This window comes from Lacerta agilis, chromosome 14, assembly GCF_009819535.1.
Source record: "Lacerta agilis isolate rLacAgi1 chromosome 14, rLacAgi1.pri, whole genome shotgun sequence".
Taxonomy (NCBI): domain Eukaryota; kingdom Metazoa; phylum Chordata; class Lepidosauria; order Squamata; family Lacertidae; genus Lacerta; species Lacerta agilis.
In genome coordinates, this window is record NC_046325.1 from 39921798 (window position 1) to 40064391 (window position 142594).

The 142594-nt window shown below is 46.7% G+C and overlaps 3 protein-coding genes across 7 annotated transcripts; 1 reads left to right on the forward strand and 2 right to left on the reverse strand.

Moving 5' to 3' along the window:
* The first annotated feature begins 23917 nt into the window (after nucleotides 1-23917).
* LOC117058976 (zinc finger matrin-type protein 1-like) lies at nucleotides 23918-56368 on the forward strand. 2 transcript variants are annotated; one of them, XM_033170405.1, is made up of 7 exons: nucleotides 23918-24122; nucleotides 45951-46057; nucleotides 48177-48281; nucleotides 50055-50223; nucleotides 51251-51517; nucleotides 53727-53826; nucleotides 55256-56368. In XM_033170405.1, the coding sequence occupies exons 1-7, from the start codon at nucleotides 24002-24004 to the stop codon at nucleotides 56073-56075; spliced, it is 1689 nt and encodes a 562-aa protein (XP_033026296.1). In that variant the 5' UTR covers nucleotides 23918-24001; the 3' UTR covers nucleotides 56076-56368. The 2 variants fall into 2 exon arrangements, with proteins under 2 accessions (XP_033026296.1, XP_033026298.1); XM_033170407.1 differs by lacking the exon at nucleotides 23918-24122 and adding an exon at nucleotides 24211-24253.
* A 1357-nt stretch (nucleotides 56369-57725) lies between these two features.
* LOC117059464 (transcription initiation factor TFIID subunit 1) lies at nucleotides 57726-101359 on the reverse strand. 4 transcript variants are annotated; one of them, XM_033171225.1, is made up of 41 exons: nucleotides 101211-101359; nucleotides 100130-100247; nucleotides 99008-99124; nucleotides 98001-98003; nucleotides 97731-97850; nucleotides 96578-96819; nucleotides 94710-94928; nucleotides 93608-93817; nucleotides 92397-92589; nucleotides 90855-90971; nucleotides 89161-89328; nucleotides 88245-88372; nucleotides 88041-88148; nucleotides 87327-87500; nucleotides 86254-86427; nucleotides 86050-86154; nucleotides 84426-84626; nucleotides 83792-83933; nucleotides 83344-83474; nucleotides 81664-81744; nucleotides 81361-81510; nucleotides 80283-80402; nucleotides 80028-80203; nucleotides 78551-78792; nucleotides 77365-77578; nucleotides 76579-76744; nucleotides 74974-75185; nucleotides 72894-73002; nucleotides 72316-72414; nucleotides 71643-71820; nucleotides 70720-70787; nucleotides 70347-70469; nucleotides 68956-69048; nucleotides 67545-67629; nucleotides 66513-66580; nucleotides 66298-66414; nucleotides 62980-63105; nucleotides 61707-61805; nucleotides 61305-61452; nucleotides 59318-59495; nucleotides 57726-58024 (listed from the first exon to the last, which is right to left on the reverse strand). In XM_033171225.1, the coding sequence occupies exons 1-41, from the start codon at nucleotides 101337-101339 to the stop codon at nucleotides 57805-57807; spliced, it is 5871 nt and encodes a 1956-aa protein (XP_033027116.1). In that variant the 5' UTR covers nucleotides 101340-101359; the 3' UTR covers nucleotides 57726-57804. The 4 variants fall into 4 exon arrangements, with proteins under 4 accessions (XP_033027116.1, XP_033027120.1, XP_033027118.1 ...); XM_033171229.1 differs by lacking the exon at nucleotides 98001-98003; XM_033171227.1 differs by lacking the exon at nucleotides 98001-98003 and having other exon boundaries at nucleotides 80283-80405.
* A 36188-nt stretch (nucleotides 101360-137547) lies between these two features.
* Nucleotides 137548-141802, reverse strand: CCR10 (C-C motif chemokine receptor 10). The gene is made up of 2 exons (XM_033168810.1): nucleotides 141773-141802; nucleotides 137548-138648 (listed from the first exon to the last, which is right to left on the reverse strand). Exons 1-2 carry the CDS (start codon nucleotides 141800-141802, stop codon nucleotides 137581-137583), a joined length of 1098 nt encoding a protein of 365 aa, XP_033024701.1. The 3' UTR covers nucleotides 137548-137580.
* Nucleotides 141803-142594: the final 792 nt, after the last annotated feature.

A 142594-nucleotide genomic window follows, 5' to 3' on the forward strand; every position in this document is an offset into this window, starting at 1 on the left:
TCCCATTCCTTTTGTGCCTTTTGATTGAATTGACCTCTCATTCTTCCCGTCATTACCGCTAACTGCATATATTCTGTCATTAAAGCTTGCCAATCATATATTGTGGGGTTACTCTCACAAATAAAATAATTTAAAACAAAACAAAACAAAAAATTATTACAATTTGGGAATAAATGCAGGTGTGTCGATCAGATATTTTGGTCCTAGAATGAAGGCATGCTGGGAACAAAGGTTAGGAGAGACATTAATAAAATCATGGGATGTGAACTACAAAGGTCTATTTGGGTGTGTGAAAGAGGGTGTGGTCCGAGAAGACAAAGGAATGGTTATCCACCTGCAAACAGCAGCTCATTTGACTATAGTACAAGTATGGGAAAAGTCACAGACAGCTAAGCTTGAAGACTGATTGGCTCATCAAAAACTGGGGCATTGCCAAATATAATTAGGGTGAGGCAAGATAGATTGCATGACAACAATTTCATGGAAAAGTGAAGTCTGTCCATAGACCACTCAGAGCACTTTGTGGCACTTGGATATTTATTTTTTTTAAAAAGCTGCAGAAATACTATGTTTTATTGGAGAAAAACTATCACTCTCTAAACACAGGGGAAATGCCAGGATGGGGTGAAGAAAGGGTCAAACTTTCTCCCAGAGCCTAAATTTACCATGTACCATATAAGGGAAATGAGAGGGGAGAGGGGATGAGAGAACTCATTCATGACTGCTATGCCTCATTGTCAGTCAGAAAGGAAGACTTACCATAGCTCTACAGTCACAGTAGCTTTGGCTATTTTTTGGAAGGAGGGGCAGGATACAAATGTAATAATGAATACATGAATAATATAAATAAATATTTTCAAACCACATGGTGGAAAGTAAATCCCTTTTATTCCCAGCCAAGTCAACTTTGAAGCTGTGTGGCACAAAAGACCCTGGACCTATTTGTCTGTAATTTGTCACATTAGTTACCCAAGGACGCCGCTGTCACCTCTTCAATTTTCAGACCACTTGCCCACAAAACATTGAGTAAGGTTAAGTGATTCCTTGCTCACATAACCCTTGCAAAAGAAAACCACAGGAGATGTCCTGAAAATAGGTAGATGTGATCTTAGCTGCCAATTTCATCCCATTTTTCCCCAAAAGGAAGATTAAAAATGACATTTCTTTTTTAAAACCAAAAACCAAAACAAGGGCTCCAGCTGTCAGGGTTGAGCCAGATGAGGAGGAGTGGTGGCAAGCCCCCCCCCCCCCGTCGAGGCTGCACCCACGGAAGAACCTGGGGAAATGGAGGAGTTCATACCTGGAGAAGACTGGTGGCGGCACTCCTCGGAAGAGGAAGAGTCAGATGGAGAGGGGGAAAGACCAGAACAGGAGGAGGAAGAAGTCGAGCCAGAATCAGGTCCTTGTGAGGAGAGAAACCGGCAGGGCCCTCCCCTCCTCCCTTCTCAGCTGTAGAGCGTATAGCTGAGAGACGCAGGGAACAATTAGAGGTAGCTGCAACTCGTAAGAGACGTGGTTACAGGCCAGCTACTTTAAGAAAGGCTGGCTGCTCCCTTCGCTAGCACCTGCAACTGCTGTGCTGAGTGCGTGGTTGCTCTTGCTTGTTCTGTTCCTGTGTTCCTGACTCCAGGCTTGTTCCTGACTGACTTGGCTGGTTCCTGACTTAGACTGTTCCTGACTTCGGCTTCTCCTGACCCCGTGCTGATACCTGACTTCAGCTGGCTTCTGACCCGGACTGTTCGACCTCGGCTTATCTGACTCTGACTGCTGCACTTCAGCACGCCAACTTGTTGGCGCCCTAACACCAGCTCCCAAACCCTGGATATATTTGCCTGTGACTTAGTAGGCTTAATCCACCCTGATGCAATGCCTCCAAATTTCATCCCTGCGATGGGGTGAGTTCCCGTCGCTCGATCCCTGCTCCTGCCAACCTAGCAGTTCGAAAGCACGCCAAAGTGCAAGTAGATAAATAGGTACCACTTATTTATCGTACCGCGGGAAGGTAAACGGCGTTTCCGTGCGCTGTTCTGGTTCGCCAGAAGCGGCTTTGTCATGCTGGCCACATGATCTGGAAGCTGTACGCCAGCTCCCTTGGCCAGTAATGCAAGATGAGCGCCAGCAGCCCCAAAGTTGGACATGACTGGACCTAATGGTCAGGGGTCCCATTACTAATAGCCATCTAAAAAATCTTCATTATACTGAATGGTGGGAAATAGAGGTTTGTCCTTAACAAGGGCTACTTCAAGCTCCCGGTTGAATCAGATTGACCACAGAATGACTCGAAACAGAGACGACTGCTTCCCAAAGTGGCAGATACAGATGCAGACCTAATATTGTGGACAGTGCACACCATAGGTTTTTATATCCTTTAACAGGAGGGTAAATGGCCACAACTTTATTGATTACAGATGTAGATTGAATTTTAGCTCAGGCAGGCATTGGGTATATACAGGGTTGCCATATTCCCCAAAGTGAAAATCTGGACAAAGTTGTTGAGCTATTTCGGGAACATCTACCCAAAAAAATTAAGTTCTGGGGATTTTTGTGATTTTTATGGGTTTTTCCAGTCATTTTGCCGATTCAGCAAAAATCCACCCAGACGTCATTCTACCGCCTGAATCCCTAGGTATATATCCCCAGACATATATCCATTTCAGGGTCGTGCCAAGGAATATGGCCACCTCCAAGATGCCAATTGGAGGGGAAGCATGCCTGGGTTTTATAGGCTGCCGGCTGACCAAACATGGCCCGCAGCCAATGCCCAGCCTGCCCACACCTGTGGGGCTTCTGATTGCCCCAACTGAAGCAGGCATTTGGCAGGGAAGCCCTGTGCCTTGGTCCTTCTGGCCAGCAGAACATGTGGTGGACGAAAGTGCCCACCTGAGAAGGGGTGAGTGGCCATTCTAGGTTTAGCATCAACATCCTGAAGCTAGCAAGTAGAAAACATTAATCTACCCTTCAAGAACCAGACACTTCTAGAAGCTTTCGAACAAGTCACGAGGATGCTGGCTTTTCCCTGTTATTACCCTCACCACCTGAGATGTGCCGCTTTTGAACATGGAAATTACACCGGTTGTCACATGGGTAATAACCACGGCAGTTGCTACAACAGTAGTCAAATATCCTCCTGCCTTCCTGCACCTATGTGGCAGCACACGGCAATCTTGTGGGCGTGCCCATTGCAGTGAAGAACCTCAATTTAGGTGGGTTGCGGATGTGCATGAGTTTCATATCGTGATTAAAATTACCTACCGGCAGATTCGCATTACTTACCTGCAATTGTCACATGAAATGCTAATGCAATGCCTTGACCTCTGACTGCATTGTTCTCATTAATGCACGGCGTGGTAGGTCACCCCAGCCTCACCCCCAGCTCCAAAACAACAAGTGGAGCTGGAAAATTACTGCTAGGCTCACGTGGCATTGCATCACACATGGCTATTGGATTTCTAATGATGCAATGCAGGACACCGAAGGGTATTTATTTGCCGTGCCTAGTTTTGGCCAAAGACTGAAACTGGTGGGGCTGCTATAATTGCACAAAGCAGTCGATTGAGTCAAGAAGAAGGAAAAAAATGCCCGCTAACTATGGGCAGCGTGCAGAATTATGTCAGAGGTGGCTTAGTCATAATTTCGTCACCAGTTTGGTGTAGTGGTTAAGAGCGGTAGACTCGTTATCTGGGGAACCGGGTTCGCGTCTCCACTCCTCCACATGCAGCTGCTGGGTGACCTTGGGCTAGTCACACTTCTCTGAAGTCTCTCAGCCCCACTCACCTCACAGAGTGTTTGTTGTGGGGGAGGAAGGGAAAGGAGAATGTTAGCCGCTTTGAGACTCCTTCGGGTAGTGAAAAGCGAGATATCAAATCCAAACTCTTCTTCTTCTTCTCTTCTTCATCAGTGCCTCAAACATGGCTGTGCATCGGTGCGGGGGAAACTTATTTAGGTTACAAGGCCACCAATTAAGCACAGAGAAGAAATTGCCCAAACATTGGTAACTTTTTAAAATGCTGTTTTCATGGAGCTTTTAATAAATTGGGACCGGTTTGCCTACGAGATCACCTTACCCCACTCAACCATTTCGATCGGCGGAATTGGCACTACTAGAGGTGCCATATAAATACCCGTTCTGCATTTGTAAGAACTTGATTGTTTAAGGTTGGGACTCCCTGCCTATTGAGACCAAGCAGGTGCCTTCAATGTACTCTTTTCGGCACCTGCTCATAACATTCTTGCTTGGACAAGTCTACCCAGATACTTAGGGCGTTGAGGGAATTTTAATCTCTTTTAGTATTTTAACTTTCATATGTTTTAAAGTATGGTCGTAATTTTTTCACGATTTTCTTGTTTTATCTTTTTGTTTTTCTTTTCTTTTTTTACAATCAAGCGGTGTATAAATTTTATGAAATAAATATGTAAAATAAACGCTGTTACGTTAGTAAAGAAAATGTGTTTTTATATGCATTATAAAACTGCGACACCAGATGACACTGTGGAGTCCTGTCTTTCATCAACATGATTTCCCTTTATGAAATTTACAATGCGTTGAACTGAAATGCTTCTTCGATGTGTCTAGATCCAGCCAATGTCACCTTAAAGAAATGAAGGCAACCTCCCAGAAATTATTCCAAAACCAAACATTTCTCTGATGTATTGTGAGCATCTATTGGCGGGGAAAGCCTACAAAGCTCGAAGGGAAGGAATTTGGATTCAGAGAACCAGAGGGAACACTGAATTCTAATCCTTTCATTCCACCTCATCTCAACCCACCCACAGAGTACAGTGGTGCCTTGGTTCTCGAACTTAATCCGTTCCGGGAGTCCGTTCGACTCCCGAAACCATTCAAAAACCAACGCATGGCTTCCGATTGGCTGCAGGAGCTTCCTGCACTGAAGCAGAAGCTGTGTCAGACGTTCAGCTTCTGAAAAATGTTCACAAACCAGAACGCTTACTTCCAGGTTTGCGGCGTTCGGGAGCCAATTTGTTCGACAATTAAGCCGTTCGAGAACCAAGGTACCAATGTAACTTCAGTGCTGAAGCAAAACGTCAGACTCCCTTTGTCCTCAAAGTAGTCCTGAAAAGAGGAGTTTGCACCATACATTTAAAGCACTATGATGCCACTTTTAACAGTCATGGTTTCCCCCAAAAGAATCCTGCGAATTTTAGCTTCTTAAGGGTGCTGGGGGTTGTTAAGAGAACCCTATTCCCCTCACTATTTCCCAGTAGTAATGTACGGAAGTGAGAGCTGGACCATAAAGAAGGCTGATCGCCGAAGAATTGATGCTTTTGAATTATGGTGCTGGAGGAGACTCTTGAGAGTCCCATGGACTGCAAGAAGATCAAACCTATCCATTCTTAAAGAAATCAGCCCTGAGTGCTCACTAGAAGGACAGATCCTGAAGTTGAGGCTCCAGTACTTTGGCCACCTCATGAGAAGAGAAGACTCCCTAGAAAAGACCCTGATGTTGGGAAAGATGGAGGACACAAGGAGAAGGGGACGACAGAGGATGAGATGGTTGGACAGTGTTCTCGAAGCTACTAACATGAGTTTGGCCAAACTGCGAGAGGCAGTGAAGGATAGGCGTGCCTGGCGTGCTCTGGTCCATGGGGTCACGAAGAGTCAGACACGACTGAATGACTGAACAACAACAACATTCCCCTCACAGAGCTACAGTTTCCAGAGCGGTTTAACAATCAATTCCTCTTCCCGTTGAACTCTGAGGTTTTTAGCTCTATGAGGGAAGAGGGTCTCCTAACAACTCTCAGGACCATTTATGTACTGCAGCTTCCAGGAAAGCCATTGCTATTTAAGTGTTATAGTGCTGATAATACCGCTCTTTAAGAAACCATCCCTAGATTCTGAGAGCCTAAGCAACCACCAGCAAGTTAACAACCCCCCCTTTGGGGGGCAAGGTTCTTGAGTGAGTAATCACTGACCAGATCCAGGCACCCTTGGAGGAGAATTTTTTTCTAAATCTATTTTCAATTGGGGTTTTGGTCTAGTGTTGGCACAGAAACTGCCCTGGTCTCCCCAGGGGCGTAGCTAACTGCTCCGGCACCCGGAGCAGCATGGGCGGGGTGATCCGTGCACAGGGGCACCGCAGAGTGCTAAGAGGGCTTAGCTAACTGATATAGTGAGGGATCTAATGAAAGAGAGACCCCAAACTGTAGGCAAAGAAGCCCAGAGCGGAGGATATAACCGGCCACGGCCGCTGGACAGGAAAACTCCCGTTACTAAGAGATTCCCAGATTATAAATCAAAGGGGATTGACATCACAGACGGACCTCAGAGGGACAGGTCTGGGTGGATTGAAATTTGACCCAGAACACCTGATTAGAAATTCACTTAGTAACAAGAGGAGAGTGTGAAGTGAAGGTTCGTCGCATTAATTGTGATGTCGTTGCATGGTGATACGCCCAGGGGGCCGGTGCGGCCAGCTGTCCATGGAGTCCACCTGACGGACACAAGCCCCACGCTGCCACTTCAGGTAGCGTGGGGCCCCGAACCACTGCATCACTCCCAGGAGAGACGTGTGGCTTGGGCGGGCTGCAGGCCAGGCCCCGCGGTAAGTGCCGCCCCCCCCCCCGAGGTGTGCCATTTTGTCACCCCCTCAGGTATGACACCTGAGACGGACCACACCGCCCCCTTCCTATGCCCCTGGGTCACGTTACATAATGATCTCTGTCAGGAGACAGGCAGGGGCGATGTATCCATGATCTCTTAACGGCTTTTGATACCATCCACCGCTGTAATAAAAATCATATATTATAATAATTTATTATTTATACCCCGCCCATCTGGCTGGGCTTCCCCAGCCACTCTGGGCGGCTTCCAACAAAATATTAAAATACAATAATCAATCAAACATTAAAAGCTTCCCTAAACAGGGCTGCCTTCAGATGTCTTCTAAAAGCCTGGTAGTTGTTGTTCTCTTTGACATCTGGTGGGAGGGCATTCCACAGGGCGGGTGCCACTACCGAGAAAGCCTCTCTGCCTGGTTCCCTGTAACTTGGCTTCTCGCAGTGAGTTAACCGCCAGAAGGCCCTCGGCACTAGACCTCAATGTCTGGGTAGATCAATGGGGGATGGAGACGCTCCTTCAGATATATTGTATCCTCCTGAAGAGGTTATCCGAGAGGAGGTGGGTGGCGCTGCTTTGAAGTGGTTCCAGTCCTACTTGGATGGTCGTCTTCAATGGGTGATGCTTGGGGAGTGTTCTTTGGCACCATGAGGCCTTCAATGTGGGTTTCCTCAGGGTTCAATTCTATCCCTCATGTTGTTCAATATCTATGTGAAGCCGCTGAGTGGGGTCAACTGGAGTTTTGGAGTGTGCTGTCAGCAGGATGCTGATGACACACAGCTCTGCTTCTCATTTGCATCTACAGGTGTGGCAGCGGAAGCGCTGGACCAGTGTCTTGCCTTGGTAATGGACTGGATGAGAGCCAATAAACTGATGCTCAATCTAGGTAAGACAGAAGCACTGTTAGTGGGTGGTTCCCTAGACCAGAAAGATAGGAGGTTGCCTGCTCTTGATGGGGTTACGCTCCTTCTGAAGGAGCAGATACGTAGCTTGGGGGTACTCCTGGATCCTTTGCTGTGACCTGAGGCTCAAGTGGCCTTGGTGGTGCAGAGTGCCTTCCATCTGCTTCAGCTGAGTCCTTATCCGGACAGGGATGGCTTGTTGTCTATGTTCTGGTAACCTCTAGGTTAGATTACTGCAAGGCGTTATATGTGAGGCTGCCTTTCAAGATAGTTCAGAAACTCAGCTTGTGCAGAATTCAGCGGCCAGGTTGTTCACCAGGGCAAGACAAAGTTGACCTTATAACACCAATCCTGGCCTGACTGGACTGGCTGCCAATTAGTTTCCGGTCCAAATTCAAAGTATTGGTGCCGATCCATAAAGCCCTACATAGCTTAAAACCTCAGTACCTTAAGGACTGTCTCTCAAGAGATTGCTCCCACCCACCTGGGTCTCAGGGCTCATTCTCCTCCATCCTCTTGCTGTAGAGCAGGGGTAGGCAACCTAAGGCCCGTGGGCTGGATGCGGCCCAATCGCCTTCTCAATCCGGCCTGGGAATCGGCATGTTTTTACATGAGTAGAATGTGTCCTTTTATTTAAAATGCATCTCTGGGTTATTTGTGAGGCATAGGAATTCGTTCATATTTTTTCCCCAAAATATAGTCCGCCGTCCGCCCCCCACATGGTCTGAGGGACGGTGGACTGGCCCACGGCTGAAAAAGGTTGCTGAGCCCTGCTGTAGAGTAAATGTGTGGATTACCAATGTTTTACGGATGGGTTCCCCCACCTTTTTTTTGTTGATGATTTTATTGTCAAAATTATGCCAGTAAAGTCTGAATAAATGAATGTCTCTCCCCATATGAACCAACCTGAAGCCTGCACTTTTCCTCTGAAGTCCTTCTCTGTCCCGGCCGTTCCCATCATCACATTGCTACCTGTCTTTAGGTGCCAGGTGAAAACAGTCCTCTCTACCTAGGCCTTTGGCCATTAAACAACCGGTGGCTTTTTAAAATGTGGAGGTGGGGCTGTCATTGCGATATTTTCCGTGATCGTTTATTGTCCTTTATTACGATGCTATGTAAATTATGTTTTTAACGTTGTGCACCGCCCTGGGATCTTCGGATAAAGGGCGGCGTTTGAATTGAATAAATAAATAAATAACCTTCCAAAACAAAGCACTCATAAGAAAGTTAAGATATGTTTTGCAACCAACAGCGTAACTGAAGTAAATTTAGTCAGTATAGTGCATGGAGGAGTCTCAGACCCAGTCTCGCAGTTGGGACTTCCTGAACCAACAGTGTTCAGCAAGTCCGGCGAGCTCAACTCTGTGGTTCAAGGGCTCCATCTGCAGGCCGGAGTGTCGTCAGATGACCCCAATAGCTGATCTTGCTTGAGGGGCCCACAAAGAGCAACTCATCCCAAGGGTGAGGATTCTGCTGACACTTGCACTTTCAAGACCCCTGCTGAGTGACTGAGTGTGTATCCTGCTTTTCCCTCTCATGGGACTCAAGGCAGCTTACAAATAAACCAAGAACCACTAAAAACATAGAAAAAACAATCTTTTTAAAAAAGCATTGATGGAATTAAAACTATGTGAATAATAAATAATAATCAGTGCTTTTTTCTGGGGGGGACAGGGGACGCAGGGGTATGCATACCCCTAAACATTTTGTGAATCTAACCCCTAAACATTTTGTGACTCTAACAGGAGAAGAAACTAATTTTTTTATAAAATTACTGTATTTTTCCGTGTATAAGATGGTGCTTTTTGCTTTAAAAAAAAGGCAAAAATTGGGTGCTGTCTTATACCTGCACATGGTATAAGTGAATGCAGGGGGGGCGCGTGCAATTAATGGCAGCGGCAAGCAGGAGATCGGCAGTGGCGATTGGGCAGGGGATTGGTGGCTGCGGCAAGGCCTGCTGGTGATTGGCTGTGGCTGTAGCAATTGGGCAGGCGATTGGCGGCTGCAGTGAGGTGTGTGATCACCAGTGGCTGTGGCAAGCGATTGGCAGTGGAGGGCAGGTGGGTGAGCGATTGGCGGAAGTGATCTCTCCCACCCCCACCCCCCAAAAAAGCTAAATCACTTTATTTCTTAACTTTGGGTTTTAAAAAAAATAGGGGTCGTCTTATACATGGAGGCGTCTTATACACGGGGAAATATGGTAGTTTCTTCTCTAGCACGGTGAATCGTCAGTTCCGTTGCTACTTCCGATGGCGGCCTCAATTCCTGTCACGGTGTTTCCTGAGTCTCAGACGAAAGCGAGCGTTTAACATGTGAAGTAGGAGTTGGAATCTAGCATGGTAATTGGTCAGTTTTGTTGTTACCACCTCCAATGGCAGCTTCCTTCCCTTTCCCGGTGATTTTCTTGTCAAAATGAGAGTACCCCAAACATTATTATTTTTTAGATGATGATGATGCTAATAATAATAATAATAATAATAATAATAATAATAATAATATATTTGTATTACAGGTAGGTAGCTGTGTTGGTCTGCCGTAGTAAAAATAAAAATAAAAATAATCCTTCCAGTAGCACCTTAGAGACCAACTAAGTTTGTTCTTGGTATGAGCTTTCGTGTGCTCACGTATCTGAAGAAGTGTGCATGCACACGAAAGCTCATTCCAATAACAAACTTAGTTGGTCTCTAAGGTGCTACTGGAAGGAATTTTTTGTTTGTTTGTTTGTTTCAAATAAATATGTATGCCACAGCACCTTGCCGAAGCCTGATTCTTGCAGAAGCTGCGGCACACTTTTCAAATAGGAAACTTTCTCCAGCAGACGTTGACATAAGCTATGTGTAATAAACGGCTTTTGATGACCGATTTCAAAGAAATTGTGTGAAAAGTGCAGTTTGCCTAAGGAAATGACTCTCTCTCTCTCTCTCTCTCTCATCTGTCAATACTGTTGCCTTACAAGCACATTCAGGTGAGCTTAGTCATTTGCAGAATTCCTGGCCTCATGACTCCCAGTTTTATTACAGGGATGGGACTTGCTGAGACCAGCCCTCTATGTATGCTAGGAAAGGTGCTTTGGGAAGGTGTGTGACCAATGCATTTGTAAGCATGGTGGTGATACAAAGTTGAGCAGCAGTGATGCAAGAAGCATGGGCTTGGCTCACAGGGTTATTGTACCACACCTGCTTCCTGGGTGCTCTGATAGTTGCCGCAGCTACACAGCTGACTGTTTCTTGGCTGCCGACTACGCTGAGTTGGCTAGCCCCAACGGCTGATGTTTATGAGGCCGGTCCAAAACCTCTAAAACAGTCCTGCACGGTTGGGTTGAATCCCAACAAGACAGAAGTACTGTTTCTGGGGGACAGGGGACAGGTGGCTGTGGGGGGAGGGACTCCCTGGTCCTCAATGGGGTCACTGTGGCCATGAAGGACCAGGTGTGCAGCCTGGGAGTTGTTTTGGACTCACAGCTGTCCATGGAGGCACAAGTCGTTTTAAAAACATTTTAGTTTTAGTTTTCGGTTTTACAACAAATGCATAATTTTGGAAATCACCTCGTCATCCACGACTTCCCTTCCCCAACTTCCGTGGTTCGTTAAAATTTCCCCTATTTGACTGCATATCCAAAACACTCCTTTACTCTTTTATTTTCACCTTCAGTCTTATTTCGTTTTATGAAACTTCCTCTGCTCTGATTATTCCAGTCCTGCTAGCATTTTAAGATGTTTACAGTAATTCTTCATGTGTTCCACACATTTCCTCCATTCTTTCTTTAAAATCTCCTTCTCTTGGTCTCGAATTCTGCTTCCTAACTCTGCCAGTTCTGCATATTCCCACAGTTTCATCTGTCATCCCTCTTTTGTCGGTATTACTTCTTCCTTCCGTTTCTGGGCGTATAACATCCATGGGGGCACGGGTCAATTCTATGTCCGGGGCAGAGCACTGGCTGAGACCCTACATGCCCGTGTCTTTCCAGAGTGGTATATGCACTGGTTATCTCCTGTTCGGACTACTGCTGGATCCAATCAAAGGTCATAGAATCACAGAATCATAGAATTGTAGAGTTGGGAGGGACCCCGAGGGTCATCTAGTCCAACCCCCCGCAATGCAAGAATCTCAGCTAAAGCATCCATGACAGTTGGCCATCCAACCTCTGCTTAAAAACCTCTAAGGAAGGAGAGTCCACGGCAGATGAAAATGATGGACTATATGGAGCTTGCAGAAATGACCGGGAGAATCCGTGACCAGAGAGACGACGCGGCGGAAAAAGAATGGGGGAAATTCAAATTGTATTTTAAAAAATAATGTAAGATTTAAAGTTAGAATTTTTGTTTTGAAAATAAGGACAGGCTGTTAAATAAAGGTTGAGTTAAATGATGTGAATTTAGGAGTGAGGTAAGATGTAGAGATAGAGTTAGAAAATGTTATATTTGTTATATTTTTAAGTAAGTGATAAGAGAAGGTAAGGAAACTGTTGTTATTAGAAGTAGATTAGATAGTGTTTAATTGGGAAGTCACTTAAGATATTTGCAAGGGATGCAGTAGGAGGAGACAGGAGGAAGTCCGATTAAGATGTGAGGAAAATACAGGTTTTTAAGATAATAGTTTCTTTTTTGTTGTAGTGTTTTGTATTTTTTTTCTTTTTTAATGTAGTTTGTTTAAATGGTTTTTGTTGTTTTTTTGATGTTATGTTTAAAAATTCTTTAATAAATATTATTTTTAAAAAAAGAAACTTAAAAAAAAGGAAGGAGAGTCCACAACCTCCTGAGGACACCCAGTGGTTAACCAGGTGCCTCTGCGAAGCCTACACAGATCATGCTGAGACATTCTATGCATGCTGAATACACATAGAATACTTCCTTTTTCCCATTCTGTTTTAATAAGTTAATCCTGCTTGTATGTTTACCTAGAGACCTTTCTGACTTGGCCATGACACTGGCCCCGTGAAGGAACTAATGAGGACTACAAAGGAATAGTTTCCTTGAGCAAATAATTAAACTGCCGCAATATATAGACAGCGAGATAAGAAAGCCAGATTCCCAGGTGTCACGGGGAGCCTTTGTTAAAAAAAAAAATTGGCAGCCATTCCTGTTTGCTTTGCCGCATAACACCCACAAACATTCCTCTCACTGCCGCCCTGTTTATAGGCAGTCCACACCTGGCAACGCACAAAGCCACAAAGGCTATCCTGGCAATCTTCAGGCAGTGCCAGGATCTCAGAGCCATGGTATGCCTGCCCCACCAGTACTGATCTCTGCCCTGCCCACCCCAATGTTCTTGTTAGCTAGGTCCTGGAGCCATTTAAGATTATCCACAGTGCTGCCGACCTAGCACAATCATGTCCAAAGTCCGTTTCGGGGGCCTAATTCGGCCCCTGTGGCAGTTTATTTCCTGGGGTAAAATCATAAAAAGCTCAACAACTTTGGTTGGTCCTTTGGCCGGCCCTCACGGCCCTTCACTTCATCAAATCTGGCTCCCTCTGAAAGAAGTTTGGACACCACAGACCTAGCACCACATCCGTGGCAGTCTAGGGTACCATGGTGCCCTGTGCGAGGCCAAAATTTGGCATTCCTCCAGCCCAGCTCTCACACTGCCTTTGCCATTGTGGGTGAGGAGGTGCCCAGCTTTGGGGAGGAGGTGTGAGGGTTCTGGCAGGGTCCTAAGATGGCGGGGAGAGAATTAGGCTCAGTTCACATTTAAAGGCAAACCAACCTAATTTGAACTTTCTGAAACAATGTGTAAACTGCAACACGGTTGGTTGCCCTTCTAAATTCACAATTCTCTGAAATTTGTATTGCCATTCTCCGGACAAGTGCTGTGTACAAAATTGCAGATATTAGGGTAAAGTGTGCATTAAAACACATATATTATTGAAAATAGCATACAGAAGTTCATTATATTAATACATTAGTATAAATAAATTAATACATTGGTATAAATATCCTGTGCGAAACTGTGTCTAGTAGGCAAGATCGCTAAAAAAAAAAAAAAAAATGCACTTTAGGGTTTTTTGAGAAAATTGCACAGAGGTGAATTTTCATGGGGATTTTATAGAAAAACCACAAAGTGATGTGGAGAACTTAAGACTAGAAAAAAAATTAGAAATTGAGAGAAACCAAAAATGACAGATTTGCCCATCCTTAAGGTGGGGCCAACCCAATATGTTTTTCTGCCCCGTGTTTAGAAGCTGGCCAGAAGCCGGTGCCCCACTTGCAGAAGCTGGCCAACCAATTCTCAATTTGAACACTGGCAATGGGACAACGCAACTTGCATAAGAGGGCACAGGCAAGCAGGCCTCCAAACACCTCACTGTTGCTCTCTGCTCCAAAGCATCAGCTACCTGAGGCAAACACCTCACTCTGCCCATTGGGAGGGACAAACCCAGGGCTTCTTTTTTTTCAGTCAGAACTCACCGGAACATAGTTCCGGCACCTCTCAGGTGGGCGCCATTGCCATGATAAGAGAACAAGGGAGGCATTTGTGGTGAGTTCTGGCACCCTTTTTAAAAGAAAAACAGCACTGGCACAGACCCACAATTAAATCAAAATTAAAAAATTAAAAAAAATCCTTCCAGTAGCACCTTAGAGACCAACTAAGTTTGTTCTTGGTATGAGCTTTCGTGTGCATGCACACGTCACAATTAAATGTAAGATTCACTGGCACAGTCCAAGTGACTCTGAAGAGAGAAAAAGGAATGAGTAAACACTTTTTCTAAACTGTGAATGTTGCTCCCCCCCCCCCTGCCGCCGCCAAGCTGCATATTTGAATAGGCACAGGCAGGTGTGGTGTCAAGAAGTCATTTCCTAGGAAATTAAGGTAAAAATGAATCAGACCTCGGCAGCCTCCAAGTTGTGATGCAAGGAGGTTCCTTCCTCATTGCTGAGTGTTTAAATATGTACCTGTCTCAGAGCTTGTGGTTTGCTTTGGAAGGCGGCCATGTCGCCGTTGCTGCAGGATATTTAACAATAATGCTGATTTTGTAATAGAGATGACACGTGCTTTGTGCTATCGGGGCGGGGGGAGAGAGAGAGAGAGAGAAAGAAACGGAAGTGTCATTTGACGGCCAGGTTTCCCTACCGTTTTTGCACCTTAGTTGTTGTGTTAAATTGTATGCATCAAACTCAGAGAATGGTGCTCCTGGTTTGAAAGCATGATCTCTCAGCATTGAAACCTTAAAAGCAGCAGGAGTGGTGAATGAAAGACTGGTTTGGGTTGGGAATCTGGTGCTGGAGTGGAGTAAAACATACAAGCATCACGGAGCGTCATATTTGTAATTTAGGGCAAATTTTATTTTGGAGAGCCAGTGTGTTGTAGTGGTTAAGAGCGGTAGACTTGTTATCTGGTGAACCGGGTTCGCGTCTCCACTCCTCCACATGCAGCTGCTGGGTGACCTTGGGCTAGTCACACTTCTCTGAAGTCTCTCAGCCCCACTCACCTCACAGAGTGTTTGTTGTGGGGGAGGAAGGGAAAGGAGAATGTTAGCCGCTTTGAGACTCCTTCGGGTAGTGAAAAGCGGGATATCAAATCCAAACTCTTCTTCTTCTTCTTCTTTATCTTGTGAGACATCTTCAGGAGAAGAAAAGGCTACATACACAAATCTGGAGGGGAGTGCCTAAGGTGGTTGGATGTACGCCTCCTTAGCCGCTTTGAGACTCCTTCGGGTAGTGATAAAGCGGGATATCAAATCCAAACTCTTCTTCTTCTTCCGGCAATTCCTGCAGCCAAGCTGGTGCCAAATGTATTACTCTCCTTTCCATTTGGCCACAACAGTGAGTCTTGTTATCTGGGCAGCCCAGGACCTCCATACACACTCCCCAGCTTTGCGCCCCAGAGAGGTCACTTTGGTGCCGCTAACACCACAAAAACCATGCAGAATTCAGTAGTTCCCAGTTACCGGTCTCTGCAGCCACAGCAGGCACTGCGATTCTCCAACGGTATGACTTCACCGCTGGTTGTTGTTCAGACGTTCAGTCGTGTCCGACTCTTCGTGACCCCATGGACCAGAGCACACCAGGCACGCCTATCCTTCACTGCCTCTCGCAGTTTGGCCAAACTCATGTTAGTAGCTTCGAGAACACCGTCCAACCACCTCATCCTCTGTTGCCCCCTTCTCCTTGTGCCCTCCATCTTTCCCAACATCAGGGTCTTTTCTAGGGAGTCTTCTCTTCTCATGAGGTGGCCAAAGTACTGGAGCCTCAACTTCAGGATCTGTCCTTCTAGTGAGCACTCAGGGCTGATTTCTTTGAGAATGGATAGGTTTGATCTTCTTGCAGTCCATGGGACTCTCAAGAGTCTCCTCCAGCACCATAATTCAAAAGCATCAATTCTTCAGCGATCAGCCTTCTTGATGGTCCGGCTCTCACTTCCGTACATTACTACTGGGAAAACCATAGCTTTAACTATACGGACCTTTGTCGGCAAGGTGATGTCTTTGTTTTTTAAGATGCTGTCTAGGTTTGTCATTGCTTTTCTCCCAAGAAGCAGGCGTCTTCTAATTTCGTGGCTGCTGTCACCATCTGCAGTGATCATGGAGCCCAAGAAAGTGAAATCTCTCACTGCCTCCATTTCTTCCCCTTCTATTTGCCAGGAGGTGATGGGACCAGTTACCAGTGGCCATGAGACTCCATTGTCTCTCAAGACAGACAGATGCCAACGTGATAAACAAGAGGACTAGGAGTTGTACCTGAGGCACCAGATTATGGCATAGAAGAATCACATCACGCGCCACATGCTCCGGATCTGCCATGATCTCCCAAGTGAGGATGGGAATCCTCAACGACTTCTTTCTTTCTTTCTAATCCATATTTCTAGAAGAGCAAAGTCCATGTTCATAAAATGTGAAAAATTCCAGATAAATGCAAGAGATTCCATTCAACTGGAGAAACCTTTAGGACAGGGGTAGCTAGTGTATCTCCCTCCAAACGTTGCTTGACTACAACTGCCATCAGCTCTAGCCACCAAATCTGACGGGCACCACGTTGGCTACCCCTGCTTTAGAGCTTCTACACACCATGCTTTTATACCTAAGCTATCCTTTGTACCTGAAAATGCCAAGTGCAGATGAGACAGATACCCATTTCATACAGGTGCCTTCATCAAGAGACCAGAATTTGCTGCCTTACTGTGTGAGATTATTGTTCAAAGAACCTAGCAGCAAATTATTTCCCCCTGCGCTCATAGCGTTTGGTGATGGCGATAATCATGGTATACAAAAGATGAACAGGTCAAATCAGTAATGATGCACTGGGCAAGAGACTTTGGGTATAATATACAACTTACAGCTTGTCGAGGGAATCCCTCCTGCATATTGTTTTTATCTGCCCTTTATATAGTGATGTCAGGAGAAATTTGTTGAGCCCACTGGTCCAAAAATTCCCTGGACTTCCAGTTGAGATCCAGCTTACCCTTTTACTCTGGGATTCTAATCCAACGGTAACCTTGCAAGTGGCAAAGTATCTGACTTCGGTTCTGAACCATAAGAGGTGAAATGGCCTATTACAGGAATCCTAATGGTTCATTTCTACCCCTTTTGGGCCAATAACTCCTGATAGTATCATAGGTTGAATTGATATTTATTTCTCCTGATTGTAAATACTTTATGTTATTATTCCTATTTTAATGTAATTATTTTAGCTGTTTTTGCATGGATTGTAAGGCAGGTATGATTTGCGTGTCTATTTATGTATAAGCTTATAGCTGCAATAAAGTTTATTATTATTATTATTACAACTTACAGCACTAGAGAAGTTATGGAATTGGGATTTACGGCATGTTATACGTTGAAAGAAAATTATATGAAAATGAAGTACCGGTGGTATTTAACTCCTAGCAAATTAGCAAAAATGTATAAAACAGGCTCAAATATATGCTGGAAATGTAAAGAAAAAGAAGGCACCTTTTATCATATGTGGTGGAAATGTAAAGGTAGTAAAAGGATTTTGGGGAATGATATATAATGAGTTGGAAAAAATGTTTAAATTAACATTTGTTTTTTTTAAAAAAACCTGAAGCCTACCTTTTAGGAATTCTAAGTGCCGAAATCCCAATGCAGCAGAAAATACTATTTATGTATGCAACCACGGCTACGTGGATGTTATTGGCCCAGAGATGGAAAGAAGATAAAGTCCCGACCAGAGAAGAATGGCAGATCAAGTTGATGGACTATGCCGAAATGGCTAAAATGACCGGAAGAATCAGAAATCAGGAAGACCAAAATTTTAATAAGGAATGGGGAAGATTTGTAACTTATCTTAAAGAGCATTGTAAACAGTTAAAATCATTAGTAGGATTGGAATATCACTTATAGTTTAATGGTGAATTCTAGATACAATGGAGATGTAAAAGATTTGGATCATCATAAAAGATGTAGGAGGAAATGATTAATAACAGGACTCACAAAGGGGAGGATGGAAGGCCAGAAGATTCCTTGGAAACTTGTTTTTTTATTATCTATGTTTGATATATGACTGTAAAATTTTAATCTGGAAAAAATAAATAAATTTATATATATATAAAAAGAGAGAATCATGGCACAAACAGGCTGTGAAAGGAAGAAATTCATTTTACGGAAAGAATGAAGTAAGGATGGCCACTCTCCCTCGAACATGTCAACCCTTTTCTACAACAAAATTGGATGTGGAACAAAATACTACGTTTTAGTGCCTAACTTTGAAACGACTGCATTGTCAGCTCTGCTGCAACTGATTTGGGCAGTGACTCTGGCATGAGGTAGGGAGAGTTCAAATGTAAGGAAACGGTCCTGCAGACATCTCACTTGAAAGCGAAGGGGAGTGCAGGTACGGACATGCACAGAGCAGTAATGTGCCACCCCCTCATATCCTCACATTGGACAGATAGAGATGGAGGAGAAATTTGCTTCGGTTCTCATTTGAATGTGAACTTACTTAATTCACACTTCCTGAAATTACATGTGTGGGAGAAAATTCCTTTTGGGGGGTTCAATACAGAGACTCAAACCAGATTCCCAATTAGTCAGACTTTTATTTGGTAATACATTGCAATCTAAAAGAGTCTGTGAGAGCAGTCGAGTAAAACACTCCCTGTCTAGGAAAAATAAGATTTCTTAGCTGTTTCATCCTCTTGGCCAACCACCTGCTGCCACCCCGGCACCTCATCATCTCCTCATCCAAGCATAGTACTTGAAAACACTTAGTTCCCCCCCCCCCTGTATACACAGTGGCCTTCTTGCATCTGATCTAGAATCATAGAACCAGAGAGTTGGAAGGGACCCTGGGGTTCATCTAATCCAACCACATGCAATGCAGGAATCTCAACAGTTCCCCATCCAAATTGAAACCATACTGGACCCTGCTTAGCATTGCAAATATGTTAGCAGCTTTATTGCTGCACCACTGGAACTGTTTTTCACTGATTCCTCCTAAATTGGTTCTTGCCAGTTTTGTGACCAGGTCGTACCCGTATGTATGCGAAGTTGACCTTACTGATAATGGGTTTTGCAGAATTTTCACCTCACATGCAAACTGAAATGCAGGTATCCTCCCAAAACCACACTTCACCAAATTTTGCAATGCAGTTCTCCAGCCATGTACTAGGGTGGGGTGGGGAATATGCATCTATATATATATGTGTGTGTGTGTGTGTGTGTGTGTGTGTGTGTGTGTGTGTAAAAATGAACCTACAGAACTGCATTATATTAGGTGAAATGGCCTAAATTTGGGGAGAAAATTGCATTAAAATGTGTGTATGTTGGGAGAAATTAGCACTTAAATACTGGTGAATTTTCATGATGACCTTTTTTATTTATTTATTTATTTTTTTGCAAAATTAAAGAGTGGGAAAATGAAAAACCATGATTGACAGACCCACCATCCCTCCCTGCAGATATTTTGTCCAGTGCCTCGCCAATTCTAGTGCTTGCCCTGTGTTTTAGGCAGGCTTAGAGAATAAAATAGCAAACTGGTGTCCCAAAGTATCTCTTAAAAATGAAGCCTAGCTCAGAAGGTACTGAAGGTCTTAACAAGCAGGCTCTCCCCCCCCCCCCCCGGGAATCTGAGATTTCCAAGTCCAACCATGACGCAATGCTTGAACGGGTGACCAAGGTGTGATTTGGTGAATGGATATCAGGTTGTTCTTGGTGTAAGTTTGTTTGTGTGGGCTTGTGTGTGGAGAGGGGAGCGGAGCCCACCTCCTGTATATTGTGAAATTATTCTCACAAGCAATGCAAGGAGAGGAAGAAGGATTAGACCAAAGAGAGGCATCTGCTTCTCTCCAGGGGGCAAATGATGGTTCTTCTGTCACGACTGGATATGGACAAGGTGCAGGCAGCAGGACTTTTAACCCCTGTCCCATGTGGCTTATTAAATCTAGCAGAGGGGGGGCGGTCTTGATAGCTGCATCCAGAGTATGCTTAATGTTTCATTGCAAGAGGGGGTGGTCCCAGCTGCCTTGAAAGAGGCAGTGGTGTGGTCCCCGTTAAAGAAACTGGTTCTGGGCCCCTTAGACTGGAAAAATTATCAACCGGTTTCAAATACCCGCTTTTGGGAGAGGATGGTGGAGATTGTGGTGCTGGGACAGCTACAAGCATTCCTGGATGAGACAGATTATTTACCAGTACATCCATTTCGATCCGGGTTCAGGGCTGACCATGGTACTGAGTTGACCTTGGTCGCCCTGATGGATGATGTTTGCAGAGTGTGAGACAGGCAGAGAACATACTTGATCCCTCTTCAGCTTTTGATATCACTGACCATGGTATCTTCATAGACTGGCTTCCTTAATTGCTTCTGAAATTTCAGACAGAAATGCCATCTAATTTGCTCTGCTAAGGTGATAAATTACTGCATCTTGTTCATGAGTAACCCCATAATGCAGAAAAAAGAATTGGCCCCAGCCCTGGTTCTTTGCCTTCTTTGCCTGCTCATGCCCGGATGCCTGATACCTTAGAGCATGTCTGTGCATTGAAAATGGGGGGGGGGGGGAAGGATGTTGCAACTCTCTGAAGCAGAGGATGTTCTGCAGTGAAGCCTCCTCACGTCATATCCTCAGCCCCTGACCTTTTTAGTCATCCAGGTGCACATTAGGTAAGGAGAGCTCTGATAAAATCAGTCTGGAAGATTAAAGGGCCATGGATTTCCCGTAGACTCGAGCACAAATTGACGTGAGAATTCCACTAGAACAACCAAGTCTGCCAGTTCCAATCTTATTTTCATATTTGGGAAATGGACAATTGTGTGCACAGGTGAAGCATGCCAAACAAATTACCTCTGCATCTGCTGTGCTCTTTCTTGTTACTGACTTTGGCATTGTTGTTGTTGTTGTTGTTTTTTAATTTTTTTTTTAAGGTTTCACATTCAGTGTGAAATGAATGCCAAATGAGTTTTGCTCCCAATTTCCGCCTTCTTATTGCTATCCCTGTAATTGCTATTTTGGGAAAACTGGTGTATATGGGGGGGTATGTGGAAAAAATTACATATTAGGTTCCCAAATGTGAGGTAGTAACAGAAATCCCACAGGTCCTCTCCAATAGTGAACCTTGCTTCTGAGTAAAGATGCACATGATTGCACTGTCAGCCTACTCTATATCATTACTTAGAAAAAGCAAAAGGTATATGTTGGCCAATAAGAAGGGCAGTGCCTTTACTAGGCCAATTAAAATGTCATAAAATAGCAGGCAAGCTTTTTCAAGATATCTAGAACTCTTCATGAAGGTGTATGTTAAACACCTTGCAAACTATTTTGTAACACTTTGGTTGCCCTTAGTAAAAGTACTGTTCTACTACAGATTTCGGAATCAAACAAGTTTTAAAGTAACATCGTGATGGCTACTAGGATAGTCAATTCATCCATGAGGGTGTAGTGCCATCTTGAGGTAAAATGCCAGATTCAAATTTCTTGCCTCGTAAATCCAGGGTGCCTAGGAGGGATACTAGGAGGCATACTGGAACTGTTGTTGTTTAGTTGTTTAGTCATGTCCGACTCTTTGTGACCCCATGGACCAGAGCACGCCAGGCACTCCTGTCTTCCACTGCCTCCGGCAGTTTGATCAGACTCATGTTGGTAGCTTCAAGAACACTGTCCAACCACCTCATCCTCTGTCGTCCCCTTCTCCTTGCGCCCTCCATCTTTCCCAACATCAGGGTCTTTTCCAGGGAGTCTTCTCTTCTCAAAAGTTGGCCAAAGTATTGGAGCCTCAGCTTCCGGATCTGTCCTTCCGGTGAGCACTCAGGGCTGATTTCCTTCAGAATGGATAGGTTTGATCTTCTTGCAGTCCACTGTAGGTTACATTAAAACGCCCTGTTGCACTAGCAGAACAAATCCATCCTCTTTAAAAAATGGATCTTTTGCAGTTAAGCAAAGTGACAGGGAAATGAATTGAAAAGTGTGCAATGTGCTGTTGAATAATGGTAAGAAGTGTCAACAGCACCCTGCAAGCAAATCAGGATGGTTGCTATATTGATTGGGAAGGTCAAGTGCTGGAGGGGCCATATGCAGAACATTTGGGAAACACCCAACCCAAGCATATTAAAGATCAGTGGTATCCTGGCAATCAATATAATCTCACCTTTTCTTCCCTGCAAGCTAAAAAAAACCAGGCGTTCATATGAAACAACGGAGAAACCTCCACCCCACCCAAAAAAGTAAGATAGGGGAGAAGAAAATATGCTCTTTCTAATTCTAATTAAGAACATTAGTCTCTAAATATTATTTTTTTAAATGAACTACAAAAGGTTTTTTTTTTTTTTAAAGGTAAAGGACCCCTGGGCGGTTAAGTCCAGTCAAAGGCGACTATGGGGTTGCAGCGCTCATTATCACTTTCAGACCGGGGGAGCCAGTGTTTGTCCACAAACAGCTTTCCCGGTCATGTGGCCAGCATGATTAAACCGCTTCTGGCGCAATGGAACACTGTGACAGAAACCAGAGCGCACAGAAATGCTGATTACCTTCCCGCCACAGTGGTACCTATTTATCTATTTGCACTGGTATGCTTTTGAACTGCTCAGTTGGCAGGAGCTGGGACAGAGCAACAGGAGCTCACCCATCGCGGGGATTCAAACACTTCTGGTTGCAGCAAAGGTACACCCCACTTAAAATGCCACTTGAACCTTTCCACCTGGGTGGGATGTTTTTGTTTTTCACCTCAGCTTGAGCTACTTCTGAGTATCTATGAGGTTTTGGTTAGTTGGTTGTGATATAGAAAAATAGGGGTGGTTGGCTTTTGCTGCCCAGCTCCCCAAGGGACTGAGTCCCCTAAGTCCATGATCGGTCAGAGATGAATGGATGGAGGCAGGATGCAGAGAAAGCAAGGCAGATCTTTATTTTTCTGTTGCAATAGCATTCCCTCCTCTCCTGGCAAGGAGGCAAGAGAGACCCCAAACCCAGAAGAAAACCTCTTTTTTATTGAAGATTTTCTTGATTTACAAAAGTGTGCGCAATGTCTCTCTCGTATTTTTTCCATGTAACATTTTTACAAACCAGTTTTGGTTATTGAGACATTAGGGAGAGAAGGGGGAAAGAGGTGGGTGGGTTGGGGTGGGTGAGGTGGTTAAGGGTTTTTATTTTGGCGTGGAGAAGGACATCTGTGCTACAAAAAGTCAGAAACTACATCACACATAAGGTGGGGTTACTGTGGCTCAGGCAGGCCAAGGTGTGATATTCCTGAGGATTTAGCAAGTTTTGCATAGTTCCAGCCAGTTTACACAAAACATTTGCATTTGATAAGACAATCAGGATGCCAGTCGGAAAACCCTCAATGCCCAGCATCTGGGCAAAGAATGACAATACATACCAAGGAGGCTCATATAGGAGATATATAGATATAGGAGATATAGGAGAGGAATCCATTCAGGAACTTCCCCTGATTGCTATCAGGCAAATGGGATTAAGGAGGCAGAGGAAATATTGAGAATCATTAGGAGAGCAAGATGGCTTTTGGATTGCTCTCCTGTAGTCTTTTAGACATTATCAACATTTCTTCTCTATCTGAGACCTTAGAATTCCTATAACAGTTGTAACTCTTTGGGCAACATAAATCGACGAGCAAATAACACCACCAACACAGAGGTCTTGTGTTTCATTCACCCAGTCAGGTGATTCTTATTTTTATAAAGAAGCCCACCTTTTGGTACAATAGCGCACAAACACTGGGTGGAATTCAATAATATACAGCGGACTATAAATATATATTTATTTAGATTAATAATAATAAATAAATAAGCGCACCCCGCCCCCTCTCTCCCTTCAGCGCAACTGCAAATCAATCCAGACTGCTTTTAAATCCCATTGGACAGAGAGCATCTGATTGGACCGGAGCAGTGATTGACAGGGGCTCGGAGGCCAACCAGGAAGGCGCGGGGCTGGCGGGGCGGAGCTAAGCTATTTTAAAAAAAAACCGTTCGAAAGGAGACGCCTGCTGCGGATGTGAAGTTCCGGCTTCCGACGCTGCCACTTTCTGCTTCCGGGTTGCGGCTGCCATCTCTTCACCTCCACCCCGCCCGCTTTCCCCCCGCGAGGGCTTTGCCGCCGAGGGTGGGCGGGGCCCGCTTCCCCAGCCATGGCGGCGGCGGCGGCTGCACCTGCTGCTACTGCTGCTGCTGTGGGGCGGGAGAGGGCAGTGGGGGGAGGGGGCGCCCCCTCCCCCCCGCTGCCGCCACCCCCCCGCGGCCTGAGAGCAGGTGAGTGGTGAGCGGAGTGGCCGGCAGGGAAAGGCCCTGCCCACCCCGACTCTTAGGTAGAGTAGGGGGTGCGGGAGGAGGAGGAGGAAGTGACGCACAGGAAGCTGGCAGGGACGGGATGGTTGTTTCAGGTAAATTGGGGGCTTTCTAGGATTTAGTGGGGGGGGTAGAGCAAAAGTGGCTGATAATGGTGTGGTGAGTCTCTAGGAAAGAGGAAGCAGCTAGAAGAGGAACCTTATTTTAAGCAAAATACTATTATTATTTTGAAAACTACTACCATTATTATTATTAATTTATTTATACCCTGCCTTTCCCCCCTGACATGGACTCAAGGCGGCTTATTAAAAAAATAAGAAAAACTAACAATGGGGGAGAATCCTTAAAACACAAACATACACACTTAAACTTTGGTAGAATTTATTTGTTGTTATTCAGTCGTGTCCAACTCTTTGTCACCCCATAGACCAGAGCATGCCAGGCACACCTGTCTTTCACTGCCTTCCGCAGTTTGATCAGACTCATGTTGGTAGCCTCGAGAACACTGTCCAACCATCTCGTCCTCTGTCGTCCCCTTCTCCTTGTGCCCTCAATATTTCCCAGCATCGGGGTCTTTTCCAGGGAGTCTTCTCTTCTCATGAGGTGGCCAAAGTACTGGAGCCTCCGCTTCAGGATCTGTCCTTCCAGTGAGCACTCAGGGCTGATTTCCTTAAGAATGGATAGGTTTGATCTTCTTGCAGTCCGTGGGACTCTCAAGAGTCTCATCTGGCACCATAATTCAAAGGCATCAATTATTCGGCGATCAGCCTTCTTTATGGTTCAGCTCTCACTTCCATACATTACTACTGGGAAAACCATGGCTTTAACTATACGAACATTTGTCAGCAAGGTGATGTCTCTGCTATTTAAGATGCTGTCTAGGTTTGTCATCACTTTTCTCCCAAGAAGCAGGCGTCTTTTAATTTCGGGACTGCTGTCATGGAACCCAAGAAAGTAAAATTTCTCACTGCCTCCATTTCTCCCCCTTCTATTTGCCAGGATGTGATGTTTCTATTACAAACATGCATAGAATCAAAGTGTTGGGATGGCGAGAGTCATCTTAGTCCAGCCACTTGCCATGCAGGAATCTTTTGCCCATTGTGGGGCTCAAGCCCGTGACCCCGAGATTAGTAAGAGTCTCATGCTGTAAACACCAGCACAGTGCCAGGTGCTGAAAGAGTGGCAGGATGGGGGTACGTCGACAGGGAACCAACCCAATAGGTGAGCCGCCTCCTTGTAAGTGGTGTAGTGTTACAAACAAACAAACAAACAAACAAAACTTGAAAGTGGAAACACAAGGAAAATAAGGGTTGGGTGTGTCCTGCTCAGGTGTAGATCTTACTGCTGCCATATTATGCTGCACATGCACATCTGCTCAGATAAGTAGTAAGTTGCTTAGGTGAACTTGGAAGAAATAAGGTCTGTACCAGCTCTAGTGTCATTCTCGCATATAGAGTTGCTATGGCGTTGTGTTGGATTTATTGATTTGGACTTTGTATCACACAGTTCTGGTAAGCACTCTAAAGTGACTTCTGTGGCCAAGAAAAACCCCATAATAAATGACAAACGGCAGCCATAAGTTTGAAAACAAGCAATCGTGATGTTGTAGGAATGAAGTGGTGTGGCAGGGGTCTAATGGCACAGTGGGCTTCATGGACAACACACATAGAAAAGATGGGGAAATGTAACTTTTCCCCATAAGTATTGACCACACAGACCATCCTGTGTTAAGAATCCTTTGTGTAGCCAAAACGTGCTTGCTTCATACCACAGGGTGGCTACAGTTGTCAAAGCACATTGCAGGCAAACTGTCCAAGAATCCATTAACAACCAGACTTGGAGACCACCTCACAGAGAATCAGACTTGCAACACCACCCATGAATGAGTGGCAAGAGATTTCTTCCCTACAACATTTTACTGGCTGTGAAAAATATGCAGCAACAGTGAGTGAAATCTTAAATCTCATACAATACACCCACTAAAAAAAAAAAAACCCCAACTCTTCAGAAAGCAAACATTTGAAAAATATCTTTAAACACATCACTTTGAGATAGAAAAAAAAATTGGCCCACATACAATCATAAAATTGTAGAGTTGGAAGGGATCCTAAGGGTCATCTAGTCCAAACCCCTGCAATGCAGGAATCTCAACTAAAGCATCCATGGCAAATGGCCACCCAACCTCTGCTTAGAAACCTCCTTGGAAGGAGAGTCCACCACCTCTCTTTTGAGTAGCCCTTACCATCTGAAAGTTCTTCCTGATATTTAATCAGAATCTCCTTTCTTGTAACTTGAATAAATTGGTTCGGGTCATGCCCTCCCATGCAGGAGAAAACAAGCTTGCTCCATCCGCCCTTTAGATATTTGAAGATGGCTATCATATCTCCTCTCAGTCTCCTCTTATCCAGGCTAAATATAGCCAACTTCCTCAATCATTCCTCATGAGGCTTGGTTTCAAGACTCTTGATCATCTTGGTCTCCCTCTTTTGCACTCATTCCAGCTTGTCAATATCCTTCTTAAATTATGGCACCCAGAACTGGGCACAGTATTCCAGGTGCGGTCTGACCAAGGCAGAATAGAGTGGTACTATTGCTTCCCTTGATTTGGACAGTAGACTTCTGTTGATGCAGCCTAGAATAGCATTAGCTTTTATTACACTGTTGACTCATGTTAAGCTTTTGGTCTACTAAGACCCCTAGATCCTTTTTGCATGTACTACCGGCAGGCCAGGTGTCCCCAATCTTACATTTGTGCAGCTGGTTCTTCCTGCCTGTGTGTAGAGCCTGACATTTGTCCATACTGAAATTCATTCTGTTAGTTTGGGCCCAGTTCTCCAATCTGTTACGGTCATTTTGAATCCCAATTCGGTCTTCAGTGGCATTGGCTACCCCTCCCAGTTTGGTGTCATCTGCAGATTTGATTAGCCTCCGATCAATGTAATATAACGTTGCTTCATACTACATCAGACACTTGATTCATCAAAGGCTTGTGGTATCTGCTTTGGCTTGGAGTGGTTCTGCTATCCAGTCCTGCTATCCAAGTTCCCCTTAACTGGAGATGCCATGGAATTAAATTTGGAACTTTTTTTCATGCAGGGCATGTGCTCTACCACTGAGCTATGTCTCCACCACAACAGCTGATCTATGGCATTACATTTTCATTTGGTCTTCAAAGATGGATGGACCTTAGTTTGCATTACACGTGTGATGCCTTACGGAAAACATGTGTGCCACTTAAGCCAAGGGAGGTTTGGTGCACATTCCAAATAATTGTCAGAGTTTGAACCTCTCCTTTTGAGAGATTGGACGTTGTGCTTCAGTGAGACATTTAAAATCTCACTCACTCAGATTGTCACAGCTTGTGAGGTCATAAATCCTTAGTCATATCCCAGCAGATTTCACAATGGCCTTTCGGTATGGATTTTTAATTTTTTCTATCTGATTTCTAATTTCCGTTATCATTATTTAAAACAATGAAAATACAGAGACAAGGGCAGTGGAATTTTGTCACTATAATAAAAGTTGCCGCTTGTTCCTTTCCATCTCTTCTCTTTCTTCAGTTGACCTCATTATACCTAAAGAGGAATGAGAAGTGAGAGCATGGCTTATGCTATTCACACTTAGCAACGAGCACGCCCCGTTGAATTCTGGGGGTTTTGAGTCGGCATGCATAGGATTGTGCTGCAAGTAGATTCATCTTTAAACAAATACAATTCTCTCATGAAGTAACTTGCTCCAGAGAGCAATTTTAAACAACCCTGGGAGTTTGCATGCACCAAGGGATTTTTCGCTTTCCCCCTTTAAACTATCTCACATACACACTGTATTACAAACTGGTTCTGAGACTCCCTGCAGTTTTTACAGGGGTTTGCCATGCAGTGAAAGTTGTTGGCTGTGTAGGAAAGGAATTCTTAATATTTCCTTGAGAACTAAGTTGGTCTGTGACCGTAAAAATAAATTCATTCATTCATTCCTTGAGCACATGGAGCTAGTCCTGGGATAGCCAGTGTGGTGCCTTTGAGATGTTGTGAACGTTATTCCTGACCTGAGACTGATAGGTGCCGGAGTCCATGACATCTAGAGAACACAAAGCTGGCTATCCTTGAACAAGTCTTCCTGCTTAGGATCCAGTGTGCTTGAGCCTCTGTGTTTTGCCTTTACAGCTAATCTGAGTACAGGTGAAAATCGAAAAATTAGAATATCGTGGAAAGGTTCGTTTCTTTCAGTAATTCAACTTAAAAGTTACAGGTAGGTAGCCGTGTTGGTCTGCCATAGTCAAAACAAAACAAAATAAAAAATTCCTTCCAGTAGCACCTTAGAGACCAACTAAGTTTGTTCTTGGTATGAGCTTTCGTGTGCATGCACACTTCTTCACGAAAGCTCATACCAAGAACAAACTTAGTTGGTCTCTAAGGTGCTACTGGAAGGAATTTTTTATTTTATTTTGTTTCAACTTAAAAGGTGAAACTAATATATGAGATAGATTCATGACATACAAAGCGAGATATGTCAAGCCTTTATTTGTTATAATTGTGATGATTATGGCTTACAGCTGATGAGAACCCCAAATTACCAGTCTCAACTTTGGGGTTTTCATCAGCTGGACGCCATAATCATCACAATTATAACAAATAAAGGCTTGACATATCTCGCTTTGCATGTCATGAGTCTATCTCATATATTAAACTCCAGTAGCTAATGAATACAATTGCTTAAATAAATGAACTTTTCCACGATATTCTAATTTTTCGAGTTTCACCTGTATACATTTCCGTTCGAAGCTGGAGAATCTTGAAGTATCTGCGCTCCCATATTGGTCTTCGTAGATTAATGTTCATAGCTCATCTCAAACGGATAATGAGGGTGTTAATCTGCGTCTGAAAATACGTTCACTGTACAAACGGGGGGGGGCATGCATTAATATTTAGGCAGGTACACTGAGGCTGAACATTATTGGCTCTATTTGTGAGTAAAATGTCTTGAAGATGAGTACAGTGTGGATCCTTCATGCGTTTTCTATGAACCAATGAATAAAATTTCTATAGACTCCCATTCATGCATCAAAGGTGTAAACTGCAGTCCTAATGAAAGTTCCTTTCCTCGTCCATGCATGCTGTTTGGCATGGGAGGGAAGTTTGCATTGGTGCCGGTCGCAGCAGTGTGTGCCAAATAGCAGGCTTCGGAGGCAGTGAGCCAATCCTGGTAGCCCCTTCCCACACCTGCAATTTTAATGTTTTGAAAAGATTCACCCAACCGCACATTGTAATGTGATTTGGCCTAAAGTGAGTGGAGGTGTGACATGACTACACTTGCAATATTTCATGTAGGCCAACCTCTCAGACCAAGTGGGCTCAAAGAGTACTTTGACATAGAACCCGGGGGCCGCGCCCTGAATGAAATTTCCATCTCGTTAATTAAAGTGTTCGCAATATATTTAATACAGGCAATTAATATATTTAAGGGTAAGCACTCCCAAGCATAATGAGACCTACTCCCAATTAAGTATGCGCTGAATCAGGTTGCTGCACTACAATCCATAGAACAGGGCTGCAACTCTCTGCACACTGACCTGGGATTAAGCCCTGCTCACGTCAAAATGCAGGGGCAAACCTCATGTGTTCCCACTCAAAAGCAAATGCCTTTAAGCTCACTGAGACTTAACTCCCGGGTAACTGCATAATGTACAGGGCTGCGGCCTTAAATATATATGTAGAGTTATCCAGTTGCCCAATACCGGTGTTGGGGAAATACCTCTCTCGCATTAAATGCATTATTATTGTTATGATTACTTTGTTGCACGGAGCGGCCCAGGGTGAGGTTGGGGGGGGGAGGGGGTTGGCCCATTTGGCATTGCAGAGGTTGAGGGAGACACAACAAGCATTTCTGCTTGTTTTTGTGTGTTCCTCACATCAGCAACAAAAAAAGCCGGCTATTCAAGCCACTTTAGGAAGTTCTGAATGTTGCCGAGGTCTGCCAAAAACCACCTTGAGGGCTGTTTACAGCCCCCAGGCCGCATGTCGGACCACTCTGATAAAGGCTGCAACTCTGATTTGTAGTAGGAAGAGTCTTTCATTCTGAGTATTCCTGCATTGCAGGGGATTGAACTAGATGACCCTCAGGGTCCCTTCCTGCTCTACAACTCTATTATTCCTTCTTGTAGGTGGTTGTAAGGTTAAATGGAGGCAGGAGGAGGCCTGTTCTTTCCTGAAGTTTCGTTCCAACCATGTGTTATGTCCCAACAGAGCAATCTTCTGTTTGGGGTTAGTAAGCAGGCGATTTCTTTCTCTAATCCTTAAGAGACTGTGTTTAAACTGCACAAAGCAGCAAACTAGGGGAACGATTGTGATTTAAGAGCTGAGTCGTGTGCTGTTCTTCCAGGTTCATACATACCACAAATTGTTGCCCCACTGATCTGCAGTGACTCTCCAAGGGTCTCCAGCAAATGGGGCTCCCAGACCTTCTAACTCAGATCGTTTAGCTGGGAGTGCCATGGATTGAGCCTGGGAACTTATTCGTGGAAAATATATGCTCTTCCACAGGGTTTAAGCCCCTTCTTCCTCGAGCAGGAAAATGTATTTTCCTGTACAGTGAGTTGAGGAGTCATTATCTTGCGCAAGTTCCTCTCTCCACCAATTCTCCGCTCAGACAAGTTGAATGCTTACAGTACACAAATTACCGGTATATATGTGGCAATATATGAGACAACTCATAGGCTCAAAGCCCTGAGCAAAATGCCACTGTGCCACTTTGACAGGCAATAAACATAAGCTCAAATTATGAGATGGAATGCAGGACTGCCTAATGTGAAGTAACTCTGCATTAGACACCAGGAAACTTGCAGCAGTGGTGTTAGTGTGCTGCTGAACTTGTACAAAGCGTGGCAAAAAGTGGGAGACAGACCCTGCACTTGGGACCAACAATAAATGGCTGGCTAACACGTTGGACTGGAATTTTTTGTGAACTGATGATAGTGGGGCATGAGTATATGGAAGCAGGATGAGAAAGAATTTGAGGCCTTGCGTCATGGCAAAATCACTCCAATATTATTTTCTTGCACCAGTTTCACACAGTGAATCTTTTTCATCGGTGTTTCTAGAGCTGGCATTTCCCATGTATGGGAAAAAATGCAAGGCCCCCCCCCCCGATGTGGTAAATATCTGCTCTCACTGCATGGGGTACATTAATAAGAAATATACACCACGTGAAATTGCTGAGACGAAAGCTACCGGGAGCCAAGCAAAATGAAATGGATTGCAACCCAAATAAAAGGGAAACAACACGGCCAAAAGCAGTATCCACTTAAAGCACGGAAAGCATTTTTGAGCTTGCTTTAGAGTTGTTGACGAAGATTTTCCGAACCAAGCTCAAAAACTAAATTCAGAGGCTCTTAAAAGGCCACCCCAAATGAGAGATGAGTTTTTGGAGCTGCAGAATGTATTCTCCACCCATATGAGAATCTGTAGAAGAATTTTGGGTTCGTTTTTCTGCCACCTGCTGTTCCCCAGACCCCCCAAAACACACTCGCCTCCTACCTTTCACTCTTCAAGCAGCAGGAGAAGCAACAGCCGTGCCGTAAAAAGGATTGAGGGGGGAGAGGTTCCTGAGATTATCTTCATAATCTAGGTAACAGGGCATATGGGGATTTGGGGAGACATAGTTTTTGTGAGGACTCCTGCAATTGCAGTAATGTCTTGTAATCCTCTGCTAACTCAAAGCAACCAGGGCATTGTAGAATGAGAGTCCTGCTGAATGAGACCAAAGACCCTTCAAATTCAGCATCCTGGCGACTTCCGGTGGCGGCGCCGGCTCATGCAGACGGGAGCTAACGCTCCGGTCAACTTCGGTGTTTTTCGGGGTACCTGTGACCGCGCCACGGCCCCCGTAGAGCCACAGGAGGGGAGTCCTGTGGACAGGGTTCTTGCGGGCACCAGACGCGTCGTCCCAGCTCCTGATCTACCCCCGTAAGGAGGAGGATTGGGCGAGTTGGGCTCCGGCGCGGTGCTGAAGAAGCCATTGCTGGCCGAAGTTGACGAAGCAGCGGGATCTGCTGGGCTTTAAAAAGAGCGCCCCATTCTTCCGAAAATTGATTGAAAATTAAGAGACTCTGTAAGTACTGAACGTATTGGATTATAATTTGAAGATTTTATTGGAAATTTGGCTTGCGGAGGGAAACGTAAAAGTAGGGAGTCCGTTTCCCTTTGACAGCGGCAAGGCGGAAGCAGACTGAATGAAGCTGTGCCGCGGACTTTTCTTTGATCTTTAAAAGACTTTTTAAGCTGCTTTCACGATTCTTAATGGAATTGACTGGTTGACTGATTTAAAACGTGATCATTTGGATTTACTAAAAGGCTAAGAAGACACCGCTACACCCTCTGGATACGGAGACCGGGTCGGTTAGCGGGCTGCGTTATTTTGTTTAAATTTGTTTCACTTCTGCTTTCAACTGGAGACTGTTACATTTGGCTACTTTTTTGATGTACTTTCCCTGGATACACTGCTTATTTGACTGAGATGCCTTGGTGAGGTTACTGTTAAGATACTTTTCTTGACTTTGGAGTGAAGTTTGTGAAGTTTGTGGGAGTTTTAAAACTTTGAAAAAGATTTACTGGAGCTGGAGGCATTGGGACTTTTATTTTGAAAACTGCTTTGACTGTTCTGTTCATTGTTCTCTGGCACTGTATGTTTGGTCTACCGGCCACCTGGGATTTGCAGCAAGATTGTTTTGAGACTGGCCACTTTGTATATCTGGTGGTGACCTTGAAAAATATAGCTTTCTGCAGGATAGCAGTAAGCTTTTAATAAGTTGCCAGCAAAGCATAGCAGAAGAATGCAAACCCAGGAAACAACACCTACATCTGGATCTGTCTCTTCCAGGATAAGATCCAAAAAAGGTGATGAAGAAAAACAGAGAAAAGGGTCGGCTTCGAAACCTTTTGAGGAGCAAATGCTATCTGCTATTCAGAAATTAAGTGTCAGTCTGCAATCAGTGCACAGTGAACTTAAAGAAACAAGAGAAGAACTTAAAGGGACCAGAGAGGAATTACAAAGTGACATTAAAAAATCATCTGACTCTTTGCAAGCAGCAATTGCTTCTGTTGAGAAGACAGTGACTCAGAACAAAACTGAAATTACTAGAATTGGAAAAGAGGTTGATACACTTAAAAAGGAAGCTAAAGACGTTGGAGAAAAAATTAAAAAAGTGGAGACTAAAGTTGAAAATTTGGAACCAGAAGAGATCCAGAAAATTAAGACACAGCAGAGAGATCTACAAGAGTCTTTGGCCTTTTTGCAGTTGAAGGAAAAAGAGACCAACATAAGATTGAGAGGCGTCCCTGAATTTGAGCAAGAAAGTCTGAAAGATTTTTTAATTAAAGAATTTTCGGGATTCTGGGAGTTGGAAGAGTCGGATCTACGAACATCTATAGTGAAAGCATACAGGTTTGGAACGAAAGAAAAGAAGAATAAGAAAGCAGTGAATGACTGTATGGTGGTCTTCCAGAACAGGATTCAAAGAGACCAGATTCTTGACTTCCACTATAAGAACAACTTGGTGATCCAGCAGAGACCAATAATTATTTTTAAAGACATCCCACGTTACTTTTTGGACAGGAGATTCCCCTACTACGATCTAACTACAGAATTAAGAGCCAGAAAAATCTCCTTCAGCTGGGAATTCCCAGAGGGCCTGACTTTCAGACACAAAGAGAGAAGAGTAAGAATAAGATCATCTGAGGACAAGAAGAAATTCCTGGACAAACACAGTGCAGATTTTGTAGGATCTTCTCTGGATCCAGCAAGGCTGCGAAAATTGGATTTTCCACCTCCGGGAAAACCATCATCAGGAGAAGGAGAGAACAGTGAAGAAGAGGAAGAAGAGGAAGAAGAAGAAGAAGAGGAAGGAGCAAAGGGAGGATCGAAGGTATAAAATGGCGTTGAAAGTATTAACGTGGAATGTTCACGGCATGAACCTGAGGCCGAAAAGACACAGAATATATCACATATTAGAGAAGAAAAAGCTAGATATAATTTGTTTACAGGAGACCCATGTTGTTCGGCATCACAGAAGGATTCTTCAGAATAAGAAATTAGGCCAAGAATTTATATCGTCTGACAAGGTCAAGAAAAGAGGAGTTGTAATTTATGCAAAAGAGAATTACAATCCAAGGCACCTATTTAAAGATGAGGAAGGAAGATTCACTGCAATAGAAATTACAGTACAAGGCGAAAAAATTTTAATACTGGGACTCTACGCACCAAATGAAGGAAAATCAGATTTCTACAAAAAAATACATGATCTGCTGATGGACTATTTGGATTATAATTTAATTTGTTTGGGAGACTTTAACGGAGCGGTCTCTACAATGATGAATAGATCTCGGAGATCTAAGATTACAAATGAAGGCAAATTGCCAAAAACCTTTTTCAGAATGATTGAGAATTTGGACTTGATTGATACTTGGAGGCTGAAAAACCCAACAGAAAAGGAAGCAACTTATTTCTCTGAACCGCAGCAGTCATGGTCGAGGCTAGATTATGTCTGGGCTTCTAGAAGTCTGGTACCTAAAATCCAAAAGGCAGAAATTTGCCCTAAGACGTGCTCTGATCACAACGCAGTACAGGTGGACTTTAAAATCTACTCTAAGGATTCATTTCGGTGGAGAATGGATGATGCGTTATTAAGAGATACCAAGCTAGCAGAAGAAGCAGCTAAAAAGATGAGAGAATATTTCCAATTAAATTTAAATACAGAGGTGGAGAAAAGAATAGTATGGGACGCTGGTAAAGCAGTTATGAGAGGGTTCCTCATAAGGGAAAAAGCAAATAAAAAGAAACAACAAAATTTGGAAAAGGAAAGAATCTTGCAACAATTAAAAGAAAAAGAGAAGAAGTTGAGAGGACACCCGAAAAACCAATTTATTCAGAAAGAAATAAAAATACTACAGTCCCAATACTCTAAGATTTTAAATCAGGAAATTGAATGGAAAATTAAATTGATGAAACAAAGAACATTTGATTCAGCAAATAAGTGTGGAAAATTGCTGGCATGGCAGCTGAAAAAGAGACAGAAATTGAACACCATCACCAGTTTGAAGATTAATGACAAAACAATAGAGAATCCAGAAGAGATAAGAAATTGTTTTCAAAAAATTTTCAAACTTCTATATAAAAAAGATAATGTGGAAGAGAAAGATATTGTACAATTCTTGGATAAAAATGGTTTGCAAAGAGTCCCAGAAGAAAAAGCAAAAATACTCAACCACCCGATATCGACTTTCGAATTGGAAGAGGCAATTAGTAATATGCAGATTGGAAAGGCCCCAGGACCTGATGGACTTACAGCAAAATATTACAAAGTGTTAAAGGATTGGTTGATCCAGCCTTTGAAAGATGTTTGTAATGGAATATTGGAGGGAGACAGGGCACCCGACTCATGGAAGGAGGCGTATATTACACTAATTTTAAAACCAGATTCAGATGGCACCCAAATGAAAAGTTATCGACCAATCTCACTCTTAAACGTGGACTATAAAATATTTGCAAATGTGATGGCCTCTAGACTGAAAGGAGTACTGAAAGATTATATCCACAAGGATCAAGCAGGTTTTTTACCTGGAAGACACATCAGTAGCAATACAAGAAATATTGTGGATATACTGGAAAGACTTGAAAAAAAGATAAATACAGATGCTCTACTTATTTTCATTGATGCAGAGAAGGCCTTTGATAATATCTCTTGGTGTTTTATGAAGAAAAACTTGGAAAAGATGGGAGTTGGTCCAAGATTTCTAAATGGCATCAATGCTATTTACACAGAACAAAAGGCTAAAATAATAATCAACAGTGTAATATCGAAAGAGATTAGAATTGAAAAAGGAACGAGACAGGGGTGCCCGGTCTCCCCACTGCTATTTATCACGGTCCTGGAAGTTCTTTTGAATATGATTAGATTGGACAATACGATAAAAGGAATAAGGGTGGGAGAAAAGGAGTATAAACTTAAAGCCTTCGCAGATGATTTGGTGTTATCTCTACAAGAACCAGAAAGCAGTGTGACCAGAGTGTTGGAGACAATTGAAAACTTTGGAAGAGTAGCAGGATTTAAATTGAATAAAGCCAAAACTAAAGTGTTGACAAAAAATATGTCACCATCGCAGATTCAAAGATTACAAGACCTGACTGGATTGAACTTTGTTAAAAAGGTCAAATATCTGGGGGTTAATCTGACTCCAAAAAATATAAACCTGTTCAAGGACAATTATGAAAAATTATGGCAGGAGATAAAAAAGGACCTGGAAACATGGACTAGGTTAAAGTTATCCCTTATGGGCAGAATAGCGGCCATCAAAATGAACGTATTACCAAGGATGTTGTTCCTGTTTCAAGTCATACCTATTATAGATAAGTTAGACTGTTTTAGGAAATGGCAAAAGGATTTATCGAAATTTATTTGGCAAGGGAAAAAACCGAGAATTAAATACAAGATTCTTATTGACTCTAAAGAGAGAGGGGGTTTTTCCCTACCGGACTTGCGGTTGTACTTTGAAGCAGCTGCCTTTTGTTGGCTAAAGGACTGGTTTAAGCTGGAAAATACAGATCTGTTGGATTTGGAAGGACATGATAATGTGTTTGGATGGCACGCTTACCTGTGGTACGACAAAGTAAAGGCTCATAAGGCATTTAAAAATCATATAATTAGAAATGCCTTGTATCAGGTTTGGCTGCGTAATAAAGACTTATTGGAGAGAAAGACCCCTAACTGGATTTCTCCAGTTGAGGCGAAGGCTCATAAAAGACCCAACATGCCTGCGAAATGGCTGAAATATGCAGATATATTACAACAAGAAGGTCAAAGCTTTAAGTTAAAAAGCTATGACCAAGTAAAGGAAGGGGTGTATGATTGGCTGCAATATTATCAAGTAAATGAAGTCTTTAAAATAGATAAGAAAGTTGGCTTTCAGGTAGAAAAATCTAAGTTGGAAACAGAACTTTTGGACACAAACTCCAAAAATCTCTCCAGGATGTATAATTTGTTGTTGGAGTGGTATACGAAAGATGAACTGGTAAAATCCGCAATGATTGATTGGGCAAAGGATGTGGGACATAATATTTTGTTTTCAGATTGGGAAAGATTGTGGAGGGAAGGTATAAAATTTACTGCATGTAATTTGTTAAAAGAAAACATAATGAAGATGATTTACAGATGGTATTTGACACCAGTTAAATTAGCTAAGATGTATCATGGATTGACTAATGAATGTTGGAAATGTAAGAAAGTAGAAGGTACCTTCTATCACATGTGGTGGACGTGCCCAAAGGTTAAGGACTTCTGGGAGAAGATATACAACGAGTTGAAAAGAGTGTTTAAATACACATTTTCTAAAAGACCAGAGGCCTTCCTATTGGGCATCTCCAACCATGAGATACATAGAAAAGATAAAGTGTTCTTTATGTATGCCACAACGGCCGCAAGAATCCTAATCGCGAAATACTGGAAGAGTGAGGAGTTACCGACTGTAGAGGAATGGCAAATAAAGACAATAGACTATATGGAACTCGCAGAGCTGACCGGGAAGCTACGTGACCAGAGGGAGGAGGTGGTGCAAGAAGATTGGAAGAAATTTAAGGACTATCTGAAATATCGTGAAAGACTGGTTGTTTGAGTGCAAGCAGCTGAAATATAGGCATAAGCTATAGAATGTTAGATATTAGGATATAAGAAGGAAAGAGTGAATAGTAGAAGAAGATATTATAATATGATTAAACAAGATGTTGCTATTGATGTGTTACTTTTAAGAATTTGAGATAGAGACAACAAAGGTTAACTAATAAGCATTATTATGACTGTTAATTACATTGGTTAAGAAACTGCTAAAATAGATTTACTAAGAACGCAGATAAGGGAGCGGGGGAAGTTCTATAATAAGATTAGAAACAAGAATATAAAAGTTAGAAAAATTTTGTTTTTGTCTTTTATGCATTGTATTGTTTTTTGATTGTTTTTATTTTTCTTTGTTTTGTTTTTTAGGTTTCTTTTTTGTAGTGTAGTTATGTTGTTGTGTAGTTTTTTATTGTGTGTTTTGAAAAATTTAATAAATTTTATACAAATTCAGCATCCTGTTTTCTTCAGTGGCCAACCAGATGCCTACAAGAAGCCGAGAAGTCTGAGGGCAGTAGTACTCCCTGTAACTGGTATTCAGAACCCCCAACCCTTCCATCTTGGTTCTGCTGCTGCATGTAACACAAGGGGTGCACAAGGGACTGGAAGATCTCAGATATTTTCGAAATTAATCAGAGGCAAGCTTGGGCCTGTGCGTCCCTCTCCAGTTTAAATCTATTAAATGTCAAAGCTGCTTGGTGAAGCAGATTATCCGTAAGTGTACAATCATAAGCAACATTCAGGGTTCGGACATAATGTTAAAAATGTGGTTAATCATCATGGGAAGCAAAAGTTTCTGATCTTGCTTTCGAAGGGGAACAGAGCCGCGTGAGACCAAAGCTCCCCATACCTTGTTCCTAATGCTAAACCATGGTTTGCCATGGTATTCAAACCAGACCAATGTGGATGTGAAGAAGAATATGCTAAGCTGAATTAAAGTTTTAATAATTAAAAATAATTATACATGGCCATTGCCTCGTGAGCATGGTATGGGTATTAATAAAATCTGCATAGATTTGCATACAAATAACACAATAATCTTAAAGGAAAGCATTCTTTCTTGTTTTAAAATGAGACATACCACATGTACCACTTAGAAGAAGCATCCCCTCTTGTGTGAGAAGGGAAGTGGAATGATGATCCCTGTTTAACTCATTGAAATGTTTTCTTCCCCTAAGTGCCCAATTAGGGCCAGCTTGTCAACTGATCGAAAAGTTTTTAATTAATCTGATGTGAATGTGCATTTGTAGATTGGCACCTGAATGTTTCACTCTGCAACTCTGCCCTGTGGTTGTCCATACGTAACCTTGCAGAATAAGTATCTACTGTACTTTGGAGCGAGTCCTGCTGGTTGGACTGAGATGGCTTAGTTGACGGAGCATGACAATCTCAGGGTTGTGGGTTCAAGCCCTACGCTGGACAAAAGATTTCTGCATTGCAGGGGATTGGACTAGATGATCCTCGGGGTCCCTGACAACACTGCAATTCTATAATTTTAAATTCAGTGGGGCTTACCTCTGAATAGACTTTGTAGAAGTAGATTTGAGCAGTTACTAGCTTTCATATCTGGCTGATCTTGGGGGGAAAGCTATATTCTGGATAACAATTTAGAACTTGTTTTTACAAGCAAGTCCTCATATTCAGGTACTTTATTTTAAATTTGAAACTTCAATTTTGATTTATGTTCGTTTACATAAAGCCATTGACTCCCATTGAATCTTTATCCACGTAAATGGATTTTGGGCTTCAGCTGGATATCGTCACATGTTGCCTCGAGGCATGTGCAAAGACACCCACATAAACACACTGCTCCCCCACTGGTTCCCATGTTCATTCTCTTCCTCCACTTGCTGTGGGTTTTTCTTTTTTTATATATAAAAGTGTTCTGCATGATACAGCATGGAGGAGTGTAGTTGGGGGCAGGCAACACAAAGATGGCTGCTGGTGTGAAGCCATTTAAGAAATAGCTAGGACAGGCTTCCTCAACCTCGGGCCTCCATGTGTTTTTGGCCTACAGCTCCCATGATCCCCAGCTAGCAGGACCAGTGGTCAGGGATGATGGGAATTGTAGTCTCAAAACATCTGGAGGGCCAAGGTTGAGGAAGCCTGAGATAGGATCTCCAGGCAAGGACATAACAACTCTAGATATACTGGCTCAGAGAATTTGGCATATGTAAGAAGAGCAGATTGGTAGGTTAGAACTAGATTGTGTGGTTTGCTGGGTGCTGGTTGGCAATGTTGCAGCTGCATTGGAGCTAGTAGATTGAGTTGGCATTCAGCTGTTTCTGTGCTACAAGTTATCTTTTTGTACTTTGCCGCCTGGGTAAGGAGGAATGTTTTTGCCTGGTGTCTAAAGACATGTAATAATGGTGCCAGGCGAGCCAGTGTGGTGTAGTGGTTAAGAGCGGTAGCCTTATAATCTGGTGAACCGGGTTCGCGTCTCCGCTCCTCCACATGCAGCTGCTGGGTGACCTTGGGCTAGTCACACTTCTTTGAAGTCTCTCAGCCCCACTCACCTCACAGGGTGTTTGTTGTGGGGGAGGAAGGGAAAGGAGAATGTTAGCCGCTTTGAGACTCCTTTGGGTAGTGATCAAGCGGGATATCAAATCCAAACTCTTCTTCTTCCACAATCAAGGAGCCACCACAGAAAAGGCCCTTTCACTTGTTGCTGCCCTCCAAACTGGGATGGGGGGAACGTAGAGAAGGGCCTCAAATGACAAGTGCAGGGTCCGGGTCAGTTAATATGGGCAGAGACAGTCCTTAAGGTATTGAGTTACTTGCTTTTTATTTACATCCACCTTTTGAAGATCTCCTGCAGAGAGGACACATTGCGGATCCTAACGCCCAAGGGCCACTTCATTCATTACAGTTTCCTAAATGGCAAGTTATGGTTTTTGTGACAAGGTGCCATGTGAGGTTTGCCTCTGTGCAGCTGCCAGTCATTAGTATACAGATTGAGCATCTATTCTTCTCTCTGCTTTCTGGCCTCTTTGACAAGGCAGTGCTGCTGCTGGAATATCCCAGCTGCCATGTTCTTTTCTGTATGACAGAAACTAGTGTGTCAGCTCCCCTGTCCTTCAGTGACAAAAGACCTCTGGAGCTATAATTGGTGTTTATGTTCCCTCAGCACTGCAAAGCAAGGAGAGAAGAATATATAAAAGTGGCATGGTTTTTCCTTCTGGAACTGGGTACATGCAATGGGGTGCAGAGAGAGATAAAAGGTAAAGGGACCCCTGACCATTAGGTCCAGTCATGTCCAACTCTGGAGTTGCAGCGCTCATCTCGCTTTATTGGCCAAGGGAGCCGGCGTACAGCTTCCGGGTCATGTGGCAGCATGACTAAGCCGCTTCTGGCGAACCAGAGCAGCGCACGGAAATGCCATTTACCTTCCCACTGGAGTGGTACCTATTTATCTACTTGCACTTTGACGTGCTTTCGAACTGCTAGGTGGGCAGGAGCTGGGACCGAACAACAGGAGCTCACCCCGTTGCAGGGATTCGAACCGCCGACCTTCTGATCAGCAAGCCGTAGGTTCAGTGGTTTAACCCACAGCGCCACCCACATCCCTGCAGAGAGAGATAGTTGCCCCTTATTAACCCCTGTGGGCAAATTGCACTCCATCTTGCAATTTGAGACTGTCCTTAAGCTGTTGAGTTACTTGCTTTTTATTCACATCCACCTTTTGAAGATCTCCTGCAGACTGTTGGTATTTTGGAGCAGGCATTCAGGCACACACCAGAAATTTAGCTTTGCTCAATTAAATTGGATTAAGATGTTCCTCTGCAACCAGGCCTTGGGCTGATTAATATTCCATGGGCTTTTGAATGCTGGGTATGTTTAGCCTGGAGAAGAGAAGGTTAAGGGGTGTTATGATAGCCATGTTCAAATATATCAAAGGATGTCATATAGAGGAGGGAGAAAGGTTGTTTTCTGCTGCTCCAGAGAAGCGGACACGGGGCAATGGATACAAACTACAAGAAAGAAGATACCACCTAAACATTAGGAAGAACTTCCTGACAGTAAGAGCTGTCCGACAGTGGAATTTGCTGCCAAGGATTGTGGTGGAGTCTCCTTCTTTGGAGGTCATTAAGCGGAGGCTTGACAGCCATCTGTCAGGAATGCTTTGATGGTGCTTCCTGCTTGGCAGGGGGTTGGACTGGATGGCCCTTGTGGTCTCTTCCAACTCTATGATTCTATGATTCTATGAATGTGTTTGTGGGAGTGGAAGTTGCTGTTCTGCTATTTATTTGTGCTTGTATTTTTATCTTGTGAACTGCCCTGAGATCTTTGGGTGAAGTGCGGCATATAAAATCAATGAATCAATCATTCAAGCACTCTGTTGCCCCAATTGCAACGAATCCACTTTAAGTTGCGGTTTTTGCAGCTAGGAAACTGATGGGGAAATGCACTGAAAAGCGTGGGATAAACAAATGATTATTAGGAAGAAGTAAAACCACCATGCAAGCAAGCTGGGATGAATTCAGGATGAATTCTCTTTGTCATTTAACCTCCCTGCAAGCAAATCAGAACAAATATTCAGTCAAGACTAGCCTCTATATAGCTTTGTGCAAGCAAATTAGGATGCTCAATAAACAGACCATCTGGAGGAGCCCTGAATCTATGCATGATTCTTTATTAAGCTAATTTGTAAACAAGTCAGTAGAGACGTGGAAATGATTCAGCTTCAGGTAATAATCAAGACCGAGCCAGACATTTAATGTATATATGTGTACCTGTCTGAACATTCCAGTCATAAACCCTAGCATTAATCCATTTTAAAAATATAAACACACAGGTCTGTAACTAACCTGGTATCAATGGCAAAGAACAAAAGATTTGCAACTCATTGCAGCAGTGTTAAAAAACAACAGTACACACTTAATATTAGAATACCACATGTTACAAAACTAGATAAGCCTGTGGCCCCATTAACAGTTAAGTTATAGCAGTAAAAATTTCAGGAGCATTTTACACACTTTTGGTGTATAACTAGGGGTCATTTTCTCAGAGGCTCGTTTTTTTAGAAATATTTCTTTGACCTCACGATTATGAGAAGTAGCGTATGAACTGAACCTTGAAAGACTCGGAAAGTGAAGTAGAAATCCATAATCCTTGCAAAATTTAACTTGTGAGTTTGGAGGATAAAATGACACTTATTTTTATTACAGTTACACAGAGTTTTTCAGACAGTTTTCAGACAGTGGCCTCGTATTATAAAAATAGAGGCATAAGCTGGGGACACTGTTATATAGTGGTTCCGCTCCTTTCTCCGGGACCTTGTCCAGAAAGTGGTGGTAGGGGATGAGTGTTCAGACCCCTGGGCTCTCACTTGTGGGGTACCTCTGGGTTCTGTCCTCTCGCCCATGCTTTTCAACATCTACATGTAGCCACTGGGAGAGATCATCAGGGGGTTTGGGCTGGGAGTTCATCAGTATGTGGATGATACCCAGCTCTACCTCTCTTTCAAATCAGAACCAGTGAAGGCGGTGAAGGTCCTGTGTGAGTGTCTGGAGGTGGTTGGAGGATGGATGGCAACTAACAGATTGAGGTTGAATCCTGACAAGACAGGAGTACTGTTTTGGGGGGACAGGAGGCGGGCAGGTGTGGAGGACTCCCTGGTCCTGAATGGGGTAACCGTGCCCCTGAAGGACCAGGTGCGCAGCCTGGGAGTCATTTTGGACTCACAGCTGTCCATGGAGGCACAGGTTAATTCTGTATCCAGGGCAGCTGTCTGCCAGCTCCATTTGGTACACAGGCTAAGACCCTACCTGCCCGCGGACTGTCTCGCCAGAGTGGTGCATGCTCTAGTTATCTCTCGCTTGGATTACTGCAATGCGCTCTGTGTGGGGCTACCTTTGAAGGTGACCCGGAAACTACAACTAATCCAGAATGCGGCAGCTAGACTGGTGACTGGGAGCGGCCGCTGAGACGACATAACACTGGTCTTGAAAGATCTACATTGGCTCCCAGTACATTTCCAAGCACAATTCAAAATGTTGTTGCTGACCTTTAAAGTCCGAAACAGCCTTGTCCCAGTAGGCCTATACTTGAAGGAGCGTGTCCACCCTCATCGTTCTGCCCGGACACTGAGGTCCAGTGCCGAGGGCCTTCCGGCGGTTCCCTCAGTACGAGAAGCCAAGTTACAGGGAACCAGGCAGAGGGCCTTCTTGGTAGTGGCACCCGCCCTGTGGAACGCCCTCCCACCAGATGTCAAAGAGAAAAACAACTGCCTGACTTTTAGAAGACATCTGAAGGCAGCCCTGTTTAGGGAGGCTTTTAATGTTTAATAGATTGTTGCATTTTAATGTTCTGTTGGAAGCCGCAGAGTGGCTAGGGAAACCCAGCCAGATGGGCGGGGTATAAATATATTATTATTATTATTATTATTATTATTATTATTATTATTATTATTATTATTATTATTTAATCAGGGATATCTCGGTGTGTAAGTGGCAGGCTTCTTTGACCCTTGGTGATTCAGTCCCTGCGCCAGGCTCTTCTCTCCAGAGTGGGAGGGCAGGAGGAGCTGCCTGATGGACTCTGGGACTGGTCGATGGAAAAGGAGCCAACTTACAGAAGCTGCCATTCTGTTAATCAGCAGCATCTTCTGACTTAGGGTTTGCTGAATGGTTAGAACAGAAAACCCCCGCCAAAAACATGAATAGCTTGCCTTGATAATGCCCCACTTTTCACACTATCTTGACTTCATTCTGGCTGCTGAGCTCTCCGTGTCTGTGGTTAAGTTTCCAAACATGAAATCAAGTTTTCTTTCCACGTTCCCCACTAATTCTGTCTTCCCGTGTGTGTGTGTGTGTGTGTTAATTTTTCATCCTTTCCCCAGTGCTTTGAAAATGGACCACTTCATGCACATCATAGCCTGATCTTCTCATAGTACGAGGTGGAAGGCAGTCCACTGTCATACAAATAACAAATCCTTTCACCAGCACAGTCTGCATTACAAGTGGGGGGCCATTTTAGGCATGCCCAGTTAACATGCGGTCGCCAACGTATGGGTCCTTTTGGACCCAGAAGAAGGCAAAACAGGGGTGGGCGTGCTTATATGCACTCTGCCAACATGCGTGGGGTCCGGGGACCAGGAACGGAACCCCTGCACTAAATGTTCACCACCTGTATTATGACTAAACCTCCACCCATTAACTTCACTGGGTCTACTCTTAGTGGTATCTAATCCCTTATGATTGCTTTGGGAAATACCAGTAGCACACCAGTGTTTTCCACAGCAAACACCTGACATGTAGACACTTCAGATAAGTGTACATGCTTCTTTACATCACTTTTCACATATCTAAGTATCACCTGTTTCCCCACCCCTAGCAGCTGTAATGAGTGAAACTGGTTTAATTCAGTCTCCTCCATTGGGACAAGAGTTGCCTGTATCGCAAAATCTGCCACAGACCTCCAAGGTCCAGTTCAGATGGTCCTCGAGAAGCAGGAATCCTTACTGTGCTTGAACTTTGTCCACAACACCCAAGGGCCACTTAATTTATTACAATTTCCTAAATGCCAAAAGTGATGGGTTTTGTAGCATAAGGTTTGTCCTCTCTGCAGCTGCCCGCCTTTATTAACCCCTGAGGCTGTGCTGACCTGTAAGGAAAGTAGAACCTACAAAACCCACAACCAGACAATACCAATTAAGACACACCAAAATCTCACAAAACAATGCCCAAACTTTGGAGTTCTGTGTATCTCTTTATCGAGCTAGATGCTTCGCAGAACAGGGGTTGGAGGATTAAGTAGAAAAATAGAAAAAGAAAAAAAAATAGGCTGGATGTTACAGCCCTGGTGTTATAGGAATTAGGCTAGGACTGTTTCGAGGTGGACACTATTTTGCCAGTTGGATTAACACGCAGACCAACACATTTGGTTAAAGTGGGTTTGTCACTTGTGCACGCACACCCTCAAAAGAACAAAAGCAACCCGGACTTTTTGTAGGAAGAAAAGTGAGGGATAACAATTCCTTGATAAGACTTAACTTATGTGCAAACAAATCATGATGGATGCCCAGTAAATAGGTCCCTCAGTTCCAAGATCAAAATTGTGGGCTGCTAAACGCTAAAGGTAATCGGATCACGACTCTGCTTTATTGACTGCTATATCCTTAATCGTTCATTTAGATGATACTTTGGATGAAGTGACAAGGAAAGAACTGTGCACAGACACCTTCTGCAAAGTTTGCGGAGCTGTACTGCAGTTTGAATCGCAAAGGGCTGCACACTATGAGGTAAGCTTTCGGAGCGGGATATGTCAGTTGTTGGGACCCAGGTGGCGCTGTGGCTTAAACCACTGTGCCTAGGACTTGCTGATTAGAAGGTCGGCAGTTCGAATCCCCGTGACGGGGTGAGCTCCCGTTGCTCGGTCCTAGCTCTCCTGCCCACCTAGCAGTTTGAAAGCACGTCAAAGTGCAAGTAGATAAATAGGGACCGCTCCGGTGGGAAGGTAAACAACGTTTCCGTGCACTGCTCTGGTTCGCCAGAAGCGGCTTTGTCATGCTGGCCACATGACCCAGAAGCTGTACGCCGGCTCCCTCGGCCAGTAACGCGAGATGAGCGCCGCAACTCCAGAGTTGGACATGACTGGACCTAATGGTCAGGGGTCCCTTTACCTTTATGTCAGTTGTGTTTCCAGCACCCCCCACCCTTAACCCCTAGCAAAGGACGTTTCAGTGTTTGCCAGTACAGTGGTGCCCCGCTAGACGAAAATAATTTGTTCTGTGAAAATTTTCGTCTAGTGGGTTTTTCGTCTAGCGAAGCGGCAATGACAGCCGCGCTTTCGTTAGACAGAAAAAAAAGGACGCAAAATTTTTGTCTTGCGAGGCAGCCCCATAGACTTTTTCGTGTTGCGGGGCAGCCTCCCGCTAGACGAATGCCTTCGTCTAGCGAGTTTTTCGTCTTGCGAGGCATTCGTCTAGCGGGGCACCACTGTACAGGCTCAATTCTCTTGGGAGGAAAGACCACTAGAGAACTGTAGCATTTTTAGAATATCTGTTTGTTTATAAATATTCAAACTGAGTAGGCAGACACCCAGACATAGAGTGTTGCACTTTGAAACAGTTCATTTATTTTATTTATTTTATTAAATTTGTTAAGTTGCTTTTATCTTGCCCAGGGCAGCCCAAAGCAACTTACAAACAAACAACAAACAAAGATGATAGATAGATACATAGATAGATACATAGATAGAGTAAAACCAAGGGGTTTTCTCCAAAAATAGGCAGCATATGGGGGGGGGGCTGTCTCCTCAAAGCCACTTGCAAAAACTCAGACCTGTCTCTGTGGGTTGCGATCCAAGTCATGCTCACAAAAACCCTACTTCGCCATGGGCTGGCAAGTCTTAAGAATCCCCATGAGCTTGTAATCACCAGCCAAATTTGTTCATTGAAGAGACCAGTTCCAGCCATCTGTGCCCTTTGAAGAAATATCTTTACCCATTGGGAAAAGATCAAGTAACAGGTTACATCATCGCCTGACAGCCGTAACAATATTATCCCATGTAAGATGCATATTCATGCTGTCCTGCATTACAGTTGCTTCTCCTAGCCCTGAACACATGTTAATTTAGGGCCACGGTTATTAATTTTCCTGAGGCGCACACCCCAACCCAAGTAAAATACTTGTCTTGTTTCATTGCTAATAACATTGTTTTGGCCAGTGAAATCAACATACTAAAGGCGTGGTATCCCTTTTTCTTTATCCCGCGCCACTTTGTTTTAATCCCTTCTCTAAGCCAGCTTGTGAAAGTTTTCCCCTGAGCATTTTAGCATCAGCTGCTGCGGGCGTTGTGAGACAAGTAGCCTCTGAACTGTCTGTGTTGCCACGCTCCCTTCTCATTGTCCTGCCTGGACACTCGAGCCTCTGCAGACACATTGCCTGAGGAAGCCCTGCACCAAACAAGACAAGAAAGGTGCAGGAGCTGTGCTAGGCCACTGAAGAGCTCTTCTGTGGCTCCCATTCATTCTGATGGGGCTCATACAGAATAGCTTCTGTAAGGAGAGTTGCGTGCCGCCCTGCATCCCAGCCAGCCATGCCTTGGCCACTGTTGGGATGCGAAGAAGAAACACCCTAGGTAGTGGTCAGGCTGGCAGAGGAGGAAACAGTCTCTTAAGTATCTGGGGTCAAACTATTTAATGTTTTAGAGGTAACCGCAAGCACTTTAAACTGGCAAGCAATTGCTGCTGTTGTGAAATGGGGACAATATTCTCTCATGGCTAAGGAATTCTCCAAACATTGCAGTTCCCCAGGTTTTTTCCCCCCAAAGCTATATTCCAGGCTCCTTACTCCTTTTATCTCAAAAGAGAATCCCAAGGTGCATCCTGATATAAAACCAATCCTTATGTTTTCCAGGGCAAAAGGCATGCTCAGAAAGTCCGGCTTTACTTACAGATGCACAGTGAACAAAAAGATGGGCAGGAGCCCAGCAAACAGAAGTTACAGTACGTGAATTTCCAGGTAATGTTATCTCATCCTCAGCATAAGCCTGGCAGGCATCAGAGATTGGGCCGGCAGCCAGTTTGGGGGAGACTGTGGCCACCCTCCCCCTGTGCCTGATGCCATCAGAAATGGGAAATTTCAAGCTGTGGCTAAAGTGAAGAAGAGCCAGGAGCATGTCGTGCCGTGCATGGCAAAAAGGCAAAGGTACCTGTAAGGTCCGTGGGGTGGTTGCTCGCGAGTAACCAGGCAAGACTCCGACCTGTCTTTTTACAGGTTTATTGTGCATACTATTTACAGTGCAGAGCTACAAGTATTGTATTTTTCACTACATAAAATGCACTTTTTTCCTCCTAAAAAGTAAGGGGAAATGTCTGTGCGTCTTATGTAGCGAATGCATGGTCCCTGGAGCCGAATTGCCTGGGAGCCAAAAGCAGATCGTGCTTTTTTTTTTACAAAGAGAGAAGGGGGTGTTGAAAGGAAGCCGCTGAACAGCTGTGCAGCAAGTGATCAGGGAGAGAGATAAGGCTCCCTTTCCAGCCCCGCCCCTTTGCCCAGCCCTCCATTGTTGAATGCAGAGGGAGGCTGTTTGTTTCTCCAGCGACATGTGACTGGCTGATTAGATTATCTGTCAGGAAACTAGAAATGGCTGTAGGACTAGAAGCTGCAGAACTGTGAGTTGAACCCCATAAAAATGGGGCTTTTCCTCTTTGAAAAAGAAGCTGCACCACTGAGCTGATCCTCAAAAAAACAGGGCTTTCCCCCTTTCCTCCTCTAAATACTAGGTGCGCCTTATGTTCAGGTGCATCTTATGGAGCGAAAAATACGATACATGTCTGTATCAGTCACTCACAGAATCCGGGAGTGGCCCCTTCCGGCTGTGACCCCAACCTAAGAGTTTTGGTATCCGAAATCTCCACCTCCCCTCCTTACGTTTCACCCCTCTGCGCACTTGGGGCGCCAGAAATGGCGTGTCTCCCTCCTCGCCCGCTGAGCAAGGGGAGTGCAAGGTCTCTCCAACATCCCCAGAGCCTCTGCTCTCCAGACCCAGAGCTGCCTGCCCCTCCCCACTGGAGACATCGCTGCGGAGAGGAGGTGCTGCTGTTCAGAGGGGGCCGGGGCTCTCTGTAGCATCCCGAGAGCCCTTCCACCACCCTGCGCTGAGCCGGGGACAGTTCCCTGACAGTACCAAATTCAAGAAGTGCCAATGTTTTTGGTGCAAAGAAAGAATCATGTGCATACTTAGAGAGTGTGTTCCCGATTATTCCTTTGAATCAAAAGCTTGGATTGCAGGGAGCTTTGCAATGCAAATAATCCTTGCCAAGGGTGGCATCTGCCGCCCAAAGGGAGCTTGTTGCTCACCTGACGTCATGGTGGAATCAGGTGATTGGCAAGTGGGTGTCCCTAGCCACCTGTCAGAATGGCCCAGCGGAGCTCAGGATCCAGCCTGGAGTTACATCATGTTTTCTACCCTGCTCTATATGGCTAGTTGCTGATTAAAACCTTTTCAGACCTAGAATATGTTTTTAATTCCAAACTGTGACGTAACCCTGTTGTTGTTGTTGTTGTTGTTTGCACCATATATGCCAGTTTTTCTCCTTTTCCCTTTCTCTTTCCCACTCATTTTAATATTTGTTGGAAGCCGCCCAGAGTGGCCGGGGAGACCCAGCCAGATGGGCGGGGTACAAATAATAAATTATTATTGTTGTTGTTGTTGTTGTTATTATTCTCCTCTCAGAAATTTCCCATCGGTTTAGCACTGGTGGATTAAATGTCTTCGCGCTTTGATTTCAGATGGACCCAAATGTGGACGAAAACACCTACTGCAGGCTTTGCAACATGGTCTTCACGTCCCCAATAGTTGCTCAATCACACTACCTGGGAAAGATTCACACCAAGAAGCTGAAGCGGCTGTCGGAAGATCAGGCACAACAGCCTTTGCAGAACGCTCAGCCAGAACCTGGTGAAGACCCAATGGTTTTTAATAATAATAATAATAATAATAATAATAATAATAATAATTTTATTATTTATACCCCAACCATCTGGCTGGGTTGCCCCGGCCACTCTGTCCTCTGTCAGGGCAAAGTGGTGCAACGTTTTAGCTGAAGTGATGTGATCCAAGGCTTCAGGGAATCAGATCCATCCCATGGTGGGCAACCAAGAAATGTATAACAAGAAGAGATCTTACCAAGTCCTTTAGTCAATATTCCCAGAGAGAGGCATTGAGAAATGCCTCTCCACTCCAGTAATGTCGTTGCTCCGAGTAAAGTCCCACGCCCTCCGTCTCTCCTATCATATGTCATCCCTGCTGATCTGAGCTTTCTGCCTCTGAGCTTTCTTCTCTCCTACTCTCAATGCTCGCCGGGACCTGGGAAAGGGGTGGGGCGGGGTCTGGCATGCTTTCCAAAGACACTGAGTCTGTCAGCTGTCTCTCCCCTGGTGCTTCTTCTTCCTCCTACTCCTTTCCCAACATTTCCCAGCTTCTCCCCTCTGCAGCCTCTGAACTGTGACCTTCTGCAAACCACCGTTCTAAATCTATACTGTCTCCCTCTTCTCTGGGAAGTGTAGCGGCGAGTGGGGGGGAGGTCTCCACCATTCCTCCTCAGTCCAGTCCCTGACAGGAACAAGGAAAGCAAAATATCCCTTCTTCTTTGCTCCCTTGTTCACTTCTGCCTGTCCCCTGGTCTTTCCGCACAATGCAGAAAAGGGAAGGGAGGAAGGAGGAAGTATTGACTTAGCCCTGCCAACCAGGCGCTTGCAGGAAGCTACACCTATAGCAGCTCACAACCAAATGTATTTGTCATCCAGAGAGATAGATGCACATGGGACGAGGCATATTTGCATGTCGGGTATTCCTTCTTGATACACAAGAGCTGCAAGGAATATATTCTCTCAGCGTAACCGAAAGACTTACAGGGCCATAACCATGTCTTCCCTGGCTGCTTTGTTGGGAGAGCTGACCTTCCTTCCTTGCACTTATTTCCCAGGTCCCTCTGCGGTTCCATCTCTGCCGGAGCCATCTGTTGAAAACGCCTTGCAGGACACTGATGTGAAAGACCCGCCGCCATCCTGTAAAACCACGTTGGATCTAGACGATCCAGATAAATTCTGCAAGCTTTGCTCGGCGCCCTTCAACAACCCGCTTATGGCCCACCAGCACTACGTGGGCAAGAAGCACAAAAGGAACGAAGTGCGCAAGAAGCTGGTGACCGAGATGGGATCTGAGGCCGTTCCTGTGGAATCCCAAGCCAATGGTAAGCAGGCGACACACCATCAGTGCTGTCAAGTATCCCGTTTTCCCTGGGATTCTCCCTTATTTCAAGCAGTTTCCTGCTGCTCTCCCTTATTTTTTATTTCCCTTAAATTTCCCGTTTTTAATGGAAGCAGTTCCTCTCCTGCTGGCCAGGGACTGGGTGGGAAGACCTTGCCTACTTGGAGAGAAAAGCCTCAGCCCTCAAAGCAAGTGGGAGCTGTTTCCCGTGCTTACAGGGGGGTGTATTCCTCCCCCTGCATCAGCCCCTATCTGTTGCCGCCGAGCCCCTCAGCCGGCCAATAGGGTTAGCTGGCAGGCGGAGCCTGGCTGCCTTTGAGCAGCTGCTGCTTCCTGTCCTGTTTTGATGGGATCAGACAAGAAGACGATGGGGCTCCATTGCATGGAGCACATGGTTGCCTTCCTCTTTGCTCCGCTCCGAGCCCGAGCCCACTTGGAGTTTACATTGCTGCTCCACCCACTTTTGCTTCTGGCTCCGCCCACCACTGACATGTGACTGTCCCCAGGATAGGTGAGACTGCTGATCCCTTATTTTCAAATCCGAAACTTGACAGCTATGCACACCATCCATTTTCGTGGCTCAAGTCAGAACCAAGCTGCATGGTCAGCAGACTCGTGGGTCTTAGTGGCTGTTGCTGCAGCATTTGAGGCAGAGGGGATTCCATGTTTTCTTGGAATGCTTCCCTGTATTAAAAATAATAATAATTCTCTGAACGCGTGACACTGCATCCAGCTGTCAGATAGCGGAAGACTTTTTCCAGGAACTGGCGGGCAGAGAGATATGGCACAAGGAATTGGGACACGTTTTGGGCATGCCCTGGGGCCATTTTAATTGTAATCTGTTTAACCTGCAGCCCTCTGTTCTTTTAACAGTTGGAGTGGGCAAGTATATATGCAGCATCAGTCTCACATCCATAGAAATGTACCAGCTCCCCTTACATGCAATCAGAAATTACCCATTCCAGAAAAAAAGATCCATGATATAATTGTGTGCTCGTTTATCAACATTTTAAGCTGTATGGTGCCAGGCACTTGAGAAATGCGTGATTTCCCCCCACAACTGCTGCTTTGACAATCATTAGTGAACCTCCGGGGCGAAGTCAGTCACTCTGTTAGCCACATGAAAGTGACCTCCTTTAGGTGTGCAAGAGATTCCTGGACTGCCCAGATGACAAGACACGCCCCCCCAGCCACGCAGATGTGGCCCAAGGGAAAGCACAGCAATATGTTTGGCACCAGTTTGGCTGCAGGAGTTGCCGGAAGGAGGCATACAAGGTGCCATCTTAACCACCTTATGGGTTCCACTCTGAATTTGTGTAGGGTTTACTGACCAGGGGTCAGCAAACTTTTTCAGCAGGGGTCCGGTCCACTGTCCCTCAGATCTTGTGGGGGGCCGGACTATTTTTTTTTGGGGGGGATGAATGAATTCCTATGCCCCGCAAATGACCCAGAGATGCATTTTAAATAAAAGCACACATTCTACTCATGTAAAAAACACGCTGATTCCTGGACTGCCCACGGGCCGGATTGAGAAGGCGATTGGGCCCAATCCAGCCCCAGGCCTTGGTTTGCCTACCCATGGTTTACTCTTTAGCCTTTTCTTCTCCCGAGGATATCTCACAAGGCAGTGGAGTTTAGGATCAGAATTTTCCTTCTCCTAGATGGATTACCTTCCCAGGTTGATGAGCCCCATTTGCCCCTCACTTCCCTCTGCAGCACATGCAGAAACCGCCGTCTTGACCCACGATTGTTCTGCCTTGGCAGCAGGGGAAGACCTAGTTCACCAAGGGTTTCAGTGCAATTGTGAATTTTGTAATTCTACACACAGATAGTGGAAAGCTCCCCCCCCCCCCCGCTCCGGAACTGACAGGCAGAGAGAGAAGGCACAAGGAATTTGGACACGTTTTGGGCATGCCCTGGGGGTCATTTTCACTGCAATCTGTTTAACCTGCAGCCTTATGTTCTTTCCTCCCCCCCAAAAAAAAATGACCACGAACTTTTGAATTTTATTGACATGGATGCTACATTTATGTTGTATTTTATGCTGTTTTTAAGCTGTCTTTTAAGTCGCTTTTAAATCAATGTTTTTATATTTGCTGTTGGCCGACCTGAGCCCAGTTTTTAAATCTGGAAGGGCGGGGTATAAATAAAATTATTAATTATTATTATTATTATTATTATTATTACGTTAGCAGTTGGAGTGGGCAAGTACATATGCCCCATATGCAGCATCAGCCTCACATCGATAGAAATGTACCAGTCGCACATGCAAGGAAATAAGCATCAGATAAAGTAAGTGTTTTCCCAGCTGTGCATTTCTCTCTCTCTCTCCCCACCCCCACCCCCCAGAACTAGACTGACAGATCAGTGTGGGAAGTGTGTGCTAATGTTTGCAGTGGAGCCTCACAAAGACTGGGGGGGGGGGTGATCTCTGTGCAGCCCTTCATCCGGGTTCTGTACCTGCACAGCTTTCTCTTAGAAGGCAGAGGAGAAGAGAGTTTTCTTCTCTTGCAAATGCCTTGCTGCTCAGTTCTCTTCTGGCAGCAGCAAAAGGCAGTGCTAAAAATAACCACAGCATGGATGGATGGATGGATGGATGGATAGATAGATAAGGTATCTAAAAAGCATATTAATGTAGGCAAGTGAGCCTCACTGGAGAGCATGTTCCATCACTTTTATACACCAGTAAAAAAAAATGTTTTTCAGTCATGCTTTTGGCTTTAATTTTGAGAGTTTCAGATACAGTGGTGCCCCGCTAGACGAATGCCTCGCTAGACGAAAAACTCGCTAGACGAATGGCATTCGCTAGCGGAAGGCTGCCCTGCAAGACGAAAAAGTCTATGGGGCTCCCTCGCAAAACCTCCGCGCTGCATTGTCGCTTCGCTAGACGAAAAATTCGCTCTACGAAGACACTCGTAGAACAAATTATTTTCGTCTAGTGGGGCACCACTGTAATTGTGGTCTCCTTTAGTGGGTGGGGTGGAGGAGACTACTTTTTACATATAGGAATGTTTTTAGCTTTCATATTCATTTAGTTTGTATTGGTTGAACATTTGTATTGCATCGCAAGTCACTTGTGAGCTCACTTGTTGTAAAGAGAAGTGGCTAATAACTGAAAAGGTCCTACTTCTGTTCAAATGGCTGGGGCACGGTCGGGAAGGGATTCTCAGGACAGGGTAGTAGCAGGAAAAGTGGAAGAGCAGCTCTTTGGTGTGCTTCTGAGTGAGTGGCTTTTCATTAGTGTACCCGAATGAGATATAGGAAGACCCTTTGCCCCCCGAGGAAGACCTTTGATCAAAATATGTTGGGAAGTCTTTGCAGAAAAGCCTTGAGGCCTACTTCTTCCATCAAATTATATCTCAGGAGTGCAGGATCAAGTACATCCTCTCTTAATTCAGCTCCTGAATAAGTCTGCATGTACTGGGAAGACAAAGGATTTCTTTCTCAGCAGTGTGAAATGGGCAAAAACTGATTTATCGCACATATTATGTAAAAGCTCCTTTAAATCCAGCCTTGCTTCCCAGTGAAATGTGGGTAGAATAATATTGCAGGAATCTAGGTGGTGCTAAAGTGGAACCTATAAATCATCCAGCTGACATTTTGGTCCACAGGCACTTTTTTCTTTCTGACTTCAGCCAATTTGTTTGGTTAAAAATCATGTTGTTGTCATTTTTGCTCATTCCCGCCACCCTTGTATCTCTTCCCCCTTTTATTCTTGTAGAGAAACCATGATTTCCAATCTAATAACGAACTCCAAGAAAACATACAGCTCCTTCCAAGATGAATTGGAAGATTATATTAAAGTGCAAAAAGCAAGGGGGCTGGAACCAAAGACCCACTTCAGAAAGCCAGAAGAGGAGTTCCAAATGGAAGAGTATGGTGCCGTGAATGGCAATGAATGGGGCTTTGGATTTGATCAGGAACAATTTTCCGGCGACGCTAACACACCAGACCGGTATTCTGGTATTTTCTCAGAAACATGTCCACCTTTGTATTCTGTTGGAAGCAGATTGTCCCATTGGCCGCCAGGGTCCAGAGACCTGCCAAAACTAGAAAATGCACTCGTTTCTCATCACAGCACAGGTTCCCTAGAAAAGCAGGCATCTCCATTGGCCACCTACAAAAGTGACAATTGCAACCCATCATCATCCGAATCCACTGATGGCTACAAACATCTATCTTCCAATAGTAGCTATGCCTTTCATAGGAGGAGCCAGAAGTCACCAAAGACACTCAGAAAGGAGAAAGAATGTGCACGAGAGGAAGACAGCGACCCTCGCCAACCCCTTGCGAAGTTCAAGAGAAAACAGCACTCTGAAGGAGACGCAAACTTTGGAAAGGGCGGGGAGAAGAGAAAGAGAAAGAAAGATGACGTCGACTCAAGTGCAGAGTCAAAATCGAAGCACAGTAAAGACAGAGGAAATACAGAGGGATCTTCTGAGAAGGAGAGCAGGAAGCAGAAGAAGGAGAAAAAGAAGGCAGAAGCCAGTGGACCAACAGAGGAGGAGATGTTGTGGGATGAATCCATCCTAGGATTTTGAGCTTCTCCTAATTAATTTTTGCATTCATTTAAACCATCTGTGCACTTTTATGTTTCAATTACTGATTACTCCTCTCCCCCCCCCCCTTTAAATTGCTTGTTCAGGAATAATGAATGATGGGCACAAGATCTCTCAGCAAAGCACTAGGGAAGAAGTGGAACTGAAATTTTGTTGTACTCTACAAAACATAATTAGCAATTTTCAGCACTTATCCGAAAGCGACATTTAATGCGTTATGAATTTTGTGTGCAATATTCTTTCCGGTAGCATTTAAATGCAGGTTAAAACAAAAACAAAAACAAAAAGCTATGCATTGTCTACAGTTGCAGCGATATCTGTGTTGTTGAAAGCTTTAATATGAAAGTATGGGGACGGGGAGAGGGTTTATTCCATTTCTTCTTTATAACTGTTTTCCCCTTCTAGTTCTGAAAGTATAAAATAACACATTAAACCAACAAGAGAAAATTAGTTGAATGTATCCACATGCACCCTTTACATCTCAGGTACATTTTATTTAGGTATAGTACTTAATCCTAGCCCCAACACCACATCAAAATCCCTCACAAAGGTTTGACTACAACAGGTTTCACTGTTGAAACTGGGGTGAGGACCTTGCTTTCTGTAGTGCCTCACTGCCCACTGGTGCTTTGAAGCCTCAATTTCAGGACTTCAAAGCACCACATCCCCCGATGCCATTTGTAAACTCAAGTGATTGCCCACCTTTCAAATTTGGCCCACAAGCCAGATCCTGATAGGGATCTGCATCATGGAGCCAGAAAGTTTCCCCATCTCTGGCTTAAGATGGCGATTGTCACCATCTCCAACAGGTAAGAGGTGCTTGTAAAGTTCAAGGGTGGTTTTTCTGAAAATGAAACACTATTTAAGAGTGTTCAAGGATTGGGGATTAAAACAGTCAGTTTAAAATGAGAATTAAGATACCCAGAAATTCATGCCTACTTTAAAGGCATGGAAATGGTTGAAGCAATGTTTGCCTTTACTTGTATGTCCTGTAGACAGTAAAGATGATTTCTGAAAAGCTCTCTCCTGTTTTGCTCCCATGAATGTTAGGTCCCTGTTCCCACAATGCCACCTGCAGGTCAGGCCCAAGCCCTGACCCTGCAATCACTGCAATAGAAATGTTTAATATTCAGCTATGAGTTGAAATTAATGACAATGTGAACAATAACATCCTTGCTTGGAAGCAAAAGGGTATTTTGGGGTAAAGCATGTGACACAAAAGGGTTGTGCAAGTACCGTAAGCCATTTTAAACTCCAAAGCTTACAACATTTTTCTTCAAAAATGCCAGGGATGGACAAATTAATACAATCTATCTCCAGTGCTATTTTTCTAGGGGGGGAAGGGTGTCGGAACTGAACATGAGCACTTCCCTTGTTTTCTTTGAATGGCAATGGTGCCCACCTGAGAGGTGTCAGAACTGAGTTCTGCCTGGAAAAAAACACTCGGCAAATTTACAGCATTTGCTGGCAAAATGAGACTTTTGTCATGAGTGCTTGTGTGAACAAAGAACAGCCCTCATCCAGTTGCTAGTAGTTTTTTTTATTATATATGTACACACACCCCTTTATACACAATAACAAATAATACATATTTTAAAAAATGGACCAAAGCATGTCTCCAGTTTACCAGGAGACACATTTGGATACAAACAAAAAAATCTTTACATTTGAGTCCAGGGTGCAAGTTTATCAATCCCCCCATGAAAGGGGTTCATTCATCTGAATCCAGATCACTGTCTCCTGCGATGGAATGGAAGTCTTCACTATCTTCCTCATCCTCCGACAGATGAACCTGACTTAACACACTAGGGCCACGCCTCTGGTCCTCCTCTTCTTCTTCTTCCTCTTCCGAGACCTCATAACCTCCAATGCTGCTGAAGCTAGTATCTCGGGTGTTGGATTTGGGGTCTGGTTCCTCGTAGCTGCCATAACTGGAGAAAGAGAGAAACTTCACGGTGATGCTTTTGTTACTGATCGTGCATGCCGAGCGCTTTACAGAAGAGAAACCGTACAGTGAAGGGAAACACGAAAGTGTGGCAGATTAGTGTTTACTTGATGCTTTTCTGCATGTTTCTAGCATCAGGAGTGCCGCAGGATCAGGCCAAGGGTCCGTCTAGTGCAGCAACATGTTTTCAGTGGCCTATCAGATGCCCATGAGAAGCCCGCAAGTGGGGCTTGAGGACGATAGCACCCTCCCCACCTGCAATTCTGAACAGGTATCCAGAAACAGACTGCCTCTGGCAGGAGAACAGAGACTTCTTCTGTTTTTTTGTAAAGCATCTAAGCTGGTGGCCATCTCCTCTGGTGCAGGGTTTCCCAAACTTTGGTCTCCAGCTGCTGTTGGACTACAACTCCCATCGTCCCTAGCTAGCAGGACCAGTGGTCAGGGATGATGGGAACTGTAGTCCAAAAACAGCTGGAGACCCAAACTTGGGAAACACTGCTCTGGTGCAAGCAATACCACTGTAACTCTAGCACTCGAGACTGCAACATTTGGATTGCTGTGCCGGATGCGGTTATGCGAGTGTCCCAGGCAGAAGCCCAGAGACTGAACTCTGCTCAACTTGTTTTAAAAGCCTTTTAGAGACAGAGCAAACCTTTCAAAGGCAGCTGAAACAGCAATGCATTGGTTTAAGCCTACATGGCAACAACAGTGCTCCACACTTCGTAATTTTATGTATGTTTAATAACTATTCCAAATACGTTTTAAAAGGCAAGGCAAAGCTGCGATCCTGCCCATTACTAGGCTTATGAATCACATCTACAAAAGAAGCCATGGAATGGCACCCGAGAGTTACTGCTAAAGGATTGTTCTGGTAGCATTTGGTGATGTTACTTATCTGCTTACGGCATCACAGCAATTGAAAAATGGAATTGCTCTCATTGTTTTAGCTGCTGCGTTTTCTGATGGTTTTGGTTGGGGGGTTTTGCTGGGCTTTCTCCCGCTATGCAATTTCCCTCCCCAACCCCTGCCAGGATTTTAGAGTTTTAAATGTGAAATGCATTCAGCATTTTCTTGTTTGAGCAGCCGGTCCAGAGAACTTGGTTGGTTGGATGGCACAGAAGTGCAATAAGTCAGTCAACAGAAGAGCAATAAAGAGCAGAGAGACGCAGGCCGTGTAAGCATTTGCATGAGAGTTGTTTGAACTGGGCACTGCCACCCTGCATCCGTGAGAGCCAAGCACTTGCTTACCGCCTCCAACAGCACACTTGTCTATGGTTACCTGGCATTGCTGTCTTCCAGGGCGTGCGATGTCTCTCCTCCAGCTCCCTCGTAGGACATCATGCTCTCTTCGTTATCCATGCCCATTCGTGTATTCTCCTGGAGAACGTGAGGCTGTTTGGGTCTCACGGCACTGGACTCCACGTCGGAATCGCTTCCGCTTTCACTGAGCTGAATAGCTGGGCAGAAAAACATTGCAGTTACCCGAGCATGATCTCCACAACAGCATATCTCGGTAGTTTAGCATTCTGGCTAAGTCGCAGTTCAAAAACACACTGCAACTCAACAAGGTAACTAGGGCTGGGCGATTATGCATCAATATATCACCCCAAACTGGTTCAAAGTCCACATCATGGTACTGGTTTCCTAAGATTTGACATGGCAACATATCGCAAATCACAATGTGTGTTTGCGCTATGTAAAAGAATCACGCTGTGGGGGAAACCGTGAAGCTTCTTTCCTACTATCTCCCATTCTGCTTGTGTGCATGCGAGAGTCTGTGTTTTCTTCCTTTTTCTTCCCTGCCACCCAGCCCACTGGCAGAAGAAAATAAGTGTTTCTGTTTTTACTTTCTGGTGTTTACATTGTCGTTTCCCCCTAAATGGCACCATATTTTAGGGGAAATGTGCTAATTTAAAAAAAAATCTGTACTATAAAGTAACAGTTGTAACAATACGTTAAACAAGCAGTTGCCGGGACATGGCCCCGTCTGCCTCTACATAGTTCCATCCTTAGTTCAGATACCATGATATGTTGCGATGTTTAGCTGGTGTTATATCACGATGTCAAAAACCAGCCATTGCCCAGCCCTAAAGTCGACCACCAGCAGAGTTAAGTGCCATATGGTAAACCGGGAGTGAGGAAGTTTTTTCTTCTTTTTTTCTGCAGCCTAGAAGCCACTCACTCAGAGCCAGTCTTCTGGGGTCCGCGTGCCAGCATGAATCTTTGAGCATACTAACTTTTTGCCACGTTATGTCATTTGCATCCTAAGGCTTTCCCAAAATGCAAGCTGCTCAGCAGGGGAAGGAAACGGCTTTATTATGCACCTTTAGACGTCTGGCAAAAACGTTCCTCTTTAGCCAGGTCTTTTGCAGACTGAAATCCAAAGCCCTTTAAAAATGTGTCGGGGAGAGTTATTGGGGTGGGTCTTGTTTTTATTATGTATTTGTGTTTTTATATTGTGAGTTGCCCCAAGACATGTGGGTATAGGGTGGTATACTAATTTAGGGACCCAGGTGGCGCTGTGGGTTAAACCACAGAGTCTAGAGCTTTGCTTATCAGAAGGTTGGCGGTTCGAATCCCTGCCACGGGGTGAGCTCCCGTTGCTCGATCCCTTCTCCTGCCCACCTAGCATTTCGAAAGCACGTCAAAGTGCAAGTAGATAAATAGGGACCGCTCCAGCGGGAAGGTAAATGGCGTTTCCGTGCGCTGCTCTGGTTCGCCAGAAGCGGCTTTGTCATGCTGGCCACATGACCCGGAAGCTGTCTGCAGACAAACGCCAGCTCCCTCAGCCTATGGAGTGAGATGAGCGATGCAACCCCAGAGTCGGACACGACTGGACCTGATGGTCAGGGGTCCCTTTACCTTTCCAAATTTAATTAATAATAATAAGACAAAGGCTATATTCCCATGAAGGAAAGTGGTAGGGAAGTAGATACTGGCAACCGACAGAACCAAAGCTGAAAGGTTTTTTTGGGGGGGGGGCACTTCCATCCTTCCACATGTCATTTCAGTCAACTTTCCTCTAAGCTCTTCCCCAGCCCCCACTGCATAACCGTTGACCCCCTTTTCTACTTTCCCTCCCTAAACCTAGTTGTCATGTAGCAAGGACAATTTTCAGGGAGCATTATCCCTCCCCTCCTTTCTCTCTCTCTCTCTCTCTCCCCCCCCCCCCCCCGCTGCACCAGCACAGCAATTAGGCTCAGGATATAGAGAGAAATGGACCCATCACCTGACTTGGCCCTGCTGTGTAACGAGGGACAACTTACACATGAAAGGGTTGTCGCCTTCCTCGTCGCTGCCGTCGTCATCCTCTCCGTCGGACATGAGCAAGTCCTCGTAAAGAACGCTGGCCTGAGGCTGCTGCGCCGAGCCTTCTTCCTCGTCGGCCAGGTCTCCATCTCCATCTTCCACTTCCTGTCAGGGCAGAACAGCCAGCGGTAAGAGAGAGAGAGAGACGAGAAGGCAGCTGCCGGCGCGTGCCGAGTGTGGCATCTCTCTACCCGCGGACGTCCCTCACCGGCAAGACCTAAAGAACAACGATGGGCCTGGCTTGCATTTCCAGCCACTGCTACCGACGTCCCTCGGAAGGGGCCCTGAGCTGCCGCAGCTTCTGCCGCAAGGGCAGAAGTTCAACCCACAAAACTAGGGATGGGATCAAAGATACTCACTGGGGCTGGAGTCTTAGGTTTCCCATCCTCATCCTCATCAAACCCTTCAATATCTACGTCAGAGTCTTCCTCGCCCAGCCTACCTCGGCCCTGCCGCATCTGAGTGGGGAACAGAGACAACACGGTTGAGGAAGGGTACAGGCACTCTGAAGCAGGCCGCAGCGGAGGGGGGAAGACCCGCCCGGGACATGCGGCACTTCCTGCCCGTTCCTAAGCTCTTACTTCTGAAATGCCTTCCTATGCTCCCCCCACGGCTTCGCACCTCCAGGACATCAAGCCAAGTCACAAAGCCTAAAAGCGCAAAAGGTCTCTTAAGATGCTGGCGAACAGCATTTCCTTTCCTCCAGTTCCACTGCCCTCTCTCTCCCCGAGAGCAGACAGCCAGCTTCCTGCAATGGCAGAAACCCCATTTCGCAGGGCAACCTGGGTTCAAAACCCACAGCTGCAAACTGATACCCTGCTTCTGCCATTCCGGCACATCCTCTGGTAAATGGGTGAAGACAGTTCTGTCGCAGCCCTGTACTTTTCTGCAACGTATCCTTCGTGTTTACACAGCCCCTTGCCCTTTTCTTTCCCCTCCTGCTACAAATCACGCCACATTTAGGCCCAACGCATAAAAAAACCTGCACGAAATGTATTTATCCCAAGTTAAACGGCCCACAGCATGCGTCCCACCCCTTATCTCCAATAAATGCCTCTTCCCCCATTTGTCTATAATAACAGGCATCGTGCGATCAGAACCTCCACCATATAAATCCTCCTCCAGATTTGTGGCATGCCGAGTTCTCATGCTCCACTAAAACCCAGAGGAGGACTGGCTACCTGGTATTGCTGTAGCATATTGGTGCTCAGCCCAGAAGGGCTGTTGGTTTTATGAACTGCTTTGACACAGTTTCCTTTTGAAAAGGGTAAGGGCTAAACCGTGGCCCTTCTACACCATGTGAACCATTCATTGGCTTTTATTTTCTCCCCTCTCTGTCTATTCATAAAATAAGAAAGAACACAAAGCCTTTTCCCAAGGTGTCTTGGAGCTAATGGGCTTCCTCCTCCACAAGTCCCAGCTGTTCTGGTTTTACTGAAAATCTATACAACAAAGCCTCCTCCCACAGCTCTGTCCCCATTTCTTTGACCAGGAATTAACAGTGCCAAATTATATCCTTCTTGCTGAAAACTTTTCGTGCAGCTTCTGCCACAGGGAAAGCTATACCCCCTCTCTCTCCCCTGCCTTTCCCAATAGATATTTTTGCCCTCTCTGCTTCCAGACTTTTCTGACCTGTATTCCCTGCTTCTCAGGGGTGGTTGTGGGAATATCCAAAGCAGACAGAATGCTCTCATCTTGGTAGACCGAGGCATCGTGGGACATGCTGAGAGAAGTGTTGGTGTCATACAGATCTGGCGGCTGGAGTACGTTTGAAAAGGAGAAATCAGAATTTCTTAGCAGTTTGGTAATGGCTCCTGCCCTCCTTTACTGACTGTGGTTCTCTCTATAGTAACTGGCTGGAGATTTCATCCCTTTCTCACGGGGAAAAAACCCAGAAGCAATAGAGAAACGGGTAACATTCCAATATGCAACATCCACAGGGGAAGCGTCCAAAGGTCCAGCAGGGGGCGAAATAGGAGCCTACTGCTATGGAAGCAGGTATTGTGAGATTGTATGCTATCTGGTTTCAGATACAAAAAGCTTATATGGAGTTCAGTAGAAGGAACTCCATATAATTGAATTTCTCATCAGTGTTTGGCTGGTGATACACCATGATGTTGAAAGCCTAATATCGCCCAGCCCTCCTCTGCAACTAAGACCAGCTGGAGTGGACACAGTGGTCTTGTACAGCGTTTCTCGACCTAGGATCTCCAGTTGTTTTTGGACTACAGTTCCCTCTATCCCTTGTTAGCAAGACCAGTGGTCAGGGATGATGGGAATTGAATTATGGTGCTGGAGGAGACTCTTGAGAGTCCCATGGACTGCAAGAAGATCAAACCTATCCATTCTCAAGGATATCGGCCCTGAGTGCTCACTAGAAGGACAGATCCTGAAGTTGAGGCTCCAGTACTTTGGCCACCTCATGAGAAGAGAAGACTCCCTAGAAAAGACCCTGATGTTGGGAAAGATGGAGGGCACAAGGAGAAGGGGATGACAAAGGATGAGATGGTTGGACAGTGTTCTCGAAGCGACTGGCATGAGTTTGGCCAAACTGCGGGAGGCAGTGGAGGATAGGGGTGCCTGGCGTGCTCTGGTCCATGGGGTCACGAAGAGTCGGACACGACTGAACAACAACAACAGAAGGAAACAGACAGCAACAACCCTAGTCAGGAGGAAAAGGGGGTAGAATAGAGAGCACAAAAGGAGGATGGGGCAATGGACTCAACCTGCAATGCACTGCTTGTCTGTAGGTCCATCCAACACCCAATTTGGCCATGCTGCAAGGAAGCAGGACCACCGCTAGGCCATTGCAAATTAGAGCAAGTGCCTCTATTGCGCTTGGCCAAGATACAGAAATGGACCTTGTACAAGGGTGCTTGGGAGTTCGGTACCAGCTCCTGCAAGCACAATGTTTAGTTGAACCCAGCCCATGAAATCCAGCCACCTTCAAAGTCTCATCAGGACAACACCAGAAGCTGACTTACAATAGTAGGTCAGAATATCGGTCCATCTAGACAAGTGTTTCCCAACCTTGGGTGTCCAGCTGTTATCAGACTACAATTCCCATCATCCCTGACCACTGGTCTTGCTAACAAGGGATGGAGGGAACTGTAGTCCAAAAACAACTGGAGATCCTAGGTCGGGAAACGCTGTGCAAGACCACTGTGTCCACTCCAGCTGGTCTTAGTTGCAGAGTAGGACTGGGCAATATTAGGCTTTCAACATCATGGTGTATCACCAGCCAAACATTGATGTTGAGAAAAGCTGTGTTGGCCCCAGTCCTTCAGGCGCTGAGTGAAACTGTTGCAGCTTTCACTGCAGAAGCTCAGGCTCTTTCACCCCAGTGCCTTGCAGGTTGGGGCCAATGCAGCAGGCAGAGGCCCGCTGCTCAGCTGGGGAGGAGGAAGAAGAGTTTGGATTTGATATCCCACTTTATCACTACCCGAAGGAGTCTCAAAGCAGCTAACATTCTCCTTTCCCTTCCTCCCCCCACAACACACACTCTGTGAGGTGAGTGGGGCTGAGAGACTTCAGAGAAGTGTGACTAGACCAAGGTAACCCAGCAGCTGCCTGTGGAGGAGCGGAGACGCAAACCCGGTTCCCCAGATTACGAGTCTACCGCTCTTAACCACTACACCACACTGGCTCTCGAGGAGACTCCTGCCCGACAGCTGAGCCAGACCACTCCCCAAGATGGAGGGAGCTCTTTCACTGGCAAGAGGAAGCGGGCAGGTAAACAACCTCCTCCTTGGAGAAAGAAGCCGCTTGCCTGCCCCCCCCCCCCAAGCTGAGGGAGCCCAAATCCTTCTGCTTGCACAGCTGAGGGAGCGGGAGCAGTTTAATGGTGCCCCCCCCCCGGCCGATGGCTCTTGCGAACCGGTGGCAGCTCCGTAAAACTGCTTGGCTGAGGCGGGGGCAGCTGCGCTCTCCTCAGCCAAACAGTTTAAAGACGCGAAGCAAGAAACAAGCTGTACAGTGGTACCTCGGGTTACAGACGCTTCAGGTTACAGACTCCGCTAACCCAGAAATAACGCTTCAGGTTAAGAACTTTGCTTCCGGATAAGAACAGAAATCATGCTCTGGCGGCGCAGCAGCAGCGGGAGGCCCCATTAGCTAAAGTGGTGCTTCAGGTTAAGAACAGTTTCAAGAACGGACCTCTGGAACGAATTAAGTACGTAACCAGAGGTACCACTGTATTGGCGCCTTGTTTCTCCCTCTCCACTGGCACGAGGGACTGACAGCAGCGGTTTCACTCAGTGGCATATTGCTGGTGAAACCGCTGTGGCTCCCGAGTCCCTCTGCCTCCAGCGCCTGGCTGCAGTTTGTTTCTCCCTTGGCACGCTCAGCGCTAGAGGGACTCGGGAGCGGTGGCGGTTTCACTAGCGATATACCGCTGAGTGAAACCACCATCGTGGTTAGTCCTTCATACCGGCCCTGGGCAATACAGTGGTACCTCGGTTTAAGAACAGTCCTGTTTAAGAACAATCCGGTTTACGAACTCTGCAAAACCGGAAATAGCGTCCCAAGTTTGAGAACTTTACCTCGGTCTAAGAACGGAACCTGAACGGTGGAAGGGCACCGGCGGGGATGCCAGGGATTGAACAATGTGAAAGGGATAGCAGCTCACTAGCATGCTTTGCATGCCACCAGTTCCAGATTCACTCTCTGGCATCTCCAGTTTAAAAAAGGAGCAGGTGATAGGAGAAACTCCTCCCTGCCTAAGCTGCTGGAGAGAACTGGTCTAGCTGATCAACAGTCTCTCCGAAAGGCTCCTTCCCAACCAGATGCCTCCCGGTACTACTAGGCCAAGTCCGTGGCTCAGAAATCTAATAAAACAAACACTTTCCACAAGCGTGCGCGATCTTCTGCTGCAGCCTCACCCCATGCTAGGGCCGCAGCATTTGAGAGCAGAAGGGGGTCCTGGGTAAAAGCTTTGGTGGGGAGCCTCACCTGGGGAGTGTAGGGCCCAGGGGTCATCGGGTCAAGGCTTTCCAGATCTGCTTCCTCTAAGGCTGCTTCTTTGGCAGTGCAGATATCCCTCTCGAGCTGGGTCAGGTGCTCGTCATACTGAAGGAGGAAACAGAGAGAGAGAGAGAGAAGCGTTTGCCGAAGCCGTCGAGAATTCAAAGCGGCCCTTGGCAGGCTCAGCTTGCTGGGCCACTTACCTCTGCCAGCGTCTGGTAGCAGATGTTCACAATCTCTTGAGCTGTTTTTGTGTACTGGCTGTCAGGCCCTGAAATGGGAAAACAAAAACAAAGGAACAAACCACATCTCCTTAGTGCTGGCCCTCTGATACCCGAGCCCAGGAGAAAGCCACTAGTTTCATTTCAAGGAAGCAGAGATCCAGGCAAGTACTCCTTTTGCGACACGCACCCAGAGCTTTCCAAAGCTTTGCCAGTGTGCAACTGTGGCAACTGAGAACGGTATCTTTCAAGGACTCTTTCCTGGGAAGCTGCTTCTCTCAGCCAGCCAAAATTTACAAGATCTCCTTGAGCTCTGGCCCTGTAGGACACCTGAATCTGCCCTGCCCCCGCAGCACACTTAAATAGCCCTTGAGATTTAAGTAAAACCATTCCCCTCTTCCAGGGGCAGCTAATGTTTCTTGGCTTTCTTGCTAATCCTCCGGGGACGGTTTGCCTGTAGTGGATGTGGGCTTTTGCACACTCTTGCACACACACCAGGCATGCAGCTGCTCCCAACAGCTGGCTGGAAAGTGTCACCCCCCCTTCCCATGCATCAAATTATCAATCTGATTTGGGGGTGGGGGGGTGGGGAGAGTAAATTGCATCCCCACCAGGGCACTGGGCTGAGTGGAGGGAGTTAAAAGTTTTCCACCTCCCCAGCTTTTGCTACTGTCACCAAAATTGGTGGGATCTTGGAGGACAGAAAAATACATTGCTTTTGGGGGGAAGACAGATCAGAGCCCTGAGGCTTTGGATTAAGTTATCCCTTCTCTGTCCTGTTTGTGCCTACTCACAGAGTAGGACTGGGCTGCAGGAGCTAAAGAAGCGTAACAGGAAAGCGCCCAGAAGGAAGAAGCAACTTTCATCAAGGGAGCCGGCCATGTTTTAGGAAAAGGGGCTTATTCATGTCTTCATGAGCAGATGTGGAGTCAAGGCTCAGCTCTCGCCCTGAAAACTCCACAAACATGAGTCAACGGGCTACAGATGCGGCACAGAGCTAACTGGGTCGCTCACCGTTGTATCTGATGCTGTTGGCAAGGATCAGGTTCACGTCATCCAGAAAGACTTCTCGGTTCTGGTATTTGTGTTTGGAAATATTCTAGAATGAACAGAGAGGAGGCAAGGCGGGAGTGTAGAACTTTAAGTAGAGTCCGTGTGAAGTCTCTGATTTTGGCCTGCAAAATGTCCTTTACCCCTCCAGGCCAACTAGGGGCCACTTCTTTCCTCACACCCCATTGTAGGATCTCAGCATTCTGGGGATCCTTTCAAATGTGAAGCTGCTGCTCCCCATCACGCCCCCGCTCAACAGGACCCAAGCCAGAGTTATCCAAACAAACAAACCCGTGTGTTGCAAAATAGGACATATAATATATATATTATATCAATTCGAAAAAAACATTGGTTAATGAAGAAATTACACATCTTTCTACTTAAGAGTAGCAAGTTGGACATCAGAATTGGACATTTGCCGTGGACATTGGCACCGTGACTTATTCAAGGACTTCCAGAGACTTCAGTTTGATAGTTTTGATGTTTTGCGTTATTCCATAAAGTTTTCTATACTGTAATTGTTTCTGGCCATCGTGTCGTTTTTGATTTTGCAGTGTTAGCCAAAGGCAGCACATGCCTCTGGGTTATTTATTTCCTCTCATGACTTTTTGGCCCCCAAATCAGCAGCTGGTGGCTGAGGCTAAGGAAACGGAATTTCAGTGGTACCTTGGTACTCAAACAACCTGCAACCCAAACACTGCAAACCCGGAAGTGTTCCGGTTTGCGAACTTTCTTCGGAAGCAGAATGTGCTCCGTTTTGAGTGTTACGCTTCCATTTTGAGTGCCACACTTCCGTTTTGAGTGTTACACTGGGGTCTGTCTGTTTTTGTTATTTATTCTGCGTTCTTGTTTTTGCGGCTCTTTTGTTTTTGTGGCTGTGTGGAACCCAGTTCAGCTACTGACTGATTGATTGGTTGATTGTGTGACTGCAATACATTGATTATTGCTTTCATTTTATGGATCAATGATCTAATTAGATAGTAAAATTCATGTTGAATTGCTGTTTTAGGGGTTGTTTTTAAAAGTCTGGAACGGATTAATCCATTTTGCATTACTTTCTATGGGAAAGTGTGCCTTGGTTTTGGAACGCTTTGGTTTTGGAACGGACTTCCAGAACGGATTAAGTTTGAGAACCAAGCTACCACTGTACTTCGCCCTCAGCCCATATAATATTTCCATATTGAGTTTCTATTCTCGGTACTTTATCTAAGATTTAAAATACAGCCAGCCAGCCATCCCGGGCCTTTGCTTCACTGCTAAGGGTTTGTTTACCTTTTTTGACAAAACTTATCTGGTGCTCAGTCGCAAGAGAACCTCTAAGCGGTTTAAAAAAGGCAGTTTTGAGAAGCTGCCAACATAAAAGCACAGTACGCACCTTCCGGATTGTCTCTAGGTCCATCGGGCTGACAATAACTTTGTAATAATCTGGCACAAATTTCTTGTTTACGGGATGGTGGAAGGGCCAAGACTGCAAGAGGACAAGAGAGGTGATGAGCAAGTCACTCTTGCAGAGTGAACTGCGTCCAGTTCAGGAAACCCGCAATTTACGCGGGATCTGTGTTACAGGAATCATGCCCAAAGCCAAAATCACATACAGTCGAAACACATTGGATGCAATGGTGAGTAGGACTACCCAAGCCCTTTTTCCTGAATGCCCACCCACTTTTGTTTTCTGGGTTTTTTAATTGCCAAGCGCATAAAGTCAAATGCACAGAAATTACATGGGCTGAAGCTGTGGGCTTCATGCATCTTCAGGAAGCACTGAAAGGCTTTTGCAGAACACCTAGCTAGCTGAAGCTAAAGGAAACGTTCCGTTTCCTGCACCTGCCAGCAAATCCCAAATCCTGTGGTGGTTTGCTTGCAGTCTGCTACACCATTTTAGCCAAACCCAAGTAAATACAGGGGTAAGAATACTCCAGACTTCTTTGGCTTAGAGAAAAAGGCAAGTAAGAAGTGGTGCGATAGAAATTTATATATAAAAAAGGGAAATAAAATTTTGCACGGCGTGTGGATAGAAATGTGGATAGAAAAAGGGTTTTCTCCCTCTCTCATAGCTCTAGAACTCAAGGGCACTGAGGGAAGCTGAATATTGGAAGAAGAGGAGGAGTTTGGATTTGATATCCCGCTTTATCACTGCCCAAAGGAGTCTCAAAGTGGCTATTTCCCTTCCTCCCCCACAACAAACACTCTGTGAGGTGAGTGGGGCTGAGAGACTTCAGAGAAGTGTGACTAGCCCAAGGTCACCAGCAGCTGCATGTGGAGGAGCAGAGACACGAACCCGGTTCACCAGATTACAAGTCCATGGCTCCTAACCACTACACCACACTGGCAAAAGGTAAAGGACCCCTGGACGGTTAAGTCCAGTCAAAAGCAACTATGGGGTTGCGGCGCTCATCTCGCTTTCAGGCCGAGGGAGCCGGCGTTTGTCCACAGACAGCTTTCTGGGTCACGTGGCCAGCAGGACTAAACCGCTTCTGGCACAACGGGACACCGTGACGGAAACCAGAATGCCCGGAAACGCCATTGGATGAAAGTACTTCTACAGGAAGCATATAGTTAAACTGGAACTTTCTCCCACGGGAGTCAGAGATGGCCAACAGGCCTTTAAAAAGAATTAGACAATTTCATAGAGGAGAGGGCTATCGATGGCCGCTAGCCAGGATGGCTATGATCTGCCTTCCAGAGTTGGAGGCACCAATGCTTCCGAACGCCAGTTGCTGGAAACCACAGAAGGGGACCACCACAATATTCCAGGGGCAGACCTACATCAGGAACAGCCATCATCTTCTGGGTGACAATGTTGTCCAGAATAAAGGAGAAGGCCACTTGGTCGTCATCATCCAGTAGGGGGTTAATTGCTTTTTCCAAACGAGCCAGTTTATCTTCCTTCTGAAAGGGCACAAAGGTACAGAAATGCGCACAGATTCACAGCAACTCCTTTATAACACACACACTCCAAAAATTCGGCTGTGCACTAGAAAGGAGCACAGCTCACTGGCAGAGTTCAATCCTTGGCATTTCCAGTAGAACCAGGAATGCCTCCTCCCTGAAACCCTGGAGAGTGGCTTTCACTGTGAGCAGTCCTGAGTTTGTTGCAAAGCCACAAGCAATCCCTCCCTCCCTCCACACCCTGACTTGCCTCTTTTAATTTTTGGTCACAGAGGTCCAGCATCGCCTGAGAGATCTGGGTCAAAGAGTGCTTTGGGCCTGCAAACACACAACAGAAACATTTGTTGTGGGGTGCCGCTGTTGCGAGCTGCCTTGAGAACCTTGCTAGGTTGAAAGGAGAATCACAAGTTTAAGATTCCATATGGCTAGGTTAGTCGCATTCCCCAGTGGCACAGAGAGCCAACTCAGACTCATCGAGAGTCTCAGGGAGCAAACTCTCCCCTTTCGCAACCAGCTGGTGTCCCCCAGGTGTTTTGGAACCGCAGCTCCCATCAGCCCAAGCCAATAAGGTCTGGGACTGATGGGAGTTGTAGTCCAAAAGATCTGGGAGGGCATGAGATTGGCAAAGGCTGCCCTTTGGTGGGATGGAGACTGAGAAGCAGCAGACAAAGCAAGCTGCTGGGAGATCACAGCACCAGAGAGAAGGAGCAGGTATCACAGCTCTTCCTTAGTAGTCCAGAAGGACTAGTTCAGTTCTAACTGGAAGTCACCCGAGGCAAGGTAGGTGCTGGTCCTGCTGATAAAATGGACAAGGAGAGGAAAGGGAATCAGCCACACCGAGAGAAGAGGAAAATCAGGAAACTGCAGGAAGAAAATATGCTGGCAAGCTACAAATATGTAAGGCTGTCAGTCAAGGAAATAGCTGGACACCTAATGAAGATAGGACAAGCACTGTAAAGCTGGTGAGCATCAGAAGGCATTTCCTTGGTACAGGCAGCCTTACAAGTGAATACTTAAAAGCCACCCTTCGCCTCCTCAGAAAGAGCACCAGGTCACTGCCCCAGTTGCCATGACTAGTATTTTAAGGCTGGGACACTTCATGCAAGGAGCTCAGGAGAAGAGAAATGTTTATTTCATTAAAAAGAAAAGAAAAGAAAACCAATTAACCATCACCATTGTATGTGGCACTGTTCTTCACGATCAGCTCCACCTGCTCCCGGAATTCTTCGCGGGATGGGTAAAGGCGTTTGCGGACGTTTTCGCGCAGGGTCTGCAGGTCCATTGGCTTAGTGATGATCTTGTAATAATCTTTGACGACCTTCCCGTTAACAGGCTGGTGGAAGGGATATGTCTGGGAGAAGCAGAGGAAAACCGGAAAGGAAGGTGAGCTTCCCTTTTGCATACCGCTTTCCCTTAAGGTATCAGGGCTGGGTACAGCAACATACAAGTATTAAAAGCGTTGCTTGCCAGGCAGAGGGCAGAAAACAGCCTGCCTGCCCCCCAAAAAGCTACCAGATCCATTCCAGGCAAATAGCCTCCCTTTGAGAAATGTTTTACACATTTCACCTTCGAGGGGGTTCTTGGTTTGTTTTTCTTACGTATTTTGTGTTCTCATTTTCTACTTTTGTGTTGTGAACCACCCTACAACCTTTGGATAAAGGACACCCTGTAGAAAATCTCTTACAAAATCCTGTACAAAATCTCATAAACCAGGTTTTCTGTTGTTCACATACAACCAAGGAGCTAGTCCTCCTGATATCTGGGAAGCAAAGAGCCGCCTTGCCTCTGCACGTAACACACAACCAGAAGAGGCCAAAATCAAACCCCGCAGGGAAAGAGGTCTTACATTGGGAAGATCTCGCATCTCATTGATAATGCTTTCCAGGATAGAGGACAGGGTCACCATGGGGTCGGTGCGCCGCCGGTGGATGGATTTGTGAGGCCGCTGAAAGAGACAGAAGCGACACGTTAAAGACCCTTCCAAGGTTTGCACAAAGATCTTGACAAAGAGCATCACCAAGCACTCAGCTGGTCTCTGCTCTTTAGGGCAGTGTTTTTCAACCACTGTTCCGCGGCACACTAGTGTGCCGCGAGATGTTGCCTGGTGTGCCGTGGGAAAAATTGTTTATTTGATTCCTATTCAAGAGAATTACTTTATATATAGTCAATATAGGCACAGAGTTAAATTTTTTAACATTTTCTAATGGTGGTGTGCCTCGTGATTTTTTTCATGAAACAAGTGTGCCTTTGCCCAAAAAAGGTTGAAAAACACTGCTTTAGGGGAGGGATTGCCCTCTAGCTGCAGCCAGCTTGCAGCCTACTGGCCCTCTGACCGAGGCTTGAAGTAAGTCCTTGTCACTGCAACTGTCTCCCAGACGGACCGTGGGCAGGGGGAAGGAGCACGAAAGTCAGGGAAGGGCTCACGTTCAAGTAGTCGCAATGAACCGTGGTCCCGACGCGCCGTTTCTTCTTCGGTGGAAGCTGCTGTTTCGGGAACTTCAGCACTAAAGACTTCCTGCGAACTTCATCCGCGCTGCAAGGAGAGAGGAGAGACACACGAACTGTAGCTTGCACCCCCCCTCTTCCTTTGGTGCATCTAGCCGCCACTCTGGGAGGGAATGAGTCAAGCACAAAGAGCACAGCAAGAAGCCCGTTTACTCTTTCAGTGGGTCTAGTCTGGGGTCAAAGGAGCTGTAAGTTGAAGAGCTGTAACCCCACCACGGGTCAGCTCACAAAGCAGCCTGCTGCTGTATCCTTAAGGTGCTACCAATTCTATTTTGTGCGTCAGTCAGTTGCTGCTCCTGCTGCTATTAGTAATTGATGTTTAGTGACTTCCTATGAGCTGTTGCGTGGTTATTTTTAAAGGATTATGTTATTTTATGGGTGTTGTAAGGACGTTCAGTGGTTGCTCATGAGAAATCAGCCAAACGCAGAGCAAAAGTTCAAACGTCCATCTCATCCCTCCGCAGAGTTCAGGAATGAACCCTTCCGGTTCTTTGTCCAGCAAAAGAGGCGTGGGATCCTGAACCCCCGCCTCCCCCTTCCACATCCTTCCTGTCTGCGAACTCGGAGCGTGGGAAACTGTCCCTGTTCCCCGCTTCCCCCTTGGTGCTCAGGCTCTGCGATCTCTTCACAGCCCCTGCGCCGACTTCCTGCCTCTAACTCCCCCTCCCCACTGGAGGAATGGTCGCTTCCTGCTGAGGAGGGGGATGACGAACTGGTGAACAAAGGGGGTGGGGTTCCCTGTACTGCAGGCTCTCCCGGGATGCTACCTGTCGTGGGGAGGGGGGTTTCCTGACAGGTGTTTTGGATTCTTTTTATTTTACCTTGATGGTTAACTGCCTTGCACCCTGTGCAATGGGTGGTATGTGAGCTATCTCTTCAATTATCCAATGGCCTTCTCTTTTTGGGAACAGCCTTGCCAAACAGACCCATGAGGCATCTTCGCTGCTGATCCTTGGGCAACGGCATTTCTTTTCTGCAACGCTCCTGCCTGGCGGGTCACACCATTTCATGGTTTCACCGTTTACGGATTCGTTGCTGAGCGAAAGGTTTGAGCTAGATGATCTACAAGACCTCTTCCGACTAAGTACTACTTGGAGCAGATCCACAAAAATTAACGAGCCTAAGTTAGGCATATTCATTCTTTGGGTCTGCTCTCACTTATGATTAACACAGGAGACACAACCCTGTTATTCTGTTTTGGGTGGTTACCTGCGAGCCCAAAAGGGTGCCATAAAGGAGCAGGGAAGAAGCAGAACGGGGAAATCCCCACTTACTGCAAAGGAACCCCAGGGTAAGTGGCTTCCACAGGGGAGCCGCAGAAGGAATGTGACCGGTCAAGGGAGATGTGGACTCAAAAAGGTTAAAAACCACTGGCATAGGGGCAAGTTTTTCTCCTTCTCTGATAACACTAGAAATTGTGGCCATTCAATGAAGCTGAAGGTTGGAAAAATTGGCACTTATTCCTGCAATGCATAGTTAAACTATGGAACTTGCTCCCACAGGAAGAGGAGGAGGAGGAGGAGGAGGAGGAGGAGGAGTCTGGATTTGATATCCCGAAGGGAGTCTCAAAGCAGCTAACATTCTCCTTTCCCTTCCTCCCCCACAACAAACACTCTGTGAGCTGAGTGAGGCTGAGAGACTTCAGAGAAGTGTGACTAGCCCAAGGTCACCCAGCAGCTGCAAGTGGAGCAGCGGGGACGCGAACCCGGTTCCCCAGATTACAAGTCTACCGCTCTTAACCACTACACCACACTGGCTCTCCAGACCCGTCAATGGCTACCAACCGCAATGGTTATTGACCTGCCCCCACGGTCAGAGCCAATGATGCTTCTGAATGCCAGTTGCTAAAGATCAGAGGAGGGGAGAGGTGCTCTTGCGCTTGGGGGCTTCCCACAGACATTTGGGTCCCCACTGTGAGATTAGGATGCTGGACTAGATGGGCCATGGCCCTGATCCAGCAGACTCGCCTATCCGTGAGATGATGCCGAGCGCCTCTCACCTCTCGATGAGCTGCTTCCCCAAGACGATCTTGGTCCCCTCCACTTTGATCAGCTCCTCGTTATCGTTGGGGATGACGGTCTTCTCCAGCTCCTCCTCCTGCTCCTCCGTCATGGCGACGGGGTTGGAGGGCGGAGCGTTGGTTTGGTAGTAGAGGGGGCAGAATTTGTTGGTCCGCATGTGGCCAATGGCACCGCAAGCGCCACACTTTAACTGCAAGCAAAAGCAAAGGAGTGAAGGCTTGGCCCCAGAAGCAAAAAAAAAAGGGGGGGTAGTTCTCAAGGGACACAGGCAAGGCTTTCATCAACTGCAGCACCAGCGCCAGCAACACAAAAGCAGCTTAAAGCTAAACTGTGTACATACTAAGTTGCATAGCTGCAGAATCCAGATTTAGCGGGAGGAAATCCCAGATAGGTAGCCATGTAGCTAAAAAAATTAAAGAGTCTCGTGGCACGCTTAAAGACTAACAAATTTATTATGCTGTAATCTTTCGTGGATTCAAGCTCACCCTGTCAGTGGCATGGAGTTCTTAGCTGGAAGGTAGATAAAGGAGAGACTTTTAAGGTGGGAGCTGAATGGCAAAGGAGATGCAAAAAAATAGTCTGTGATAAGAGTTGAAACTTATTAAAATTTCTGCTTTCTAACTGCAAACTTTCACCTAATGCTTCTGACAATGGGGGTTTGAGCCCACAAAATTTTATGCCTTAATAAAATGTGTTAGTCTTTAAGGTGCCACAGTAATTTTTTTTTTTAGCTGCATGGCTGGGATTTTTTTTTTAATTGGATTCTGCAGCTATGCAATTTAAATGCAGCAGTCTCTCAACAGCAACTGAATTAAGCTGGGCTACATGTTTCCTTCTTTGTCCATGGAGTTTTCTTGGCAGGGATACTGGAGTGGCTTGCCAGTTTCCTCCTCCAGGTGGATCACATTTGGTCCAAACTCTCCACCTGTCCATCTATGACCATAAAGAAGGCTGATCGCAGAAGAATTGATGCTTTTGAATTATGGTGCTGGAGGAGACTCTTGAGAGTCCCATGGACTGCAAGAAGATCAAACCTATCCATTCTTAAAGAAATCAGCCCTGAGTGCTCACTAGAAGGACAGATCCTGAAGTTGAGGCTCCAGTACTTTGGCCACCTCATGAGAAGAGAAGACTCCCTAGAAAAGACCCTGATGTTGGGAAAGATGGAGGGCACAAGGAGAAGGGGATGACAGAGGATGAGATGGTTGGACAGTGTTCTCGAAGCTACTAACATGAGTTTGGCCAAACTGCGAGAGGCAGTGAAGGATAGGCGTGCCTGGCGTGCTCTGGTCCATGGGGTCACGAAGAGTCGGACATGACTGAACGACTGAACAACAACAACAACATGTATCCTTCCTTGCAGAACTTATTCTGCTTCTACTAGATATTGAGGAAAGAACAAGAACAGGATAGCACCCCCAAGCACCACCTGCTAAGGCCCACACTCTGGTTTCTGAGATGCTGCCACACATGCTTGCTTATTTTTCTTTCACAAACACAACAGCTGGACTATTACTTTAAAATTTAAAGACCACAAGAGAAGGAGCCGGAGGCAGCCCAAGTTTTCGAGAGAGACAGCTTACCTTAAGGTCTGTCCTCTCCTTCATCTTCTTGGGCTTCTTCTCAGGAGGACCCTTCAACTTCTCCTTCTCTTGGTTTCGTTTGAGCCGCCGCAGCTGCTCCTGGATCCGGCGTCTCTCTTTCCGCATCTCCTCCCGGTGCTGCTCATCAAAGAGGGCAAACTTCCGACTGGAAACACAAAGGCCTTTGGTCAACACAGTGGGGGAGGGAATCTGATGTTGCGGGACTCAAACTCCCATCATCCCAGACAATTGGCTCTGCTGGCAAGCCGTGATGGGAGCTGTGTATAGCCAGCAACTTCCAGATGACCACAGGTTTCCCTGGCCTAACGGTAGGGCCGGCCACTAAGCAAGAAAGCACACAGATAAACAAAAACTAGGCATATGGCTTTTCAGATGTTGCTGGATTACAGCTCCCATCATCCTTGACCACTGCCTATGCCAGCTAACGCTGATGGGATTTGGAATCCAACAACATCTGATGGGGCCACAGGTTCCTCACCTCTGGACTACAGTGTTGGCAACTGCCCGATTTAATTCACTCTGCCTGACTCCTTGTGCTGGTTCCATATTTTCTGATTTGCTATATCCCGCCCATGTGTATTTTAAAATATTTTTTTCCCACGTAGAAAAAGGCACAAAGGCAGGATGCAACATTTTTTTAAAAGGAACAAATATAAACGCACTGCACATTTTCTGGCCCCTCGCCGCTCTCCTTTGGCAAGGAGATTCCCACCCTACCAACATGTTGCTCCCAAGAGGAAAGCAGCGTCTCTGGAATGGCCTTACATGAACTCGTCGTCCTTGGTTGTCCGTATCCTGCTGTAGGCATCGATGACCGCGGGCTTGCGGACCGTCTCGCACCTCACGTACTCCTTCCCGTCCTCGTCGCGGAAAGTGCGGTAGATTTTCAAGCGGCGGCCCGTGGCGGAGGAGTTCAGGCTGGTCACAGAAGCCGTGTCGTCGTCTTTGTGAGACCCTCCCAGGCTGCCAGGGGTGGAGGCTGCAAGAAAAAACACATGCTGCGTTGCCGAGGGAAACAGACAAGGCGGTGAGCTCTCCATGCGGAAACCGAAATGCCTAGTGTCCCCAATATCCAAGGGGAAGGGGCAAAGGCAGGCCTTGGGACTGGACGTTCAGGAGAGAGCACACAGGAACCGCCACCCCCCCCCCATTAAACCATGCACCTTTTAAGCAATGTGCACCCCAGGAGAGCACCTTCAGCAAGCCTTCGTGCCCACTTCTGTTCCCACTTTCCAAGTTCCCTTTCTCTGTAAGCCTTAAATGCCCAAAGACCTAAATGATCCTTAGACACTGACCACCATCTGAAGAAGCCCTCTGGACTATCCCAGTGTTATATGGCATTTGTTAAGTTTCTCTGTGTACACCCACATGCACAAGAGAGACAGAGGGCTATATACAGGTGAAACTCGAAAAATTAGAATATCGTGGAAAGGTTCATTCCTTTCGGTAATTCAACTTAAAATGTGAAACTAATATATGAGATAGACTCATGATGACATGCAAAGTGAGATATGTCAAGCCTTTGCTTGTTATTATTGCGATGATTATGGCGTACAGCTGATGAGAACCCCACATTAACAATTTCAACTTTGGGGTTTTCATCAGCTGCACGCCATAATCATCACAATTATAACAAGCAAAGGCTTGACATATCTCGCTTTGCATGTCATGAGTCTATCTCATAAACTCCAGTGGCTAATGAAAACAATTGCTTACATAAATGGACTTTCCCACGATATTCTAATTTTTCGAGTTTCACCTGTATAGCTATAGCTATATCTGGACCACAACTCCCATCATCACTGACCATTGGGCCATACTGGCAGAGAATGCTGGGAGTTAAGAGTCCAAGAACACCAGGAATGCCACAGTTGCTGCTGCATTAAGACTATAGCTGGATACCAGAGCTGCCCCCTATTTGGGGACCTCCCTGCCCCTGCCAGGCACTCACAGAGCCCCTTCTTGTCCTTCCTGTCTTTCTTGCCCCTCTCCTTCTCGTTGACGCTGTCCTCCCCCATCAACATCCTCTGCAGTTCCTTCCGCTCCTGCTCTTCCCTCTCCCGCGACAGCTGGGAGCTGGTCTTCTTGTTCTGGAGCATGTTCTCAATGTTCTTCCCCATCTCCTCAAAGTCGCTGTCCTCGGCAGAGCTGCTGTCGGTGTCCGTGGATAAGATCTCCGTAGACTCCAGGACCCTGAAGCAGAAAACCACCACCGGGGTCAACCTCTGTGGGTTTGTAGCATGTAAGGCGCTGGGCCGCAAACAGGAGGGCGGAAACACAAGACATCGCAGCGGCTTTCAAGCAGTCATAACCACAGAGCCCTGGCGACTCTCCTACACACACTAGGACACCGAAAGCTGCCTAAAGCATAGTCAGGACAGACACTGGCACCCTATTTGCAAAAATCAACAATTCCAAAATACAGACGCGCCTTCGCTTTTGCAAGACTGAATATACTGCCTTCGGCTGTGCTTGAGGGTCGATTTCAAAAAATCCCACTGGAAAAACAGTTATGTCCATGTGGACATGGCAGTACTGAGTCAGTGGCTCATGTGCTTCTGGTCTGCACTCTTCATAAAGATTTGTGGAGTGAGATTGTTACCCCTCTATTATTGTCCATGCTGGGTCCCTCAACCATTGCTACTGGGTCCTTTGTTTTAGCAGACCAAGAAAGGACTCCTCTGCTCAGCGCCTGAGGGCCCCAGTCCTGCCACTCACTCCCTGGCCTAGGGTGGGGCCTGGCGGGCTCCGTAAAGGACTGCTGCTGGACAGAGAGGGCTCCATTTTTTTAAAAAAATGCTGTTATATTTTACCTATGTCATTTTAAACTGACATTAATGCTGTATCCTTAGATTTAGATTTTTATTTATGTGGAAATTGTTTTCCATTTGGTTGTGTATTTTTTTAAATGTGGTTTATTTATTGTTTATGACTTTTGTAATTAAGTAAATCTTGTCATGTTGTAAGCCACCTTGAGCATTGTTTTTAACTGTGGAAAGGCGGCATACAAATAAAATGATGATGATGATGATGATCAGGCATCAGCAAAAACTGCAAGGATTTTAGCGGGGCCAATTAGAATAAGATCTATTATTGGTGTGCATGCACACGAAAGCTCATACCAAGAACAAACTTAGTTGGTCTCTAAGGTGCTACTGGAAGGATTTTTTTATTATTATTATTATTATTTTACTATGGCAGACCAACACGGCTACCTACCTGTAACTGGATCTATTATTGGATCATTGATGTAAACCTCCAAAATGTATAGTTAGGTTTTTACCTCTATCTTCAGTACATTTTATTTTACCGCTATGGCTAGTGGCTGGTGCAAATAAAGGCTCTTCTGGTTCATAGTCAGGACACTGGGCGGGGGAAAGCGTATCAGAAAAGGTCACATGCCCTTGGCACAGGCCAAAGAAACTCACTTGTTCTGCAGGTCAAAGATGCGCTGGCACTCCTCCTTGTACCTCTCCTGGTGCTCCGCCACGGAAAAGCGAGACCCGCGGGCAAATTTGCTCATTGGGGTTTCGCCCGAGCGAGCCTGCTCCGTGGACATGGTGCGCACGACGTCAATCACCTCCCAGCGGGAGAGCTTCTTGATCTGCGGAGAGAGGTTGGCTGAGTGGAAGAGGCTGCCAAGGGGAGGCTCCGAGCACAAGCCTGAGACGGCGCCTACTCACCTCCTCCTCGGGAACGCCAAACTTGCGCAGGAGCTGCTTGGCGTTTTTGAGCGACAGGCGCCGCAGGTCCGCGTCCGTCCCGGTCACCGTCTTCTTCACCGGCTGGGGCTCCTTGTCGTCCTGCTTGAAGGAGAAGGAGAGCAGGACTCTTTCTGCCAGAGTCCTATCCAGTTACCCTCCCGCTTCCCAGGCCTGGGGCAAAGAGGTTGGGGAAGGAAACGTGCTTCAGGCCTAGCCGCCTCCCTAACCTTATCCAACCCCTAACTACCTCAGGGGGCAGAACAGGAAAGCTCATCACCTTCTCCCTTCCTCACCGGCAAATAAGAGGAGGAAGCAACAAAAGGAGGAGGTTCCTAAGCAACTGCCTCACAACCATGGGCCCTTGCTTAAAATTTAAATTTAAAATTTTCTTAATAAAATTATATGTGTGTGTGTGTGTGTGTGTATGTATATGTATGTATGTATGTATATGTATGTATATAAAACATTTTATTAAGAAAATTTTAAATCCATACAAATTATCAAACAATAATATCCAATACATTTCCCCCCCTCCCACCCCCCCCCAGGACTTCCCCCAGCTCCCTTAACTGTTTTTGTTAATTCAATATTGCTTCTGCATATTGTACAATTTAAAATATTATTCTCCTGTTATTCAAAATCCTAATCTGCTAATAAAATTTGTGTGTGTTTATTCAAATCCTGCCAATGAATCTAAGTCTCTTCGTTGTTTCTTCAAATAATTTATGTAAAATTCCCATTCTTCCTGAAAGTCCCGATTGCCCTTTTCACGCAATTTATTTGTTAGTTTTGCCAGTTCCGCGTAGCTCATCCATTTTTCTTGCCATTCTTCCTTTGTTGGTATTTCTTCCTTTTTCCGTCCTTGTGCTAGCAAAACTCTCGCTGCCGTTGTACCATACATAAGTAAGTTCTTTATTTTCTTTGGTATGTCTTGTCCTATAATCCCTAACAGAAAAGCTTCCGGCTTTTTTTTACAAAAGTCATTTTAAACGTTTTTTCCCCCAGTTCATTATAAATCATAAATCCACACTTTTTCTAACCTGGCCCTTCCACTTACTTTCTGTTGTGTTGGCTTGTTTGGGATCTTCACGTAGGAGAAGCCTTCTCCACATCCCGTAGGGTCTGCCACTCCCGTCACTTCCAAGAGACATTTCCCCTTCATGGCTGCAATGAAGGCCCGTGTGGTGTTCCAGGGAGCTGTGCGGACCTGAGAGGAAGAGAGGGGGGGAAGCCATGTCACTCCAGGCCTGGGCAGCCGAGGCCGTGAGAAGAGATTATCTCCACCTGAGAACATTTACCACTTCCCCAGTGGCCTAGCACCCGCGGGCCCCTATTGCACCCTGGATACTGCCAGCTGTACCTCATCATCTATCTTCATCTGGAAGTCCTCCTCGTTTTCTTCTTCTGGGGCAAAGAAGGATTTCTCTCCATAACCTGCGTCCTGAGGAAAGAGAGGGTTAGGAAGCAATTTTCTGAGTCACGTGGGACACCCCCATATGCCAGGTGAATGTCAGGAGCTGGAGTCAAGCGTAGGTCAGCAATTTTAAAAAACAAAAACCACGCTGTCTGTGCAGTTAACTCAAAGAAACCAAAACAGCGCAGGCCTAGTGGTCCCAGTAAGGCTGGATCTAGGCACGTCAAATAAGCGATTTGGTTAAATGCGTTGTAGGGCCATACAGGGAAATCCGGGAGGGAAAGATGGGCTCCACAGCGCCACCTGGTGTCACCGTGTTATATCGCATATACAATGCACATAGAACGCTATTCCTTTGCCAATCTAGCAGAGTCCCAGGTCTTAATCCAACGAGGCAGTCGCGAGGACTTAAACGTCCCTGCCTTCCCACCACTCTCTAAGGCTCCTCCTCTCCAGGGTCTTTCCCAAACTGCTTCTGCATACAACCGATTTCAGCTCTGTTCTTTTCATTTCTCTGCATGTTTTGGAAACCTGGGGGGAGAGGAACTGGTTGCAGCAGGAGGGGAGACTCCCTGGCTTCTTCAGCAGCTTGCCTCTACTTTGCTTCTTGCCCCCTTCCTCAACAACCTGCTCTGACCTGCTCTCTGTCCCACCTTGTTCCTTCTCACTAAACTCGGTTGCCTCTTCAAGTTTCCAACACCTCCTCCTCCCTGACCACTCATTGTCGCCCCACCACCATTCCCCTGGTTCTGAGCCTTCTTTCCCTTGGGGGCTCACAAATTAGTGCCCCCCCTTGCATCTAGTCAGTCCACGACACTCCAGGGCGGACAGCTGATGGCACAGGATCATCTACTCCCTTGGGCTAGTCTACTTGCTAACAAGAAATTTATTTACCGTATTGGCCTGAATATAAGCCACACCTTTTTTTCCAAATTCCGATCTTGAAAAGTTAAAGCGCAGCTTATATTTGCAACCTTACGCTACCGGCAAAGTGGCGCGACTCCCACCCCCCTGGAAGCGGCCCAGGAGCGCAAGGCAACAGCGCCCAGCCCACCCACCCGCCTCCCCCAAGCTGCCAAATTTTAAAGGTCTGGCTTATTTACGGGTGCAGCTTATATTCGGGCCAATAGGTATTATTTATTTAGGATGCATTTAAGGTTTATTTGTTTAAAGGTAAAGGAACCCCTGACCGTTAGGTCCAGTCGCGGACGACTCTGGGATTGCGGCGCTCATCTCGCTTTACTGGCCGAGGGAGCCAGCGTACAGCTTCCGGGTCATTTGTTTACTTACTGCATTTATATCCCACTTTTTTCCTCCAAGGAGCTCACAACAGCCCTGTGAGGTAGGATAGGCTGAGAAGCAGTGACCGGCCCAAGGTCACCTAGCGAGCTGCATGGCTGAGATGGGGATTTGAAACCCTAGTCTCGCAGGTCCTAGTCTGACATTCTAACCACTACACCACCACTGACCAGGTTCTGTAGCATATACTTTGCCTTTATATGATTCTCCCACTGGTGGAGATTGGCAGGAGGAAGATGGGCTTTGCAGTTCTCAAAATACCTTGCAAAGCGCAAAAGCAAGCAACCAATGAAGGCTGAGGAAATTCACAAAAGGCATAGGGCTCACCTTCAAGCGCTGCTCGGCAGAGATCATGCTGTAATAGGCACAGCACTGCTCTGGAGACACCATCGCTCTGATCTCCTCTTCGGTGGGTAGTCGGAAATCTGGCTTTAGAACCCACCAGTTCGAGTCCATCCCTGAAACAGGCAAGGGTCCCCAATAAGCCAGGCTAGGAAATATTCCCTCCCTCCTCTCATAGCCCCAAGAGCAGGGCGAGCAAGCAGACAACATTTCAAATGTGGGAAGTGTCGGAAGGCGTTCCAACTGCAGTACTCGTGGCCCGATCCTTTTAACTGGAGATGGCAGAGACAAAACACAGGACCTTCTGCTGGCAATGAAGGTGCTCTAATGCCGAGCTGTGGCCCCTTCTCAGAAAAACGATGCTACGCTCAGCGACTGGCCACCTCGGCGGAACGGGGCACCTGCATGACACCGCGAAGTGAGCAAAGCCTACCTGTGCGCTTGAAGTCTGCGCAGAGCTTCAGCCGCTTGCGGATGCTGCTCTCCGAGTGGGAAGGAAAGGCCTTCTTAATATCCTCCATGCGGATCCTTCGGGGCCGGTCTCTGCTCTTCCAGAACAGGCGATATATGAAGACCTGGCAAGGAAGCCCAAGGAACAGTATGCATTACAAGCAGGGGCGTAGTGTGAGGGGGTGCCAGTAGGGGGCGTAAACCGGGCGACCCCAGTGCGGCCCAGTTCCTCTCTGCCCACCAAGAGCCCAACTGGCCAGCTGTGGTTTCTCTATGTTGTGCATGACCTTTTGATTTGATTTGCTCAATTTTATTGTTTGCTTTTTTGGAAAAAAAAACTAATGACTTTTTAAAGACGACAACAACAGAAGTCTCTAGCAAGTGAGCCAAACTACAAGAGAGGACAAGTACTCTGAGGTTACTAGCCAACCTGAGCTGATCCCTTTCTGATCTCAAGTATGAAGACCTTTTTTTTAACCGTCTGTCCTCTTGCACAGGCCCATGTGTCACAGCTGAGACAACGCCAATTATATGTGCTAAGCAACTTGCTAAAAATAATTTTTTTCTCTTCCCTGAGCTTGCTGAAGAGATGATTTGCACAAACCACAAAAACAAACCTGTAGAAAGTCTCGGATGTGGGTGTTGGCCCGTTTAGAGTTGGGTCCAGGAACTTCAAAGAGAGGACATTCTTGTCCAACCACAAATATATCCACCAGCTCCCGGATGTAATAAGCTTGTCGCGTCCGGATAACTAAGAAGTCTGTTTCAGGCATCTTGTGAAGGTAGATCGGAGCCCGGAAGAGATTGTTTTCAAATGCCTGACAAAAGAAAAAAGGGTCACCTTTTGGTCAACTGCAAAAGCAGTCAGAGGAAGAAAAGGAATCCGGCATCACCTTACAGGCCAGTTTTAGTCCTTGAGATGCACTGGGATTATCCACCAAACACAAGAGACAGTCGAGATAACAGCAGGCTCCAAGATGGGCAAGCACCACAAAAAATATTTATACGCCAGAGTCTGAAGCTCGCAACACACATAGCACACCATTTTCCATTCTCCAAAGGTGACTTGATGTGCAAAAAAAATAGAAAGTGGAAGAACTGGTTGCCTGCCTGCATATGTTTTAAGTATACTCTCTGAAGCCACAGACCAGGTGGAGTACTGGATGCAGCCCATGGATGTGTCTGCCATGAACTGGGATGCCTTAATGAAGTTGTTTTCCCACCCTGGCGTCCGGCCTCTGCTGGTACCTTGGGCAAGAAGCACCCATGCATAAGACACAAACACCCTAGTCACAATGGAGTTGTCCATCACAACTTTACTTGCCAGGGCCGACGCTTCATGTAAGTATCTGAGCGATTTGGCAGCAAACACTCCTGCCTCCTTTTTAGGGGTCTTCTGAAAGCTGCATTGTTTAGACAGGACTTTACATTTATTTATTTTTAACCTATCAGTATTTGCTAATTTTTTTTAATGAAGTTTTTGCCTGACACTTTCCCCGATTTTATTATAATCTTGTGTGTTGCATACCGCTCTCGTTATACTTTTAGGAAATGTGGATTATTAATACTGTAATAAATAATAAGCAAATGAATTCTGGATAGCTCCATTGGTAACGCATGAGGCTCTTAAATCGCAGGATTGTGGGTTCGAGCCCCACCCTGGGCAAAACAGTCTCAGCCCAGTATACCTGAAGGAGCGTCTCCACCCCCATCGTTCACTGGGGTCCAGCTCTGAGGGCCTTCTGGTTCTCTCCCTGCGAGAAGTGAAGCTACAGGGAACCAGACAGAGGGCATTCATGGTAGTGGCACCCGCCCTGTGGAATGCCCTCCCATCAGATGTCAAAGAAATAAACAACCATCTGACTTTTAGAAGACATCTGAAGGCAGCCCTGTTTAGGGAAGTTTTCAATGTTTGATGTTTTATCGTGGTTTTAATATTCTGTTGGGAGCTGCCCAGTGGGAAAACCCAGCCAGATGGGCAGGGTATAAATTATTATTATTATTAGATTCCTGAATTGCAGGAATTTGGACTAGACGACCCTCGTGGTCCCTTCCAATTCTACAGTCCTATGATTCTATGAATTAATACTGCTGCTGCACACAAAATGCCTGCATTGGGAAACAGAGATGGGCAAACCTTAGAAAGGCCACCTGCTGAAGCAATTGCAACTGGTGGTAATTTGAAGCACACACCAACTCCATCCTGATCCCCGCGCCCCCCTTGAAAGTCGGATCTCTCACCTGGAGCAGCTGGCCCGGATGAAGAGAGCCCAAGAACGGGGAGGTGTGGCAGTACACCGTCTCTCCGTATTTACAGTCTGGGGCGCCAGGATCCTTGCCCGGTTTCTGCCAGGAGGGAAGACAGGATTAAGTCAAAAAAAGGGCAGGTTCAAATTGCAGAAGCTCAAAACCCCGGCAGCCAAACCCCGGCAGCGCAACACTCACCCGCTTGTAGTAGTTCTTGATCTTGGTTGCCATGCCGACCTGCATCATCAAGGGAGCGTTCTCCTCACTGTACTCGGCCAGGATGAGGTCACCGTCCTTGCCAGTGAGGTCGGCAGGGGTGCGCATGAAGAACATCTCCCCGCCCCCAGAGGCTTGCCGCTCCTGTTCTCTCATCTGGGCGCGGAGCAATGAGGTGGTTATCAGGAAAGCAAAAGACAACGGAAACCTGCACACCAAGCGGGGGTTCCCAGCAAGAGAGGGAAGCCCCTCAAAGTGAAGAGCAGCCAAGGTCGAAGCTGTCAAAGTGTGGTAGTGCCCCAAAGGGCCATAATGAATGCGATAATGTGAACCCCTATAAATCCTAGAATATGCTTCTAATAGAGAAGTTATGGTAACCTGTTGCTTTACAGGTGGGTAGCCGTGTTGGCCTGCCATAGTCGAAACAAAAATTCTTTCCAGTAGCACCTTAGAGACCAACTGAGTTTGTTCTTGGTATGAGCTTTCGTGTGCATGAGTGTATCTGAAGAAGTGTGCATGCACACGAAAGCTCATACCGAGAACAAACTCAGTTGGTCTCTAAGGTGCTACTGGAAATAATTTTCTATTTTGTTGCTTTACGAAACTGATGATTTGGCAAGTCGTCGTCCCCCACTGGGACAGAAGGACAGCTAATACGTAAATCACGAAACATACAGCTCATAAGCTAGAACATAAGTTGATAACATGGTACAAATGGCTACACGTAACACAGGTTCCCAACATGCATACTAACGCGATGTAACAGATCACGGTGAGAATCAAAGCTTAGTCAGCAAAGCTTATTGCGCACGTGTATTAAACATGAAATGAGGTAATGATGTACAGGATTGGTGAAAATTGAAATCCTTTGTTTGAAATGTTATAAATACCCCTGCCGGGACCCCCTTGGGCGGGGTTGCAGTTTTGCGAAAAGATTTGACTGTAACCTACTGCTTTGCAATAAACAACAATGGACTCCTCTTGTGGCGTAACTCAGAAGATAAGCCATTTTTGGCTTACAACAAATGAAGAACCAGGAAGTGGGTGGGGCTCACCTTGGCTTTCTTCTTTATGTGCTTCAGCAGCGGCTGCACTGAATGAGGGCCGGGCTGGGAAATGGTCCCAAAGGAGTATTTCTTCAGGGGAGGCCGGTGAGCCTGGCGCAACTTCATGGGGCCCATGTGGGTGGGGAAGAAGGGCTGCCGAAGCTCCACCGCAGGGATTGAGTGCTGCACCAAGGTAAAAAGCACACATGCGCTGTCACTCGAGGGGCACAAAAATCAGGGCGCACATTACAGCCAGCCACAGGGACACCTCCCCATCCCAGAACAGGGGAACCCTGGGTCCAATAGAAAGCTGGGTCACCAGTTATACCTGCACAGGGTGCCTTGTCCTATGATGAAGGCAGGGAACACCATTCAATGGCACATGGTTCTCAGAATGATGGAATTTTGCAGGAGATGTGTACAGTGGTGCCCCGCTAGACGAATGCCTCACTAGATGAAAAACTCGCCAGACGAACGGCATTCGTCTAGCGGAAGCTGCCCTGCAAGACGAAAAAGTCTATGGGGCTGCTTCGCAAGACGAAAAATTTTCGTCTTTTTTTTTCTTTCTTTCTTTAGCGGAGTGCGGCTGTCATTGCCGCTTCGCTAGACGAAAAAACCGCTAGACGAAAAAATTCGCAGAATGAATTATTTTCGTCTAGCGGGGCACCACTGTACTTAAATGCACACACAGAGATGGAGAGAGTTGCCCCTACTGGTTCTAACCTGGATGATGTTGCCTCCAAAGGTTCCACGAAGCCCCTGCTGCTTTGGATAGTAAAATTCGTCGTTTGAGAGGTTCCAGGGATCCTTCACCTCTGGTTGAGACATATTCTGGAATTGAAACACAGGGAAGCAAGAGTCAGAATTTGTCTTCTGTTCATCATTCTTATGTGGGGGGGGGGGGGGACCTGAGCCGTTCCCGCAAACCTGCTGAGTCTCTTCCTTAATGACTCCTGTCTTGCCCAGGAGAATCCGGCTCTTCTTTAGAGAAGACTCTTTCTTGCTCTCTTTGGAAGGAGAGTTCAACGTCATCTCTTCCTTCTCATCAGGAATTTCTAGGAAGGAACAATACAAGAGAAAGGGACTGTGAATGCTTGCCTGCAGATATCCCCAGCACCACTTCAAATACATAAAAGAAGCCCATTTGAATGCAGGGCTTATAATCATCAATCTCTTTTAGGTACCTATTTGGACATGAAAAGATTTGTAGCAACCTATAATTTTAAGTCGGGATTGAGGGAATATTCTTTTTTTTAATACCAGCTAACAATATTTTTATTCTCCTGTTACATTTGCAAAATTATTGTTTTTTTTAATGGCCTGACCAATTTTTTTAAAATGGCCATCTGAACTTAAAACAGTCAGATTATGGGGATTTTTAAGCCTGAGGCAACAGTTCAGTTCCTCCCTATGGGATCTTTTACATGACAGGTTACCTCGCTCCCTGCTTCTGCAGTTTAAGCCCCACTGCTCATTACAGTATAGAAATAGCTACAGTGCAAATTTAAATAAGGGTGGGGGAGGCAGTTAACAGCCATGGTAGCTGCAAAAGAACCTTGGCAATTACAGTTTACTGAAAGTTCTGTAAGAGATCCTCAGGCTACTCATATTAACTACAATTCCCAGAATTCATTAGGAGAGGTAGTTTTCTGGGAGATAAAAAAAGCAAGAGCTTCACCACCCTAGGACAGGTGGTTGTTTAGGAAAACATTTCCCTCAGCCCACCTGAATTTTGCATCTTCACCCCCAGTTACAAAATCCCCATGCTTCAGGAAGCCAGAGATCTCTTCTTTCCAACCACTAGTAGGCCCAAAGGGAAAGCACAATGGTTCTGTGGACATACCCAGGATTATATTTTCATCATTTGGGTCAAGGGTCAGAACCGGTGGGGTCAAGACTTTCTCCATCGCCTCGTCATCCCAGATGATGTTGTCCTCCCAACGGCCATAAACCAGCTCTTCGTTGTCAATGGGGAAAATAGAAAACCACGGCTTGTCTTCATCCACAGATGCTGCAACGACACAACATACAACACTTTTCTGAAGATGTCTGAAGTACTAGGATACCGTCAAGTTCCTCTTCCCCCAAACCTTTCCAAAAGGCAGGCCCCACCCCACAGAGTGCCTCCAGAAGAGACAAACTCCAGGCTCAGTACGATGTTCTGCCATTACGAGACAAGGAGGAAGAGCACATTGTCAATGGAGATTGGCTTCTGGTGGAGATCTGGTGTGGAATCAATGCTGCTCATTTAACACAAGTTTTTTTGCACCATCCCCAAGACATAGTCAACATCAAAATAGCATCGCCTGTGCTTTTTTCCCACATTTGTTCCATATTTCCTCTTACAGAAAATGCATTCGGTAAAAAATAGCACACTGTCAGTTTGCATTTCTTAGTGCCGAAAGCACTGATCTGATGTGTAACGATCTTTCCTATTCTAATTAATTCAAGAGGGTTCTGGAAGCTTCTCTGTGTGAAAGAGACAAGTGGAAGGTTCATGATGTTTGGCTTATTCCTTCAGAGAAGCTGAGTACAGCTGGCTTAAAGTGGTTCTCTTATCTCTTCTGTCGAGGTCATGCTGACTATAAAATTAAGGCCAGAAGGAACCTGAGTTTCACTCCCTATCTCTCTTCCTTCTGGTGTGATATTCTGTATATAGTATGCTTAGCGTTAAGGTTTAGTCTTATTGTACCATATTTTTTCATGTATAAGACGACCCCTATTTTTTTTTAACCCAAAATTAAGAAATTAAGTTGTTTAGCTTTTGGGGGGGTGGGGGAGCTAACTTCCGCCAATTGCTCACCTGCCTGCCTGCCACTGCCGATCACAACCTCGCCGCAGCCGCCAATTGTCTGCCCGCTCACTGCCACAAACAACCCACCTGCCCACTTGCCGCAGCCACCAATCACCCGCCCAATCACCACTGCTAATCTCCTGCATCATCTTATACACAAAAAATACGGTAAGTTATTGTAGGTTTAAGTTAAGTCTGCTGCAACTGGATTTCTTATGGACAGTGCCAATCCTGAATCTATTGCATTTGTGACCATTATGCTCTTTTGCCTTCAGTAACAGTAAAGCTCTGCTGGATGAAATACAATGGCCTCTGGTCTATTTTTTGGGAATCCTGCAACGTGTTTAAGTTTTTACTCAGCTAACTGTACATTGGGATTCTACTCTGAGTCAATATAGCCTTGTGTGCTCTGAGTAGCCTTGTGTGCTCTGAAGAGATTGTGTGCTGGGAGAGATGGGCGAGGGTGGAATCAGAAAGCCAGCCAGGAACCCAGATGTGGGGATCTCTGGTCCTGGGGCAGGGATGCCAGGATTCAACAACACTTCAGGGTCACTGGTGGTGTCGGGATCTGTTGTGGGGTGCTTCTTCTCCTCTGAAGAAACCTTAAGTTTAACGTTTGGGCAGGGCTGCAGCCGATACGTCAGGCCCAGATCCTGCCAGGTAATCATCACCAGTTCCCTTTTTGCTGGCCAAAACACACCATCTCCTCACTGTGTGTGCCACAAGCCTCCTCTCCTCCTTACCTTGCTGCTCGGGGAGCTGCTTCTCTTTGCACTTGGCAAGGCCCATGACTCCTGCCATGCTGGGCTTCTGCATCATAGGGACAGGCAAATTGAGCAGGGACCCGCTGCGGTTCAGCCCTGGAGACAGAAGCAAGAGGGTGTTGGAAAGGTCAGGGAGCCTCTGCTGTAACCAAGCGGCAGCTGGCTAAGAAAGGTTCCGGGGCAATTCTCATTTATTTCCTCGACAAGATCTTTAAATGCCAAGTAAATCAGCAAAAACCTCAGCCATTCATGTAACACAGCATATTTGTTAAATACTGTATACCAATAAAACCAGGCATTAAAAACAAACCGTTGACATTTTTGTTTCAATAAACTTTTGCAGAGAGATGAAAGGTCTTTGCTGTATTTATTTGGCATTGCTTTTAAAGCTGTAGTATTTTTTAAAACCATTTTCTTATTGTATGCCTGCACATCACCTTGAGGCATGTGTAAAAGGAGTAACAGTAATAATAATAATAATAATAATAATAATAATAATAATAATAATAATTCCAAGAGCATAACAAAAAAAGTCAGCAGCTTTGAAGAGACATAATTATCTGGAAGTTGCCATATATTGATTCAGACCAAGCTCAGTGTTGAGTACACTAAATGGCAGCCAGCAGAATTCTAGGCTTTCAGGCAGCACTTCCTGGCCATACCTGGAGATGCCAGGGATAATTATTATTATTATTTATACCCTGCCCATCTGGCTGGGTTTATCCAGCCACTTTGGGAGGCTCACAATATTAAAAACACAATAGAACATCAAACATTAAAAACTTTCCTGAACAGTGTTGCCTTCAGATGTCTTCTAAAAATCAGATAGTTGTTTATTTCTGATGGGAGGGCATTCCAAAAGGAGGAGAACCCTCTGCCTGGTTCCCTGTAACTTCACTTCTTGCAGTGAGGGAACCGCCAGAAGGCCCTCGGAGCTGGACCTCAGTGTCTGGGCTGAACAATGGGGATGGAGACGCTCCTTCAGGTATACTGGGCCGAGGCCGTTTAGGGCTTTAAAGGTCAGCACCAACCCTTTGAATTGTGCTCGGAAACGTACTGGGAGCCAATGGTAGGTCTTTCAGGACCGGTGTTATATGGTCTCACTGGCCACTCCCAGTCACCGGTCTAGCTGCCACATTCTGGATTAGTTGTAGTTTCCGGGTCACCTGCAAAGGTAGCCTCACGTAGAGCGCATTGCAGTAGTACAAGCGGGAGATAACCAGAGCATGCACCACTCTGGCCAGATAGTCTGCGGGCAGGTAGGATCTCAGCCTGCGTACCAGATGGAGCTGGTAGACAGCTGCCTTGGACACAGAACTGACCTGCGCCTCCATGGACAGCTGTGAGTCCACAATCATTCCCAGGCTGCGCACCTGGTCCTTCAGGGGCACAGTTACCCCATTCAGGACCAGGGAGTCCTTCACACCTGGCCCAGGGACAGAACCTGGGACCTTTTGCATGCAAGGCAAGTGCTCTGACACTGAACTATGGGCCCTCGGCCCAACTGCCTGCTGAGATCACCTTGCTGGGCATTGTAAGCAGTAGCATTCCTGGTCATGCTGGAGGGCAGCCAGCCAGCCAGACTAGCCCGTTGCGTCTTGGTCCCCTTATGCTTGATGTCCTCCCCGTTCCAGATCACGTCGTCCTCCCACTGCAGCTGGGTCACCATGAGGAAGTGCTCGTCTGCCAGCAGCTCATCCTTCACCACAGCGCTCTGCAAGGGCAGAACAGAAAAGCGTCAAGGGGGTTTCGACAGAAACGATGCTTACTACTATGGAAACTACCGCCTGCTGTCCAAAATGAATGTCGCTGAATATTTTAGACGATGCCAATGCAGATAATATGGCCAAAAGAATTGGTCTTGTATATGATCCTGGCAGCACAAATTGCAACTTAATGGGAAACAGCCCCAAACCTTGCACTGGACCCCTAGTACCACTCAATCTGGAATACAGCTATACAGTGGTGCCCCGCTAGACGAATGCCTCGCTAGACGAAAAACTCGATAGACGAAGGCATTCGTCTAGCAGAAGGCTACCCCGCAAGATGAAATTGTCAATGGGGCTGCCTCGCAAGACGGGGGAAAAAAAATTTCGTCTAACGATTTGCATTGGTGCTTCGCTAGACGAAAAAATCGCTAGACGAAAATACTCGCAGAACGAATTATTTTCATCTAGCGAGGCACCACTGTAATGGAGAAAACTGCGCATAATTTGAGATTTCGACAAGAACTAAAACCTCCAGGCACTTTTAATATATTTAGCGTTCTTTTATGACATATAGAGCAGAACCAGACCTTTTTTTCAACTCAATTCCAGCACCTCTCAGGTGGGTGCCATCGCCATTCTAAGAGAACGAGGGAGGTATAAAAGATGAGTTCCAGCACCCCTTTATACAGAAAAATAGCACTGAGCGGAACTGTCATTTTCAAGATGACCCTTGTCATAAGCCTAAAAAAAAACTTAACTTCATTATCTGAGAATGCTGACAGTCTTTACTTGAACTTTGTTGTTTTAACTCATGTGGTCATTCTAAGATCGTTTTGTAGTTCTGTTTTCCCATCTTTTAATTTTTGCTCATGGTTATAATTGTTCTCTGTTTTATATACATTGTAACACAAAATAATAATAAAACTTTACAAAAAGAAGTTTAAAAAACTGCCAAGGCACTGGCAGCAAGGCCCCGTCCTCCTGCCTCAGGAGAGACAAATTCAAGCCTTTCCCCCAACTCACCTCCTGCTCCTCCTCCTCCTCCTCTCTGTGCTCTTTCATCTTGAAGCCATAGTCGAAGCCGCTGCCATCCTCAGGAACGCCCAACATGTCATACCACAGCTGGGCAGGCCCATAGCGCCATTCAGCCACCTTGGGCCTGGTGTCGGCCACCTTGTCCGCATCTCCTGTAGACTGGGAGAACTTGGACTCCACCGGTGCCATCATGGTGATCTGGAGGACAAGAGGGTGTTGGAGGGTCAAGGGGGACGGAACTGGGGTCATCCTGAGATGGTGTCAAGGCAGGAGTCAGGTGCAGGTCAGAAATAACTAACAAGGTGCCAGGGAAGTTAACCCTTTATTCAAAGAAACTAAGCCGCTCAGACCTAGTGAGCACAGCAACTCTTCCCAGTTGGTCTTGCCCCCATGAGGCAGTTGTGAGGACTGAAGGTCCCAGCCTTCCCACTGCTCTCTAAGGCCCCTCTCCTACCCCAGGTCCTTTCCAAGCAACCTGCTACTTCTCCAACGTATCTCTGCTCTGCCCTATTCATAGTTCTCTGGGTTCTGGGAGGGGGGGGCGACTGGTCACAGCAGGAGGGGGAGACCCCCTGGCTTCTTCGGCAGCCTGCCTCATCTCTGCCTCTTAGCCCTCTCCTCTCCAGCCTCCACCTCTGCCTCCGATTCTGGGCTGCTCTCTGCCACTGACTCTTCCTGCTCACTAAACCCTGTTGCCTCTTCAGCTTCCAACATCTCCTCCTACCAATCTGCTCCCTCTGACCACTCATTGTCTTCCCGCCACCGCTACCCTGGCTCTGAGCCTTCTTCCCTTGGGGGTCCCCCCAGCTGTTGCCTCTCACCACTCCTCTGCCTCCAGCCAATCCATGACCAAAGACTCCAGCCACACAGGTTCATGTCTGCCATCTGCCTTTCGGAGACTGCCATTTCCCAGCCTGCCTTGTTACTCGGAATAGATCCAGCTGTTGTCGGCAGGGGGACAGTCCTACTGCAAGGCAGACAGGAAGCCGCACCCTCACTCTTGGAGTAGCAACAAAGCCATGTGATGTGACACACACACACACACACACACACACCTGTTCTATCATCCTCTCTGCTCCTGAAGACTCACCTCGTCATCTGAAAGGCACTGCTCCGGAGGAGGCGGCGGGGCGTATTCGTACTCCCAGGGAGATTTCTCTTCCACAATTGTCTCAACCGCGGCTTCTCCCTCCAGGACCTGCACTTCCGGAGTGATTTCCCGGTGCTTCTTCTTGCGCTTCCTGCGGGCGCTGCGCCAGACCGATGGAATGTTTTTCCCAGGGCCAAAGAGGCGCAGGAAGCGCAGCACCTACGGGGAGACGCAGAGAGGGGAGGAAAGGTTGGGAGGCGCAAGCGACTGGCCTCTGGTCACTCAGCTGTGTCAGAGGCAAGTTCACATCTCTCCGGCTCACTGGAGAGGCAGCCCTCTGCAGATGGGGATGCTAGACCAGGAGGAGGGGGGAGTGGGAGAGCCCCCTCAACTTGGGGGACACACGCAGAGTTATTCATTCAGATAACTCTCTTCCCTACACTCACGGACATCAACTTCCATTCTGTCAATGTAACATTTGCCCCCGCCACAACCAGGCTTCAAAAACTGCTATAAAATAGGAGGCTTTTTCCAAGCCTAACTGCAGTGGGGCAGCATTTTCAGTAGCAGGGAGGGGCAATTTTTTGGTGGGAAGAGCTGCAATCCCCCCCCCCCAAAAAAAGTGCCACTGTGGCGAATAAAGACATCGATGTGTTAGTATTTCACCCCCTCCCTTTGTGAGAATCGTGTGACTTATGGTCTGAGAGAAGGGGGAGGGAACTGAGTCTTTGATCTCTTAATTAGCTTCTCTGTGTCAGACAGAATGTGACCTTCACTGTGTGTGTTAGAGACAGGGTTTGTTCTGGAGATAAGATGTGTGGAAGAAACTTAGCCACACAAGCTGTATAGTTATGTATATATTGTAGCTTGTAGAAAATAAAGAAGAACTGTTTCAAGTTAACATAGCCAGCGCTTTATTCGACCTCTGAGGAAGTGAGGGTGCTCATGACAGACAGTCCTGAGTCCAGATATTATGATTAAGCTGTAGGTGTTCCAGTCTTATCGCCTGGCCCAGTCGGGGCACAAAGAGGGGCACAAGACCTGGATAGATCCTGGCTTAAATCAACACGATGTACCTTCTGAAAGATAGCTTACTGGCAGTAAAAGCAAGTGCGAAGAGAATATTGAGTGAAAGGATGTTGTAAAAGAGCAGAAATGTCTGTAATGAAGTGTGAAGGAATCTGCTGAAACTGGCAGATAAATATATGAACTTGCTATTCAAGCCTGTTCCTATGATGTTACATTTGCTCTTCTGATAAGGCCATTGCTTGGTTTCCCAATCGCAATCCTGCTTACTATAAGACTTGGTTCCTACACGTGAAAATCTAAGATGAGAAGCCTGGGGTAACATATGCCTTTGAACTCTGTTTTTGTGGGTTCCCAGCGGCCACTGTTGTTCTCACCTAGTGAAGCTGTATTAAACACCACAATTCATTTGTTTTAGCATTTTATCCTCTGTATGCTTTTAAGTTTGGCTGTGATTTTTTCCCTCAATTTCGTTGTTTTACCTTTTTGCCCAGACAACAAGCCTCACTGATGTGGGCCAAAGGAATGCAGAGCAGTACATTTGGCACCAGCTTGGCTGCAGGAGTTGCTGGAAGGAGGCATACAAGACGCCATCCAAGCGTTTTAGAGACTACACTCCAGATTTGTGTAGGGCAGTGGAGGTTTAGGATCAGAGTTTACTTTCTCCTACATGAGGCTCATCAACCCGAGAAGGTAGCCCATCTGTATCCACTAACTTATATGACGTAAAATAAAGTAAATAAAGTACGGGGGGGGGCCTCCATCCTTTTAGCACAAAGCACAGCCTTTCACTCGGTCCCCCATCTGTCATTTTCTGCAGAGTGTCAACCTTCAAGCCCTACCTTGCCTGGCCTGAACTCGGGGAACAGGGCCGTGACACTGGGCAGCTGCTTGGTGGTATCCTGCTGCATTATCCCTGCAAGTGGCAGCGTAAGTCTGCTGTCCTTGGACTCTGCCTTCCCCGAGTCCTGGGACCCCGACTCCGATTCAGAATCCGAAGAGCTGCTGAAGTCATTCTTCTCCAAGGTAGCGGATGAAGGTGCAATGATGGATGGAAGGATGATACCATCATTGTCTTCAGACCCTGGAAGAGAGTACCTCTCAGAAAGAAAGAAAAAAAGGACGGACGGAAGGAAGGAAGGAAGACACTACTTCCTTACCTCAACATGACAGAAATCTAACCCTGGGTCACATGCCTTATTCCAGGCATCAAAGACAAAAGTGCAGTATTTCAAATGGAAGCCAGCATCTTGAAATTCTCAGCTTGCATTTTAAAAAAGGGTCAAGTGAGTGGGTGGGGAAGAGACACCAAGAGAACCCTCCTGGACACATCAAAAACTGCATGGACTCCGCACTCAGGGAGTTTTAAATTCTCAGATCCAATTCTCCTGCTTCCGGTAGATTCTACGGTTATTGAATAAATGAAGCACATTTGCATACTGCCTTTTCACAAAGCTGAAAGCACTTTAAAGTGACAAACTGCAAGCCAGAAAAAAGTACATCAAAATAAAACCACATTTCAACTGAGGCAGCAACACAAAAGGGAATTCCCAGCTTAGGGTTGTATCCAAAGTGGCACTGTGTGAATGTTCTGCCAGTGCAAGGATTTCTGCTTGTGCAACGGAACATCCTACCCCTCTCCTCTGCCAATGTAGCCTCTCCAGAACAGACTGGGTGTGGGGTGCACATGGAGGAAGTTACATGGCACAAGCAAAAAATCCTTATGCTAACAGAACAAGAAGTATTGCTACACTGGATTCCACCCACTATTTTTCATTGGATTTGTTTCAGACCTGGGATAGCTCAGAGGGTAGAGCATGAGACTCTTAATCTCGGGGTTGTGGGTTCGAGCCCGAGTTGGGCAAAAAGATTTCTGCATTGCAGGGGTTTGGACTAGATGACCCTCGGGTTCCCTTCCAACTCTACATGCCTACGATACTGCTCACCCCTGGGCTCTGCAGGGCTTACAGGCACTTCCCAGGGGTACATACACACCAGAAGCAGCCGCGTCCTTTTCGTCCTCTTTTCTCATCGGCCCTGGAGGTGGTGGCGGGGGAGGCATCAGCTTGGAGTCAATATCTTCACAGTCAGCATCATAATCGTCATCGTCATCATCTAGGGAAAGGAAGAGAAGAATGGAGTGGTGGGCAGCCCTCCATCACATCACAACTTCGGTTTATTGTCCTTATTAAAAACCACCAGGATTAAACATTCCAAGAAGATCCAGGCACCCTCCATCATCCAAAACAGATCTTCTATTCCCACCATCTGAACAAGATGGTAAAAAAGGTAAAGGTTTACCCTGGACAGCTAAGTCCAGTCAAATTCAACTATGGGGTGCAGCACTCATCTCTGCTTTCAAGCCGAGGGAGCCGGCGTTTGTCCGCAGACAGTTTTTCTGGGTCACGTGGCCAGCATGACTAAACCGCTTGTGGCACAACGGGGCACCGCAACAAGTGCCAGAGTGCACAGAAACGCCATTTACCTTCCCACCGCAGCGGTACCTATTTATCCACTTGCGCTGGTATGCTTTCAAACTGATAGGTTAGCAGGAGATGGGACAAAGTGACAGCAGCTCACCCCGACGTGTGGATTCGAACTGCCAACCTTAAGATCCCACATCCCATTTGAACCAGATGTACCAGGGATCTGGATCAATATAAGGCAGCTTCCTATGTTCTTTTAATATAAAACTCCCAGGTGTCTGTACAGTAAATTTAAAAACAAAGGGAATGTGACAGCACGTGACAGCAGCCACACCCTGGAATTGGCTTCAACTGGCCAGCTAAACCAGGTGAGGGTAGCCGACAGGTCTCAACCCCCTGGTTAGTTAGGGACTTCGCACGCATGCGAAAAACAGGCTCCGTCGGATTGAGAGGACAAGAACAATATGGGCCCAACAGTCAAGAAGGCGGTTTCTGCACGAGCTGTAGAGGGAGGTGAGGAACAGATGGGGCTGGTCATCCAGAGGTACTACCCTTCCCCTAACGCCCCATACACAAGATGCTAAACAAGAAGAGCAACAGGGAGCCAGGGCGAGTGCCAGGTTAGCAAGGAATTTGCTACCAAGGAGAGTGGTGGAGTCTCCTTCTTTGGAGGTCTTTAAGCAGAGGCTTGACAGCCATCTGTCAGGAATGCTTTGATGGTGTTTCCTGCTTGGCAGGGGGTTGGACTGGATGGCCCTTGTGGTCTCTTCCAATTCTATGATTCTATGACCAGTTGAAGAGGTGAAAGATCAGTTGTGACACAGGAAAGCAGCTGCCACCACCTACCTGCCCTCTGAACTGGCTGAAGGTTGCCCATTGCCTGCCGGTACCTGCGGCTCTCATCTTCAGCCACTTCGGTGATGTCAGAATAATCGACAGCATCCTCGGTGCTCTTAACCCAGCCTGGCGGCAAGGAGAGGAACAGGGAAGAACACAGAAAAATTACAGACCAAACAGGCCACACCATTTTTCTATCCCAGCTTCCGCACCCACACTCAAGAATAATGCTGCTCACCAGGGCAATACGGGTTTCAGCATATAATGCCAATTCTGGCCCCACTGCACTGACTGCCAGTTAGTTTCCGGGCCCAATTCAAAGTGCTGGTTTTCATCTATAAAGCCTTAAACGGCTCAGGACCACAATACCTCAAGGAGCACCTCTCTCCATATGAGTCTACCCAGACCTTGAGACTACTGTTGGAGGACCTTCTAGGTATGCCTCCTCCACACGAGGTCAGGAGGGTGGCAAGACAAGAACAAGCCTTTTTTGCAGTGGCTCTCTGCCTGCAGAATGCTCTCCCCAGGGAGGATTACCTGGTGCCTTCATTATACACCTTTAGGCACCATGTGAAAGCATTCTTCAACCAGGCCTTTGGCTGATTAACATCTTATACCACTTTTACACAGGGTTGTGGGAGAGGGTGAGGGGGGTTCATTGGTTTGTGGGTTTTTTTGTTCCTGTTTTATTCTGTATTTTGTGTTTTTATTCTGTATTTTTAAGTTTGAACCACCCAGAGATCTATGGATGAAGAGTGGTACCCAAATTAAAATAAAATATTGTGCTATCATAGTGGTGCTGGACTTCACAGGCGGCTTGTAGAGGCTACTGCTTTGCTAATAAGTTCAGCCATTACTTGCAAACCCTGAGTAAGCAATGCCAGAACACTGAATTAACCAGCTGCACCTCTTTTTAAATGCACAAAAAGGTGTCAGCCTTGATTCCTGAGGGAGCAAAGCCCTTATATCTTAGCCTTTCCCAACCTAGTGCCCTCAGTAAGTTGTTGTACCACAAGTACCAACATCCTTGACCACTGGCCATCAGTTGCAGCTGATGGGGCTTCCAACAACATATGAAAGGCCTGGAGAAAGCTATTCTGTCCCAGTCCTAAGAAAAAAACGTTATCTTACCTTCCTCATCCAACTGGGCTCCGTCTGCCTCAGAAGCATCATCTTCGCTGGCTGTGATTTCTGTTATGAGGCTCCCCAGACCCAATGCCCCAAGTCCAGCCAAATGTTTTTTTGACTCCTGGGGGGGGGGGACAGAAAGAAAACAGGATTTGGCTGGAAAGTAGATGCTCATAGAAAGTAGATGCTCTAACTCAAACCACTGTGCCTTGCTCAGAGATCTGCACTAGTTGCCAATTTGCTACCAGGCCGGGTTGAAGGTGTTACTCTATTGGCATATAAAGCCCTTAATAATTTGAGACCAGTTTACCTAAAGGTCACCCAACACCACGTGTGCCCACTTCCCCATCCCTTCCCTGCTGCCTCCCTCCCTTCCCCTCCTCGCTCCATCCCTCCACCTTCTCTTCCTTGCTCCAGCTTGACCCAGAACCCTCCCCCGTCCTGACAGCTGGGCAGCCCTGCCCCCCCATCCCCATGGCTCGGCAACCCCCGCCCCCTGTCTGCACAGCCCCTGCCCCAACCCACATGGCTGGGCAACCTCCGCCCCCCCCGTCTGCACAGCCCTCGCCACCCCCCTCAATGGCTTGGCAGCCCCCGCATCCCGTCTGCACAGCCCTCGCCCCCCCCCCCCACCATGGCTTGGCAGCCCCCTCTCCCCTTCCTTCCCGCCTCTCCTCCCGCGTGCGGTCCTGCACCCCCCCCCCACACACACACACATCTCCAGCTCCACCGGGCTGGCCAGCCCCCCACCGTTCCCAGTCCCCCCCTCCCCCGTTCAGCTCGACCCGACTAGCCAGTCCCCCGCCCCTACCTTTCCCCCGTGCCCCCCTTGTCCCGTCCCCATTCCAATTTTACCCAGCTTGACAGGTGTCCCGTCCCCCCCCCCACACACACACATTTCCCGGTCCCTCTCCCCTTCAACTCGGCCCCTCCCACTGTGCCCTGCGCCACGCCCCACTCCGCGCGACCCCTTTACCTTGACACAGCCAGCTAGCTAGCTAGCTAGCTACCCAGCCCTCCCTCCCTTCGTCCCCTGCACCTCCGGGCCAGTAAGCCCCCACCCCCACCCCCGACAAGCGCCCACCTGGTCGAGGAGCCCCTCGCCCTCCAGCTGGCCCTGCTCGTTGATGTTGCCGAAGAGGAAGCCGGCCAGGGAGAAGGGCGCCGCCCGGCTGTCGCCGCCCTCGTCCTCCTCGCTCTCCGAGTCCGACATCTCCACGACGCAGCAGCAGCAGCAGCAGCAGCAGCAGCCGACTCCGTTCCTAAGAGCGCCGCCGCCGCTTCAGCCGCCTGCCTTTAAGTGTTTACGCCGGAAGCGGAAGCCGCCGCAACCATAAAAAGCACGCCCGGAGAGTAGAGCGGCGCTAGGAGGCTCCCTGGGCGAGTTCCGCATCATCCGCTACAGCGGCGCCTCTAGGATTCCATCGGCCGGCTTCTCTGTCGATGGGTCGTTTGACTTATACGCCGCTTTCCCCGCAATTTAGCTGTGCTAAAGCGGCTTGCGGTCCCGAAAACATTGGAATACGTCGGAAATATATCAAAATGCAGAAGATGAAGTTCCAAAAAAACAAACAAACCACACAACCCGGCAAAAATCAACCATTTTGCAAATGCAGCAGGAATATAAACAGTGGGGGTTTTTTGCTGGGGGGGGGGCGCATACCCCTAACATTTTGTGAATCTGTGCTTTTGTCCATGTACTATATTTATTTCCCCCGATTTGAACTATAAAATGGTGGTTTTCTTGAGTCAAAATGAGAGTGCCCCCTAAACATTTTTTTTAGAAAAAAGCACTGAATATAAACAAATAATCTTGGCTGGCTGAAGTACTTAAATATGTACTGTATAGCAAAACAGGAGTTCACGGGCCAATGCAGTTTCTGGCAATTGGTCTTGCTGCGCTCCTTGCTGAAATTTAGTTCAGAGAGGAGGGGTAGATGGCATACAGCTGGCTCCCACAGGGGGTGTTACTGGGGTTTTTAAAATTTTGATTATATATATTGTGGTTTTTATGTTGAACTTTTCTGTGAACTGCCCTGAGACCTCCAGGTATGTTGTTGTTGTTTAGTCGTTCGTTCCAACTCTGTGACCCCATGGACCAGAGCACACCAGGCACTCCTGTCTTCCACTGCCTCCCACAGTTTGGTCAAACTCATGTTAGTAACCTCCGGGTATAGGGGGGTATATAAATTCAATAAATAATAAATGATGATGATGATGATGATGATGATGATACTCCCAGAGGAGGCTGGCAGCAGCAAAAGGCGACTATCGGGAAGGGCAAGGATGGTAATTCTCTTTCCCCAGCCTTCTCTAAGTACTAGCTGCTGGTGCACATCTTACTGGAGTTATTGTGTACCCTCTTCCTAGCTCTGCTATATCCTTTGTGGGGCAGGGTGTGTCATGGGATTCTACTCAACAGTGATCCAGAGCAGAACTCCAGTGTATAGTTAGCAGAGTAAAAACTTACAACACGTTGCAGGATTCCCCCAAAAATAGACCAGAGGCAATTAATATTTCATCCAACAGAGCTTTACTGCTGAAGGCAAATGAGCATAATGGTCACAAATCCAATACATTCAGGATTGGCACTGTCCATAAGAAAACGAGCTGCAGCAGACTTATCTTAAACTAACAATAACTTATAAGTCTAAACCTTAACACTATGCATACTATGTACAGAACACCACACCAGAAGGAAAAGAGAAACACCAGAAGGAAAAGTGAAACAAAGGCTCCTTCTGGCCTCTTATTACAGTATAGACATTGTTGTAAGAATATTAAGGTCTTTTATATATATAATAATTGTTATTAATGTACCAAGCAGACACGTATACACATGTGTGAGGCAGCACAGGAGAAACAGCCCTGAAACCATTTTTCACTCCCAAACTGCCAACTGTTTCTCTGCAAGGAAGGAGGTGGTGGGAGAACATTCCCATCGTCTCAGGAATTTAATTCCATCATAACCTTGAAGAAGAGATAAGAGAACCATTTTAAGCCAGCTGTACTCAGCTTCTCTGAAGGAATAGCCAAAACATCATGAACCTTCTGCTTGTTTCTTTCACACAGAGAAGCTCCCACAACCCTCTTGAATTAATTAGAATAGGAAAGATCTCTACACATCAGATCAATGCTTTCGGCCCTAAGAAATGCAAACTGACGGGGCGATGTGACCTTTTCGATCCTCTTTCCCAGTGTGAACAGAATGGGAGGCTTTGGCAGAGACCTCTCTCTTATCATTTACGTTGGCTCGTGTCCCAGTAGCTGGGATCTTGTCTTGCCCATAGTGTTGGGGTCCGCTATTCAGTGACTATGGGTCACTGAAAAGCCAATAAATGCCACAGAGGAGATTCCCATAATCACTCGCTTATTCAGCTGAGTAAAACAGAGCGGGCGAGCCACACTCACCAGTGTGATGGTGAAGCCATGCCCAAATAGCCTTTGTTCATACTTTTTATAGGCACCCCCCCTCCCTTGCCCCCTTTCGAGGTTCCTTGCGATGATCGAAACAGGACACCCTGCCTGGAGACCTTGAAGGGGAGAGTTGCCTGGCAGAGGGAGGTTTTCCTGAAAACCACCTAGCAACGTTATCTGGCCTTCACATATTTGCGGCTCACAAATTCTAAAGCAGGCAGTTTTTTTTACAGAAGCAAAATGACATCAGTTAGGCTAACCCAAAAAACAAGACAAGAACGGGCCTCTGCGGCTTTTCCTGAGACCCCACAATAGGAGGTGGCAGGCAAGATGCTTTTGGGGAGAAACTGATGGGGCATCCGCTGTTGTTCACATGGGGAAGTGGGGCAGTGTGGTGAAAAGAGACTCTTGTGAACATCCCAATCCCTAGGGGGTGCCTGTGCTTACCCTGGGTTCAGTTTCCTTGGAATGAAGACTGTGGGCTTTGTTTGCACCTAGATACTAGGATAGAAGCTTTCACTGCATTAACCCTCCAACCAATCTTGCTTGCCCATTTGTTTGCCCGGGATGCCCAAGTCAAAACTTTGGGTCTGTTTTTCTTTTAAAAACTTTATTTATTGATTTTTCACAAAAAAATACAAATTGTAACATAAACCATAAGTTACTTTGTCTGTTGTCTTCCTGGCCTCCCGTCCTATGGCTTCCATATTTACCCTCTTTTTTTTAATATTATCAAAATAATTGCAATTATAAAGAAATAAAGTGATGCAAAGGGGGGAAAGAGGTGAAGGGGGGGGGAGAACAAAGATGCATATAAATAAGAAAGAAAGAAAATTTACAAAAATGCAATATAATATACTCCCAAATATTCCTACATAAATTTATAGAGTATTGCTTACCCTTGAATGCTGCATATTTCTCCTATACTATTCAACACATCCATTTTAACCTATCTTAATAATTAAACAGTGTTGCTCTTATTTCAAGTCCCGCTCGCATTTTCATCTCACTGTTTTAACTCTTTAAATAGTCAGTTAAAAGTTTCCAGTCCCCAAAGTCACTGGAATGTTGTGGGTTGATATTGTAGGTGTCGTCTTCAGCGAGGCTCCTTTCCCAGCAGATGACATTCTCCTTGTGTCTTCTTGTTTTCGGAGGCTGCCTCTCACGCTCCAGCTGATAGGCCGCCGCTTTTCATCGTGGTTTCATCGTTTCATGCAGGAAAGACAGAAAGGAGATTTTGTTAGGAGGGTACTAAATATCACTGAGGACGCAGGTGGCGCTGTGGTCTAAACCACTGAGCCTAGGGCTTGCCGATCAGAAGGTTGGCAGTTCGAATCCCCGCGACAGGGTGAGCTCCTGTTGTTCGGTCCCTGCTCCTGCCAACCTAGCAGTTCAAAAGCATGTCAAAGTCTGCAACCAGCTTCCTGCTGTGTAAAGGGGGAATGCACTCTGCTGTATGAAGAAACTTGCTACCGCGAGTTAAAAGGTAAAGGTAAAGGGACCCCTGACCATTAGGTCCAGTCGTGTCTGACTCTGGGGTTGCGGTGCTCATCTCGCCTTACTGGCTGGGGGAGCCGGCGTACAGCTTCTGGGTCATGTGTGGCCAGCATGACAAAGCCACTTCTGGCGAACCAGAACAGTGCGTGGAAATGCCGTTTACCTTCCCATCGAAGTGGAACCTATTTATCTACTTGCACTTTTGACGTGCTTTCAAACTGCTAGGTGGGCAGGAGCTGGGACCAAGCAACGGGTGTTAGCAAACGTCCCGCCTAGGGCAAGTTGTGAGACTGACCCCTCAGGCAGGGACGAAGCCTGAGTGCATTCCTGGCTACTCGAGTCCAGTGGCACATTGATATGCGATTGTTCCCCAGCGTGAAGAACAACACACACAAGCCATTAAGGCTAAACTACTTTATTGTAGATAAGATGCTGAGTCTGTCTCTGCTTGCTAGCTCAGTAAATCAGAGCTGTGCATAAGGCATCAAGCATCTCTCGAGCCAGAACTGAAAGTGAAAGTAAAGATATCACATGGTTGAGAGAAAGACAAAACAACTGTCTTTCTCATGGGAAAAAACACAAGTCATATCAGCCTCGCTGCTGCTGCTTTTGCAGCTCGGTCTGTACCAATATCCTAACAACGGGAGCTCACCCCATCGCGGGGATTCGAACCGCCGACCTTCTGATCAGCAAGCCCTAGGCTCTGTGGTTTAACCCACAGCGCCACCCGCGTCCCTAGCGCGAGTTAGGAAGGATAATACTAATCAATATATTCTCTCCTGTCACCCATAACATTCCCACAATATGGAGCTCGGGATTCTTCCTTCCTTTCAAGCACTACCAACATTGCTCTTCCAACAAGACAACAAGAAAGTCCTCACCTCAGTAAAAGAGGAGCAGCAGAGCTCACTGACCCACCGAAGCCTGATCTGACCTGGCATGCAGCTCAAGACGTCCTGTGGGTAACTTTCCCTGTGAACACACTGGAGCAGCCTCCTCAGAAGGTACTGCAGTCTGCCTTTCTGGCGATGTGAAAAGGCCCACTTGATGATGTTAAGACAGCTTCTCCCTGTACACTTGGCCGCTTCTGCCTCATGCTGCTGCATCTCTCCAAGCCCTGAGTCAGCAAAAGAGAAAGGTTTACCTAGACAAAGATGTAAAGGAAAAGAGGCATAAATCAGAAATATTAAGATAGCTGTAAGGTGACATCTGCAATCAGGTCAGGGGAGATTTGCCGGTTGTAGCTGGGGATGTTACTGGAACAAAGTTACTGGAAGGCCTTGTGTAGGAGATCATAAAAGCCCCTCCACCCGCAGAGATCTCATCAAGGAAGACACGTTTACTATGTTGTAAAGAAAACCACAGGGACGCGGGTGGTGCTGTGCCACTTGGGCTTGCCAATCGAAAGGTTGGCGGTTCGAATCCCCGCGACGGGGTGAGCTCCCGTTGTTTGGTCCCAGCTCCTGCCAACCTTGCAGTTCGAAAGCATGCCAGTGCAAGTAGATAAATAGGTACCGCTCTGGCAGGAAGGTAAACAGCGTTTCCATGCGCTGCTCTGGTTTCTCCAGAAGCGGCTTAGTCATGCCGGCCACATGACCCAGAAAAAACTGTCTGCAGAAGCAGACAAACGCCAGCTCCCTCGGCCTGTAAAGTGAGATGAGTGCCGCAACTGCAGAGTCGTTCGAGACTGGACTTGTCAGGGGTCCCTTTACCTTTAAAGAAAACCACAACATGTTCTATTGGACAGAGACCAAACTTTTCTTCACCGTCTCTTCAGTGTAGCCAAAGACTGTGGCAGAAGAGATGCAGAATTTGGGTTTGGGGGACTCTCTGCTGTTAGTGGGAGGACACTTCCCTCTGGGGAGGACACAAAGCAAAACACTCAGCGGAAACCAAGCTAGGGTCTCCTTGATCCACCCATTTCCTCCCGCACCAGTCCCCCTCACCTCGGTGTAGATGGCTGCTGCTTCTTGTGGCATTCCTGCGATTAAATATACCAAGATCAAAGTGCACCAAGAACTCTGGCCAGTAAATTTCAATGGTGGGAATAAATCCTACTCACAAGTCAAAAATCAAACAAAAGTATGTATTCTGAAAAGAATTGCAAACTTAAACAAAGAATGCAAACTTTAACAAACAATACAACTTCAAACTCACAATGATATATATGTGTGGCACAATAATTCGTTACAGTATAAGAATACAAAAGTTTTTAAGTAACAACAAATTCATATTGGTCCATACTCAGAATGGCCGTTTCATGTATTGAGCCGAAGTTAAGAGTCAATTCTGGGTCAAAAACCAGACAGGGCCCTGTTTCTTTGTTGTTGAGAGCAGCGGTGATGTTTTCCACCATGGGAGGGATCCACAGCCAGCATGGCTTTCCAAGAGCCATGAAATGGAGAACCAGATCTTGCTAAGGAAGGGGAAGACACCACAGAAAGCAAACAGGGGAACAGTCCTATCCCATGCCTTGAGCTCCGTTTGCCATACCATTGTAGGTCACAGTGTTCTTCCTCTTACTTCACCATGGCAGACCACCCTTGGCTGAAGGTCTCCAGGCTGAAAAGCTGGCCTACGATGGCCGTCTCTGGTTGCCCTCCAGTGGTGCCGAGTTCCTTAGCCCTTCTGTAACCACAGCAAGGCCAGTATTACCAGGAAGGTGATTGCCACAGGCTTTGGGGATCAGGAATCCCATTTGGGGGGGGGGGGACCCAACAGCTGCTCTGAGCAGGATAGCATCAAAAGAGCCTTGTTTTCTGTACTGTTTGTTATTTGATTAATGTAAGCCAGAAAGCCAAGAACCAAACTGGGAAACCACATTTACGAGGCTACCCCAGAAGTTAACATTTCCAGAAATGGTGAATTTTGCAGATCTGCCTTGACATGCAAACAGGATCAAATTCCGTCCCCATCCTTGCTCCCTAGTAGCCACCTGACGGACAGTCTCCTTTGGGAAACCAGGCTGGAATGGAAACCCCCAGAGGCTGAAGGAGAAAGGATTCCATTGGCCCCTTCGCGACACACTACTCACTTGAGGAATTCCTGGTCATAGAGGAAGTCGGCAAACATCTCTAGGAGAGCTATCAGCAGCTGTGGGAAGTGATGGCGCACAGCTGCCTTGTATTCCTCCATCCCAAGGATGGTGTGCAACAAGCTGGTCAGATGTTGCTGGAAGAGAGAGCTGCAGGTCCCTTTCCTGCATTTCTTTGCCCTGAACTAGGATGCCACACACTTCTGCCCTGCTCCTCTAGCCTACCTGGCAGATAGTGTGCCAAGACAAATCTCCAAGTCCAGAAGCCAATCCACACAATGAAGTTCCAAGTCCAAAGATCAGGAAACGCAGTCCGGGGCCAGTCCAAGTAACCCAAGATAGGTAAGCCAAGAAAATTACAGTGTTACCTTGGTTCTCAAACTTAATCCGTTCCAGAAGTCCGTTCCAAAACCAAGCGTTCCAAAACCAATGTGCACTTTCCCATAGAAAGTAATGTAAAATGGATTAATCTGTTCCAGACGATTAAAAACAACCCCTAAAACAGAAATTTAACATGAATTTTAGCATCTAACGAGACCACTGAGCCATAAAATGAAAGCAATGAACAATGTACTGTAATGTAAAATCAATAAAACAGTATTGTTGATTTAAAAAATTGAAAATGATGTGCTTTTTTCTTACCTGCACTGATGATAGTCATTGTTTGGAGGGGGGGGGGTCGGGTTCCTCTTCCATAATCTCAATCGGTGACTCCTCTCTGGCCATTCCTTCCCTTGCTTTTTCTTACACCACAGACACATGGTTCAGACTCACTGGATCATTTCCTCACCCAAAAATTTTTTTCAATTGAGACTTGCTTTTGCCGATGTTTTAAAATTTGTCTGAAGTGAGACATAGCGTTGTCATTGAAAGTGCTAGTGCCATGACTTACAGCAGCTTTATCAGGGTGATATTCTTCAACAGAAGTTTGCACTTCAGTCCATTTTGCAAACGTTTCTTTTATCATTGCAGTAGATACACTTTCTCTGCTCGGGGGGGGGGGGGGAGCCAAGATGGCCGCCATGTAAGGTTTCCCCTTCCACTTCTCTCCGACCCCTTCTCCTGAATTGGATTTTATAACCGTTGGAGTAAGTTATTTACTTTAGTTTTGCATTTTGCTAGAAGACAAGTAATTGCTGGACTCTCCACTGGTATGATGCCAGATTTTAATTAAGTTTGATGAAGGAGGATTGTCTTGGATTGATCTGGGCGTCTGAGCTTGCCTTGATGGTTAAGGAAAAAAAGCTGCAGCGGCAGCGTGAGCCCTCTGAAACAAGCCGTTTAACCAGATCAAAAACAAAATCTAAACAATTGAGCCTGACAGACTGGGCAATTGGGCCATTCCATGAAAAATGAGCCTGATAAGATTGCTAGATGAGCGCTGGACTTTGGTGAGGAAGATTCCAAACGTGCAGTCTAACCATTTTTTTAAAAGCTAAAGACAAAAGAAGTTTAGTTTATGGACCTTCTTTTCAAAAGTCCACCCACGTAGTCTTCACAGAAGTGTTCAAGTTAAAAGTTTTCTGATGATTGTCCCACCCGTGACAGCATTTCCCCCTTTATTTTGTATCGTTAAATTTCTTAAACTTAATTTTTGATTGCATAGTTGTAACCAATAAACATTGATTTAAACAGATATGCTGAGTTTGCCATTGATTCACCTCCCAACTCACAGAGTTTTTTCCATAAATCAAACTTATCTCAAGCTCCGTGTCCTTTTTTGTCCCACCCGTGACAATACTTTAACATTTAATAAAATTGTCAAAAATATCTATAAAAATAATTTTAAAAAATTAGTAAAATGTTCAGTATCTTATTAAGAACATAGTTTAAATTTTGGTTGTTAATTTTTATGTATATTTACATTGCTACACATGTGTGAATACCAAAAAACATGGTCCAAGTGTCCCACCCGTGACAATGGAATGGCCCAATTGCTGAATTTGCACAAGAGGTATCCGATGGGCTAGAAACAAGGACGAGCGTACTTATAGAGGAGGGGAATAATGGGCCTGACGCTGACCCACAGTCTCCTCACAGTTCTAAATCTCAGCAGTTAACCAGCCGCTTTGAAGATCCCCCCAAGCAGCCAAAAAGCCCAAGGTCAAAAGCCTCAAAGAATAACGATAACACAGGAAAGATTACAGAGATTAAAGTAACCCAATTAATTCACACCGCTGCCCAAACAACTCCCCAAAAGCTATCTCCTCCGTGCGGAGCTAACGAGGAGATTTCAGCTGGGAAATTGCTAAGTTTGTTAGGAGAACAAAGTCTACTTACCGGAAGGTCATTGGTATTGATTCTTCGAAAGTTGGAGAGCATTGAGAACTCTGTAGCCGGTGGTCAAGGGGCGGAGAGCCCGGTGCTTTGGTGTGAAGCTTATTGTTTGTTAAATAATTTTTATTAATTTTCAATTACAAAAGCCCCATATGCGGCATATTATATTAACACCAAATAGCAATACCAATTCAAATACAAATCACTTACATAGCCAATTATAAATTTTGTGTGGCATCCCACGTGCTGTACTTCGAGGTCTGTTTCCCTTTGATTCTGCCTCCAGACCATTACTCAAACCAAATACAATCCACTCTTCATAAAATCCCTTATACCACAGCTACAATAATTAACTTCACTTTGCATGAACACATATAATCATTTGTAAATTGGCAAGTGAAGTTCTCCTTTCTTCCTGTGTGAGGTTTTAATTTCCATCAATGGTTCCTCTAATTCTTTATCAAATATTATGTTCATATTAGTTATTCCTGATCCTTTTGTGCCTTACAGCTGCGTTGACTCAAAGTTATTCTGGAGAAATCTCTGTCTTTGTTCTCAACTCTTCTGATTGCAGCTGTAAAATTCCACTTTTGATTTCAGGCAGGGAGTCACCCAACGTCCTGCCAGAGCCCTGGCAGGCCTCCAAATTCTCCCCTCCACATCCCATCAAAACAATTATAATTATTCATAGAAGAATGATCTGGTGTCCCGCCAGAGCCACGGCATGTCTTCAAAGTTTAGTCCCTCCTCCCCTCAATCAGGAGGCAAGTGAGAAATTAACTCTGCAGAGGCTCCAAGTCATTTTTATAATTATTCCAAACAATATTTTCCTCACACAGTCCCGTTTATCATTATAATCCATACCTGTACTCCCATCTCCTTTCTTCTTCACTTGCTTTAAAGAACAAAGTTTTTGGCATTCTCAAGGGGTTTGCTGAGTCATTTATGTAAATAAGGATTTATAATGAAGTGATTGGCTCCCCCCCCAAAAAAACATACTATCTTGTTGCTTGAATTAAGTCATCTTTCCAATTTAAATCTGTACGACCTTGTAGCTGTTCTGATTTGGCAATCTTGTCCCATCATTACCAGCATGTGTTTGTGCATAAGTCCTAATTAATCTCTTAATGAACAGAAGAACCGCTGCTCTTAATGGCGGCATTGGAGGGTTACAGAGTGGTGAAGTGCTTTTGTACCCAGCATCTCCCTGCCTCTCACATCCATGTCGGAGCAAAAGCCAGGTAACGAGACGATAATTACCAATCATCTTTGTTTATTGCTTTGCCAACAATCTCCGCTATCGTGGGAGCTGTGCCATTAAGGCAGCCGGAAACCAGAAGCCAGTGTAAAGCTTATTAAAATTTAGATATTTCCTGCTGGTCCATGTGCTGGATGAGAGAAGTCATGTTGTGGGGGCAAGAACTTTACACTGATGAAGCTGAACTCTTCCATCGACTCGTCTTCCATGCCTGGAGGGTGACCTGGAGCATTATCCATAAGAAGCAGGCACTTCATTGGAATATTTTTTTTGTCTTGGAGGTATTTTTTCACACTTGGCCCGAACACTTCATGAACCCACTCAATAAAAAATTGCCTGGTTACCCAAGCTCTGCTGTTTGCCCTCCACTGTGGGAATATGTTTTGTAGGTGCCTTTGCACCTGGTTATTTATGTTTATTTATGCTTGTTTACATTTACTTTGTGGAATCCTTCCGCCCTTGGAAGGAAGGGTAAAAAGGATCCGAAAGGCAGCTCACTGCATGGATCCTTCCGCAGTTAAAAAAGGCGCTTTAGTTTTAAATAAGGTAAACGGTCATTAGTCTTCTTCCCACCTAAACTTAGCACAGTAACAGGATTGTAATTGGTTGATATGTATGTTGTGACGTTATTTCACCCCTCAATAAATAGCCGCCATTCCCTGTCGTGGTGTGGAGAAAGCGCGAGGCAAGCCGAGTAAGATCATCGTTGCGTGGCAAGCACAGATAGAAAGAGAAACTGAAACTAACCACGCAGGGTAGCGGAAGGCTTCTTCACCAGACTGCAGTCTCCATTGTGTTTATTTAATTTCATTTTACTTTAAAAGCTTTTATTTGGCCGCCTAGTTTCTCTTAGTTCAGTTCTTTTCTTCTCTGGAATCTTTGGAACGCACAGACGCTAGCAGAGAACTTCCGAGGCAACCAACTTCACGAACTCACAAGCTAAAACCTTCAGACCATAGTCAGTGGACCCATTTCGTGACGTAGTGGGAGCAGGTTTCTCCAGGATTACTCGTCGCCCATCTGCTGGCTACCCCCACACTCCACATCACATGCATTTTGCTTTTTATGACATTGCTTTTCTTAAATACTCTGGGGTTCTCAGAATGGTAGACTAGCAGAGGCTTCAACTTAAAATCTCCACTTGCGTTCACACAAAATAAAAGTGTCAGCCTGTCTTTCATGGGCCTGTGTCCTGGCAATGCTTTCTCCTCCTTGTTATGTAGGTCCTCTTTGGCATTTTCTTTCAAAAGAGATCTGAATGAAACCCTGCGACTCAACATAATCTTTAAATTCCAAAACAAATTGGTCAGCGTCTAATTTGTTGGCACTGGCAACTTCACCATGTCTCGCCACACTGTGTACACCACTTCTCCTCTTAAAATTATCAAACCACCCTCTACTTGCCTTGAACCTCTCACCCTCAGCACTTGCTCCAGGGGTTTTTCTGATGAGGTCGGCATGCAAATGTAAAGCTTTTTCACAAATTATGCTCTCATAAATGCTGTCACCGGCCAACTGTTTTTCAGTTATCCATATTAGAAGCAATCTTTCCACTTCAACAATTGTCTGTTTTAATTGCTTTGTGAGTGTTTTGCAACACTGGCTCCTTTAATAGCATCCTTGTTTTTTAAGATGGTACAAATTGGAGATTTAGCCATACCAAACTGCATTGCAGGATCACTTACACAGACACCATGCTTGGAAATTTCCTTCTTTACCTCTACAGTTGTTCTGTTAATGGTTCTCTTGCCTTTGCTGCTTTTATTCATTTCCGCAGTCACACAATCAATCAATCAATCAGTAGCTGAACTGGGTTCCACACAGTTACAAAAACAAATTAACCGAAAAAGCCACACAAACAAAAATGTAAAAAAATAGCAAAAACTAAAGCACCAAATATAAGCTCCAAATATCACCTCCGTGTTGCGTGGATGCTAGGGACTCACAGCCAACAGACCTCAGCGTAGCACTCTGAGTGGATGTGTTACACTCAAATCTGAAGCGGAACACTCAAACCAGAAGCGGAACACTCTAATTGGAAGTGTAGGTCTCAAACCAGAGCACGTTCGGCTTCCAAAAAAAAGTTCACAAACCGGAACACTCACTTCCGGGTTTGCAGCATTCGGGTTCAAAGTTGTTCGAGAACTAAGCTGTTCAAAAACCAAGGTACCACTGTATATGAAAATGATGTATCATTAGTAAACTAGCTGAAAGTATAAAACAAGGTCAAATACATGCTGGAAATGTAAGGAAAAAGAAGACACCTTTTATCATATCTGAGGGACATGTAAAGCAGTAAAAGAATTATGGGAGTCCTATCCCGTGCCTTGAGCTCCGTTTGCCATACCATTGGGAGGTCACAGTGTTATTCCTCTTACTTCACCATGGCAGACAACCGCTGGTCTGAAAAGTTGGTCTACGATGGCCATCTCTGGTTGCTCTCCAGTGGTGCTGAGAAGGAGATGCAGATGTTCCTTAGCCCCGCTGTAACCAAAACTAGGCCACCTCCACCTGTCAGAGAAAAATGAGAGGGTTACTTAGACGCTACAAGGAAGCGGGGCTGTCTGCAGACTGATCCATCCATCCCTATAACGAAAGAGGACCCTTGATGTGTGCCACCAGTTGTCCTCCTTCTATGGTAACAGGCTGATTTTTTTGGCCTATGATAAAAAGCCTTCTCTTTCTACAGGCAAACTTTGCAAAGGAGAATTTCCAACAGTTTGGTACCAATTTTTTTTTTTTAGTGAATATCAGATTTTTGGTGAAAAACCGTCCACAGGAGAATTTGCAACAGTTTGGCACCATTTTTGAGTGAATTGGATAACATCAGATTTTTGATGAAATTGTGACCCCACAGGTTAGGGATTTTTGCAAAAAAATGTTTTTCTGTGAGTTAAGGCAGGGGGAATGCTGCTTTCTCCACCCTGCACCCTGCCGCCGATCCCAAAAGCAGCAGCATCCCCACTGCTTTCTCCACCACCCCGCGCCCGGCACCAATCGGTGGCGGGGAGGTGGTGGAGAAAATAGCGGGCATGCTTTCTCCACCACTCTGCGCCCTGCCGCCGATCCCAAAAGTCTTATGGAGCAAAAAATATGGTAATTTGCAACAGTTTGGCACCATTTTTGAGTGAATTGGATGAAGTCAGATTTATAAATGCACGTGAATCAGTTCCCCTACCCATTGTTGGCAAAAAGTAGAAGCTCGCTAGACTGCTCCCAGAAGGAGGATTCCCCATTCCTGAACCCATGTTTCTCAGGACCTTTGGCTGAGGTTGTTGTCCTGACATTGCCAGGCCCATCTCAACAATCATGTGTCATGTCCACCCAATGGCATGAAGTTGGCTCCCAGAGTTTGTTCCAATGAGTCTGGGCTCTTCAGCACTCATAGCAGGGCAATTTTCCGCCACCAGTGCTCTAGCCGTCTCAGCGGTTGTTTCATCGCCCTCAGCTCTGGGAAAACTTCGGAGCCAGACAGCCAATAGCCCTGGTTAACTCCACATTCCAGCGGGCCACCATGGAATCAGCTGAAAAGCCATCAACATGGGATAAAACATCCCCTTGGGAAACCATTTGGTTTCATATCCCCAGAGAGCGCATTCATTCATTCCTTTAGAGGAGGGGTCAGCAAACTTTTTCAGCAGGGCGCTGGTCCACTGTCCCTCAGACCTTGTGGGGGGCCGGACTATATTTTGGAAGGAAAAAAATGAACGAATTCCTATGCCCCACAAATAACCCAGAGATGCATTTTAAATAAAAACACACATTCTACTCATGTGAAAACACCAGGCAAGCCCCACAAATAACCCAGTGATGCATTTTAAATAAAAGGACACATTCTACTCATGTAAAAACACGCTGATTCCCGGGCTGGATTTTGAAGGCGATTGGGTCGGATCTGGCCCCCGGGCCTTAGTTTGCCTACCCATGCTATAGAGCAGGGGTGGCCAACTCCCAAGAGACTGCGATCTACTCACAGAGTTAAAAACTGGCAGTGATCTACCCCCTTTTGGGGGGTTCAGGTCAAAGTTGTTGAACTTTTTTTTAGGAAGGAAAGCCCTGTTTTTGGGGGGTTCACGTAAAAGTTGTTGAGCTTCTTGAGGGAAGAGGAAAGCAACATTGAGCCTTTTTTAGGAAGGAAAGCCCTGTTTTGGTGGTTCAGGTCATTTTAGGGGTGCAGGGCAAAGACGTTGAGGTTTTTTGGGGGGGAGCCGAAGATTTTTAGCTTCTTTGGGGGGTGCCACTGATCTACCGGTGATCTACCACAGACGTCCAGTGATCTACCGGTAGATCACGATCTACCTGTTGGACATGCCTGCTATAGAGCATTTGTACTCCTCTCTTCAGCCAAAAAGGTTCCCAGAGAGGCTTACATGGAATAAAAAAAAACAAGACACTCCCTACTCGCAGGCTTATATTCTAATCAACCAACCAAAAGAAATACAACACGCAAGGAAAGGGGGCAAGGAGGGCAGAGGAAAAGGAAACTCACAAAATCAGCCCCCCAGTGTCTAGAATGCTGTTCCTGTCTCTCCCAAGGAGGCAGCCTGATGAAAGGGCTGTCGCCAGATGACAGTTGAGGGAGAGGAAGACTGGTGGAGCTGGCCTGTCTCAGCAGAGCCGATGGCGCTGTTTCTCCTTCCTTCCTCTATGAGTATAGCTCCATCAGGCCTCCTCTCTCTATGCCTGGGAGCAGCCATTGGCTCAGCTCTGGGGAAAGACCAGCTTTCTATGACCTTGGATAGCTCTTTGCCAAACTTGGTGACACCATTAATCTATGTTCTAGAGTTAAGTCCACTGGACATGGCAATGTACACTTACCTCCAGGAGTTTTTTGGATGCCATCTTCTAATGTAGTAACTGAGCGAAGGTCACTACAGCCAACCTCTGCAAACCTCAATATGCTGAGGATGCCGGAACCTCAGTTCAAATGGTCACAAGCTCCGTTACTAGCTAACAGTCCTTGAGAACATGGAATGCACGGCCACAGTGCCAAGATTCTAGGAGATTCCGTGTGGCCTAGTGGTCAGAGCAAATTTAATTCCATACACTTCAAGGGTGGCATATATTCTTTTAAATGTACAGTTTTAATACTTTTTGTATTATTTTTATCCTGCTTTTCAGACAGATGTTGTCTCCTAAAGCAGCTGACACCGATTTGAAAAAAAGGTGATACAAGTCCTGTTCTCAGATTTGGAAACTTCAAAAGACAAGACACCCAATGGAAGGGATCTGGAGGAACAAGGCAGAAGAAGGACACATTGCAGAAGACCCAAGGAAAGGCCTGAGATGTCCACAGGCAAATCATGTCCTGCTGAGGCTAAGCTGACCTTCTTGGACAGAGATACAGGAACTCACCCTGTAGCCCGTCATGCCCAACTTCAGGGGAGATGGGGAGCTCAAGGCCCCCTCAGATTCCCCTGGGGGACTTATCTGGACCCCACAGGCAGCAGACAGTGCCAGTGTGATGGCCTGGGAGTCAGACTCTGATGCTGAACCTGAGGGATCCCAGCCTGCACAGGATTCCCCGCCTCCAGAACCAGCTGAGCCGGGGCCAGGGCTTGAGCCTGAAGGATCCCCACCTGTGCTGGATCCCCAGGTGCAGGCATCAGCGGAGTCTGCTCTGGCTCCTGATGGGAGGGAGGACCCATTGCCTGCAGGTGCTCCACTCCCAGCCTCTTCAGAGGAAGCTGAGGCAGCCCCTGGGTCCAGTAACCCACCAGCCTCTCCTGAGCTACAGAGGCTCAGGGCAGAGAGGCGAAGGGAGTTAAGTGCCTACAGGAGGAGTGCTCGCCTCCAGGCCTGGAGGAGAGGCGAGTCTCCGGAGGATCAGGGCCGCCCTAAGCATAGGGCCAGATAAAAGCCAGCCAGACCAGCCCAAGTTGCGTGAGCCACTTAGTTGCAAGCGTATGCTCAACCTGCAACCTCGTGCCTTGGACCTTGACCTGCTCCCTGCCTCGCTCCCTGCCGGACTGACCTCCTTTGGACCTCTAGACCCAGGACTGGACTTGGACCTTGCTTCACGGACAAACCCTTGGGGCCAGCACAGCCAGGCAAATGGACAGGCTCACTTGAGGGGCTTGGTTGCAATAGCATTAGACTACAGGTTCCATGATGGTTTGTTGGTTTGTTTTTACATTTTATTTTTTCCAATTTTTCATTTCACAATGCTTCTACAAAAAAACAATTAAATCTAAACAAAAGCCAACACTTTCTTTGACTTCCCTCCCCACCCCTCCCTGCGGTTCCTTATTTCATATCACAATCTTACTGCATAGCCAATTTCAACCTATTTATAAATGTAATCTTTTCACTCTCTAGGAGTTACTTTTTTACTGCTCATGTTTATGTCAGTCCTGCTAAAGTTTTTAACTGTTTACACTTCGTCTTTATACATTCAACACATCCCCCCTATCCTGTTAAAAAAAGGCTTTCATCATGATTTCTTATCCTTCCATTTAATTTTGCCATATTTCAGCCTGCGTACCAGATGGAGCTGGTAGACAGCTGCCCTGGATACAGAATTGACCTGCGCCTCCGTGGACTTACCTCCAGGAGTCTTTTGGACGCCATCTTCTAATGTAATGACTGAGCGAAGGTCACTACAGCCAACCTCTGCAAACCGCAAGATGCTGGAACCTCAGTTCAAATGGTCACAAGCTCCGTCGCTAGCCAACAGTCCTTGAGAACATGGAATGCACGGCCACACTGCCAAGATTCTAGGAGATTCCATGTTGCCTAGTGGTTAGAGCAAATTTAATTCCATACACTTCAAGGATGGGATATATTCTTTTAAATGTACAGTTGTTGTTGTTGTTGTGTTTTTAATCCTGCTTTTCAGACAGATGTCAGTTTTCAGGCAGATAACAGTTCATTTCGCCATATCTGCGTATTCCATACGTTTTAATTGCCAGTCTTTTTTCATTGGGACTGTTTCCTCTTTCCATCTTTGGGCATATGCCATTCAGGCAGCCATGGTTTGTGTGTTTTATGTGCTCATTGAGAATTTATAGCCTGCCTCGAAGGGCCTATCGCCCTCACAAGGGGCTCCCTCCTGAACCCTGGTGTAAGAAGTGTGGTGGATTCAAGCAAGACCTAAGGCAGTGACCAGGGCCGTCTTTACCCAGAGGTGCAAGGGGTGCGAGGCACCTGGGTGCCGATTTCTGGGGGGTGGCAGGCGCCTGCCACTGAAACCGCCTAAGCTCTTAACTATCTACCTGTTCCACTGCTCCAGGCCTGCTGAGGCACTTCCTCTGCTTGCAGAAAATCCACAGACCAGTAGTTCCTCTTGCCATTGATTTTTGAGGGGTCTTTTAACTCCAGCCGAAAACAGGGGTTGGAGGAGAGGTTGTGTCGAACTGACTCCTTCCACCTCTGGCAGCTGCTATCCCTAAAAATCGGGAACAGGGCCTCGATATCTGCTATGATCTGGCGCAACTGCAGCCTCTTCTTCGGGGAGTGCTGGATGACCAAGGCAATCATCGGCAAGTAGCTGTAGGGAGGCTTCGAGTGCCGACTGTACGCTTTCTTCTTGCGCGCCCTCGATGGGGCGGATGGGCCTTGCGCGAGCCTGGGCGCCTCGGGACCCGGGATTGCTGCTGGAGGGGGCGGCGGCAGCGTCGTCGTCTCGGGGGGCGTCTGGGGCTGTTGGCTCGGGGCGTCGAGAGGCTCCATGTCGACGTCGGGCACGAGGAGCGGTTCTTGGTGGGGACGGGCGGCGCAGAGGGTTCCCAGAGTCCGGGTGACCAGCATGGATGGCGCCTGCAGAAAATGCTGTCGGTGAACGTGTACTCGAGCTGGGATTGGGACCCAGGTGGCGCTGTGGGTTAAACCACAGAAGCCTAGGGCTTGCTGATCAGAAGGTCGGCGGTTCGAATCCCTGCCACGGGGTGAGCTCCCGTTGCTTGGTCCCAGCTCCTGCCCACCTAGCAGTTTGAAAGCACGTCAAAGTGCAAGTAGATAAATAGGTACCGCTCCGGCGGGAAGGTAAACGGCGTTTCCGTGCGCTGCTCTGGTTCGCCAGAAGCGGCTTTGTCATGCTGGCCACATGACCCGGAAGCTGTCTGCGGACAAACGCTGGCTCCCTCGGCCTATAGAGCGAGATGAGCGCCGCAACCCCAGAGTCGGACACGACTGGACCTAATGGTCAGGGGTCCCTTTACCTTTACCTTAGTTGTCCTTGCCCCAAGGCCGAGTCGGGTCGCGGAGTACCTTGATGAAGCGGTCGTTGAGCGACAGGTTGTGGTGCATGGAGTTGCACCAGCCTGTGTAGGTGCTGTGGAAGAAGGGGGAACAATCCAGCAGGTACTTGTTGATCTCGGCCAGTCAGGTGCCCCCCGGCCGAGTCCCGGATCGCCATGGCAATCAGCATGTAGGGAGGCTTCAGGCGATGCATGCAAGGCTTCCCCGGTGCTGTATTCGCGTTGCCAGGCGAAGGCGCCAAGCCCTGGCGTGGAGATGCCCCGATGCTGCTGGCTGGACTTAGGGTGGCACAATCGCCGTTTGAAGCCCAGCTCGCTGTTGCCAGGCAGCGGCAGCGACACGCTGCTGCTTTCCTGTTCGCTGCTGAGCTTGTCCTTGTAATGAGGGGCAAAGATCTCCAGCTTCATGGTGGAGCCTTCAGCCTTGAAGGGGCCCAGCTCAGCTCCCCCTGCCCACGGGTCTCTGCTTCCTCAGGGATGATCAGTGGGCCTTCTGAACACAGCAATGGGACGGTGTAGGCTCACGCTAACAAAAGTTGGGGTGCATCTCTTCTTTTACACTAAGGGGGTTGAGCAATTCCAGAAAACTTTAAAGGTTCCTGGACACTTTGGTTCAAGGTCTCTCGCTCCTTGGAAGAAGGGGAGGGAACTCTGTCGCAACAGAAAAATAAAGTTCTGCCTTGCTTTCCACTGGATCCTTCCTCCATCCATTTTTCTCCGACCTATCATGGACTTAGGGGACTCAGAGTTCCATGGGGAGTTGGGCAGCAAAAGCCAAACCCCAATTTTCACATCAATATCAGTGAAACAAAGCAAGTGAAAGAGGAGAGGTTCCCCAGATGGTTAGCTCCCAGTTCCTCATCCCCAGGAAAGCTCAAAACAGCAGAATGAGCAACCTCAACCAGAAACTGAAATTTCCAGGCAAGACTGTGTTATTACTTGTCCAAAAAGGGAAAGAAGTCCCACCAAAGGTAGAATGGATGCAAAAACGTATGGGATATGCAGAAATGGTGGAACTTACCAGAAAAATAAGAAATCAAGATAAAAGAATGGAAATGGTTTATTGAATATTTACAAATAAACTGTAAACAGATAAGAACATTGACAGGATTATTGTAATAACCTGCGGTTTTATAAGAGTATATATTTAAAAGTAGATGAATAAATGAGCAAATTAAGTTAATTTGGAATATGCAGAAAATATAAAAAAATAAATTTAAGGAACCGCAGAAAGAGGGGGAAGTTGAGTTTTGAAATGTTAAAACGATTGTAAAATTATTGAAATGTATAAAACTGAAAATAAATAAATAAATAAATAATAAAGAAACAGAAGTTTTTTATGACCTTGCACTGCAAAATAAGCTTTGGGCTGCCCTTCATAACACTATAACCAGGGGTGGGAGAGAAGTACTGTCCTCTTCAAGATCCACGATAATCCTCTACAAAATTGGCAGCACATTGAGAACCCCTTACGTGTGATTTATGTCCCTGCACACTACTGCTTCATGCCCACAGATGGCAGTAAACTCTTTTTTTAACCCTCAATCCTGTGCATGTTTACTCAAAACTGAATCTTGCAGAGTTCAATGGGACTTTGGGTCCATAACAAACACAGGAGATCCATCTTTGGCTTTGGAGGAGGGGAGTTAAAGCAGCCATGCCGGGGTGTGGGGGTGGGAGTAGGATCCCACTTTTGTTATCGGAGAGGGAGGATAACCTTTCCCATCCCACGCCAGGACCATGCCATTTTCTAGATTCACCACTTCCACCCACTGGCAGAGGAAGAGGAGTGCGGGGGGAGCTGTCTGCCCCTGGCAGTGCGATCCTGGCAGGGTGACATCATGGCTGCCCCCGCCCATGCTGGGCGCCACGCCCCCACAGGCCTTGCCCCCAGGACGCACGCCCTGCCCCTGCAGGTGGCATGCCCTGTCCCTGGGATGTGCGCCCCGCCCCCAGGACACACGCCTGCCCCGCCCCTGCCTTCTCCCCCCCCCCTTGCCGGAGCATGAAGCTCCTCCATAGTGGAAAAATACAGGCACCATTGTGGTACCTGAGTGTGATGTGTGAGGTCTTTTCCCCCCTGTTATGTACTGAGTTGAATAGGATCCAAACTGCAGCAGGCTGATTGGTCCTAGAACAATAGGATTGAGATTGCAGCAGTCTGACTGGTCCCAGAACAATAGGATTGAGATTGCAGCAGTCTGATTGGTCCCAGAACAATAGGATTGAGATTGCAGCAGTCTGATTGGTCCGCAGGAGCCACCCAATCCAGCTCCAGGTGGAAGTGAATCCGCACTCTGATTAGCATACAGGAGTATCCCAGAATTAGCCAATCACGTGGGGCCCATTGTGTAAATAGTGTATATAAAGCAAACGTTTTGGGGGAACTACATTCCTCACTACTATGAGCTGAATAAAGAGCATGAAAGTCACACTGGACTCCGAGTATCTTTCAGAAAATAAAAACAGAGGAAGTTACCAACCAGTTATTCACAACAGAAAATATCATCTGGGGAGCACAGCTGAGGACCTGCCAAGCTATCAACAGCTGTGGACAAGGCAAGCCAGGGAGCCAAGCCGCATGCATCAGTGACAGGTGATGCTAATTATTATTATTATTATTATTATTATTATTATTATTATTATTATTAATTTATGACACTCATTTCCTCTGAGCCTCCTACCTTCAAAATCCATTTTTCTCTCAACCATCATCTGACAGGCATCCCTCTTGCAGGGCAATATAAGGCTTGCTTGCAAAGTGGCACTTTGTGACATCAGCTGGCAAACAGGGGCCAGGCTGCTGAGTTGCCAGGCAGCTGAATTAAGAAAAATAAAATCAGGGGGGTCAAAGTGTGCTGGGATGAGGCCACCATGGGTCAGGCCAGAGGGTGCTGTTGGAGTGTGTGGTTTTGCCTCCCCTTGTTCTGCATCTTGCTCCCCTGCCCGTTCCTTTAGCTGCTTGATGGAATCATAGCATGGTAGAGTTGGAAGAGATCCCAAGGGTCATCTAGTCCAACTCCCGGCAATGCCAGGATCCTGCCCACAAGAATAAAAAAACAGAGCAACACGAGACCAAACAATGTAATATGAACCCTAAAGAGCTTTAGTGATGTCAATGATCAATATAAGCATTCTTAAAGAAATATAATCAATGATCATGTCAATGATCAATATAAGCATTCTTCAATATAAGCATTCTTAAAGAAATATAATCATTTGCTAAGCGTCCTAAGACACGACCTTGGAGTATCAACGGACGAAAAATCGAGCAAGTCCATTGTTTTAAATACTTGGGCATAGTCTTCCACGATAGAGGGTCGAGGAAAGCCCACTTAACACAAGTTGTGGCTGCAGCCCAGAAGTCCACCTCTGCAATCTTAGGTTTTTTAGGATCCAACAGTGCACACTATGTACCTGCGGCTCTAAAACTCTTTGAGGCTAAAGCGCTAGCTCAATTGCTTTGTGGGGCTCAACTTTGTGCCCCTCCACCAAATCTGACCCTTCTTGAAAGGGTCCAGTCAAAATTTATCAGAGCAGCCCTCCAGGTGCCTCCATGTGTGCCAAATGCTGCTCTTCGTCTCGAAACAGGCATGGTCTGCGTCAAGGCGAGACTCTGGACACAGGCCTGTAACCTTTGGCTGAAAGTTCATCTTAATCCTCAGGGCCTTGCCCCATTGATATTAAAAGATAAACATTGCTCCTCTTGGAGCAAAGCCATAGAAAACAAGATGACGAGCATAGGTTTACATCCAGCTTACCTGTGTTCACATAGTTACAACACAGCAAGGGCATTAGTCAAGCAGAGGCTAATGGCTATCGAGAGGCAAAATGACTTGAGTAAAGTCCCTCTTTTTTTAACCCCAGAGGAGCGGAGATACTTACAACTCCCAGCTAGGTATTTTACTCAGCTCGAGGTCCCATCCCACAGAAGGGCGTTCACACTGGCCCGAAATCATATCCTGCCATCTGCCGTATTGGATGGGAGGTATAGGGGGGTTCCTTTGGGCGAGAGACTCTGTCCATGCGGCTCCAGAGAAGTAGAGACTACAGACCATGTACTTCTCCGTTGCTGCTTTTATAGGGCTTTATGGAATGAACTTATCTCTCCGCTATTATGTGAGTCTCCTGGATGTCCCGAAGAACACTACGCCCATTGGCTCCTGTCAGATGCCAACCCTAAGGTCACTGCTGCGGTGGCAAAGTTCTGTGCTGTCGCTATTAAGCTTCGGTCCGCACAATTAGGTGGCTCCTGATCCTTCTTTTGATATAAGTATTATAATAATCTGAATTGTTGACTTTTTAATTAATTTCTAAATTTATTCTTTTAAAGCATAATTATTAATTTTAATGTACTTTAATTTTAATACGGCCAACCCCTTTTAGATCAAATCTCAGATCAATTTTAAATTGCATCTATTATTGATTCTGTATGTGTCTTTTTGTGTGTGTGTGTGTGCTGGTCGTTGACCGTAATAAAGTACTTAAACTTAATCAATGATCATGTCAATGATCAATATAAGCATTCTTCAATATACTGGGTAAGCATTGAATGATCATGTCAATGATCAATATAAGCATTCTTCAATATAAGCATTCTTAAAGAAATATAATCAATGATCATGTCAATGATCAATATAAGCATTCTTCAATATACTGGGTAAGCATTGAATGATCATGTCAATGATCAATATAAGCATTCTTCAATATAAGCATTCTTAAAGAAATGGGGGTGCCAGATCACCTCATTTGTCTCCTGAGAAATCTCTACGTGGGACAAGAAGCTACAGTTAGAACTGGATATGGAACAACTGATTGGCTCAAAATTGGGAAAGGGGTACGACAAGGCTGTATATTGTCTCCCTGCTTATTTAACTTATATGCAGAATTCATCATGCGAAAGGCTGGACTGGATGACCCTTGGGGTCCCTCCCAACTCTACAATTCTATGTTTAAAAGTGCATCCAATGAGCCTTTAAAGCACATGATGTTCCACAAACAATCTGGGGCATTGCAGCTTCCCTCTCACAGACCTACAATCCCCAGAACCCCTACCAAACTACAATTCCCAGGATCGTTTGGGGGAAGACACCTGCATTTTAGAGCAGGGATGACCAACCTGCAGCTTCCTTTCCCCGATTTCCTATGAACCAAGAATGGAAAGCTCAAGTGCTTCTAACAGGATGGTTTCAGGGAGCAGGGTGTATAAATTATTGTTCCAAATGTTAGGTGCCTCCCCTCTCTCTGCCAAGCGGTGGTTCCAGGCTCTCTCCTTTAGAGAACTCAGACATGACGAAGTCTGTCCTTGCTTTAAGAAATGTGGTTTATTCACCAGTTTGCATCTTCAGTCTGCATGGAGGGAGTCCAGATCTTACAACAGAGTCATTGCAAGAGGGAATTGACCTCCACAGCAGGGCAGCCAGTCTTCCCAAGTCAGATTCCAGACTCTCCTCCTCCTCCTCCTCCTCCTCCTCCTTCCTAGTACCCCTTGCCCATACCTCTCTTTTCCTGCCACCTCACACCAAGATGGAGTTTGGCTCTCCAAGGCCTTGAATTGTTTCTTAAAGGCCCTTGCTTGGCCAGGTCCTTTTGCATAGGCTAGCCCAGGAATTCCTCTGTAGCTTGTATTTCTCACTCCACATCCCAAATAATCCCAAATCGTGCCATTTATTAATTTCTAGGGTTTAGTGGGGTCGCCTCTAAATCTATGACAATATTGTGTGTAATTAAGGTGATTCTATTAAGGTGATGCTCTTAGAATTCCCAAGGGAATGTCCAGCAGGGAGGGAGGGGGGAAGAGAGAGAGTGGAATTCTGGTGGAGAGAGAAGATTGGAGGAGGCTTGGAAAGGGAGAGGGAATGTTGGGGGAGGGGAGGCAGTTGAGCGTCGGTTGAGAGCGGTGGGTTCTAGAAGGGGGCACTTGGTGAAGGACCTGAAGCTGGGCAGGGCAGCTATTCAGATTAGGATCAGAAGTCCAGTCGCCATTGCCCTCGTTTGACGGTGACCAAAAAGGAACAGAGACGCAGAGAGGGACTGTGAGTCTCCTGTGGAGGCCGGGGCATGTGGCAGTCCCATGCCCACTGAAAAGGGGCTCTGCCAGCTGCCCAGAAACAGAATTCCCTCAATTTAGGTGAGCCGCAAAGCCAGGGCTTGGCTTGTACTACTAAGGCCCAGATGCCTCGCACCACTCCCTCCAAGCGCCTGGGAAGCAGCTTACAGACCTAGGCTATGCCCGATTATCGTCTTAAAAATGGAAAGCGTAATGCTGGTGGTCAACAAGAGAGGTTTAAAGACTTCCTCAAGGCAAATCTAAAAGAAATGTTGGGTAAACAATCGGGAAAGGCCGGACTGTGAGCGCTCCAAATGGAGAACAGCCTTTACCAACGATGTCATGGACTTTGGACATTCAAACTCAGGACAAAAGGGAGAAACAATTTAAGAGGAAGCATGTTTGGCAAACCCTCACCGTGATCAGCTCCCACCCAGAAACCTATATCCCCACCGTGGAAGGACGTGCGGATTCAGAATTGGCCTCCAGAGTCCATTATTGACTCGCTGTTAAGATTGCGTTCATGGAAGACAATCTTACTCGACTACGTGTGTTCGCCAAAGAAGAAGATGATAGAAATTGGGAGCCTACGGCCATTTTCATGGACATGGGCTTAATGGAAAATCCTCATGGGAAGAATGCCTTGCAAGTCCCTGCTCCCCCTCCCCCTGGGTGGTCCAACACTTCCACCATTGTGCTCCCCAAAGGACGGCACCCATTCGGCAGGTGGAGGTGCACCTTGGGCAGGGGGATAGTGCATTGGGGCAGGAATCAGCTTCGCCTGTTGAACAGCAGCCTGAAGGGGGAGAAGGGGGAGTGACTTCACCTGCAGCTTCAAGGACTCCAAGGAGAAAGTGCTCATGAGAACCAGCCTTCTTAAGCAGAGCTCCCAGCAGCAGCCAGAAAAGGCAGAGAACGGAAGAAACTGCTTGGTTGTTGTTTTTTATTTAATCGCTGGCATATCGAAAGCAACCAGTTCCTCCAGTTTCTTTATTGAGCTTTAACCTAAGCCAGTGACACCATTCTCCTCTTGTCAGGGACTGGCACATTCAGACATCATGCGTGGCATCTCAGAAGACATGCAGGGCCCTGAGCAGCATGGATCCTCCAGCGACTTGGAAGGACTTTACAATCCAGAAAGGGTGTGCTTCTGGTCGGACAAGCAAGCGGTAGTAAGATTCATCGTCAAGCAGTCGGCGAAATCAGAAACGGCGACCAGCGTGCTCCGCCTCTTTGCATTAGAATGCCTCAAAGGTAACATTTCCTTCTTGGCGAGGTTCGTCCCAGGCCTCAATAACAACATCGCCTCGTTTTCAGATGGAGCGTTTTTGCAACTTGGCTCCCGAGGCCGCCCAGCTGCCAGAGACCTTGCCGGAGGAACTGTGGGAAATTGGAGAAGAGAAGTGACACAGGACATGAGTATTGAGAGCCCTTGTTCCCTTCTACACTGTGGGCTTACATGAGAGCTTGGTCATCTTTCGAGGCCAGATTTTGCTCACGCCATAGGCAGTCAGCTAGGGAATCCGATGTGCTAAAATACCTGGTTTATTTGAAACAAAAAGGCATTAAGGCCATGAGCCTGTCACCTGGAGGGGCGGGGGTCTCCACCTGGGCACACAAAGGACAATGGTCAAGGACACTGGGAGTTGTCCCCCGGTTCCCAAACCCGCCTCATTAGTGTAAGTCTTTTTACAGAAAAGCCTCCACAGCATGAACACGCACACTCAACTTGTAGCGTGTTCTCCCCACTCCATGCAAATTTCCCCTTCCTCTTACCTGTTCTTTTCATGGGAGGCTTTGGCAGCAGCACAAAGGGGATCCTGCAAGAAAGAAGGTGTCCTTGAAGCAGGGGAGAACTCTTCACTAAGAGCTGCTTTGGGGTAAGAATCCCTGAACATGTGAATGGTCTGTCACAGACCGAACGTCAGGAACAGAACATCCCCTCAGCCGCCCACTTAGGACTTTACAATCCAGAAAGGCCGGACTGGAACACCACGGAAGACGGAGTTTTGCTCTGTGTCCATCAGCTTGTGTGCTGGTGACGGAGACCATTCCCTTGAAGCGTGGCCCTGTGGAGGAAGGACTTGGTATCCTCCTGGCAGACATGGGGAATGGATGCCCAATGCCCAATGGATGCCCTGACATTGATCCCAAAGAAAGCTTTGGGATGAGAGCATCTCCTTTCTGCTCTCATCCTGGAAGGTTCTTCTTCCGTTTTCTGTTGACACTCAACTTGTAGGGTGTTCTCCCAGCCCCATGCAAATCTTTCCATCCCCTTACCTGTTCTTTTCATAATGGTGGCTTTGGCAACAGCCACAGGGGACAGGGTTCCTACGACTCCCCAAACATGTTTCAGAAGAACCCCTTCGTTCCCTCTGCCCCAGTACCTGAGGGTCGTCACCACTCTCTAGGGATTTGGCTAGAACAGGGTAAATGTTGGGGAAAGGTTCTTATCTTATGAGCTTCCACAAGTTCTCCTCCACCTCCGTACGGGCGTCTTGGCTCCGTCCCGGCCGGCCTAGCTCAGAAGCAGCAGCCAAAGTCTGTCCTCTCACCCTTCATCCTGGGAGCTGCAGCTGCAGCCTCATCCCTGGAGCGTGGCCCTGTGGAGGAAGCAGGATACAGTGTGGGCCCTCATGTGAATGGGAGAGTCAGCAAGATTAGCAGCAGTCTTGAGGGGACAAGCAGATGAAAAATGGGGCTCTAGGAGTGAAAATAAGAAAGACACAGCACCATATTTAATAAAGGCTAATTTATTTAAATAAAGGAAACCGGGGGACCGCAGCAATTTTCGTAGCGGTGGGAAGCAGCATGACGGGAAGCTTCGGCAGCCACATCGGTGGTGGAGGCGGGAGATTCTGCAAGAAAGAAGGGATCTTTGAAGCAGGGGAGAACTTGAGGCTAAGGGCTGCTTCCCCCTGTCCCATTATCTCCTTCTCCCTCCTTCCCCCTGTCCCATTACCTCAGAGGCAGGTATCCTCCGCCTGGGCTCCAGTCCCTCCCGGGATGCGGCGGCTCCCAGGCTGAGTCGCTCCCTCGCTGCAAAACAAAGAGAGACTTCAGCAGGCGCCTGGCTCCCAGCCACGCTAGCCCCAGTCTGGGGCAGGAGGGTGAGGGACCTGGGAAGGGGGCATTTCCTCCTACCTGATCTTAAACGCTGTCCCCACTTCGCCTCCTCCTGCGTACGGGCATCTTGGCTCCGTCCCGGCCGGCCTAGCACAGAAGCAGCAGCCAAAGTTTCCTCCCTCTCTCAAATAAATTGAGATGTTCTTCGAATTGGAGGAAACTTTGGCTGCTGCTTCTGCGCCAAACAGGGCCGGGCAGGAGCCACGCCCGTACAGAGAAGGGGCAGTGGGGAAGCGGCACGATGGATCTCAGCCGGGAACCGCCGGGATGTTCTGTTGCTCTTCATCCCGGGAGCAGGAGCTGGAGCCTCAAACCTGGAGAAATTAGGAGAAATATGGGCCCCTGCAACAACGGATCACCATAATAAATCTTTTTTGTTTTGCGTAATAAGACGAAGATGTATCACAGCATACCTGCACATTTGGGGCTTCCCCCTTGCACCGTTGGGCTGCTGGTGATGGTGGGCCGGAGCCTTCAAACCCTGACCCTGGGAGAGATGAAGGACATTGTATTTTCCTGGCATAAGCATCCACTGGCCTCCCCAATTATTTTATTCTGGGGCACACAGCCCCTTCAGTATTCCCTCCCCCCGTCTGCCTTCCCAGCTCCCTCCCGCCCTCATTCTGCTGCCCCCACCCCCAGCCACATCCCTCCTTCTCCTGCATGGCACACAGCAACCCAGAAGCAGAGTACGGAAGGAGAGCCAGCGGAGGCAGGGGGGGGGACATAGGGCCCCTGAGGGAGCAGCCCCTAAACCAGTGTGGGGACACCCTGAGCGCTGGCGAGGGTGACTGGCCAGCTGACCCAGGGGAGGGAGGAGGCAGAACAACGACCCCTGCCATGCTGCCCATGCCCACGTCACCACTGGCTGCCAACGCTCACTGCGCCTGCCTGGGCACACAAGGGCCCGACCCCTGGCTTGGAAGCGGGGGGGGAGGGGGGCTGGGGTGGGAAGGGCCTGCTCCACCCCCCACCCCCCACCCCGGCCTATTTGGCACATGTGAGGAATGGATTCCCCATTGAATTAACATACCACGACTTCCAGACTAATTTGCTGTGCTTCATAGCATCTGAAGCGCTTAGGCCTTCCTTTTGGAGCACCTGGGAGACAGAAAGGAAAATAAAAACAGAGGAAGTTACCAGCCAGTTATTCACAACAGAAAATATCATCTGGGGAGCACAGCTGAGGACCTGCCAAGCTATCAACAGCTGTGGACAAGGCAAGCCAGCTTGCGGGACAATCAGATGAAAAATGGGGCTGTAGGAGTGAAATTAAGATAGACACAGCACCATCCTAAATAAAGGCTTTATTTAAATAAAGGAAACCGGGGGGCCGCAGCAATTTTTGTTGCAGTGGGAAGCAGCATGAGGGGAACATGTCCAAAAAAGAAAAAATAACTATATAAATGGGATTATTCTTCCGGAATTTCACTCCGCCGTTTGTTCTGCCTCGCGACGCCGCTTCTCTTCTTTTCAGCGAGGGACCCGTACCCTTGCCTTGAATTTGTGAAGGGGGGAGATTGAGGCGCCAACTTTCCCCCTTACTTGCTACTACCGTTTTCGGTCTACCCCACCAGGGCAGCACTCCGAAATGTGACCCGATCCTTAGCCCACCCTAGCCGGGAGTCTTTTTTGGAGGGGGCTTTGGCAGCAGCCACAGCAGTAGTGCAGGCGGGAGATTCTGCAAGAAAGAAGGGATCTTTGAAGCAGGGGAGAACTTGAGGCTAAGGGCTGCTTCCCCCTGTCCCATTACCTCAGAGGCAGGTATCCTCTGCCTGGGCTCCAGTCGGCGGTTCCCAGGCTGAGTCGCTCCCTCGCTGCAAAACAAAGAGAGACTTCAGCAGGCGCCTGGCTCCCAGCCACGCTAGCCCCAGTCTGGGGCAGGAGAGTGGGGGACCTGGGAAGGGGGCATTTCCTCCTACCTGATCTTAAATGCTGTCCCCACTTCACCTCCTCCTCTGTACGGGCGTCTTGGCTCCGTCCCGGCCGGCCTAGCACAGAAGCAGCAGCCAAAGTTTCCTCCCTCTCTGAAAAAACCTGAGATGTTTTTCGAATTAGAGGAAACTTTGGCTGCTGCTTCTGCGCCAAGCAGGGCCGGGCAGGAGCCACGCCCGTACAGAGAAGGGAAGCGGCGCGAGGGATCTCAGCCGGGAACCGCCGGGATGTTCTCTTGCCCTTCATACCGGGAGCAGGAGCTGGAGCCTCATACCTGGAGAAATTAGGAGAAATATGGGCAAAGAAGGCAAAGAAAGAAACTGAAATGCAATGTATTTCTGCCACCTTTTGAGATTTCCTAAGATTTCTCAACCTAGCTCTGGTGTTAATGTTTTGGGGGCAGCATTTCTAAAGAAGAAGAAGAAGATGGCAAGAATAAGCACAACATGCCCTTGTTTGAGATCTAGTCTCCTCCCTCTCTGAAGTAACCTGAGAAGGTGTTTTAATGGGAGGAAACTTTGGCTGCTGCTTCTGCGCCAAACAGGGCCAGGAAGGAGCCATGCCCGTACGGAAAAGGGGCAGTGGGGAAGCGGCGCGACGGATCTCAGCCGGGAACCGCCAGGATGTTATCTGGTTCTTCATCCCGGGAGCTGGAGCTGGAGCCTCATCCCTGGAGGCATGGCCATGTGGAGGAAGCAGGACATTGTACGAGAATGGGCTGTGATGGGCCAAAAACTAGTGGGGAGAGTGTTCCTACGATTCCCAAAAGACGTTTCTCCAGGACACCTTCCTCCTTCCTTTCTGTCCCAGTACCCGAGAGTTGCCACGTCTCTCCAGGGATTTTATATTGATATATAATGAATGGCTTTTGCAGGGTTAGTGAAATGAGGAAACGGCTATAAAAGGCATAGAACCAGAAGTAACATATATGTAAATAAAATAACACTACAAATAAGATAAATGGAAGATTTGAAGTCTGAAAAGGTTGGAAGGAATTCAGAATGTATGTATGTATTGTTATGTTTTGTCGTGGGTATTGTTTTTCTTTATTTTTCTTTGGTTTTTCTTATTTATGCTTTATTTTTGTATTTTATGTTGTAATTATGCATTGAAAATAAGATTAAAAAGAAAGAAACCATAGGCTGTGTACCCACCATACCTTTGGGGCTCATCCCCACTTCCCCTTGGGTCGTGTGCCCAGCAAGCTCAGGTGTGTTAACAGATTTGCTCTTTGCTAGACCGGCCGGCCTAGTTTGCAAAAGTCAGCCCAGGGATTCCTTGTCTGGCACAGTTCTGCAGCTTCTCCTTTCGTTGATATCCCAATTAATCACAATTTTTAGCATTGATCAATTTCTAGCGTTTAGTGGGTGGGGGTCTAGAACAGTATTTTTCCTACACATGTTTTAATGCCTCTATTGTTGTGAACCGATGCATGATTATAAAGTAAGTAAAGCTTATTTTTAAAGTTCCCAGGTTGGTGCCTGATTCTTTCTTAAGTGGGACAAGGGGGGGGGGGAGGCAGATAGCTTCGTTGCTGGACTTGCTCAAAACAAGGTTTTGCAGCCTAATTCCTATCCTTTTAAGTTTGCTGCCAAGGATGGGACTTTAAAACTGTGTTTTTTAAGAACCAGGTGACAACCCCACTTCAGGTATACAGGACCCACACTTTGAATTGTGATCGCAAACATACTGGGAGTCACGGTAGATCCTTTAGGACCGCTGTTCTATGGTCCTGGCGGCATTCCAGCACCTTAATTTATTTTAATTTTAATTTTTTGCCCACTTTGCACTGCTTTCCCCCTGCTGGCTGGGAAAAGAGTCTCCCCACCTGTCAAAGCAACTAAGATGGCTCTCTGCTGCGTGCCCAGGGAAGGGCCACCCTTGCCTGCTGCAGAGGACACCTCGTGTGTAAAGAGAGGGGTGCTGATTGGGAAGCAGTGCAAGAAGAGGTGGGCAACTTCTGGGATGCTGATTCCTGGACGTCCTTGCAGCTGTGTGGATGCAGGAATGGGTGGGCTATCATGCAGACTTAAGATGAGTATCATTTTATGGAATTCAATGTGTAATACAATACTATAAAATACAATATATAAGAAACAAAGGTAGCAATTTCGGCACCAATTGGGGGGGGGGGAAATGGTTGTTTCCAACCCTGAAATAGATCCCAAGTTCTATGGGGTTTACTGCCAAGTAAAACATGCATGGATTGAACCTCAGATTGCTCCATCTACCTCAGAGTGGCTGGGACAACCTCAATGGCTAATACAATTTGTGTGTGTGTGTGTGTGTGTGTGTGAATACTGCTGCCCTGAGACCAGAGCAATTGCCGGTCAGTGTAGGCATACAGTATATCTATCTATACATACATACATACATACATACATACATACATATATATATTCCGCCCATCTGACTGGGTTGCCCTAGCCACTCTGAGGTAGACGGAGCAATCTAAGGTCTAAATCCCCTTCCTGTGTTTCTGTTTCTGAGAAGCTATAGCTCAGTGGCAGAGCATCATCTGGGCACCCAGAAGGGCTTGGATTCAACTCCCTGCTTGGGTTCAGGTGAAGAAGAAGAAGAGTTTGGATTTGATATCCCGCTTTTTACTACCCGAAGGAGTCTCAAAGCGGCTAACATTCTCCTTTCCCTTCCCCCCCCCACAACAAACACTCTGTGAGGTGAGTGGGGCTGAGAGACTTCAGAGAAGTGTGACTAGCCCAAGGTCACCCAGCAGCTGCATGTGGAGGAGTGCAGACACGAACCCGGTTCCCCAGATTACGAGTCTGCCGCTCCTAACCACTACACCAAACTGGCTCTCTCCAAACTGGCTCTCTAGTGTGGGGATGAGAAGGCCCAGCTTGCAGGTTCAATCCCCATCCAGGACAGCTGCATCTTTCTGCATTGCAGGGCGTGGACTAGATGATCCTCAAAGTCCCTTCCAACTCCACAGTTCTTTAATTCTAAGGATGCTAGAAGCATTGGCACTCCTGCTGTGCTGACCCAACACAGGCGCAGAGAGAGACACGGAGGGTTCAGTCGCCAGAGGTGCATATGCAGGAAAGCGCCTGGCCCTTTGCCTGGCAGAAGACCTTGCCCACTGGGCTGGATAGACAGCTGCCTCAGGAGCCAGATCCCAGGTACAGGGAGCTCCAGACTGTCTTCCTCTGGCCTGGATGGCAGCAGCTCACCTGAGGATCAGAGTTTCCCCAAGCCTCACCTGGGGATGCTGAGGACTGACCCTGTGGCCTTCCACAGGTGCTGAGCTATGGCCTGGAAAGGCCCCTGGGTGGGTCCATCCTTGGTATATCTAGGCATGGCTGGGAGTACCTGCTACCTGCCACCCTTTGGAGAACCATGGCCAGGCAGTTGACAGCTGGGATGAGGAACTCGAGGCCCACAACCTGATTCTACACATCCGAGAGATGGCACAGAGAGAGAGGCAGAGACTGTCTCTTGTGGGGAGGGGACTCTGCAGTCTTGCAGCGCAGCAAACACGGCCCACTTTGGCTTGACCATATTTACCGTATTTTCCCGTTAGGACTAGAAATTTGTCTTTTTAAATCTTTCCTTCCTCTTACCTGTTCTTTTCACGAGAGGGGCTTTGGCAGCAGCCGTTTTCTCGAGATTCTTTTAAATCCTATTCCTCCACTTAAAAAAGAAGAAAAAGAACCTTGGCAGTTTTATCAAACTGTGTTCTAAGCAGCATTTGTGGTACAGTATTGCCATAATGTCAAGGGTGTGAGTGTACTTAGGGGGAAGCCTCTAACAACCACACACACACACACACACACACACACCCTGATTTAACAAGCTCTATTGTGAATGCAATGGTTCCTGCGTTTCGGGGGAACTGAAGCCAGAGGGGAGAGGGATGCCTTATGCCACTGCCTCATAGGGAACCTAGCTACTATGTTCCTCCTTTGAAAGTGGCTCCGTGGTAGAGCATCTCCCTTGCAGACAGAAGTCCCAGATTCAATCCTTATTTGCAGTGAGTTAGGTGCGCTGTGGGGTAAACCGCAGAGCCTAAGGCTTGCTGATCAGAAGGTCAGCAGTTCGAATCCCCGTGACGGGGTGAGCTCTTGTTGCTCGGTCCCTGCTCCTAGCAGTTCGAAAACACACAGTGCAAGTAGATAAATAGGTACCACTCCAGCGGGAAGGTAAACGGTATTTCCGCGCGCTGCTCTGGTTTTGCCAGAAGTGGCTTAGTCATGCTGGCCACATGACCCGGAAGCTGTACGCCGGCTCCCTCGGCCAGTAAAGCGAGATGAGCGCCGCAACCCCAGAGTCGTCCACGACTGGACCTAACGGTCAGGGTCCCTTTACCTTTACCTTTCGGTGCAGCCATGGCAGGTACCTGTATCTCCACCAGCTGGCATTCTGCGCCACCTTTTTAGTTGTTTTCTCGCTGCATCATCTATCCATCTTGACATCCAAGTAACATCAACAGCTAGAAGCCAAGTCAGGAGAGCAGGCAGGGGAAGAGAGATCAAGGATTCGGAAAGAAGAGGGACCTCAAGCAGTTGTGGAAGTTGTGCTGGGACCCATTGGGTTGCGTCCCGAGTCTGGATAATGTATTATTGTTGAAGAGGATACCTGGATTATAAGTATGCCAAAAGAACGCTCATGACCTGACGTGTTATTATCAAGCTACGTTCTTGCTGGACACCGAGCTGCTTTCAAAAAATCGCTGAGGTGAGTAGCATTAGCATCTTGGATCAGGGAGTCAAAATCTCAGAAACGTCAGTTCGGAAAGCTGAATTCTAGGGACACAATAGCTGAAACCAGCTCTGGCCACGTGGGGGCAGCAAAATGCAGTTTTTTGAAAGCATCTGCATTCCATCCTATGGTGTATTGTCACTAACTAAATGAATACTTGTCATTTGGAAACTATAGAAGGGGCAAGAAGCAGGTTTGAATTTGTGTTGGGGATCTATCAATACCAGCCTTGGATTATATTAAATAAAAATTTTACCTGGACGTGTGCCAAGCTCCATTTTCAGCATTACCAGAACAATCATCCTGGATAGCTCAGTCAGTAGAGCATGAGACTCCTTAATCTCAGGGTTGTGGGTTCAAGCCCCATGTTGGGCAAAATGATTCCTGCATTGCTGGCGGTTGGACTAGATGTCCTCAAGAACGCTTCCAACTCCAAAATTCTGTGATTTATTCTGTGTCCATATGCTCTGAGACTAAAGGTTTAGCTGTACCCCCAGACACTTTTCAAGAATTCTTTCTTCTTATTTGGGTTTAATTTGGAAAGTTTCCTTGCTTTGGTGAGATGAGCTGATCTCTCCCTCTAGTGCCACAGGCTCATTCCCCAAATTGCGACACCCCAAACTCTTCAGAGCTTGCGTTGCTCTGGCAGGGAGCTTGGGTTGGTTTTTGTTTTTGTTTTGCATTATTAAAAAAAATAATTATTCATTGTTTTTGAAAGCTGACATGTGAAGTCATCAAGCACAAGGAAAGAAAGATTAAACAGCAAATACCTGGGTTATATATGGCAAAGAACAAGAACATTCAATCTAAAATGTCCTTTTTCTATAAACTTTTTAATATCTACAGTTCCACATGAAACAATAATTGCCCTGAATAGAGATGTATTTCCCGATATATATATATTTTAAAAAATACCCAATTACAAGACATTTGTGCTGACAGTAAACACAAAACAAAAGTAATGTATTGAAGCATTTAATGTGCCTTTTTAAATCAGGGTACAGTAGATGAGATATTGTCTGTATCAAAACAAGCGCTGTATAACTACCGTTTAATGGATAAAATGGATAAAAGCCCACCATCCGAATAATGACTATTAACAGTGCAGGTATGAAAAAAATTGTTTCAATTTAAAAAATTCAATTCAATTTAAAATATAAAGCAAAAATACAAAGCAAACTATGGCAAGTTCTTAAAGAAATGGGAGTGCCGGATCACCTCATCTGTCTCCTGAGAAATCTCTATGCGGGACAAGAAGCTACAGTTAGAACTGGATATGGAAAAACTGATTGGTTCAAAATTGGGAAAGGAGTACGACAAGGCTGTATATTGTCTCCCTGCTTATTTAATTTATATGCAGAATTCATCCTGCGAAAGGCTGGACTGGGTGAATCCCAAGCCGCAATTAAGATTGCCGGAAGAAATATCAACAGCCTCAGATATCCTGATGACACAACCTTGATGGCAGAAAGTGAGGAGGAATTAAAGAACCTTTTAATGAGGGTGAAAGAGGAGAGTGCAAAATATGGTCTGAAGCTCAACATCAAAAAAAAAAAAAAAAACAACCTAGAGATTTCTCAGGAGATGGATGAGGTGATCAGGCACTCCCATTTCTTTAAGAACTTGCCATAGTTTGCTGTGGTCGACATAGTCAAAGGCTTTTGCGTAGTCAATGAAGCAGAAGTAAACGTTTTTTCTGGAACTCTCTAGCTTTCTCCATAATCCAGCGCATGTTTGCAATTTGGTCTCTAGTTCCTCTGCCCCTCCGAGATCCAGCTTGCACTTCTGGGAGTTCTCGGTCCACATATTGCTTAATTACTTAATTACTAAGAGTGAAATTAAGAAAGACACAGCATCATCCTAAAGAAAGGCTTTATTGCCCAAAAAATGCAGGAAATGGGTGTGTGGTGTTTGCATGCATGTGGGTGGCACTCGAATGCTGCTCTTTCACGGTGCCACTCCTGAGATTCCTTCCAGATGGGTGGTGAACGATGCTTGCCGCCTGAAGCCGCCCAGGTTCTCACCGCAGCACGCCCATTGCCTCAGGCAGCCCAAATCCCGGCTCAGCCGTTGCAGGTCCTTACGGAACCGCATGCCCAGGAAAGTGTGGAGCACAGGGTTCAGACAGCAGCGGGCAAAGGCCAAGGCACTAGTGATGAGGAGGGCCAAGTCCCGGCGGAGGATGACTTTGCAGCTCGACGCCTGGTGTCCCATCAAATCGGCCGTGTCCAGTGTGGTGAGCAGCGCATAGGGCAACTGCAAAGCCAGGAAGACCAAGACCAGGGCCAAAATCAAGCGCAGGGCCTTGAGATTCTGGGCACACGGGGAGGCCAGGAGAGCGCGGGCGATCGCTGTGTAGCAGGCCGCCATGACTGCGAACGGGAGCACAAAACCCAAGGCCACTTGGGCCAGGCTGATGGCCGCTGTGACGTCCGCCACCCTGCAGAAGTGAACGCCCCCATAGTCCTCAACGCGGGCGTACAAGAAGTGGGGCAGTGCCAGAGCCGCGGACAGCAGCCACACCAGCCCTGAGCAAAGCCGACCCCAGCAGGTGGCGGACGAGTGGAGGCGATGGGCGACGGGTGCCCCCACGATGGCCACGTAGCGGTCCACGGTTAGGCCCATGAGGGACAGGAAGCCGCTGTAGAAATTGAGGGCGTGGAGGCCCTGCAAGGCCTGGCACGTGCCGGTGGCCGGGCTCCAGCTGCCCACCATCCCAGCCACGCCCACGGGCAGCGTCAGGAGCAGCAGCAAGTCGGAGACGGCCAAGTGCAGGAGCAGGACGTCGCCGAGGGACTGGGCCGTGTGATAGCGGGTGCGCACCAGCAGCAGGACCCCGTTGCCGAGGACGCCCAGCACACAAAACAGGACAGCCATGACGGGGAGGTAGATGTGAGCCACAGCACGGAGGGCCTTCTTTTCGCACAGCTCAGGCAGGTCTGGCGGCGATGCATTGTATTCCCACGGGTACCACTCGGTGGTGACCGCCGGCTCATTCATCCAAGGGAACGGCTCCTGCAAAGCAGAGGGGCAGTGCTTATTGTTATTATCATGCTTTATTATTATTATTACAGTGGTGCCCCACTAGACGAATGCCTTGCTAGACGAAAAACTCGCTAGACGAACGGCATTCGCTAGCGGAAGGCTGCCCCGCAAGACGAAAAAGTCAATGGGGCTGCCTCGCAAGACGGAAAAAAAATTTCGGCGCGGAAACCTCCGCGCTGCATTGCCGCTTCGCTAGACGAAAAATTCGCTCTACGAAGACACTCATAGAACGAATTATTTTCATCTAGCGGGGCACCACTGTATTATTATTATTATTATTATTATTATTATTATTATTATTATTGTATTGGCCTGAATATAAGCTTCACTTTTTTCCCAAATTCCGACCATTAAAAGTTAAAATGTGGCTTATATTTGAAGGGGCAAGAGAATCATGAATGTAATATTATGGAGAATAATATTCATCCTTTTTTATGTGTAACTGTTTTTATATTCACTTATACCCCAATAGAAGATTTTCATGCATAGTAATCATTAATGGGTAGCTATACTCCGGTAATCAATAGGAAATAGCTATGCTGTCTTTGATCTATAATTGAGAAAGAGTTTCTGTGTCTGTTAATTAATAGGATGCAGCGAGTCTGCCGGCATGGGTGGTGGGGCTACTATCCCTCTCCTCCCCACTGCCTATCAACAACAGCCTTTTCCAAAGTAATTCTGGTATGTTTGTGCTGATGATGATTATTTCACTATTTAATAAATTAATACGTCACCTGCCATCCAAGGATCACTGTCAGGGAACTATCCCCGACTCAGCGCAGAGCGGTGCAAGGCATAGCTGTCAAGTTTCGGAATTGAAAATAAGGGATCAGCACCCTCACCTGTCCCGGGGACAGTCTACGGTTCTCAGGGATAGTCCACGCCGCGGTAATCCCCCCCAGGCTACAAATTAATTTACACCAGGATAGAGTTCCCAAGAAAGAGAAATCAGGGCAGAGAAAAGAAAGCACTTAATTCACGCAGCACACGGTTAACCTCTGGAACTCCCTGCCACAGGGAGCAGCGATGGCCACCAACTTGGATGGCTTTAGAAAAGGATTAGGCAAATTCATGCAGGAGGAGAGGACCACTGATGGCTTCTGGCCAGGTTGGCTCTGCTCTGCCTCCAGTTCGGGGCAGCAATGCTGAATCTGAGCACTTGTTGCCGAGAAACATTCGTCTATTTTATCTTCTTCTTTATATATCTGTCTGTCTGTCTGTTTGTTATTAGGTATTTATATTCCACCTTTTTCTCCAAGGAGCTCTCTAGTCCTAGTCCTCATTTAATCCCCACAACAGTCCTGTGAGGTAGGCAGGCAGGCAGGCAGGGCTGAGAAAGGCAGGGACCCAAGGAGGCCCCAGACTGCAACTCTCCTTCCCGGAATTAAGGGAAATTTAAGGGATATCAACAATAAGGGATAGCAGCCAGAAACGGCTTGGAATAAGGGAGTTTCCTGCAAAAAAGGGAGACTTGACAGCTATGGTGCAAGGGCTCTCAGGATGTTACAGAGAGCCCCTGTCCCACCTTGCCAGAAGCACCTCCTCTGGCAGCGGGAAGAGTGGTGAGGCATCCAGTGAGGAGGGGGAGGTCTCTCAGGGGGAAAGGAGCCGAGGCTCTGGGGATGCACGAGAGACCCAGCACTCACACAGTTCAGAGGGCGATACAGGGCCGGGGTGTGCAACTTCTGTCGCCCCAAAGGCGTCATGGGGTGAAACGAAAAGATGGGAGGTGGTGTTTTCGTATCCCTAAGTTCTTTTGTTGGGGTCAGAACTGGAAGGGACCATTCCCGGATTTTGACACCGCTTGATACAGACATGAACTTTTTAGCTCTGCACTGTACATAGTTTGCACAATAAAAAAACCTTAAAGGAAACCACGGAGTTCTGGCTGCTTACTCGTGAGCAGCTAACTGAGAACTCTACAATCACACAGCAGTTCGCAATACAGAAACACAAAAATGCACACTATAGTTACAAACAAAAATTGTCACCCACCCAAGTATTATGGTGGCTGGAAGGATTTAAAAGTATAAACTGGTGGGGTTAATCTAGATTAGTCTTGCGCTCTTTTGAAGGTGAGGCCCTTGGGATTCCATAGGAACATACAGTCATACCTCGTGTTGCGTACGTTCAAGTTTCGCACCTCCGTGACCCGGAAGTCCTCCACGGAGTGCGTGCGACACGCGGGTGTGCACAGGTGCGCAGAAGCGTTCTGCGCACTTTGTGCATGCGCAGAAGTGCAAAAACCCACAAACGTCCGGGTTTTTTCTCCCCCCCCTTTTTTTTGTTCGTTCGCGTTATGTATGCCCGGGTTACGTGGCGCGACCCAGAATGGATTGCGTATGTAACACGGGGTACCACTGTAATAGGTAAAGGTAAAAGGTAAAGGACCCCTGGACGGTTAAATCCAGTCAAAGGCGACTATGGGGTGCGGTGCTGTTCTCGGTTTCAGGCCGAGGGAGCCGGTGTTTGTCCACAGACAGCTTTCTGGGTCTTGCGGCCAGCATGACTAAACCACTTCTGGCGCAACGGAACACCATGATGGAAACCAGAGTGCACGGAAACGCCGTTTACCTTCCTGCCGGAGCGGTACCTATTTATCTACTTGCACTGGCGTGGCAGGAGCTGGGACACAGCAACGGGAGCTCACCCCGTTGCGGGGATTCGAACCGCCGACCTTCTGATCGGCAAGCCCAAGAGGCTCATTGGTTTAGACCACAACGCCACCCACGTCCCTACTTTATTCAAGGCAATGGTCCATCTAGTCTGGCATCCTGTTCTCACAGTGGCAAAACCAGATGCCTGTGGGAAACCAGCGAGCAGGATTCGAACACAAGACCACCGTCCCTTCCCGTGGCTTCCAGCAACTGGTATTCGAAAGCATCACTGCCTCCAGTAGTGGAGGCAGAGTGTAGCCATCACGGCTAGGAGCCAGTTTGTCTAATCCTCTTCCGGCGTTCAGTTTCATTGGACATCCACGGGTTCCAGGGTTGCGAGAGAGGGAGGAAAACATTTCTCTACCCACCACCATCTACATGCCACTCATGTAGTGTATACCCCAGTCGCTCTTGAGAGTAAGCCCTCTCCCGCTTACCTCAACTTCAGCGTGCTCTTTGCCCTCCATCGTGTTGCAGTCACATCCTTGAAGGCTGGCTCGGTTTTATTTTATACGCCGGCTGCTCTGCCGAGCGATTTTTGTGGCTGATTCTGAAAGGGCTCACCCCCCTCCTTGATACTGAGATAAACACACTAAGAATAAGCGCTGCATAAACCACAGCTAAACCGAGCAAGCCTGGGCTTACTTTGCAGATACAACATGGTGCATGCGATGGAGATAATTTGCAAAAGTGTTGTGAATCCCACATGGTTTAAATGTTGGGGTTCCCCCCCCCCCCACACACCTATTTAGGGCGTGCTTGTAAGTAAAGTTATGAAATTTGTTCGAGTGTTTGTGGGTGCAGAATGATGGGGCAGAATTTCCCTCTCCTCAGGGCCGATTAATGAAAGTGTGATGTTGTATATTAGACACAACTTCAAACCCATCACATTGTCTCTCTTTCCAGTGAACGATAAGGCCAATGGCCCATTTAGTCTGGCATCCTGTTGTCACAGGGCGGCGCTGTGGGTTCGAATCCCTGCGACAGGGTGAGCTCTCGTTGCTCTGTCCCAGCTCCTGCCCACCTAGCAGTTCGAAAGCACACCAGTGCAAGTAGATAAATAGGTACCGCTCCGGCGGGAAGGTAAACGGCCTTTCCGTGCGCTGCTCTGGTTTGCCAGAAGCGGCTTAGTCATGCTGGCCACATGACCTGGAAGTTGTACGCCGGCTACCTCGGCCAATAAAGCGAGATGAGCACTGCAACCCCAGAGTTGTCCATGACTGGACCTATTGGTCAGGGGTTCCTTCACCTTTACCTGT

Bases quoted from the DNA above. Each gene is read 5' to 3' on its own strand.
- CCR10 (XM_033168810.1), bottom strand. From the start codon at position 141,802: ATGGAGGGCAAAGAGCACGCTGAAGTTGAG. The intron at 138,649-141,772 runs GTAAGCGGGAGA...TCTGCTTTGCAG, and splicing joins AAGAGCACGCTGAAGTTGAG to GAGCCGTTCCCTTGGATGAA.
- LOC117058976 (XM_033170405.1), top strand. From the start codon at position 24,002: ATGGCGGCGGCGGCGGCTGCACCTGCTGCTACTGCTGCTGCTGTGGGG. The intron at 48,282-50,054 runs GTAATGTTATCT...CTTTGATTTCAG, and splicing joins TACAGTACGTGAATTTCCAG to ATGGACCCAAATGTGGACGA. The intron at 50,224-51,250 runs GTGAAGACCCAA...CTTATTTCCCAG, and splicing joins GAACGCTCAGCCAGAACCTG to GTCCCTCTGCGGTTCCATCT.
- LOC117059464 (XM_033171227.1), bottom strand. From the start codon at position 101,339: ATGTCGGACTCGGAGAGCGAGGAGGACGAGGGCGGCGACAGCCGGGCG. The intron at 84,627-86,049 runs GTGAGAGATCCG...TTCTTTTGTCAG, and splicing joins ATCCGGGCCAGCTGCTCCAG to GCATTTGAAAACAATCTCTT. The intron at 75,186-76,578 runs GTAAGCTGTCTC...TTTTGCTTGCAG, and splicing joins AGGAGAGGACAGACCTTAAG to TTAAAGTGTGGCGCTTGCGG.